This window comes from Ranitomeya variabilis, chromosome 4, assembly GCF_051348905.1.
Source record: "Ranitomeya variabilis isolate aRanVar5 chromosome 4, aRanVar5.hap1, whole genome shotgun sequence".
In the NCBI taxonomy this organism is placed as follows: Eukaryota; Metazoa; Chordata; class Amphibia; order Anura; family Dendrobatidae; genus Ranitomeya; species Ranitomeya variabilis.
The window spans coordinates 715,314,187-715,448,060 of NC_135235.1; the positions used below are offsets into that span (position 1 = coordinate 715,314,187).

A 133,874-nucleotide genomic window follows, 5' to 3' on the forward strand; every position below is an offset into this window, starting at 1 on the left:
TCCTGGAGCCTTTGGAATTTCCTATTCCTCTTAGAGGAATTGATGCTACGCCATTGGCAGAGAATAAACCTCAGTATTGGACGCAGGTGACCATGTGCAAGACTCCTGTACATCAGGAGGTGATTCGCTTCCTTGTTCTGCATAATTTGCATGATGTTGTCGTTTTGGGTCTGCCATGGCTACAGACCCATAATCCAGTTTTGGATTGGAAAGCTATGACTGTGTCAAGTTGGGGTTGTCGGGGGTTCATGGCGATACTCTGTTGGTGTCTATTGCTTCTTCTACTCCTTCTGAGACCCCTGAGTTTTTGTCTTATTACCAGGATGTATTTAGTGAGCCCAGGTCCAGTGCCCTTCCTCCTCATAGGGACTGTGATTGTGCTATAAATTTGATTCCTGGTAGTAAATTTCCTAAGGGTCGACTCTTTAATTTATCTGTACCAGAGCATGCCGCGATGCGGAGTTATATAAAGGAGTCTTTGGAGAAGGGACATACTCGCCCATCCTCTTCCCCTCTTGGTGCAGGATTCTTTTTTGTGGCCAAGAAAGATGGGTCTTTGAGACCTTGTATAGATTATCGTCTTCTGAATAAGATCACGGTCAAATTTCAGTATCCTTTGCCATTGTTGTCTGATTTGTGTGCTCGGATTAAGGGTGCCAGTTGGTTCAACAAGATAGATCTTCGTGGTGCGTATAACCTTGTGTGCATTAAGCAGGGAGATGAATGGAAAACAGCATTTAATACGCCCGAGGGTCATTTTGAGTACTTGGTGATGCCTTTTGGACTCTCTAATGCTCCTTCTGTGTTTCAGTCCTTCATGCATGACATCTTCCGGAAATATCTGGATAAATTTATGATTGTTTATCTGGATGATATTTTGGTTTTTTCTGATGATTGGGAGTCCCATGTGAACCAGGTCAGGATGGTGTTTCAGGTTCTGCGTGATAATGCTTTATTTGTGAAGGGCTCAAAATGTCTCTTTGGAGTACAGAAGGTTTCTTTTTTGGGTTTTATTTTTTCCCCTTCTACTGTGGAGATGGACCCAGTCAAGGTCCGTGCCATTCATGACTGGACTCAGCCCACGTCTGTTAAGAGCCTTCAGAAGTTCTTGGGCTTTGCTAATTTTTACCGTTGTTTTATCGCTAATTTTTCTAGCGTAGTTAAACCTTTGACGGATATGACCAAGAAAGGTTCTGATGTTGCTAATTGGTCTCCTGCGGCCGTGGAGGCCTTTCGGGAGCTGAAGCGCCGGTTTACTTCAGCGCCAGTCTTGTGCCAGCCGGATGTCTCTCTTCCCTTCCAGGTTGAAGTTGATGCTTCTGAGATTGGTGCGGGGGCCGTTTTGTCGCAGAGAAGCTCTGATGGCTCTGTGATGAAGCCATGTGCTTTCTTTTCAAGAAAATTTTCGCCAGCTGAACGGAACTATGATGTTGGTAATCGGGAGTTGTTGGCTATGAAGTGGGCATTTGAGGAGTGGCGACATTGGCTCGAGGCAGCTAAGCATCGTGTGGTGGTCTTGACTGATCATAAAAATCTGATTTATCTCGAGTCTGCCAGGCGCCTGAGTCCTAGACAGGCTCGTTGGTCGTTGTTTTTCTCCCGTTTTGACTTTGTGGTCTCATACCTGCCTGGTTCGAAGAACGTGAAGGCTGATGCGCTTTCTAGGAGTTTTGTGCCTGACTCTCCGGGAGTCTCAGAACCGGCTGGTATTCTCAGAGAGGGAGTGATTTTGTCTGCCATTTCCCCAGATTTGCGACGAGTGCTGCAGAAATTTCAGGCTGATAGACCTGATCGTTGCCCACCAGAGAGATTGTTTGTCCCTGATAGATGGACCAGCAGAGTTATTTCCGAGGTTCATTCTTCGGTGTTGGCAGGGCATCCTGGGATTTTTGGTACCAGAGATTTGGTGGCTAGGTCCTTTTGGTGGCCTTCCTTGTCGCGGGATGTGCGTTCCTTTGTGCAGTCCTGTGGGATTTGTGCTCGGGCTAAGCCTTGCTGTTCTCGTGCCAGCGGGTTGCTTTTGCCCTTGCCTATCCCGAAGAGGCCTTGGACGCACATTTCCATGGATTTCATTTTGGATCTTCCAGTATCTCAGAAGATGTCTGTCATCTGGGTGGTGTGTGATCGTTTTTCTAAAATGGTCCATTTGGTGCCCTTACCTAAGTTGCCTTCCTCCTCCGATTTGGTTCCTTTGTTCTTTCAGAATGTGGTTCGTTTGCACGGCATCTCTGAGAATATTGTGTCTGACAGAGGATCCCAGTTTGTGTCCAGATTCTGGCGATCCTTTTGTGCTAAGATGGGTATTGATTTGTCTTTCTCGTCTGCTTTTCATCCTCAGATTAATGGCCAAACCGAGCGAACTAATCGGACGTTGGAAACTTATTTAAGATGTTTTGTTTCTGCTGATCAGGATGATTGGGTGACCTTTTTGCCACTGGCCGTGTTTGCCCTTAATAATAGGGCTAGTTCTGCCACTTTGGTTTCGCCCTTTTTCTGCAATTCTGGTTTTCATCCTCGTTTTTCCTCGGGCCAGGTTGAACCTTCTGACTGTCCTGGGGTTGATTCTGTGGTGGATAGGTTGCAGCGGATTTGGAACCATGTGGTGGACAATTTGAAATTGTCACAGGAGAAGGCTCAGCGTTTTGCCAACCGCCGCCACGGTGTGGGTCCCCGACTTCGTGTTGGGGATTTGGCTTGGTTGTCTTCTCGGCATGTTCCTTTGAAGGTCTCCTCTCCTAAGTTCAAGCCTCGCTTTATCGGTCCTTATAAGATTTTGGAAATCCTTAACCCGGTGTCTTTTCGTTTGGACCTTCCAGCGTCATTTGCTATTCATAATGTGTTCCATAGGTCCTTGTTGCGGCGGTACGTGGTGCCTGTGGTTCCTACTGTTGAGCCTCCTGCCCCGGTTTTGGTTGAGGGCGAGTTGGAGTACGTAGTGGAGAAGATCTTGGATTCTTGTATCTCTAGACGAAGACTTCAGTATTTGGTTAAGTGGAAGGGCTATGGTCAGGAGGATAATTCCTGGGTTGTCGCCTCTGATGTTCATGCTGCTGATTTTGTTCATGCCTTTCACGCTGCTCATCCTGATTGCCCTGGGGGTCTTGGTGAGGGTTCGGTGACCCCTCCTCAGGGGGGGGTACTGTTGTGAACTGTGTTTCTGGGCTCCCTCTTGTGGTCACGAACGGTATTGTATGAGTCATGTCTTTCTGCAGGCCTGGGCTTCAGCTGTTTCATTAAGCTGTGGGTGTTCCCTATTTAGTTCTCCTTAGGACTCAGTCTCTTGCCTGGTATCGATGTATTCAGTCCAAATTGGTCTCCTCCTGATTCCTTGCCATCTGTCTCATGCAAGAAAAGCTAAGTTCTGTTTGCATACTTTGGATCATTTGCATTATCAGTGTTTTTTGTCCAGCTTGCTTCAAATGTGATTTTCTAGCTCGCTGGAAGCTCTAGGGCGCTGATATTCTCCCCTCACACCGTTAGTCGGTGCGGGGGTTCTTGAATATTCAGCGTGGATGTTTTTGCAGGGTTTTCTGCTGACCGCATAGTTCACTTTCTATTTTCTGCTTATTTATATTAGTGGGCCTCACTTTGCTGAATCTAGTTCATCTCTACGTTTGTTTTCCTCTTACCTCACAGTTATTATTTGTTGGGGGCTTTCTATATCTTTGGGGTTAATTTCCCTGGAGGCAAGTGAGGTCTTATTTTCCCTTTAGAGGTAGTCAGTAGTGTTGAGCATTCCGATACCGCAAGTACCGGGTATCGGAATTCCGATACCGAGATCCGATACTTTTGTGGTATCGGGTATCGGTATCGAAACAACATTAATGTATAAAAGAAAGAATTAAAATAAAAAATATTGCTATACTCACCTCTCCGACGCAGCCTGGACCTCACCGAGGGAAGCGGGAGCGTTCTTTGCTTAAAATTTGCGCGTTTACTTCCTTCCGTGACGTCACGGCTTGTGATTGGTCGCGTGCCACCCATGTGGCCGCGACGCGACCAATCACAGCAAGCCGTGACGTAATTTTCAGGTCCTTCAGGATTTTAAAATTACGTTCCAGCTTCTGATTGGTCGCGTCGCGGTCACATGGGCGACGCGACCAATCACAAGCCGTGACGTCACGGGAGGCAGGAAACGCGCGCATTTTAAAATTACGTCCCGGCTTGTGATTGGTTGCGTCGCGGCCCATGTAACCGCGACGCGACCAATCACAGCAAGCCGTGACGTAATTTCAGGTCCTTCAGGATTTTAAAATTACGTTCCGGCTTGTGATTGGTCGCGTCGCGGTCACATGGGCGACGCGACCAATCACAAGCCGTGACGTCACGGGAGGCAGGAAACGTGCGCATTTTAAAATTACGTCCCGGCTTGTGATTGGTTGCGTCGCGGCCCATGTGACCGCGACGCAACCAATCACAAGCCGGGACGTAATTTTAAAATGCGCGCATTTCCTGCCTCCCGTGACATCACGGCTTGTGATTGATCTCGTCGCCCATGGGACCGCGACGCGACCAATCACAAGCCAGAACGTAATTTTAAAATCCTGAAGGACCTGAAAATTACGTCACGGCTTGCTGTGATTGGTCGCGTCGCGGCCACATGGGCGGCACGTGACCAATCACAAGCCGTGACGTCACGGAAGGAAGTAAACGCGCGAATTTTAAGCAAAGAACGATGCCGGTTCCCTCGGTGAGGTCCAGGCTGCGTCGGAGAGGTGAGTATAGCAATATTTTTTATTTTAATTCTCTCTTTTACACATTAATATGGATCCCAGGGCCTGAAGGAGAGTTTCCTCTCCTTCAGACCCTGGGAACCATCAGGGATACCGTCCGATACTTGAGTCCCATTGACTTGTATTGGTATCGGGTATCGGTATCGGATTGGATCCGATACTTTGCCGGTATCGGCTGATACTTTCCGATACCGATACTTTCAAGTATCGGACGGTATCGCTCAACACTAGTAGTCAGTTCTCCGGCTGGCTCGAGACGTCTGTTATGATCCTAATGGCAGAGGATCTCAGGAGTACAAGCTAAGTCTGCAAACCAAAAACCTGCTCATAGGGAAGTGGTAACTTGACTGACCGTATACCTGATCCTAACACAAACAACTAGCAGCAGCCGGGGAACGTACCTACGTTGGTTCTAGACGTCTCGCGCCAGCCGGAGAACTAACTAACCCTTTCAGAGAAAATAAGACCTCTCTTGCCTCAAGAGAAAGGGACCCCAAAGTAATAATACAAGCCCCCAACAAATAATAACGGTGAGGTAAGAAGAAATGACAAACGTAAGAATGAACTAGATTTAGCAAAGAGAGGCCCACTGACTAATAGCAGAAAATAGAAAGATGACTTATACGGTCAGCAAAAACCCTACAAAAAATTCCACACTGAGTATCCAAGAACCCCCACACCGACTAACGGTGTGGGGGGAGGATAACAGCCTCCCTTGAGCTTCCAGCAAAAACAGGAATCACATTTTAAACAAAGCTGGAACAAAATAAGGGAAATTCAAATGCACAAAAATAAGAAAGCAGGACTTAGCTTATCTTGCAAAATCAGGAGACCAGGAGGCAGGAGGAAACAGACAGGGTCTGATAACAACGAATCCAGGCACAATACAGAGTATCCAGGAAGTTTATATAGGCACACCCAGGCCAAACAAAGCAGGTGAGTGCCAACCTGGGGAAAGACACTCCAAGTGCCATACCGCTAATGACCACAAGAGGGAGCCAAGAACTATAGTTCACAACAGACGTCTAGAAACAACGTAAGCACGTGCACGGCTACTTTTAGTTGTGTGTTAGGATCAGGTATGCGGTTAGCCCAGTTTCCACCTCCCTAGAGCTGTTCTATGTTTTTGCAGACTTAGCCGGAATACCAGAGATCCTCTCCCACTAGGATCATAACAGTTCTCCCCTTCGAGCTCCTGTACGGCAGGCGAGTCCGGGGACCTCTTGGGTTGGTAAGAGAATCCTGGGAAGAGGAGCCGAACCCATCTGAAGTGTCCCTAGTGGAGGATGTCATACACTTCCATGACAAGATGCAGACCTTGACGCAGTTGGTGCATGATAACATGACGCAGGCTCAGGCTGATCAGAAGCACTGGTACGACCAGAACGCCCGGGAGCGGACCTACCACGTGGGTCAAAAGGTGTGGGTGCTGGTTCCCGTACCAATGGATAAGCTTCAGGCAGCCTGGGAGGGCCCGTACGTCGTCCAACAACAGCTCAACCCGGTAACCTACGTGGTCTGTTGTGAATTCTGCTCTTGGGCTCCCTCCGGTGGTTGTTAATGGTAGTGCAGTTGTCTTGGGGTTGTAATCCAGAGCAGGTGTTTCTGCTGATTGCAGCTCTACTTGGTATTTAGGTTTGCAGGATCCATTACTCCTGGCCAGTTGTCCATTGTTCTTGGAAGGATTGCATCTCTCTCTGGTTCCTCATGCTCTGCTGCCAATTCAGCTAAGATAAGTGTTTGGTTTTTTTTTGTCTCTGTGCACACATGCAGTGTACTTTGCAATTCAGTGCTATTCATTGTGTTTTTGTCCAGCTTAGACTTTGTTTGGATTTTTCAGTAATGCTGGATTCTCAGGAGTTGCAGATATACTTGCTATGTCTTTAGTTAGATGTAGAATATTTGTATTTTCTGCTGTGGATATTTTTAGAATTTTAATACTGACCGCTTAGAATTCTGTCCTATCCTTTCTATTTAGCTAGAAGTGCCTCTTTTGCTAAATTCTGTTTTTCTGCCTGCGTGTGTCTTTCCTCTTATACTCTCAGTCAATATTTGTGGGGGGCTGCCTATCCTTTGGGGTTTCTGCTCTGAGGCAAGATAGTACTCCCATTTCCACCTATAGGGGTATTTAGTCCTCCGGCTGTGTCGAGGTGTCTAGGATGGGTTAGGCACACCCCACGGCTACTTCTAGTTGCGGTGTCAGCTTAGGGTTTGCGGTCAGTACAGATACCACTTACTCCTGAGAAAGTCTCTCATGCGGCTCCACGGTCACCGGATCATAACAGTACAACTGGCCATCAATGAGTTAAATGCATCTCAGAAGAAGGGAAGAAAGGTGTTGAGCCATTTTTTTTCTGTAGCCTGTTTTTCCTTTCCTTCCCTCTTTTCCTCTGGGTGACTGAGGAGATTTGTGCTAGCATGGATGTTCAGGGATTAGTTTCTCGTGTAGACCAGCTTGCTGCTAGGGTACAGGGTATTTCTGATTATATTGTTCAGACTCCGCTTTTAGAGCCTAGAATTCCAACTCCTGATTTGTTTTTTGGGGACAGGTCCAAATTTTTGAGTTTTAAAAACAACTGTAAACTGTTTTTTGCTCTGAAACCTCGTTCCTCTGGTGATCCCATTCAGCAGGTTAAAATTGTCATCTCCCTGTTGCGTCGTGACCCTCAGGATTGGGCATTTTCACTGGAATCAGGGAATCCGGCCTTGCTTAATGTAGACGTCTTTTTTCAGGCTCTAGGATTATTATATGATGATGAACCAAATTCTGTGGATCAAGCGGAGAAGACCTTGTTGGCCCTGTCTCAGGGTCAAGAAGCGGCAGAGTTGTATTGTCAGAAATTTAGAAAATGGTCTGTGCTGACTAAATGGAATGAAGATGCTTTGGCTGCAATTTTCAGAAAGGGTCTTTCTGAATCTGTTAAAGATGTTATGGTGGGGTTTCCCATGCCTGTTGGTCTGAGTGATTCTATGTCCCTGGCCATTCAGATTGATCGGCGCTTGCGGGAGCGCAGAACTGTGCGCGCTGTAGCGTTGTCCTCAGAGCAGATGCCTGAGCCTATGCAGTGTGATGGGATTCTGTCTAGAACGGAACAACAAGGATTCAGATGTCAGAATAGGTTGAGTTTTTATTGTGGCGATGCTTCTCATGTCATTTCAGTCTGCCCTAAGCGTACAAAGAGAATCGCTAGTTCAGTTACCATCAGTACTGTACAACCTAAATTTCTGTTATCTGTGACCTTGATCTGCTCATTGTCGTCATTTTCTGTCATGGCGTTTGTGGATTCAGGCGCCGCTTTGAACTTAATGGACTTTGAATTTGCCAGGCGTTGTGGTTTCCCCTTGCAGTCTTTGCAGAACCCTATTCCTTTAAGGGGCATTGATGCTACACCTTTGGCTAAAAATAAACCCCAGTTTTGGACACAGGTGACCATGTGTATGGCGCCAGCCCATCAGGAAGATTGTCGTTTTCTGGTGTTGCATAATTTGCATGATGCTATTGTGCTGGGTTTTCCATGGTTGCAGATACATAATCCTGTGTTGGATTGGAAGTCTATGTCTGTGACTAGTTGGGGTTGTCAGGGGGTTCATAATGACGTTCCTTTGATGTCAATCTCCTCTTCCATCTCTTCTGAGGTTCCAGAGTTTTTGTCTGATTTTCAGGATGTATTCGATGAGCCCAAGTCCAGTTCCCTTCCACCGCATAGGGACTGTGATTGTGCTATTGACTTGATTCCAGGCTGTAAGTTTCCCAAGGGCTGACTTTTCAACCTGTCTGTGCCTGAACACACAGCCATGCGGAGCTATGTTAAGAAGTCTTTGGAGAAGGGGCATACTCGGCCATCTTCTTCACCGTTGGAAGCGGGATTTTTTTTGTTGCTAAGAAGGATGGCTCCTTGAGACCCTGTATTGATTATCGCCTCTTGAATAAGATCACGGTCAGATTTCAATACCCTTTACCTTTGCTTTCTGATTTGTTTGCCAGGATTAAGGGGGCTAGTTGGTTTACTAAGATTGACCTTCGGGGAGCATATAATCTTGTTCGTATTAAGCAGGGTGATGAATGGAAAACTGCGTTTAATACGCCGAAGGCCATTTTGAATACCTTGTGATGCCATTCGGACTCTCTAATGCTCCATCTGTTTTTCAGTCCTTCATGCATTATATCTTCTGGAATTATCTTGATAAATTCATGATTGTATATTTGGAAGATATCTTGATTTTTTCTGATGATTGGGAGTCTCATGTGAAACAGGTCAGAATGGTGTTTCAGATCCTTCGTGATAATGCTTTGTTTGTGAAGGGGTCTAAGTGTCTCTTTGGAGTGCAGAAGGTTTCTTTTTTGGGCTTCATTTTTTCTCCCTCATCTATAGAGATGGATCCGGTTAAGGTTCAGGCCATTCATGATTGGATTCAGCCCACATCTGTGAAGAGCCTTCAGAAATTTTTGGGCTTTGCTAATTTTTATCGCCGTTTCATTGCTAACTTCTCCAGTGTGGTTAAACCTCTGACCGATTTGACGAAGAAAGGCACTGATGTAACAAATTGGTTCTCTGTGGCTGTCTCTGCCTTTCAGGAGCTTAAACGCCGATTCACTTCTGCCCCGGTGTTGCATCAGCCGGATGTTTGTCTTCCGTTTCAGGTTGAGGTTGACGCTTCTGAGATTGGGGTAGGGGCCGTTTTGTCTCAGAGGAATTCTGTTGGTTCCTTGATGAAACCGTGTGCCTTCTTTTCCCGTAAGTTTTTGCCTGCTGAACGACATTATGATGTCGGCAATCGGGAGTTGTTGGCTATGAAATGGGCGTTTGAGGAGTGGCGACATTGGCTTGAGAGAGCCAAGCACCGTATTGTGGTCTTGACCAATCATAAAAATCTGATCTACCTCGAGTCTGCCAAACGGCTGAATCCTAGACAGGCCCGATGGTCCTTGTTTTTCTCCCGTTTTGATTTCGTGGTCTCGTATCTTCCGGGTTCTAAGAATATTAAGGCTGATGCCCTCTCTAGGAGTTTTTTGCCTGATTCTCCTGAGGTACTGGAACCGGTCGGCATTCTGAAGGAAGGGGTGGTCCTTTCGGCCATTTCCCCTGATTTGCGACGGGTTCTGCAGGAATTTCAGGCTGTCAAACCTGACCGCTGTCCTGTGGGCAAACTGTTTGTTCCTGACAGATGGACTAGTAGAGTGATTTCTGAGGTTCACTGTTCTGTGTTGGCAGGCCATCCTGGTATTTTTGGTACCAGTGATTTGGTTGGTAGGTCCTTTTGGTGGCCTTCTTTGTCGCGTGATGTACGTTCTTTTGTGCAGTCCTGTGGGACTTGTGCGCGGGCCAAGCCTTGTTGTTCCTGTGCTAGCGGGTTGCTTTTGCCTTTGCCGGTCCCTGAGATGCCCTGGACGCATATTTCTATGGATTTTATTTCAGATCTTCCGGTTTCCAGGAGGATGTCTGTTATCTGGGTGGTTTGTGACCGGTTCTCTAAGATGGTTCATTTGGTGCCTTTGCCTAAATTGCCTTCCTCTTCTGATTTGGTTCCGTTGTTTTTTCAGCATGTGGTTCGTTTGCATGGTATTCCGGAGAATATTGTGTCCGACAGAGGTTCCCAGTTTGTTTCTAGGTTTTGGCGGGCCTTTTGTGCTAGGCTGGGCATTGATTTGTCTTTTTCTTCCGCATTTCATCCGCAGACAAATGAACAGACCGAGCGAACTAATCAGACTTTGGAGACTTATTTAAGATGCTTTGTGTCTGCTGATCAGGATGATTGGGTGGCTTTCTTGCCATTGGCCGAGTTTGCCCTTAATAATCGGGCTAGTTCGGCTACTTTGGTTTCGCCCTTCTTTTGTAATTTTGGTTTTCATCCTCGTTTTTCTTCAGGGCAGGTGGAGCCTTCTGACTGTCCCGGTGTGGATTCTGTGGTTGACAGGTTGCAGCAGATTTGGGCTCATGTGGTGGACAATTTGGTGTTGTCTCAGGAGGAGGCTCAGCGTTTTGCTAACCGTCGTCGGTGTGTTGGTTCCCGGCTTCTGGTTGGGGATTTGGTCTGGTTGTCTTCCCGTCATGTTCCTATGAAGGTTTCTTCCCCTAAGTTTAAGCCTCCGTTTATTGGTCCTTATAGGATTTCTGAGATTATCAATCCGGTGTCTTTTTGTTTGGCCCTTCCGGCCTCTTTTGCCATCCATAATGTTTTCCATAGATCTTTATTGCGGAAATATGTGGTGCCCGTTGTTCCCTCTGTTGATCCTCCGGCTACTGTGTTGGTTGATGGGGAGTTGGAGTATGTGGTTGAGAAGATTTTGGATTCTCGCCTTTTGAGGCGGAGGCTTCAGTACCTTGTCAAATGGAAGGGTTATGGCCAGGAGGATAATTCTTGGGTTTTTGCCTCTGATGTCCATGCTGCCGATTTGGTCCGTGCCTTTCATCTGGCTCGTCCTGATCGGCCTGGGGGCTCTGGTGAGGGTTCGGTGACCCCCTTTCAAGGGGGGGTACTGTTGTGAATTCTGCTCTTGGGCTCCCTCCGGTGGTTGTTAATGGTAGTGCAGTTGTCTTGGGGTTGTAATCCAGAGCAGGTGTTTCTGCTGATTGCAGCTCTACTAGGTATTTAGGTTTGCAGGATCCATTACTCCTGGCCAGTTGTCCATTGTTCTTGGAGGGATTGCATCTCTCTCTGGTTCCTCATGCTCTGCTGCCAATTCAGCTAAGATAAGTGTTTGGGGTTTTTTTTGTCTCTGTGCACACATGCAGTGTGCTTTGCAATTCAGTGCTATTCATTGTGTTTTTGTCCAGCTTAGACTTTGTTTGGGTTTTTCAGTCATGCTGGATTCTCAGGGGTTGCAGATATACTTGCTATGTCTTTAGTTAGATGTAGAATATTTGTATTTTCTGCTGTGGATATTTTTAGAATTTTAATACTGACCGCTTAGAATTCTGTCCTATCCTTTCTATTTAGCTAGAAGTGCCTCTTTTGCTAAATTCTGTTTTTCTGCCTGCGTGTGTCTTTCCTCTTATACTCACAGTCAATATTTGTGGGGGGCTGCCTATCCTTTGGGGTTTCTGCTCTGAGGCAAGATAGTACTCCCATTTCCACCTATAGGGGTATTAAGTCCTCCGGCTGTGTCGAGGTGTCTAGGACGGGTTAGGCACACCCCACGGCTACTTCTAGTTGCGGTGTCAGCTTAGGGTTTGCGGTCAGCACAGATACCACTTACTCCTGAGAAAGTCTCTCATGCGGCCCCACGGTCACCGGATCATAACAGTGGTCACGCTTGACCACGCTCGGGTAGGCAAAAGGCCTTTCACGTCAACATGATGAAGGCTCATCACGAACGTGAACCTTTCGTCCTACCGGTCTGCAGCGCACCCGAAGACGGGGAGGAAGACTGTTGTCAACTCAGTTTCCGGGCTCCCTCCTGTGGTCATGAGTGGTACTGTGTGAGTTCTGTTCTTGGGCTCCCTCTGGTGGCCTTTAGCGATCGGCTGGTCTGTATCTGGGTTCCAGCTGCCGGGTTTTCTGCCACTCTGGCTTCTATTTAACTCCACCTGGACCTTTACTTTTTGCCAGCTGTCGTTGTACTCAGTCCTGGTTTGATCTCTCTTGGACTTCCATTGTGACCTGTCTCCTCCTGGAGAGGCTAAGTCTTGCTTGTTCATGTTTGCTCATTGTTTCCTTGAACATGTTTCTCACTATATGATGAGTTCAGTCCAGCTTGCTTATATGTGATTTTCTTGCTTGCTGGAAGCTCTGGGGTGCAGAGTGCGCCCCTCACATCGTGAGTTGGTGTGGGGGTTCTTGTATTCTCTGCGTGGATATTTTTGATAGCTTTTGTACTGACCGCACAGATCCCTTGCTATCTTCTGACTATTTAGTATTAGCATGCCTCATTTGATAAAACCTGTTTCATTTCTGCGTTTGTGTTTTCCCCTTCACTCACCGTTATTTGTGGGGGGCTGTCTAAACTTTGGGGTTTTCTCTGAGGCAAGTGAGGCTTGCTTTCTCTCTAGGGGTAGCTAGTTTCTCAGGCTGTGAAGAGGCGTCTAGGTTTTTAGGAAACGCTCCACGGCTGCCTTTAGTGTGTGTGGATAGGATCAGGGTTGCGGTCAGTATAGTTCCCACATCCCCAGAGCTAGTCCGATATTTTGGTTACTTATCAGGTCAGATCGGTTATCTTTACCACCAGGATCATAACAGAAGACACCCTCCTGGATATGCTGGCCCAAGCCAAGGCCGGTGGGTCCATTGAGAATGTGTAGGTAAGCGCCTCGCTAGATGAACCACAGCGGTTGCAGTTGCAAACCACACTGGAACCCTTCTGGGTCGTGTTCTCGAACCGGCCTTGAAGGACTGAGTTAGCAGTCCATGAGGTGGACACCGGAAATCACGCCCCACTACGACGAACACCCTATCGAATCTCTGACCAGGTGCAGCAGATTATGCACCAGGAGATCGATGAGATGTTACAGCTGGGGGTGATTCGACGGTCAAAGAGCGCGTGGGCCTCCCCTGTAGTTCTCATGCCAAAGAAGGACCGGACCGCCCGGTTCTGCGTGGACTACAGGGGGCTCAACGCCATTACAGCCGCTGACGCGCACCCAATGACGCGCACCCAATGCCGCGAATTGAGGAGCTGCTTGAGAAGTTAGCTGGCGCAAAATACCCTGCCACTTTCCAGCGTATGGTCAACCTCCTGCTTCAGGGACTGGAGAAGTACGCCATGGCGTACTTGGATGATATTGCCATCTTTAGTCCCTCCTGGAGGAACACCTGCAGCATCTTGAGGAGGTGCTCAGGTGTATTCACCGAGCAGGACTGACTATCAAGCCGGGAAAGAGCCAGATGGGCATGAGGGAGGTCCACTACCTGGGGCACTGGGTAGGCGGAGGCACCCTAAAGCCAGAGCCTGAGAAAGTGGGCGCGATCGTGAACTGGCCCACTCCTGGGACCAAGAAACAGGTGATGTCCTTCCTGGGCACTGCAGGGTAATATAGGCGCTTTGTACAGCACTATAGTAGCCTGGCAAAACCTTTGACGGATCTCACCAGGAAGAAGCTACCCCACATCGTCAACTGGACAGATGGCTGTGAGGGGGCCTTCAAGGCGTTGAAAACTGCACTGTTCAACGCCCCTGTGTTGAAAGCAGTCGACAGCAGTCGACCGTTCTTGGTACAGACTGATGCCAGCGAGTTTGGCCTCGGTGCTGTGCTCAGCCAGATTGACTCGGAGGACCAAGAGCACCCCGTGTTGTACCTGAGCCGGAAACTTTTGCCGAGGGAATTGGCCTACTCCACCATCGAGAAGGAGTGCCTGGCCATAGTCTGGGCCCTGCAATGCTTGCAGCCCTACTTGTACGGTCGTACCTTCACTGTGGTGACCGACCACGACCCTCTGCGCTGGCTAAGCACCATGTGTGGAACCAACGGCAGGTTGCTACGCTGGAGCCTTGCCCTTCAGCAATTTGACTTCACCATTGAACACAAAGCGGGCAGGGAGCATGGGAATGCAGATGGACTGTCCCGCCAGGGTGAACCTACTGAGGTGCGCATGGAGGCATGCCGTGGGGTTCTACCTCCCTAGCGCACGCCAAAAGGGGGAGGTGTCACGATATGGTATGAAATATCATATAAGTTTAGTTCTCTTGCTAGCATGCTGTGGGCTAAGCCCCCCTCCTTGGAGTGATTCAGCAACAGCTCGTAGCTGCAAATTCCTGACTTTCAGCTCACAAGCCCTCATCCCCCTCGCCAAGGTATTTATGACCGGCATTTCCTGTAGTGGAAAGTGACCAGCTTTAACTGGATTAGAAACTTCCAGAATCATGAAAGTCCTTTGTTCTGGTTTTGTAAGATATTAGGCCAACCATTTAAGATAGGACCACGAAAATATATATTTTTAATCTCCATCGGAGCATCTATCCAGCACTCTAAATATGAGCTTCTAACTCCATCAGGTAAAGAAGTAGGGATTTCTCTGTAAATATACATCCCAAATAGGACACATTTGATCTCACTAGAATGCCAGCGATAATACGAGATGAATGCTGGGTGTGGTATGATTATTACATGTTCTGTAGCGAAGTTACGGGCATCAGATATATTTAATGCACAGTTAGTAAAACTGAAGAGGTAGGAGAGTTTAAAAAAGCCAGCCCTTTCTGTTATGTCACAGGCTGTAGGTTTTAAGTTGCAACGAGGCTTCCAGGAGTCAGTTTTTCCAGTTTTTACCTGAGCTGTCTGGCTGCGGTCTATCCAGACCTACTGATGCATTTTGACAGATGGAAACTCCACTAGCCTGGTTGCCTGCAATGCTTTGAACACATGTAAGTGTTATTCTCATGTAATCCTTGTTTTCTTTTATATAATTACCTTGTACATATTTGCAATTGTCTCATTTGTAACATCTTTGTAAAATATTTTGATATAAACACTGCATAAACTTTATGAGTATAATATTTCATACTAGTTCGTTCTTCCTGTTCTAAAACGTACCCTAAGTCTCCTGAAGGGAATTTACGCTACTGTTTTGGGTTAGCTTCGGACCCGTTTAATCGAAGCTGGTGGCAGCTTACTGTGTGCACTGTGCCTGTTGGAGGCGTTGTAGCGACGGCGACATTGATAATTATTGTTCCTGCCTGAGCGGGAGTAGTTAAATCGCCTCGCTGTAGCGTGCCCAATAGCCAGTACATAGCAGGCAGCCTTTCTGGCGACTAATTACCCTAGGTGCAGTACCTAATCTGACCTGAGAGTAAGGGGGCACCAGAGAGCTGCAATGTTATGACCCCAATGGCGAGGGTCTCAGAGGAACGTGGAAGTCTGCAGAATACAAAAATCCAGCTCATAGGGCAGTGGTAACTGGGTTGACCATATATCTACTCCTAACGCCAACACTAGAAGTAGCCGGGGATCATTCCTACGTTGATTCTAGATGACACGCGCCAGCCGGAGAATCTAGCTACCCCTAGTAGAGGAAAACAAAGACCTTTCTTGCCTCCAGAGAAGGGGACCCCAAAGCTGGATAGAAGCCCCCCACAAATAATGACGGTGAGGTAAGAGGAAATGACAAACACAGAAATGAACCAGGTTTAGCACAGAGAGGCCTGCTTACTGATAGCAGAATAAAGAAAGGTAACTTATATGGTCAACAAAAACCCTATCAAAATCCACACTGGAAATTCAAGAACCCCCGAACCGTCTAACGGTCCGGGGGGAGAACACCAGCCCCCTAGAGCTTCCAGCAAAGGTCAGGATATAGATTAGGAACAAGCTGGACAAAAATACAAAACCAAAACAAATAGCAAAAAGCAAAAGGCAGACTTAGCTGATATAACTGGAACCAGGATCAGTAGACAAGAGCACAGCAGACTAGCTCTGATAACTACGTTGCCAGGCATTGAACTGAAGGTCCAGGGAGCTTATATAGCAACACCCCTAACTAACGACCCAGGTGCGGATAAAAGGAAAGACAGAAAAACCAGAGTCAAAAAACTAGTAACCACTAGAGAGAGCAAAAAGCAAATTCACAACAGTACCCCCCCCTTAGTGAGGGGTCACCGAACCCTCACCACGACCACCAGGGCTATCAGGATGAGCGGCATGAAAGGCACGAACTAAATCGGCCGCATGAACATCAGAGGCGACCACCCAGGAATTATCCTCCTGACCATAGCCCTTCCACTTGACCAGGTACTGAAGCCTCCGCCTGGAGAGGCGAGAATCCAAGATCTTCTCCACCACGTACTCCAACTCGCCCTCAACCAACACCGGAGCAGGAGGCTCAGCAGAAGGAACTACAGGCACAATGTATTTCATAGGTCCTTGTTGCGGCGGTACATACTGTTATGACCCCAATGGCGAGGGTCTCAGAGGAACGTGGAAGTCTGCAGAATACAAAAATCCAGCTCATAGGGCAGTGGTAACTGGGTTGACCATATATCTACTCCTAACGCCAACACTAGAAGTAGCCGGGGATCATTCCTACGTTGATTCTAGATGACACGCGCCAGCCGGAGAATCTAGCTACCCCTAGTAGAGGAAAACAAAGACCTTTCTTGCCTCCAGAGAAGGGGACCCCAAAGCTGGATAGAAGCCCCCCACAAATAATGACGGTGAGGTAAGAGGAAATGACAAACACAGAAATGAACCAGGTTTAGCACAGAGAGGCCCGCTTACTGATAGCAGAATAAAGAAAGGTAACTTATATGGTCAACAAAAACCCTATCAAAATCCACACTGGAAATTCAAGAACCCCCGAACCGTCTAACGGTCCGGGGGGAGAACACCAGCCCCCTAGAGCTTCCAGCAAAGGTCAGGATATAGATTAGGAACAAGCTGGACAAAAATACAAAACCAAAACAAATAGCAAAAAGCAAAAGGCAGACTTAGCTGATATAACTGGAACCAGGATCAGTAGACAAGAGCACAGCAGACTAGCTCTGATAACTACGTTGCCAGGCATTGAACTGAAGGTCCAGGGAGCTTATATAGCAACACCCCTAACTAACGACCCAGGTGCGGATAAAAGGAAAGACAGAAAAACCAGAGTCAAAAAACTAGTAACCACTAGAGGGAGCAAAAAGCAAATTCACAACAGTAACCCCAAAGCTGGATAGAAGCCCCCCACAAATAATGACGGTGAGGTAAGAGGAAATGACAAACACAGAAATGAACCAGGTTTAGCACAGAGAGGCCCGCTTACTGATAGCAGAATAAAGAAAGGTAACTTATATGGTCAACAAAAACCCTATCAAAATCCACACTGGAAATTCAAGAACCCCCGAACCGTCTAACGGTCCGGGGGGAGAACACCAGCCCCCTAGAGCTTCCAGCAAAGGTCAGGATATAGATTAGGAACAAGCTGGACAAAAATACAAAACCAAAACAAATAGCAAAAAGCAAAAGGCAGACTTAGCTGATATAACTGGAACCAGGATCAGTAGACAAGAGCACAGCAGACTAGCTCTGATAACTACGTTGCCAGGCATTGAACTGAAGGTCCAGGGAGCTTATATAGCAACACCCCTAACTAACGACCCAGGTGCGGATAAAAGGAAAGACAGAAAAACCAGAGTCAAAAAACTAGTAACCACTAGAGGGAGCAAAAAGTAAATTCACAACACTGCAAGTGTTAAGTGGAACTGTAAGCGGGATACATAAGTCCCTGCAGTTCGTGGTATATTGAAGAGCAGTGGGATACCTAAAATAAGCCCCGGCTGTAAACTAAGAGGTCAATAGCCTTATGTGTGTCTTTTTATCACATTGTGGAGTGGAGGGATAACTAAGTTAAGCCCCCTGCACATGTGATAGCCGTCTGTTGGCCTAAAGTCACCCTGATCCGTGACGTAGGGGTGACGGTCACGGTGTGGATCCCTGACATATTGGTGGCAGAGGTCAGGGGTTCGTGACAAAAAACAAAAAAAGTGCTTTAGTAAGTCAGTAAAAAGTAGGTAGGAGTATTTAAAACAAGAAAATGATAAGGGTGCCCATACTTATGCACCTGTCCAATTTTGTTTGAATGCAGATTACACATTTTCTGTTAGTACAATAAACCTCATTTCAATGCAGAAACATTACTGTGTCCAACAGTTATTAGATATATGAAACTGAAATAGCTGTTGTAAAAAAAACAATTTTTATAAAACATTAAGCTTAAGACTAATAGGGGTGCCCAAACTTTTTCATATAACTGTAATACTGTCCTATAGTTCTCACATACCATCATATAGATCGCAAATAACGACACCAAAGTGTTCTCACATAATACCGACATATAGAGCACACATAATACCGCCATATACTTCACACATAATACCGCCATATACTTCTCACATAATACCGCCATATACTTCTGATTTAGAAGGGTTAATAGTTTGCCTTTAAGTGCCTTTTGCCTTTAATTGCTAGAATTACTAGAATCTGTTGTTACAGTAGTCTGCTAGTATCCTCTTCAAGGAGAGTATACTTCTTATCATGTATGTTCTCAATAGTCAGCCACAACATGCTCTCAGTTATGTGAGGAATAAAGGTCAGTATGACCCTGGGTGATGGAGGGGGCTACATGAATTACATTGAGAAGTTACATTTGTTGTAAATGGTATAAAATATTGCCTCTTGCTGCATTACATCAGATAAAAGTGACTTGTTCACAGAACATGTGTGAGGTGTCCTTTGTCTCCAAGCGCGCTTGTAAAATGATGGGCGTAACCTCCTGATTTGGCCTCACTGGTGATCTGGCATATCTGACATTGGGTCAGAACGAAAACAGCTACAGCAGTTTTGGCGCCCGAACGGGGGCCGTGGTAACCAGCCTATTCGGAATCCGTATGTGGGAGCTTCCTGGGAGATTGGACATGCAAAACACCAGCTGCAGCAATGTGAGAAATTTTTATTCTTACACTCTGTTTTGCACTTGCAATCACTTTTGGATCTCTCCATACCTCTGGGTAAAAGGCGGCGAACACGGTTTAAAAGAATCCACATCACCAGTGAGTTTTGTGTTTTGTCTGTTTATGTCCGTATGAGAGTTGAATAATAGAGTAGTAAGATAATAATTGTCATCTGTAATATTTGTCAATATACTAATTGGTTGTGTACGGTATTTGTGTAAATGTGAAGTACAGAGCTGGGACAGACTCTGTGCAGTGTTGTTATTTTGGTCATTTTGGATTAGCAGTAATTATATGAAGCTGTATTTGGTCTAGGGCCGTGGTTTTTGTTGTTTGGCCTTAAAGTGCTTTCAGAGTGTCAGTGGACACTGCTGCAGTTTTTTTTATATAGAGTTGTGTTAATTCCAAAATAGGCAGGCTGTGTGAACTTTTGTGAATTCTGCTCTTGGGCTCCCTCCGGTGGTTATAAGTGGTAGCGCTGCTGTCTTTGGAGGGCAGCATTCTTCAGGTGTGCTCATTTAGTGCAATTTGGTCTGGGCTATTTAGTCTTGCTTTATCCTTTAGTCAGTGCCAGTTGTTCATTGTTTCTGGAGGATTCAAATCCCTTCCTGGTCTCTCCTGCTTGCTGTTCATTTCAACAAAGATAAGTTCTGCTTGTTTTTGCAGCCCACATGTTGTGGGCCTTATTGTTCAGTGCATTTCATGTTTTTTCTTGTCCAGCTTAATCTGTGTAAGGATTTATGCAGCCAAGCTGGAATCTCTGGAGAGGCAGATATACACTCCATATCTTTAGTTAGATGTGGAGTTTTTGTATTTTCTGTGGTGGATATTTTCCAGTGTTTTAATACTGACCGCATAGTTCTCCGTCCTATCCTTCCTATTTAGCTAAATTGGCCTCCTTTGCTAAATCCTGTTTTCAGTCTGTGTATGTTTTTTCCTCTCCTCTCACAGTCAATATTTGTGGGGGGGCTGTGTTATGATCTGGTGGCCTAAGAGCAGCATGGACGAGCTCTGGAGTAGGTGGCCTCTATACTGACAGCAGACCCTGAACTTAACAACGCAACTAGTAGCCGTGGGATGTTCCTGTCACTCCCTAGACACCTCGTCACAGCCGGAGGACTAATTACCCCTAAAGAAAGAAACAGGAAAACTATCTTGCCTCAGAGAAAAATGCCCAAAGGAAAGACAGCCCCCCACAAATATTGACTGTGAAAGGAGAGGGAAATTACAAACGCAGACTGAAAACAGAATTTAGCAAAGGAGGCCACGCTACCTAGAGAGAAAAGACAGGACAGAGTACTATGCGGTCAGTATTAAATACTACAAAAATCCACCACAGAGAATACAAAAATCTCCACACCTAACTAAAGGCATGGAGGGTAACTGCAACTCCAGAGCTTCCAGCTTGGCTGAATAAATCCTTACACAGACAAAGCTGGACAAGAAAAAACATAGCAATTCACTGAACTATAAAGTCCACCGCATGTGGACTGCAAAAACAAAGCCAGGACTTATCTTTGATGATTTGGAAAATCCAGCAGGAGAAACCAAGCAGAGATGGGAATTCCCCAGAATACAATGGACAACTGGCACTCACCAAAGGGTGAGGCCAGACTAAATAGCCCCGTCCAAAGTGGTTGCACCTGATGACTGCTGTGAAGGACAAACAGCAGCACTACCACTTATAACCACAGGAGGGAGCCCAAGAGCAGAACCCACAACAGAATTCACAACAGGGCTGTCTATCCTTTGGGGATTTTCTCTGAGGCAAGATAGTTTTCCCTTTTCTATCTATAGGGTTAATTAGTCCTCCGGCTGTGTCGAGGTGACTAGGATTGGTAGGTTCATCCCACGGCTACTTCTAGTTGCGGTGTTAAGTTCAGGGACTGCGGTCAGTACAGATACCACCTTCTCCAGAGTACGTCTCATGCTGCTCCTAGGCCACCAGATCATAACAGTGAACCTTGTATGTATGTCTATGAGAACCTCTGAATGAGATGAGAGGTGAGTAAATGAGTATAAGGGATAAATAAATAAATCTCTACCTGATTGATGGGGGGTTCCGTTAGGTGTTGTCCTCTGTATGTGACAGAAGACATTATTCAACTCAATTTGAGCTGAATTAGGTGGAGTGATTGAGATAAGTGATTTTCTTCTTGTAAAAATCAACTGGAAAGTGAAAGGAAAAGAAAAAAAAACAATCCCTGAATGAGCACGTATGAATAAATGATCACATAAGTATCATTACTTAGCTAACTGTTGTTGAGGGTCCAGGATGAATGAGTTGTGGATATTTTTATTGTACATTTAATTTATATCTGAGATTCAGTGAAACCCGTGTTATATATGGTTTGACATTGGATAGGTTTCTATATGTGTTTTGGCCGGACGCGGTCAGAATCAGCTTATTCAAGTTATGCAGTGATCTGCATGTATAGAGAAACTGTTTCTTCTGAGAGGATGAATGTTTTGTAGAGATTGTCTGAAAACTGCTGCATTTTGTTTCTGTGTGAAAAACACAAAGCTCTTATCTGTGCTGATTACCTGATGGGAGGAGGGAAGCAAACCGCTGCGCGACTTGCTTGTGACTTCTCCTCTCTGTCCTTATCTGTGCTGAGTGCCAGAGGAAGGGGGGCATGGAGCTGCGCTTAAATATTCTGTCCTTGGTGTAGTACGCGCTGGGAGATTTGTGTTTAAAGCAATAGTACTGTATGTATTGAAGTAGAAAGAAATATTCTAAGTTGAAGTTGGATGTTGAAAGTAAAAGAACTGTGCCTATTTTAGAGGAAATTTGTGTGATTGAAAGATTGGTAAAAGATTCACCTGCTTCAAGTTGAATGATTGATATAGCAAATTGAGGATCAACAGAGGAGGTAGCCAACTGCACTGCTGATGTAGTAGGTGAGAGGCCTAAAACATCTGGGCCTTCTTGCTACAGTCAGCTTGTTTTTGTTATGGCTCAGAGGTGGTTTAAGCTTGCCGTTCCATGGAGCTGAGCTAGCCAGCTGATCTACCGGGTGGTAGGTGGTGTAACCTGCCCACTAAATCCTTTAGGTTTACCGGGTGGTAGGTCATGTAACCTGCCCACTAAACCTTGACACTCACTCTGACTTGTCACGTGTGGCCACCGGTAGATGGTAAGGCACACTAAAAAAGGCATTTGCAGAATAAAGGTGGGTTGTCTGAGAGAATGAGTTGAAGCCATGGGCAACTTGTTCTGTGTGCAGTCAGTGCCCCAATGGGATCCAGAACCGCTATACAGATTGAAAAAGGAAGCAGTGAAAGATGTGGGACCAATATTGAAAAAGGCAAAAATGCCAGTGTGTGGATGTTTGGATATACAAAAAGGCACAGACAAGGGAGGAAAATAGCAAGTGAATAAATGGCGTCTGAGAGAGTGCAGCCGGATGGAAGTAAGGTGTATTATGAATGTTTTGATGCTCAAAAATCCGAATATGACCGACACATTACTGCTATGGTCATACCTTTGTGTAACCAGAGACCCAGACAAGACAGATGGACTTGTTAGCACTGTGGTCAGACAAACCCAGACTGGAGAAATACTTGTATGATCCATGCTGCAACCCGACCTAAGTGAATTGCACTGAATCCTGTCCAGACAAGATCACATGTAGTGACATAAGAAGCTGACACAGGAGAGTGGCTAGTGGGTAGTGGGGAAATTGACTTTTTTGAAGTAAGCTGACAGTAATCCTTTTGGGAAGGAGCTGTAGACCAGCATGTCATATCACCCCCAACCGGTCACCTAGTCACCTCCACCGCCAGAGAACCAACTACATCAGGTAGGGTAAGACAGATACAGGAGTATTATCCCTGGAGGCCCTCTGACTAGCTAGCTACGCTAAAACAATTGGCTGACCCTGAGAACCAACCTTTCCCATTTTACAGACAAATAAAGACAATATGATGGATGTATAAGTGCACCTGGGCAGACCTAGAGAGTTGTGAGCACAAAAGCAGGTGACGTACTAGGACGCAAATTAAGACTTTTACAGATGTGACAAAAGGAGAGAGTGTAGAGATGTACTTTAGACGATTACAGCTGAAATGGGCAGACATGGGGTACAGTCCAGTAACTCGATGTTAAAATATTGGTAAATGCATTCATTGACGGTATGATCAAAGGCTTACGAGATGCAGTACAGACAGCCAGACCTGAATGGAGAAATGTAGATCCAAAGACCTCCTGAAGGGTGCTAAAGGAGTTGAACAAGCTAGGACAATAAGACGACGTGTCATGTATGCTGGAGCACAAGGAAAAAAAGTAGAAACGTAGTAAGGGACCTAAGGACTTAGAATCAGTGAAGTGTTGGAACTGTGGAGAAAATGGACACTAAGCCAACCACTGCAAAAACCCTACATAGTAGACTAAGCAGACCAATCTCCACCTCCCTCACCTTCAGACTAGGAAACTGACAACCCAGTGACAAATGTGTGCCCTGTTCTTGTCCCCTCCGGACCTGGTCCTGCCTTGATGACCACCATACCAATGCCGGGAGGGAAAGAGACAGAATTCTTGATTGACACTGGGGCAGCCGGGACTGTGGTAGACAAAGTCTTGATAATGCTAGACATGATTACTGACGAGACTGTGGAATGCATGAGGGTAAAGGGACAAGCGACTGAAGCCCCTATGACTAAACAAATAAGACTAGAATCACGAGACAGCCAAGAGGTGCTTACAAACTTATTGTTAGTGACAATATCCCTATGATTTTGCTGGGAGCAGAGTTGAGTGCTGGCTAGGCCACTATACAGTACTCTCCTGAGGGTATTACAGTCACAAGTCCCCTTTTATATAAACACTTGGGGCAGAGGGAAGCCAGGGTCTCCCACGTGCACATTATACCACAGGTAAATCATGCCCTATTATAGTTACACTTAATTCCATTCATTTGCCAGTTTAGCAGTTTCCTTACACAAGATGGTATAGTTACCGTGTATTTCTAGGTTGTCTTCATATGATATATAGTTTTTTAGCCATTCATTATATTGGCTCAAACCATAGTCACTGTTCATTTGTCTTTTCCACTTCTTATACCTTATCGCAAGCAACTGGCATTGATATTTGGTATTTTTCAAATACCTTCTTTTTGTATTTGAAACTGTTAGTTATGGATTTATATATGGCTGCTAATTTCTTAGAATAAGCTTGTACTTTGCTGTGGCCTATGGCATTGTGCTCCCCCATTTTATGACTCAGCACCTTTCGTAATTATATATATATTTTAATATATATAATTTTCTTTTGGTAACATATTTTGTGAATCAAATTTAGTTCTTAAGGGGTATTCTACCCAATCAAATACGGGTATAAATAATATTTGGACATTAATGTGTGACTTATATAAACACTTGTGTAATATTGCAGAAATCGTGTATATGGCAAGAGTAGTGAAAGTAACACCTGACACCAGAATGTCTGAGAACAGGGAAAAAAGTCAGGTACCAGACACCGTTTGGGCAAGGGGAAAATCTGATGTGGGTCGGCTGCCCATTCCCCCTGTCATGATTAAATTAAAAGAAGGAACCACTCCTTTTTGGTTAAAGCAATACCCCTTAAGTCTAGTCAAATCAATGGCCCTGAGCAGGGATATTAAAGAGTATGTTAAGGCAGGGGTTCTAGTGTAGAGATCTTCCCCCTGCAACACCCCTTTGTATCCCATTAAGAAGAAAAAGGACCCAAGGGTTCCCCTGACACTTACAGAATAGTTCATGACTTACGGGCTATTAATGATGTTACAGTGAGTGTGACGTCAACTGTCCCTAATACACACACCGTACTGTCACAGATCCCAGCCACGTCAAAATGTTTCACAATCACTGGTTTGGCAAATGCATTCTTCACCTCATCTGCAGATTGTACTATTACAGTACGTGGATGACCTCCTGCTCTGCTGCCCGGACCAGATGTCCTTGCTGTTGCCTTTTAGCAGAAAAGGGTTGCAAAGTCTCACGTGACAAACTACAGTATTGCAAACAAAAGGTCACATTTTTAGGCCACAATATTGCTAAAGGTACAAGACGCCTGATTAAAGAAGAAAACAGGCAGTGCTGACACACACAGCATGGAGGAAAACAGGGACTGATAGCTTACTACTCAGCACAATTAGACCCAGTGATTAGATTGTCTCCTACGTGTGTCCGTGCTGTAAGAGCTGCTGTATTACTTATAGGCATGTGAGCTCACACTGACTTTTTCTTTTGACAATTTGTTCCCCACATGACATTAATGCCATACTCGTACAAGTTCAACCAAAACACCTGTCTATGGAAAGACAGATCAGACTTGAATGTGCTCTAATACTAATTCCTGAATACGTCACCCTCAAACAATATAATGTTCTGAATCCAGCCGCTCATCTGCCTGTGGATTCAGAAAAGGGGGAATTGGTGACAGCGTCAGCAGGAGAAAAAAAAAAGTGGTCTGGTACGTTGACATGACGCACGTACATGACTGCTTAGGAACTGATGAGTCAGGAGACAGTGGGTTTTACATATGTTCATGGAAAAAAAACAAAAACCTGTTCCTAATGCATATTCTGAGGTTTTTATTTTTGTAGATGGCTCCAGATACCACCACGATGGGTGATTCTACACTGGATATGCAGTAGTATCCTCACATGAGGTAATCAGAGCTGAACCACTCCCTCCTCACATGTCGGTGCAGGAGGCAGAGTTGAAGGCACTCACCGAGGCGTGTAGAGCTGCTGTAGGTAAAGTCGCTAATATTTACACAGATTCAAATTATGCGTGGGGAATATCCCATGATTATTGCCTTATCTGGAGAAGCAGAATGTTTCTTACATCAGCTGGTAAGCCCATTAAAAATGTGGAGCTGGTGAAACAATTAGTGGAGGCATTGAGGTTACCAGTCCAGGTTGGCATCATCAAAGTAAAAGCACACACGAACGGTGACTCTGTGGAGGTAGAAGGCAACAGAAGGGCAGACGAGACTGCTAATGTAGCAGCAGGGCAGCCTAGGGAGCAGTGGACGGTGGCAGGGAGTCAGCGTATTCCAGTCACACTGAGTCTAGATGTCCTGAAATCCCTCCAGCTGCCCAAACAGAGAAGGAACACTGGGGGAGAATGGGAGCTGAGCTGAACTCAGAAGGAGTATGGGATAATAAGGATAAATTGTATATACCAAGGTCCCTGTTCCTAATAATGGTGCAAGCAACACATGGCCCCACTCACACCTCAAAATGTCACATGTGTCCATGGTAGATGCCTTCTAGATCGTTCCTGGTTTCAGTTACGCAGCCGCAAAGCCCGTACAGTCATGCCTCATCTGTGCACAGCACAACCCAGGTAAAACAGTAATAAATAAATAAATCCCTAAGAAAGCGACACTCAGGCCTCTCTACCCATTTCAGAGACTGCAGGCTGACTACATACAGCTACCCAAGGTAGGAGTGTGTGAAAAATGTCCTAGTATGTGTAGATCTCTTCTCTGGTTGGCTGGAAGCCTATCCGGTAAAATGTGCAAATGCTAAAGCGACAGCAGACAAACTGATGAAAGAACTGATCTGCAGGTATGGTGTCCCAGAAACCATAGAAAGCGATAAGGGTACACACTTCACGGGAGAAATAATGAGGGAAGTCATGCAGGCCCTGGGAGTACAGCAAGCATTTCATACACCATATAGACCATAAAGTAGTGGGAAAGTGGAGAGACTAAATGGGACACTTAAACTGAAAATTCAAAGGCCATGGCACACACAGGAAAGAGCGGGGTAGAGTGCCTGCCTCTTGCACTCTTTTCAGTCAGACACACTGCAAATAGAAAGACAGGCTTATCTCCTTTTGAAGTCCTGTTTAGTAGTTTGCCAGAGACTGGTCTTTACTTCCCACAGGTGCTACAAATGCAACACGGTGCTATGACAGCCCATGTCCAGGCCCTGCAGAAAAGACTTAATGTGGTGCATAAACATGTGTTTTCATCCATTCCAGATCTTAATGCCAGTGCAGACGTACATCAGCTGAATCCAGGTGATTGGGTGGTCATACATAGACACGTGAGAAGGAGCCTAGAACCACGGTTTGACGGCCCATTTTAAAGTCCAGCTGACCACATTCACCTCAGGGAAACTTGAGGGAAAGCCCACCTGGATCCATGGCAGTCACTGCAAATAGATCTTTTCACCAGCAGAATGACTGTTCTAATCAACTTGCTGGCAGTGGTAGGATTTCTGCACCCTACAGAGACACTGGATAAACTTTTAAATGTTGACAGGGACAACAAACGTATTCAACATCATGCTTTTCTTATAAAAGACGCAGAAGGACAAAAACTGCTGGACTGTTGGATCTGTATACACAGCCAAGTATCTGCAAGGACTGTGCTGTACTTAGCCTTACCCCAGGAGCCAAGGAAGGTATTAACACCACACAGCATACCCGATGAGACTTGGACTCAGATTTTCTAGGTTCCTTAAGGCAGGGGCGGACACAGACTGCAGAGGGCCCCTGTGCAAGAAATTTTCCTGGGCCCCCCCCCCATACTGCAACAAAGTTATGTAAACATAGATGCTCCATATAACGCTGTGCCTGTGCCACCACATATAATGCTCCATACAATTCATTATGGCCCCATAGATGCTCCATATAACGCTGTGCCTGTGCCGCCACATATAATGCTCCATACAATTCATTATGGCCCCATAGATGCTCCATATAACGCTGTGCCTGTGCCGCCACATATAATGCTCCATACAATTCATTATGGCCCCATAGATGCTCCATATAACGCTGTGCCTGTGCCGCCACATATAATGCTCCATACAATTCATTATGGCCCCATAGATGCTCCATATAACGCTGTGCCTGTGCCGCCACATATAATGCTCCATAGTCCATACAATTCATTATGGCCCAGCCCAGATGCTCCATATAACGCTGTGCCTGTGCCGCCACATATAATGCTCCATAGTCCATACAATTCATTATGGCCCAGCCCAGATGCTCCATATAATGCTGTGCCGCCACATATAATGCTCCATACAATTCATTATTACCCCATAGATGCTCCATCCATAATATGGATGGAGCATCTATGGGGCCATAATGAGTAATGGAGCATTATATGTGGCGGCACAGCTTTATATGGACTCCCTCCCTATAAAGCTGTGCCGCCAGATATAATGCTCCAATTCATTATGGCCCCCATAGATAGATGCTGAGTGTCTGATGCTCCATATATAATAACGCCTGTGCCGCTCAATTCATTATGGCCCCGGGCCCGGCCCCCAGGGCCCCATAGATAGATGCTGAGTGAGTGATGCTGCTCCGTCCATATATAACGCCTGTGCCGCCGGCGCCACATATAAATGCTGCAATAAAAAAAAGACATACTCACTCAGTCACCTCGGCTCGACTCTCGTCTCTGCCCGCCCGCTGGTCCTCACCGTCCCGTCTCTCCGCACTGACTGATCAGGCAGAGGGCGGCGCGCACACTATACGTCATCCGCGTGCCCTCTGACCTGAACAGTCAGAGCGCAGAGACGGGACGGGATTGGAAGATGGAGCGGCGCGTGGATCCTGGACAGGTAAATATACTCACCTCCTGCTCCTGGCTCCTCCCAGACCCGGACTGTGGACAGATCATGGTCTCCGCAGACTCCGGGCAGTGGCGGGCGCCGGGCACGGCAGCTTCTGAGGCTGCTCCAGCGGTCATGTCACTCGCTGGGTACCGCGGCGCCGGCCCGGCGCTCATTACAGCAGGCTGAGCAGGAAATTCAGGAATGATGATCCACGCGTCGCAGCGGCAGGCAGGCTGCAGTGCAGCAGCACACTGAGTCACGACTCACGAGGAGTCACAACAATTGTCGATTGCCGACGTGCCGTGCATGTCCGTCGGGTCGGGCCCCCTCCCCGCTCTGGGCCCCGGTGCGGCTGCACCGGTTGAACCGGCGGTATGTCCGCCCCTGCCTTAAGGTTCTTAATGAGGCTGATACAATATATAGACTCCTTTTTAAATCCAGCCAATTGGCTTAGCTGCCTAGCGGGATGGATTATTTTTGGTATTTTACAGACTTGCATGCAAGGATTCGATTTTTTTTTTCAAACTAATTCAACCCCCCTCCCCGATAACACCCAAGATAAATCTGTATTCATACTATTATTTTTTTATGATGTGTATACATTAGAATATCTGCCATTCAGTTATCATAATTAGTTTGCATGTGTACTCACCCTACTTATATCATTTAACCTGGATTGATGATACTACAAGTGTTCATGAAGCCAGAAATTGCCATATGTTCTCTCAGGAGTACTCCATATTGTAGACCTGGAGCATTCAGCCAGGGTCCCCAGATGTTGTCAAATTTCCAACCAAATAATATTGTTTTGCTTATTTATTAACTCATTAACTGTCAGTGGTTGAGTATCTGGCCAATGTTGTGTAACAAGTTTGCGAGCTTGATACAATGTTCGCTAAAGATCCACAGCCATTGGGGATTCAAAACTTCCATAATAAACCTCACATCTGCTTCCTATTTTAATGTAGCTGTCAGGGGATGGTCTCTCATGCGAGACTGAGAGTTTCTGATAGATGTTTGAAATTAAGCCGGTCATGTATTTTGCTGTTGCTATTGAGTCTAGTAAATATTTTTTCAGTATATCCTGTGCCACAGCGCTAAACTGAGTTAGATATGCATGCCTATGTTGTAGGTATCGAAAGAAGAGGCCATGGGCAATCCAAACTCTTTTTGTAGTTTGTTAAAGCTTTTAAGTGTTCCATTTCCTACTAACTGATCTAAAGTCTGAATTCCCCTTGATTCCCAACCTCTGAAACCAGTAAATTTGTCAAAGTCCACCAGTTGATGATTTTGCCATAATGGGTAATATTAGAGTATTCCCTTATCTCCAACAGTCTCTCCTCTGTCCCACACGTTGTACATCATTGCTATGGTCAGACTCAACAATCTGGCTTCAACTTTCTCTGAGGCCAGTCTCACACGTCCAGATAACTCCGGTACCGGAGAAAACGGTACCGGAGTTATCCATGTCCGTGTGTTCGTGTGCTCACATAGGCCATCCTTGTGATGGCCGTGCGTACGTTTTTAGGGTCCGTGTGCTGTCAGTGTGCTGTCCGTGTTCAATTTTAACCCTATGACAGGAAAAACGCACACGGACCCATTGACTTTAATGGGTCCGTGTGACCCGTGCGCTCCCACGGACACTGACATGTCTCCGTGTTTTGCACACGGACACACGGTCTGCGAAAAATCACTGACATCTGCAGAGACACATTGATTTTAATGTGTCTACGTGTGTCAGTGTCTCCGGTACGTGAGGAAATTGACACCACACGTACCGGAGCCACTGACGTGTGAAACAGGCCTGATTGCTGTTGCCAGATCAGCTTTGCAGGTTGGAGCCTTGTCATGGACCATTTTCTTCAATTTCCACCAAATATTTTCAATTGGATTGAGATCCGGACTATTTGCAGGCCATGATATTGACCTTATGTGTCTTATTTTCAAGGAATGTTTTCACAGTTTTTGCTCTATGGCAGGATGCATTATCATCTTGAAAAATTATTTCATCATCCCCAAACATCCTTTCAATTGATGGGATGAGAAAAGTGTCCAAAATATCAACGTAAACTTGTGCATTTATTGAAGATGTAATGACAGCCATCTCCCCAGTGCCTTTACCTGACATGCAGTCCATATCATCAATGACTGGAAATTTGCATGTTCTCTTCAGTCAGTCATCTTTATAAATCTCATTGGAACGGCACCAAACAAAAGTTCCAGCATCATCACCTTGCCCAATGCAGATTCGCGATTCATCACTGAATATGACTTTCATCCAGTCACCCACAGTCCACGATTGCTTTTCCTTAGCCCATTGTAACCTTGTTTTTTTCTGTTTAGGTGTTAATGATGGCTTTCGTTTAGCTTTTCTGTATGTAAATCCCATTTCCTTTAGGCAATTTCTTACAGTTTGGTCACAGACGTTGACTCCAGTTTCCACCCATTCGTTTCTCATTTGTTTTGTTGTGCATTTCCTGTTTTGGAGATATATTGCTTTAAGTTTCTGGTCTTGACACTTTGATGAATTCCTTAGTCTACCAGTATGTTTGCCTTTAACAACCTTCCCATGTTGTTTGTATTTGGTCCAGATTTTAGACACAGCTGACTGTGAAGAATCTACATCTTTTGCAACATTGCGTGATGATTTACCCTCTTAAAGGGAATCTGTCACCCCCAAAATCGAGGGTGAGGTAAGCCCACCGGCATCAGGGGCTTATCTACAGCATTCTGTAATGCTGTAGATAAGCCCCCGATGTATCCTAAAAGATGATAAAAAGAGGTTATATTATACTCACCCAGGGGCATTCCCGCTGCTGGTCCAGTACGGCGCCTCCTATCTTCATCAGATGACGTCCTCTTGTCTTCAGGCTCCCGCGCAGGCGTACGTTGTCTGCCCTGTTGAAGGCAGAGCAAAGTACTGCAGGGCGCAGGCGCCGGGCCTCTCTGACCTTTCCCGGCGCCTGCACACTGCAGTACTTTGCTCTGCCCTCAACAGGGCAGACAAAGTACGCCGGAGCTGCAGCCTGAAGACAAAAAGAGGACGCCATCTGATGAAAATAGGAGGCACCGGACCGGACCAGCAGTGGGAACGCCCCTGAGTGAGTATAATATAACCTCTTTTTCTCATCTTTTAGGATACATCGGGTGCTTATCTACAGCATTACAGAATGCTGTAGATAAGCCCCTGATGTCGGTGGGCTTACCTCACCCTCGATTTTGGGGGTGACAGATTCCCATTAAGAGTATGATAATCATCTTCTTTGTTTCAATTGACATATCTCATGTTGGAGCCATGATTCATGTCAGTCCACCTGGTGCAGATAAGTGGAAAATTTAACCGTGAGCACTACTAGAGAAGGGGTGCTAAGGACAGGTTCCCAAACCATATAGATTAATAGTAAGAGACCTAGCACTCAACTTTAGGTAAGATGCAGGAAAGATTTATTGTAGTAAATACAGGAAAATGTTTTGTCAATTGTGACCTTCATCAGTTACTACAAGAAGCACAGACATCTGTGTCGTTATAAGGAAAAAATGACAAACAAAATAATAACAATAACAAAAGTATATACAAAAGACATAGCAAACCATATAAGGTCATAATATCACATAACAATATACTGGCAGAGCTAGGAGTCAAGCACAATACCAATTCCAATCTCTATTGTTGGATCTATAATCAAGAGAAGGTGTAGAGGTGCCTGAATAGGTCAAAAAGGGACATACCAGAAAGTTGTTAAATAGAAGCCGGTGACGGGAAATATAATCGCTGTACGATCCTGCATACAGATAAGGGTCAAGTGAGTGGACAACATGTATAGGGGCCAAGTAGTATAGGAAAGTCTAGTCCATCTACATATATCAAGATTAGTTCAGCGTGGTTGTTGTAGACAAGCCTGCTGTGAGCAAATAGGAAGATTCCTAAGGAGGCAATAGGAAGTGGCAGCTTATAATAATAGAAAGGCCGGAGTATTGAGAGGAGAGATAAATCCGTTACCTGGAGCTGCAGTGCTCCCCGACGCGGTATCCACCGCTTGTCTGACCATGTAGTGTCAGCGTGCCCATATAAGAAGGGAAGGGGCGGGACTATAGAGTGATGCGGCCAATAAGACAGCTAAGCTGCTGGCCGGAAGTGAAGAGGCTGTGCGTACAATGCCGTACTTGCGGTAGTGATACAGCTGAAAAAATCACTAAACTGTGGAGGTGCAGCGGGTATATGTGCGATATGATATTTCTGTACAACCGGGCAGCACGGTGGTGCAGTGGTTAGCACAGCAGCCTTGCAGCACTGGAGTCCTGGGTTCAAACCCCACCAAGGACAACATCTGCAAAGAGTTTGTATGTTCTCTCCGTGTTTGTGTGGGTTTCCTCTGGTTTCCTCCCACATTCCAAAGACATATCCTGATAGGGAATGTAGATTGTGAGCCCCAACGGGGACAGTGATGATAATGTGTGCAAACTGTAAAGCGCTGCGGAATATGTTAGCGCTATATAAAAATAAAGATTATTATCGTGTTCCTAACCCGGGTGGAAGTGGAAATCCAGAGTGATGGTGTAAGAAGCAGGCTGTGGGTGTGTCCATGGAGTCATATGACGATTGTGGGCGGGGCCAAGAAACGGGATCCTGAGACTGAATGGGATTATAACGAAGTGGTATACGAGTGATACATCCAGGTTAGAGCTGTGTAGTGGTGGTCCTATGGACGCTGAAGTGTGGATAGGGATATAACGCAGGGATCATGGTGTCACTAGAGAAGAATGGTGGTAGTATTTGCAACAGATATCCAGATCCACAGACATTAGTATAAACGTCTCTATAATAGAAAAACATATATTAGTATATACCATATATTTAGGGCAATCGTCATAATATAATGTATGTGGGAACGTCACATATAAGATGTCATAAACCACAACAATATACCCACACCGTAAGGTCTTTACCTATGGAAAAGGAAAGTTATACATACAGTAACATGGTGGCCTTGTGTGGGCACAAAACATAATGTTAATAAAAAATCCCATATGACAGTTCCCTATATGAAGAACCCTACTGTCTGTGTGTTACAAGAATGACGTCAATTCATATTCCCTATTCAGACCCTTGGGGCTCATCGTGTCTAGGGTATGGATCCAGTAGGCCTCACTTTTTTTAGGCCCCCTCGCCGTGGGGGTGGGACATGCTCTATGACCTGGAATCTTAGTTGAGCTATATTGTCGCCCGCCGAAATGAAATGGTGGGGGATGGGAAGGAGAAGATTTTTCCACCTTAATAGTGGATTTATGCTTAGAAATCCTGTCACGAATAGGTTGGGATGTTTCGCCTATATAGAGAAGTCCGCAAGGGCATTTGATTAGGTACACTACGTATGATGATTCGCAGGTAAAATACTCACGAAAATTTAATAGCTTCCCAGAAAAGGGGTGTGTAAACGTATCACCTTTAAGCACATTGTTGCACTGTATACAATGCAAACATGGAAAGGTGCCTTTCCTTGGGTTCTGTAGGAACCATTGTTTCGGTATACTGGATTTCGTGCCCATATCTGCTTTCACTAAAGAGTCCTTTAGGTTAGGTGCCTTTTTGAAACATGGAAGGAACGGATTTTGAAATTCCTGGACATCTGGGTAGGCACTTGATAACAAGTGCCAATTCTTCCGAATGGACTTATGTCAAATATAGGCAAAAGGGTGAAAGCTGTGCACAAAGGGAATCCGATTCAAGGATTGTTTGACTGACCATGTAGGGGCATTATACTGTAAGATTCGGTTAGCACCTGTGAGGGGTAACCTTTTCTTTAAATTTCATAGTCATCTCATTAGGCCTGGGATGTTGTGTATCTGTATCTGAGACAATACGTCTTACTCTCTGGTACTGAGATTTCGGTATTGCCCGTTTGTATTAGGGGGGGACTATGGAAATGCAGTATACTGTTCCGATCTGTCTCCTTAACGTATAGATCGGTGGAGAGGATTCCTCTAGGATCTTTGATCACCATTGTTATGCTGTAAGAATCAGGCTGCACTCAGATGTCATCCGAGTGCAGTCCAATTGTGAGTGTGACGATTCAAAGAGGGAAAATGGAAAGTGGACCCTCTAGACTGCAACGACGAACCCCTCACGGACGAGCTGACCAGATAGACCGCCCCCTATACAGGGAGAGTTAGGGGCAGGCCCGTGAGGGACTATCACCACAGAAGCTGGAGGACCAGGATGGGAGAAGACCAAGAAGAGGCGGAGATAGTAGGACCACAGGATAGGTGAGTACTGCAGAGACACAGGACTGATGGGTAAACTGCAGCAGTGCAATGACTGGCGGAGGAACTGAGGCAATGCAGAGGCTAGCAAGATGCAGGAAAGACAGGATAAATCCAAAGTCAGAGGGAAAACGAACTTCTCAGAGACTAAAGGTACCGTCACATTAAGCGACGCTGCAGCGATATCGACAACGATGCCGATCGCTGCAGCGTCGCTGTGTGGTCGCTGGAGAGCTGTCACATAGACAGCTCTCCAGCGACCAACGATGCCGAAGTCCCCTGGTAACCAGGGTAAACATCGGGTTACTAAGCGCAGGGCCGCGCTTAGTAACCCGATGTTTACCCTGGTTACCAGTGTAAATGTAAAAAAAACAAACACTACATACTTACATTCCGGTGCCTGTCACGTCCGCTTCCCTGCACTGTATGAGCGCCGGCCCTAAAGCACAGCGGTGACGTCACCGCTGTGCTTTGCCTTATGGCCGGCACTGACACATTCAGTGCAGGAAGCTCTGAGCAGCAGCGCTGACGCCGGGGGACGTGACAGACATCAGAAGGTGAGTATATACTGTTTTTTTTTTTACTTTTACAATGGTAACCAGGGTAAATATCGGGTTACTAAGCGTGGCCCTGCGCTTAGTAACCCGATATTTACCCTGGTTACCATTGTAAAACATTGCTGGCATTGTTGCTTTTGCTGTCAAACACAACGATACACGCCGATCTGACGACCAAATAAAGTTCTGGACTTTCAGCAACGACCAGCGATATCACAGCAGGATCCAGATCGCTGCTGCGTGTCAAACACAATGATATCGCTATCCAGGACGCTGCAACATCACGGATCATTGTCGTTCTCGTTGTAAAGTCGCTCAGTGTGACGGTACCTTAAGAGCGTCCAGGAACACCTGAAGGAACAAATGATAACCAGGCACAGAGGGACGGCAGGAAGCAGTTTAAATGCCTAAAGGCAGGGTAGCACTTCCAGGTAACAGACCTCCAGAACCATAGAGAGGACAATAAGGAAGACCGACTTCCGGGTACTAGTCCTCCAGAACCATAGAGGAGATGAAGAGGAGCGCCGACAGAAGATCAAAAGTGCACACGCGCAGCGTGCGCGGAGCGAGAGACGTTGCAGAAGGAGAGGCGCGCCGGGACCCCAAAGACAGGTAAGAATGACAGGACTGGGAAGGCGGCAGCAGCGGTATGATAGTACCCCCGTCTTTACATCCCTCCTTCCTCTTTAGGCCAGAAAGAAACTTAGCTAAAATCAGAGGAGCCTGAATATTCTCCCGAGGCTCCCAGGATCTCTCCTCAGGACCGAAACCCTTCCAGTCGACCTAAAACAAAGTTCTACCTCTAATTTTTTTCATGGCCAAAATGTCCTTAACCTCAAAAACATTGTCTGCGGAAACAGGCGAAAGTGAAGAAAGAGTCGAGGTATGAAACCGATTAAAAACTACAGGCTTAAGGAGAGATACATGAAAGGAATTAGGGATACGAAGAGAGGCAGGTAACTTAAGTTTGTAAGAAACGTTGTTAATACGTGCCAAAACCTCGAAAGGACCAATATAACGGGGACGCAGTTTATGTGAAGGGATTTTAAGGCGAATAAATCTAGAAGAAAGCCAGACCTTATCCCCAGGATGGAACACAGGAGAATCGAGACGCCTTTTATCTGCATGCCTCTTCATCCTATGCTGAGCTAGTTCGAGAGCAGACTTGGTCTCCTGCCAAACCCTGGAGAATTCTCTAGACAGAAGATCTGCCGCCGGCACAGTAGAGACTGGAGGAACTGGTAGAGGAAGACCAGGGCGTTGTCCGTAGACAAAAAATGGAGATTTGGTAGAAGCTTCGCAGGTGTGGTTATTATAAGAAAACTCGGCCCATGGTAGTAAGTCAGACCAATCATTTTGATGAGTGTTGGAGAAATGCCGGAGATAAGTAACCAGGATCTGATTGGTACGCTCCACTTGGCCGTTGGACTGTGGATGATAGGCCGAAGAAAAATCAAGCGAAATGTTCAATGACTTACAGAGAGATCTCCAGAAACGAGCGGTGAACTGAACTCCCCGGTCAGAAACAATGTGCTGTGGAAGACCATGAATGCGAAAAATATGTTGAACAAAAATCTTCGCCAGTTCAGGAGCCGAAGGCAGACCAGGAAGAGTGTTATGGACCTGGTGGTTAGGAGCACCCGGAAAGACCTGATGGTTAAAACAAAAACCTGAGACAAGCTCTGAGGAGGTGGTAACTCTACTGACCGCAATCCCTAATCCTATCACACACATTAGAAATAGCCGTGGAGCGTTCCTAACTCTCCCTAGACGCCTCTTCACAGCCTAAGAGCTAACTACCCCTAAAGGTAGAAACAGAAGCCTACCTTGCCTCAGAGAAATTCCCCAAAGGAAAGGTAGCCCCCCACAAATATTGACTGTGAGTTAGAGGGAAGTGACAAACACAGGAATGAAAACAGATTTTATCAAAGGAGGCCGAATCTTCTCTAAATAGACAGAAGATAGGAAAGGGAACTGTGCGGTCAGTATTAAAAACTACAAAAACCACGCAGAGTGTGCAAAAAGATCTCCACACCGACTCACGGTGTGGAGGTGCAACTCTGCACCCCCAGAGCTTCCAGCTAGCAAGGAAATATCATAATAGCAAGCTGGACTAGAAACATAGCATATACTGAGAAATATACTCAAAAACAAATGGACAACAAATGAACTAGCAGGGACTTAGCTTCTGCTGGAGTAGACAGGTTATCTGAGAAATCCAAGAGAGATCTGAACCAGTACTGAGACATTGACAGCTGGCATGAACTAACAACCTGAGCAGAGTTAAATAGGAAAGCCAGCAGAAACAATAGGTGAGGGCAGCTGAGAAAGCCAACCTCAAAGATCAGCAGATCCACTCAAAGCCACCAGAGGGTGTCCAAGGACAGAACTCACTAAAGTACCATTCACGACCACAGGAGGGAGCCCGAGAACGGAATTCACAACAGAAACGGAATTCACAACAGAAGAGCAATGAAATGTGCCATTTTAGAAAAACGGGCCACAACCATGAGGATGACGGTACAACCACAGGAACGAGGCAGATCAGTTAAGAAATCCATTGCAATATGTTATCACGGAGCAGTAGGCACTGGAAGAGGAAGAAGAAGTCCGGAAGGAAGCCGCCTGGGTATTTGTTCTTGGCACAGGAAGGACAAGAGACCACAAAAGCTTGGACATCCTTCAAAAGAGTGGGCCACCAGTAGTAACGAGATATTAGATCAAGAGTTTTCTTAAAACCGACATGTCCTGCTAGCTTGGAAGCATGTCCCCAGAGTAACACAAGTCTCCTGTTCCTCTCAGAAATGAAAGTCTTACCCGGAGGTAAAGAGGTCATAGATACTGGAGCAAGTGTGATGATTCTAGCGGGGTCAATGATGTGCGAGGATTCCTCCTCAGTGTCCACCGACAAGAAGGACCTGGATAGAGCGTCAGCTTTGAAGTACTTTTCTCCAGGCAGGAAGCGAAGTTCAAAGTCAAACCGGGCAAAGAACAAGGCCCACCTGGCCTGTCGTGGATTCAGTCGGTGCGCTGAACGAATGTATGCCAAATTCTTATGATCCGTAAAGATGACAAAGGGATGTAAGGCTCCTTCCAACTGATATCTCCACTCCTCTAAGGCCAATGTAATGGCCAAAAGTTCTCTGTCGCCAATGGAATAATTTCTTTCAGAGGAAGAAAAACTCTTGGAGAAGAAACCACAGGGCACAAGACGACCAGTAGAAGACTTCTGATAAAGCACAGCTCCGGCACTGACAGCAGAGGGGTCAACCTCTAGGAAAAAGGGTTTATTAGCGTCAGGGCGATGGAGTAAAGGAGCGGAGGCGAATGCTTCTTTGAGAGAGTGGAAAGCCTTTTCAGCCTCAGCTGGCCAAAGACGAGGATTGGCACCCTTCTTTATCAAAGAGGAGATGGAAGCCGACAAGGAGGAGAAATGGGGAATAAATTGCCGATAGTAATTCGCGAATCCTAGAAAACGCTGAATCGCCTTAACCCCAAGCGGACGTGGCCAGTTGAGTACGGCAGAAACTTTAGCCGGATCCATACACAGACCAGAATCAGAGATGATGAAGACCAGGAACGGCAGGGACGACTGTTCGAAGGCACACTTCTCAAGTTTAGCATACAGACGATTCTCCTTCAGACGGAGAAAAACTTGCCGCACATGTCTCCTATGAGAAAGCAGATCCGGTGAAGGTGAAAACACAAGGATGTCGTTTAAGTACACCACTACACAGGTGTAAAGTAGGTCCTGAAAAACATCATTCACCAACTCTTGAAAAACTGCAGGAGCATTACATAAGCATCACCAAATACTCAGAATGACTGTCTCTGGTGTTAAACGCAGTCTTCCATTCATCTCCCGAATGAATTCAGATCAAGTTGTAATCTCCTCTGAGATCCAGTTTAGTGCAGATTCGTGCTCCACGCAGACGATCAAAAAGTTCTGGGATGAGAGGAAATGGATACTTGTTTTTAATGGTGATGTTATTGAGGCCACGGTAATCAATGCAGGGACGAAGGGAACCGTCCTTCTTCTTGACGAAGAAAAAAACAGCGCCTGCAGGTGAGGAGGACTTCCATATAAAGCCTCTGGCCAGATTCTCTTGGACATATTCAGACATGGCTAGAGTCTCGGAGGGTGACAGAGGATAAATACAACCTCTAGGAGGAGTAGAGCCGGATACAAGATCTATCGGACAGTCGTATGGGCGATGCGGAGGTAAGACCTCTGCTTCCTTTTTGTTGAAAACGTCCGAAAAAGAGTGATAAGCTGCGGGTAGATTCGCTAGTTCCGGAGACGAGGGAGAGAGACTAGCAGGCTTGACGGGAAGCAGGCATCTGTTTTGACAAAACTGTCCCCAGGTTAGGACGTCCCCAGTACGCCAATTCAGAGAAGGTTCATGGGTTCTTAGCCAGGGGAGTCCTAAAAGAAATGCATGGGATAAAGACGGTAAAACATAAAATGCTAACTTTTCTCGATGTAAAGCTCCAATTTGAATCTCAATCTCCTCTGTGACAGAAGAAACGACCTCCCGCAAAGGCTGACCGTCGACAGAAGCTATTTGCCTAGGAACCTCCAAGGATCTGACAGGAATCCCAAGCCTCTCAACCAGCTCAACAAAATTCCCAGCCACACCAGAATCTACATAAGCCTCAAGAGAGAAGCGACTGTAACCCATGTGTAAAATGACAGGTAAAATCAAAGGTGGAGAGGAATCATGGCTACCTAGGGAGGCCTCTCTTACCTGACCTAGGCGGAGGTGTTTCCCCGCTTCTGGGGACAAGAACGCAGAAGATGAGAAGCGCTGCCACAATAAAAGCATAAGCCCTGTGCGAGTCTCTCCTTTCGGCATTTTTCGGCAGGCTGGAGGCGATCAACCTGCATAGGCTCAGGGGAAGAAGAGGAAGAAGCTGCAGTGGTTTGGGAAAGAAAAGTACCATGTGTAATGGAGGATAAACGAGGAGGTCTCCTCTCTCTGACAACCTCACGAGAACGCTCCTGGAACCGAAAATCAATGCGAGTCGCCAAAGAGATAAGGTCATCTAAAGCAGAAGGAGTATCACGCCCTGCCAGCTCATCCTTAATACGAGAAGACAAACCTCACCAAAATGCTCTCACCAAAGCCTCATTATTCCAACCTAACTCAGAGGACAGCGTCCGGAAATGGATGGCATATTGAGCTACAGAAAGGATCCCCTGACTAAGGTTGAAAAGGGACTCAGTAGTCGATACCAGACGACCAGGTTCATCAAACACCTTGCGGAAGGTGTCTAAAAAGAGAGCACGTTGAGAAACCACTGGATCATCTCGCTCCCAAAGAGGGTTCACCCAAGCCAAAGCCTCGCCCTCCAAATGGGACACCACAAAAGCCACCTTAGCTCGGTCAGTTGGGTACAGTAGTGGAGATAATTCAAAGTGTAGTTGACACTGGTTGAGAAACCCGCGTCATAATTTAGGATCCCCACCATACCGAGGTGGCCTGGCAAGACGGGGCGAGGGCTGTGAAGCGGACGCCTGTACAGGAGCAGAAGCGGCTATCTGAAGAGAAAGAAGTCGATTATCGACAGCGGCCATAAAATTCAAAATATGGGACTGAGTGTCCCGTTGTTGACTTAACTCTTGCTGAAGAGCCGCCAACTGAGTAGCGTTACCAGGGTCGGTAGACTGTAACGTCGCGAGACGAGACTCCATGTTCTTGAGAAAGGACATGATTCTAGTCTGGTTCTCCCGCAAAAAAAGTAACTCCTTTTGAGTGGCAGAGACACCAGCGGGGTCCATGGCTTGGTTATATGATTGTGTGTGACGATTCAAAGAGGGAAAACGGAAAGTGGACCCTCTAGACCGCAACGACGAACCCCTCACGGATGAGCTGACCAGATAGACCGCCCCCTATACAGGGAGAGTTAGGGGCAGGCCCGTGAGGGACTATCACCACAGAAGCTGGAGGACCAGGACGGGAGAAGACCAAGAAGAGGCGGAGATAGTAGGACCACAGGATAGGTGAGTACTGCAGAGATACAGGACTGATGGGTAAACTACAGCAGTGCAGGGACTGGCGGAGGAACTGAGGGAACGCAGAGGCTAGCAGGATACAGGAAAGACAGGATAAACCCAAAGTCAGAGGGAAAACGAACTTCTCAGAGACTAAGAGTGGCCAGGAACACCTGAAGGAACAAATGATAACCAGGCATAGAGGGACGGCAGGAAGCAGTTTAAATACCTAAAGGTAGGGTAGAACTTCTAGGTAACAGACCTCCAGAACCATAGAGAGGACAATAAGGAGGACCGACTTCCGGGTACTAGTCCTCCAGAACCATAGAGGAGATGAAGAGGAGCCCCAACAGAGGATCAGAAGTGCACACGCGCAGCACTGAACCTGGTATGCACGCGCGCACGAGAAGCAGAGGCTGGGAGCGAGCGCGGAGAGAGAAACGCCGCAGAAGGAGAGGCGCGCCGGGATGCCGAAGACAGGTAAGAATGACAGGACTGGGAAGGCGGCAGCAGCGGTATGATAACCATTGTGTCCAAATAGTTGATACGATAGGGATCATGGCTCATTGCGAATTGTATCCCAGGCCAAGAGGTATTCAGGAGATTAAAGAACATTGGGAGTGTCTCTGAAGAGCCCCCCCCATATACAAAAGGCATCATCAATGTAGCGTTTCCATACAATTACATTCTCTCAAAAGAGTGCTTGTTTGTAAATGATATTTTCCTCAAAATCCACCATGTAGGCATTTGCGTACGGGGGCGCTACGTTGGATCCCATTGCAGTTACTGTATGTATAACTTTCCTTTCCATTCAGTCTCAGGATCCCGTTTCTTGGCCCCGCCCACAATCGTCATGTGATTCTATGGACACGCCCACAGTCGGCTTCTTACACCATCGCTCTGGGTTTCCACTTCCACCCGGGTTAGGAACGCGATATCATATCACACATATACCCACTGCACCTCCACAGTTTAGTGATTTTTTCAGCTGTATCACTACCGCAAGTACGGCATTGTGCGCACAGCCTCTTCACTTCCGTCCAGCAGCTTAGCTGTCTTATTGGCCGCATCACTCTATAGTCCCGCCCCTTCCCTTCTTATATGGGCACGCTGACACTACATGGTCAGAAGCGGTGGATACCACGTCGGGGAGCACTGCAGCTCCAGGTAACGGATTTATCTCTCCTCTCAATACTCCGGCCTTTCTATTATTATAAGCTGCCACTTCCTATTGCCTCCTAGGAATCTTCCTATTTGCTCACAGCAGGCTTGTCTACAACAACCACGCTGAACTAATCTTGATATATGTAGGTGGACTAGACTTTCCTATACTACTTGGCACCTATACATGTAGTCCACTCACTTGACCCTTATCTGTATGCAGGATCGTACAGCGATTACATTTCCCGTCACCGGCTTCTATTTAACAACTTTCTGGTATGTCCCTTTTTGACCTATTCAGGCACCTCTACACCTTCTCTTGATTATAGATCCAACAATAGAGATTGGAATTGGTATTGTGCTTGACTCCTAGCTTTGCCGGTATATTGTTATGTGATATTATGACCTTATATGGTTTGCTATGTCTTTTGTATATACTTTTGTTATTGTTATTATTTTGTTTGTCACTTTTTCCTTATACCGACACAGATGTCTGTGTTTCTTGTAGTAACTGATGAAGGTCACAATTGACAGAAACGTTTTCCTGTATTTACTACAATAAATCTTTCCTGCTGCATCTTAGCTAAAGTTGAGTGCTAGGTCTCTTACTATTAGTCCACTTGGTGCAACAGCTCTCCAAGGTGTGATCACTCCTTTTTAGATGCAGACTAACGAGCAGCTCTAATTTGATGCAGGTGTTAGGTTTTGGGAATGAAAATTTACAGGGTGATTCCAGAATTTTTTCCCTCAGAATTGAGTGACTCCAAAATTTTTCCCCTATGCTTGGTTGAAAAAAGTAACCATTACTGACTACCACATTTTTTGTTCTTGATTTCTTTTAGTGCTTCTTAAAGCCAGAAAGTTGCCATTTGAAATTACTTTTGTTTTGTGCCATGTCTCTGATCTGCTTTTTTTATACAAAATTAAACAACTGAATGAACATCCTCCAAGGCTGGTGATTATGTAATTTTTGCCAGGGGTTGTAGTATTTGTTTGCTCTGCCCCTTTAAGAATGGGGGGGTGCGCACGTGCATATTAGGTGTGCCGCTGGGTGCTGCAGCGCTCACACAACCAGGAAGCAGGAGAATGCAGATGATTGCGCCAAGGATCCATGGCAGTGAGTAAGCCGGCGTCCCTGCATGGAGGGGGAAGGGGACACCATGCAGGGATGCCAGTGGTAGTACTACAAACACAATATGCCGTCATGGATTAAAATCTTTCAGGGCACGCAAGATCTTGCTGCTCATGCCAGCACATGTCAAGGCCCGTTAGAAGTTCACCAATGGCCATCTGGATGATCCAGAGGAGGCAATGGAGAAGGTCATGTGGTCAGATGAGACAAAAATAGAACTTTTTGCTATCAACTCCTTTCACCATATTTGGAGGAAGAAGAAGAATGAGTGCAACTCCAAGAACACTGTTCCAACCATGAAGCATGGTGGGGAAGCATCATACTTTGGGGATGCTTTTCTGCAAAGCAGACAGGACAACTTCACTATATTGAAGGGAGGATGGATGGGTCGTGGATCGCAAGATTTTGGCCAACAACCTCCTTCTTTCAGTAGGAGCATTGAAGATGGGTCGTGGCTGGGTCTTCAAGCATGGCAATGACCCGAAACACACAGCAAGAGCAACTAAGGAGTGGCTCAGTAAGAAGCATTTCAAGGTCCTGGAGTGGCCTAGCCAGTCTCCATATCTGAAACCAATAGAAAATCAATTTTACACAGCGACAGCCCCGAAACCTGAAAGATTTGGAGCAGATCTGTATGGAGGAATGGGTCAAAATCCCTGCTGCAGTGTGTGCAAACTTGGTCAAGAAATACAGGAAATGTCTGACCTCTGTAATGCAGGACAATGCCAGACCTCATGTGGCTGGAGTGTCAGCAGTTCCTGCAAGATGAAGGCATTTGAAGCTATGGACTGGCTCGCCGATTCTCCAGACCTGAATCCGATTGAGCACATGTGGGACATCAAGTCTCACACCATCCACCAACGTCATGTTGCACCACAGACTGTCCAAGAGTTGACGGAAGCTTTAGTCCAGGTCTGGTTGGAGATCCCTCAAGAGACCATCCGCCGCCTCATCAGGAGCATGCCCAGGCATTGCAGGGAGGTCATACAGGCACGTGGAGGCCACACACTACTAAGCATCATTTCCTTGTCTTGAGGCATTTCCAGTGATGTTGGATCAGCCTGTAAGTTCATTTTCCACTTTGATTTTGAGCATCATTCCAACTTCAGATCTCCGTAGGATATTAGTTGTGATTTACGTTGATCATTTTTAGGTTTTATTGTTCTCAATACATTCCATTATATAATGAATACAAATTTACAACTGAAATATTTCATTCAGTGATATCTAGGATGTGAGATTTTAATGTTCCCTTTATTTTTTTTGAGCAGTGTATGTTCCAGGCTCTGACTACAGGCAGATTATACTGATAGAACTACACTGCTGTGTACAATGGATGTTTCTGTATTCTAGAGGAGAATAAGATTTTTTCATCCTATAAAATTACTAAAAAATAATAATAAAAAACACTTGATAATGAAAAATAATGTAAATTTTAATGCGTTTTTTAACCCCTTTCTGCCAGCTGACGGGATAGTCCGTCAGCTGGCAGACTCCCCCCTCTTTGAGGTGGGCTCACCGCCGGAGCTTTCAACAGCAGACATGTGTCTGCAATTGACGTGAACGGAATCGCAATCCGCCCGCACCCATTAACTAGTTAAATGCCACTGTCAAACTTTGACAGCGGCATTTAATAAGCGCCACCGGCCGCGCGGCCGGAAGCGTTCGCACCGCTGACCCCCGTCACATGATCCCGGGTCTTCGGTGCATTGCCATAACATCCTGAGGTCTCCCTGAGAACGTTATGGTTGTTGATGGCAGATTGCTGTGAGCGCCACCCTGTGGTCAGTGCTCGTAGCAATGCTGCATTTCTGCTACATACTGTAGAGGTGATCTGTGCTTCACCTCTATGTAGCAGAGGCGATCATGTAGTGCATGCCTCTAGTCTCCTATGGAGGCTATTGAAGCATGCCAAAACAAAAAATGTGTTTAAAAATATAAAAAAAATATAAAAGTTCAAATCACCCCCCTTTCGCCCCAATCAAAATAAACCAATAAAAAAAAAAAAATGAAACCTACACATGTTTGGTATGGCCACGTTCAGAATCACCCGATCTATCAATAAATAAAAAGGATTAACCTGATCGCTAAACGGCGTAATGAAAAAAAATCAAAAAGCCAAAATTACATTTTTCTGGTCGCCGCAACATTGCATTAAAATGTAATAACGGGCGATCAAAATAACATATCTGCACAAAAGTGGTATCATTAAAAACGCCAGCTTGGCACGCAAAAACTGAGCCCTCACCCAACCCCAGATCACGAAAATTGGAGACGCTACAGGTATCGGAAAATTGCGCAATTTTTTTTTTTATTTTTTTTTTAGCAAATTTGGGAATTTTTTTTCACCACTTAGATAAAAAAAACCTAGACATGTTTGGTGTCTATGAACTCGTAATGTCCTGGAGAATCATAATATCAGGTCAGTTTTAGCATTTAGTGAACCTAGCAAAAAAGCCAAACAAAAAACAAGTGTGGTACTGCACTTTTTTTGCAATTTCATCGCACTTGTTACACCTCATGGCAAAACCAATGGTATCGTTCAAAAGTAGATCTCATCCCACAAACAAATAAGCCCTCACGTGGCCATATTGACGGAAAAATAAAAAAGTTATGGCTCTGGAAAAAGGGGAGCGAAAAACGAAAAAAGCTCCGGGGGTTAAGTGGTTAAATAATAAGCATCACAAATCAGTAAATAACACGGACATGTTTGTGTCAATATAATCGTAACGACCCGCACAACGCAGCGATCAGATTATTTACAGGAATCTGTAAATTATGGGGAAAACTGGCGTACTTGATATTTTTCTCTATTAGGGTATGTTTCCACGTTCAGTTTTGCTTCAGGCTTTGGTCAGGATTTTATGCAGGTAAAATCCTGACCAAAACTGCACCTGAGGTCACTGGCAGGTCACCTGCGGTGTTCCTGCGTGTTTTGCTCATAGTAGCAACATGCTGCGTTTAGAACAAACGCACCACGCATGCGTTTTCGCGGCAAAAACGCATGCGTTTTTTAACGCATAGTGGAGTCTGGATTTCATGAAATCCCCTCCACTATGCTGTAACATCTGGACGCTGCATTTTTGACGCTGCGGAAAAACGCAGCGTCAAAAACGCAGCGTTTCCTGAACGTGGAAACATACCCTTATACCTATAAAATAATGTAATAAACTAATGCTGAGGCCGTGTTCACATGTTCTTTGTTCTGCAGGAGTCCGCACCAGGTGACGCAGTGACAATCTTCTCTGATTATTGTGTATTTGCTGCGTATCTTTTATGCGTTTTCCCCCATATTTGATGCGTGTTTGGGCAGATATGAAGCCGCGTTTAACACTTTATTAATAGTACAGAAAAGCTTTGATTCTGCGCTTATAAATGTAACGGCGTTTTTTTCTCTTCATACATTTTGTTTCTTCTTACGTTTTTGTCAGAAGAAGCTTATAGAGAAAAAATGCATCAAACCCCAGAGTTCAGGAAGCTTTTTTAAGAACTGCGCCGCTATTAGGGTATGTGCACATGTCAGGATTTCTTGCAGAAAATTCCTGCAGAAAACCGGACATTTTCTGCAAGAAATCCACATGCATTTTTTTCGCGTTTTTCTCGCGTTTTTGTGCGTTTTTTCCCCAATGCATTAAATAGCGGGAAAAACGTGAAAAATCCGCAAAATTAATGAACATGCTGCGTTTTTTTACCGTGAAGTGTTTTTTTGCGGAAAAAAAACGCATCATGTGCACCAAAATTGCGGAATGCATTCTAATTGATGAGATGCATATGTATGCGTTTTTTATGTGTTTTTATAGCGAAAAAAAGGGAAAAAAATGCAAAGATTGCACACAGCCTTAGGATCCAGCACTCAGTATCTCACATTATGTAACAGTCAGTATTTCTCTATATGTCGTCCCTCCGCCTGTTACCGCTGTTCTTCCTTCCCCTTTTCTTTCCTTGCCTTTCCCATTCCTTTTCTTCCCCTCCGGCCTCTTGAATGTTTTACATATAAGGTCTTATATATGTACCTTAACCTCTTCCCCTCACATATCTTGTACAGACCAATATTTTTCATTGTCCTACTCTTTCATTTTTCCCTTTTCCCCATTTCCTTAATAAAGCATATTTCCCTCCCCCTTCTCATCCTTAACCCTTTCCCCCCTGTATTTTGCCTCTATCTTTCATCCCTTTATATTTCCCCTTTTTGCTGTTATTTGGTTCCTGTTGGTGTCGATATTACTGGGTATTTATAATCCGTCTCCTCCTTTTTCTTTACCCAATTTATGTAAAAAATCCTTAATAAAAACTCCTTTCACAAAGAAGGCGCCTGCTGTTCCCCAAGGACGCGGCTGATCTGTGCGGTTTTGGGGCTTTTTTTTCTCGTCTTCTATGTGGAGCCTAATAAAAACGCAGGTAAAAAACTGCAGAAACTTTATTAATTGTAGAATCAAAGCTTTTCTGTACTATAAAAAGCATTAAAACCGCGGCTTCACATCTGCACCAAAAACGCATCAAATGTTAGGAGTTTGGTGCGAATCCTGCAGAAAACAAAAAACACAGTATTTCTGCACCGTGTGAACACGGCCGTACAGACACAACAAAGCCGGATGCCGTATAGTGACGCTACATAAAGATGAGAAAGTTCTGGAGGCTCCGACTGTGAATGAAGGAACAAACAATAATCCCCAGGTCCCACGTGCTGGACCAGAAACCCCTGAATCCACCTCCTGCTCCCCTCTAGTCCCAACTATCCCGGATACAGCGGACTGTCTGGAATTTGGGTCTACGCCCTGCAGTCTCAGTCGTCTGCTGAATTTCCCTCAGTACCAGCGCCCCTCTGACAACTCCTCCTGTCAGGGCAGAAAGAAATGGTAAATGTGCGTGGATTGGAGTGTGGCCAAAATTTGCTATGTGCGCCGCATGCTCTGTGCTTCAAAATTTGGGACACGTGCACAATTACTTGGTGTAACACTGGTGGATGTGGACCCCCTGCACTACGGGCCGGACTTACCCTGGAGGGGTGTAACTAGATGTCCACCAGGTCTTCACTACAGCTACTGGTGGGGAGGACAGGATGGACAGCAGGTAGACACCAGGTACTACTCCAGGGTAGTCCCCAGGACTGGAGCAGCTGATCAGGGGTCAGAGACACAAGTGTGAGGAACAACAGGAACCCCCAACTGGACACAAGCAGAATGAACTGCCTAGGAACTAACAGTCAGCAGAGCGGTGGGTGGAGCTGCCTAATATAGGACCTGCCGGCAGGGGATAGGCTGGGGAACCTAATCTCTGAAGGACACAGCAGGGTTATATTCCTGTAGAGACCGGCCAATCCCCCCTAATGCAACATGCTGAGAAGCCGTGCGGTGACCATAGTGAGTAGGGAGGCGCTGAGAGGGCAGGTGAGGTACCACCGTGACACCTGGGTAGGAGCCCACTCAGATGTTTCCCCCTGAGCTGCGCCTCAGAACAAATGTAATATTATCTTCACAGCCAAGTGATAAATCAGTGACACCGGTGGGATAAAAATGCCCATTACCCCCTGAGATGACTTCCCTGGAGGGTACAGTGTCCAAAATGGGGTCACTTTAGGGGGTTGTATGTCTTCACACACCTCGGGGGCTTTGTAATTGGCCCCCACAAGCGAGGACTGCCAAATTACTGCTCCAAAAGCAAAACAGTGACTCTCCCCATTGGAGCCCGGCCGTGTGCAGTCATTTCTGGCCTCATGTTTGGGAGAAATTTCCGTATAAATTGTGGCTCCATTTTACTTTGCGAAATTGAAAAATTTAGATCTAAAACATTTTAGTGGAAAAAAATAATTTTTCCATGACCCAGAAATATAAAGATCTATGATGTAATGGTGGGAAGAAAATGCCCCCCACACCCAGATGGATTCCCTGAGGACAGTGGATCTGTAATGGGGTCACTTTGGGGGAGGAGGGGGGGGTCGCTGTTCTGGCCGCTGCACATTATTCCAGGCAAATGTAAAATCCAGAAACCAAACAGTGATTCTTCCCTCCGGAGCCGCGAGATCTCCTGCCACATTCTGGGGGTCGCCTCATTCTCCAGAAATTACCTTATAAATTGTGCAGCGCCTTATAAGATATTCCTGCCCACAGCGCCCCCATCCAGCGAGTGTCTGAGAAAGGTCATTACACCGAAACATCACCATGTTCACGTGTTATATACTGCCCTCTCCTTACACCTCGTACACACACGGCTCTGCTCCGTACACCTTACACACACGGCTCTGCTCCGTACACCTCACACACACGGCTCTGCTCCGTACACCTCACACACACGGCTCTGCTCCGTACACCTCACACACACGGCTCTGCTCCGTACACCTCACACACACGGCTCTGCTCCGTACACCTCACACACACGGCTCTGCTCCGTACACCTCACACACACGGCTCTGCTCCGTACACCTCACACACACGGCTCTGCTCCGTACACCTCACACACACGGCTCTGCTCCGTACACCTCACACACACGGCTCTGCTCCGTACACCTCACACACACGGCTCCGCTCCGTACACCTCACACACACGGCTCCGCTCCGTACACCTCACACACACGGCTCCGCTCCGTACACCTCACACACACGGCTCCGCTCCGTACACCTCACACACACGGCTCCGCTCCGTACACCTCGTACACACACGGCTCCGCTCCGTACACCTCGTACACACACGGCTCCGCTCCGTACACCTCGTACACACACGGCTCCGCTCCGTACACCTCACACACACGGCTCCGCTCCGTACACCTCGTACACACACGGCTCCGCTCCGTACACCTCGTACACACACGGCTCCGCTCCGTACACCTCGTACACACACGGCTCCGCTCCGTACACCTCGTACACACACGGCTCCGCTCCGTACACCTTGTACACACTTGGCTCCGCTCCGTACACCTCGTACACACACGGCTCTGCTACATCCACACTGTAAACCCCTCCTGACCTCACACATAAACTTCCCCTCATCCAGCACCATGACAACCAGCACAGCAGAGTCCTGCATACACTGAGGCCCCTGATCATGTGACCCTGACTCCTCCCCTCCTGTGACCTCATCACAGGTCCTGTGCGCACAGTGCAGCCATTCAGCTCCTCTGCTGGAGTTGCCCTTTAAGATCAGGTAACGTTTGGCAGAAGTCTCCTGCAGTAAGTGATTGGATCCTGCAGATCTCTGGAGGTGCGGATCTCGGGCCTCGGTCACTTTCTTGTGCCCCACGGTACATTAACCCCAATTACCTTCCAAGTCTGTGATACTTTCTCTCCCCTGAGCCCTCAGTGATATTACAGACGGGAGTTTCCAGAGCGCTGGATTCCGGGCAGTCCTAGTGCTGACTGAGCCGTGCGCCTCCATCTATAGTTCTGGTGTTAGGTGGTGGAGCCGCTCTTTCCTCTGCATTGGACGCGGAGATGACTTCTAGTCGGTTGTGTGGCGCAGGTCTCCTGGCAGTGTGCTCCGGGCGCGCTCCGGCCTATCACAGGGGCAGCACCTGCACTTCTGCAAACATCCCCAGCCAATAGCCGGATGTGTCAGAGGCTGCAGACCGTTACACTGCATCCACTGCAGAAGATCTCAGTAGTTTGCTTAGCAGACGAGTGGCCACCTCCCTGCTGCTAGTGGCCACACCTGGACCTGAGTGTGATATACTTGCTGCTTCCAAGTGCGGGTGATATTTTCTATTTGCACGTTCCTGTTGAGGCCTGGAGCTGCAGCAGTCACCTAGCGTCCTCTGTGGAGTTTGAAGGACGACGATGTTTCTCTCTGCGTCTACTCAAACTATGTTTCCCCTTGTTTTGTGTATCCTAGCTGTCTTTAGCTGTAGTGGGGAGTGACTAGCGCTATCCTGTCCTTCCCGTTGCAGGACTTATCGCCAGGATCAGGCAACGATTATGTATCCTGCTCGGCGATAATTGCGGACCCTATGTAGAGACAATAGGGCAGACAGGGTGACGATAGATCTGTCTAGGGGTCTTCATTTCCCCCTTCCCTAGCGTTTGGTTCCCTTTCCCTTATCCCTTCATGTTGCTCATAGCCTTTCCTTCACGTTGCATGACGGAGATGTTTGATATTTAAGGCTCCCTCCATTATTGGGAGGTACCTTAGCACCTTTAGTAATCAGTGTGTTTTCTGCTACTTAGTTGTAAGGTCCCTGTACCTGATCCCTGATCCCTCACTGACCTGCCCCCTATTTTACACACTGAATGTAATATGTTTTGAAGAAAAATAATTTCACATTCAGCAGGTAGGTGCCAGTGGCAACTGCTGTGCCATAGCACGATCACATCTACAATACTCATTTAAATTTTTTTATTTGGTGATATAAACTTATTAACCCCTCTGTGACCTTTGACGTACTATCCCGTCGAGGTGACCTGGGCCTATCTGACCCTTGACGGGATAGTACGTCATAGCCGATCGGCCGCGCTCACGGGGGGAGCGCGGCCGATCGCGGCCGGGTGTCAGCTGCATATCGCAGCTGACATCCGGCACTATGTGCCAGGAGCGGTCACGGACCGCCCCCGGCACATTAACCCCCGGCACACCGCGATCAAACATGATCGCGATGTGCCGGCGATGCAGGGAAGCATCGCGCAGGGAGAGGGCTCCCTGCGGGCTTCCCTGAGCCCCCCGCAGCAACGCGATGTGATCGCGTTGCTGCGAGGGTCTTACCTCCCTCCCTGCCTGCTCCAGACCCGGATCCAAGATGGCCGCGGATCCGGGTCCTGCAGGGAGGGAGGTGGCTTCACAGAAGCCTGCTCAGAGCAGGCACTGTGAAGCAGCCTGCACTTCAATCAGATCGGTGAGCTGTCAGAGTGCTATGCAAACTGGCAGATCACCGATCTGTATTGTCCCCCCCTGGGGCAAAGTAAAAAAGTAAAAAAAAAAATTTCCAAATGTGTAAAAAAAAATAAAAAAAAATATTCCAAAATAATGAAAAAAAAAAAAAATATATTATTCCCATAAATACATTTCTTTACCTAAATATAAAAAAAACAAAACAATAAAAGTACACATATATAGTATCGCCGCGTCTGTAACGACCCGACCTATAAAACTGGCCCACTCGTTAACCCCTTCAGTAAACACCGTAAGAAAAAAAAAAAAAAAACGAGGCAAAAAACAACGCTTTATTATCATACCGCCGAACAAAAAGTGGAATAACACGCGATCAAAAAGACAGATATAAATAACCATGGTACCGCTGAAAGCGTCATCTTGTCCCGCAAATAACGAGCCACCATACAGCATCATCAGCAGAAAAATAAAAAAGTTATAGTCCTGAGAATAAAGCGATGCAAAAATAATTATTTTTTCCATAAAATAGTTTTTATCGTATAAAAGCGCCAAAACATAAAAAAAATAATATAAATGAGATATCGCTGTAATCGTACTGACCCGAAGAATAAAACTGCTTTATCAATTTTACCAAACGCGGAACGGTATAAACGCCTCCCCCAAAAGAAATTCATGAATAGCTGGTTTTTGGTCATTCTGCCTCACAAAAATCGGAATAAAAAGCGATCAAAAAATGTGACGTGCCCAAAAATGTTACCAATAAAAACGTCAACTCGTCCCGCAAAAAACAAGACCTCACATGACTCTGTGGACCAAAATATGGAACATTTATAGCTCTCAAAATGTGGTAACGCAAAAAATATTTTTTGCAATAAAAAGCGTCTTTCAGTGTGTGACGGCTGCCAATCATAAAAATCCGCTAAAAAACCCGCTATAAAAGTAAATCAAACCCCCCTTCATCACCCCCTTAGTTAGGGAAAAATAAAAAAAAAGTATTTATTTCCATTTTCCCATTAGGGTTAGGGCTAGGGTTGGGGCTAGGGTTAAGGCTACAGTTAGGGTTGGGGCTAAAGTTAGGGTTAGGGTTGGGGCTAAAGTTACGGTTAGGGTTTAGATTACATTTACGGTTGGGAATAGGGTTGGGATTAGGGTTAGGGGTGTGTCAGGGTTAGAGGTGTGGTTAGGGTTACTGTTGGGATTAGGGTTAGGGGTGTGTTTGGATTAGGGTTTCAGTTATAATTGGGGGGTTTCCACTGTTTCGGCACATCAGGGGCTCTCCAAACGCGACATGGCGTCCGATCTCAATTCCAGCCAATTCTGCGTTGAAAAAGTAAAACAGTGCTCCTTCCCTTCCGAGCTCTCCCGTGTGCCCAAACAGGGGTTTACCCCAACATATGGGGTATCAGCGTACTCAGGACAAATAGAACAACAACCTTTGGGGTCCAATTTCTCCTGTTACCCCTAGGAAAATACAAAACTGGGGGCTAAAAAATAATTTTTGTGGGAAAAAAAAGGATTTTTTATTTTCACGGCTCTGCGTTATAAACTGTAGTGAAACACTTGGGGGTTCAAAGTTCTTACAACACATCTAGATAAGTTCCTTGGGGGGTCTAGTTTCCAAAATGGGGTCACTTGTGCGGGGCTTCTACTGTTTAGGTACATTAGGGGCTCTGCAAACGCAATGTGACGCCTGCAGACCATTCCATCTAAGTCTGCATTCCAAATGGCGCTCCTTCCCTTCCGAGCCCTCCCATGCATCCAAACGGTGGTTCCCCCCACATATGGGGTATCAGCGCACTCAGGACAAATTGGACAACAACTTTTAGGGTCCAATTTCTCCTGTTACCCTCGTGAAAATACAAAACTGGGGGCTGAAAAATAATTTTTGTGGGAAAAAATTTTTGTTTTATTTTTACGGCTCTGCATTATAAACTTCTGTGAAGCCCTTGGTGGGTCAAAGCGCTCACCACACATCTAGATAAGTTCCTTAGGGGGTCTACTTTCCAACATGGTGTCACTTGTGGGGGATTTCTACTGTTTAAGTACATTAGGGGCTCTGCAAACGCAATGTGACGCCTGCAGACCATTCCATCTAAGTCTGCATTCCAAATGGCGCTCCTTCACTTCCGAGCTCTTCCATGCGTCCAAACGGTGGTTTCCCCCCACATATTGGGTATCAGCACACTCAGGACAAATTGGACAACAACTTTTAGGGTCCAATTTCTCCTGTTACCCTCGGGAAAATACAAAACTGGGGGCTGAAAAATAATTTTTGTGGGAAAAAATTTTTGTTTTATTTTTACGGCTCTGCATTATAAACTTCTGTGAAGCCCTTGGTGGGTCAAAGCGCTCACCACACATCTAGATAAGTTCCTTAGGGGGTCTACTTTCCAACATGGTGTCACTTGTGGGGGATTTCTACTGTTTAAGTACATTAGGGGCTCTGCAAACGCAATGTGACGCCTGCAGACCATTCCATCTAAGTCTGCATTCCAAATGGCGCTCCTTCACTTCCGAGCCCTTCCATGCGTCCAAACGGTGGTTTCCCCCCACATATTGGGTATCAGCGCACTCAGGACAAATTGGACAACAACTTTTAGGGTCCAATTTCTCCTGTTACCCTCGGGAAAATACAAAACTGGGGGCTGAAAAATAATTTTTGTGGGAAAAAATTTTTGTTTTATTTTTACGGCTCTGCATTATAAACTTCTGTGAAGCCCTTGGTGGGTCAAAGCGCTCACCACACATCTAGATAAGTTCCTTAGGGGGTCTACTTTCCAACATGGTGTCACTTGTGGGGGATTTCTACTGTTTAAGTACATTAGGGGCTCTGCAAACGCAATGTGACGCCTGCAGACCATTCCATCTAAGTCTGCATTCCAAATGGCGCTCCTTCACTTCCGAGCCCTCCCATGCGCCCAAACAGTGGTTCTCCCCACATATGGTATATCATCGCATTCAGGACAACTTGGACAACAGATTTTGGGGTCCAATTTCTCCTGCTACCCTCGGGAAAATACAAAACTGGGGGCTAAAAAAATAATTTTTGTGGGAAAAAATTTTTGTTTTATTTTTACGGCTCTGCATTATTAACTTCTGTGAAGCCCTTGGTGGGTCAAAGCGCTCAAAACACATCTAGATAAGTTCCTTAGGGGGTCTACTTTCCAAAATGGTGTCACTTGTGGGGGGTTTCAATGTTTAGGCACATCAGTGGCTCTCCAAATGCAACATGGCGTCCCATCTCAATTCCTGTCAATTTTGCATTGAAAAGTCAAACGGTGCTACTTCCCTTCCGAGCTCTCCCATGCGCCCAAACAGTGGTTTATCGCCACATATGGGGTATCAGCGTACTCAGGACAAATTGTGCAACAACTGTTGGGGTCCAATTTCTTCTCTTACCCTTGGGAAAATAAAAAATTGGGGGCGAAAAATAATTTTTGTGAAAAAATATGATTTTTTATTTTTACGGTTCTGCATTATAAACTTCTGTGAAGTACTTGGTGGGTCAAAGTGCTCACCACACCTCTAGAGAAGTTCCTTAGGGGGTCTACTTTCCAAAATGGTGTCACTTGTGGGGGGTTTCAATGTTTAGGCACATCAGGGGCTCCCCAAACGCAACATGGCGTCCCATCTCAATTCCAGTCAATTTTGCATTGAAAAGTCAAATGGCGCTCCTTCGCTTCCGAGCTCTGTCATGCGCCCAAACAGTGGTTTACCCCCACATATGGGGTATCGGCGTACTCAGGACAAATTGTACAACAAATTTTGGGGTCCATTTTCTCCTGTTACCCTTGGTAAAATAAAACAAATTGGAGCTGAAGTAAATTTTTTGTGAAAAAAAGTTAAATGTTCATTTTTATTTAAACATTCCAAAAATTCCTGTGAAGCACCAGAAGGGTTAATAAACTTCTTGAATATGGTTTTGAGCACCTTGAGGGGTGCAGTTTTTAGAATGGTGTCACACATGGGTATTTTCTATCATATAGACCCCTCAAAATGACTTCAAATGAGATGTGGTCCCTAAAAAAAAATGGTGTTGTAAAAATGAGAAATTGCTGGTCAACTTTTAACCCTTATAACTCCCTAACAAAAAAAAATTTTGTTCCAAAATTGTGCTGATGTAAAGTAGGCATGTGGGAAATGTTACTTATTAAGTATTTTGCATGACATATCTCTGTGATTTAAGGGCATAAAAATTCAAAGTTGGAAAATTGCAAAATTTTAAAATTTTCGCCAAATTTCCATTTTTTCTGCAAATAAACGCAGGTAATATCAAAGAAATTTTACCACTATCATGAAGTACAATATGTTACGAGAAAACAATGTCAGAATCGCCAAGATCCGTTGAAGCGTTCCAGAGTTATAACCTCATAAAGGGACAGTGGTCAGAATTGTAAAAATTGGCCCGGTCCATAACGTGCAAACCACCCTTGGGGGTGAAGGGGTTAAAAAAAAATAAAAATCTCTCTCAAAATGGCCCCAGCCGCGCCTGTGCAGTGGCATCTATTTGCGATCTTATAGATGTTACTGCACAGGCACCGCCGGTGCCATCTTGGAGGAGTAATTTTTTTCCCTCTAACAAAATGGCACGGTCAGCACCTGAGTGGTAACATCCATCAGATCACCATAGATGCTGCTGCACAGGTGCGGCCGGCGCAATTTTGAGATTTTTTTTTCTGAATAAGTTTATATCGTCAAATATAATAATTAAAAGGACATTATAGATGTGAACATGCTATGGCGCAGGCACCGTCGCCCCCACTGGAACCTGCCTGCTGAATATGAGTTTATTTTTTTTAAAACATATGATATTCAGTATGTAAAATAGGGGGCAGGTCAGCGAGGGATCAGTGACCTGTCAGAAGCCATCAGTATGAATATGTAAGCAGAGCACCACGTAGAGCCCCGCTCTCAGGCCGCCCCGAACCACGAGAATCTCATTAACTGAAAATTGCAAATAAAGATTAAACAACAACCACAAGATGGATTTCATCAACCAAGGTATCAAAGTATTAGTATAATGTCGCCTGTGTGTAGGTTACTATGCACAATCCAGCTGACAGGGTCCCTTTAAATCCTGTTGATCAGAGGGGCACTGGCCATTCAGAAGCTCTTCCCTTATCTCTGGCCAAGTTGGATTACACGTAACTGTAATAAGCAAATCTGGAAGGCTGTATATCCGAACATGTGTCATGGCCTCCTGAGCGTACTCGTGCTTATGTCTGGGACTTCCTGTAAAAGTAGCCAGTAAAATAACCATTCACCCAATGTCCACCACGTTGCCATAATTGGCAATAGCATTTCTTAAATTACTGTATTCATCCACTCTGAATATTTCTTGCTTCAGTCATATGTACAGAAGACGCTCGCTCTCCACCTTGGCATACAGATCTACTATACATTGATGAGAAAGTTGCCTCCATTGTTGTCTGATCATTATTTCGTAGGCGTAGAAGTCCATAGCCGATATTTGTTATTGGTTGGTTTATAGGTCGGCCTCGCAGTGTTGGGATCAGTCTGCGTTAGATTATAGTGATCGCCATCTTGGCCATTCCACAATATTATCGGATATTACAGAGCATTATATGATCTATGTGATTCTGTAATATGCTGAATATTTTCACTTCGTCGCTGAATAATTATATCTCGGCTTAGAAAGTCCCGTCCAACCATTACAATAGCTGCTTCATTAACACCGGGAGAAGTAAATCTCCTTTTGTGTCTTGTCTGCTCTTATTACACCCTGATATTCCGCACTTGGCATTCTTTCTAAGGCTGTTTTATAAAGGTTTACTAACTGATTGTGTTGATGGAAAACTCTTTGCAAATTCAAAACAATGTCTTTTTGTCTCAGGTATAACTTCACAAGGTCGATCAGCTTGTATCTGTTCATCTGCCAAACAGCAAATTTGTAAAAATGTTGGGTCTTGATTTTCTACAGGAAGCATCAGACCTATTTTGTGATATATTTGTCCCTGGACTTTAAAAGTAAACATAAATCCTGCTTCAAGTCCAGCTGTCGTACCAAAGGATGTCATCTGGAAATCTGAATTGTCTCCTAATAACTTGTAGTAAATGCTTAGACTCCTGAGTTGTTACCGACATGTATGAAAAAAGTTCGGGAGGTAGAGTTAAAGGGAACCTGCCACCCCGTTTTTTCGGTATGAGCTAAAAATACTGTTAAATAGGGCCTGAGCTGAGCATTACAATAGTGTAGTTTGTGGACCCCGATTCCCCACCTATGCTGCCGAAATACGTTACCAAAGTAGTCGTTTTCGCCTGTCAATCAGGCTGGTCTGGTCAAAAGGGCGTGGTGTCTTCCCCCAGATTTTGCGTAGTTTTCCGTTGGTGGCGTAGTGGTGTGCGCATGTCCAAGGTCCAGAATCCTCTGCCAGGGGATTGAAAAGAGCGCGCTGTTCGTTATTTAATTGGTGATCGGTGGGCGCGGCCATCTTCCTTTGGCCGCGCGTGCGCAGAAGCGGCGCTCTGCTGGCCGCGGCGCTCTGCTGGCCGCGGCTTCAGGAAAATGGCCGCGGGATGCCGCGCGTGCGCAGATGGATATCGCGGCGGCCATTTTCCTGAAGCCGCGGCCAGCAGAGCGCCGCGGCCAGCAGAGCGCCGCTTCTGCGCACGCGCGGCCAAAGGAAGATGGCCGCGCCCACCGATCACCAATGAAATAACGAACAGCGCGCTCTTTTCAATCCCCTGGCAGAGGATTCTGGACCTTGGACATGCGCACACCACTACGCCACCAACGGAAAACTACGCAAAATCTGGGGGAAGACACCACGCCCTTTTGACCAGACCAGCCTGATTGACAGGCGAAAACGACTACTTTGGTAACGTATTTCGGCAGCATAGGTGGGGAATCGGGGTCCACAAAATACACTATTGTAATGCTCAGCTCAGGCCCTATTTAACAGTATTTTTAGCTCATACCGAAAAAACGGGGTGACAGGTTCCCTTTAAAGGTGACAAACTGACTTCATCATTGACCACCACATGCCAGGCGATTTAAAGTTAAACTTCTTTGCTCGACAATGTTCTCATATTACGTCCATTTTGCCTATTATGATTTTCAGATGTGACCTATAGTCCTTAATTGAGTCGTAGTGAAACGCTTCCAAACTCAAGTCAGTCTTCCTACATCATTTTTATGACGGTCATCCTTTTGTTCAGACGTTTCCGCATTCTTTGATTCAGCCTGGCTTTATTTTACACTAAATATTGTAAAATAATAAATCTCCTCATATGTTTCCCTTATTATCTCCAGTAATTGTATTATTACACAGGATTTTTATTATGTTACATTTGCTTATCTTTTCATTCAGGTTTCTACAATATCAGATCCTCTCAGTGAAGATCCTTCATATAAAATCATTTTTCAGAATTACCCATCAAAGATGGATATGGACAGAGACAAGATGGTGGAGAGGATAATACACCTCACCCTAACATAGTAACATAGTTATTAAGATTGAAGGAAGACTTTAAGTCCATCTAGTTCAACCCATAGCCTAACCTAACATGCCCTAACATGTTGATCCAGAGGAAGGCAAAAAAAATAACCCATGTGGCAAAGAGTAAGCTCCACCTTGGGGAAAAAAATTCCTTCCCGACTCCACATACGGCAATCAGACTAGTTCCCTGGATCAACGCCCTATCAAGGAATCCAGTGTATATAACCTGTAACATTAGACTTTTCAAGAAAGGTATCCAGTCCCCTCTTAAATTTAAGTAATGAATCACTCATTACAACATCATACGGCAGAGAGTTCCATAGTCTCACTGCTCTTACAGGAAAGAATCCGCGTCTGTTATTATGCTTAAACCTTCTTTCCTCCAGACGTAGAGGATGCCCCTTTGTCCCTGTATCTGGTCTACGAGTAAAAAAATCATTAGAAAGGTCTCTGTACTGTCCCTGTTGTGAATTCCGTTCTCGGGCTCCCTCCTGTGGTCGTGAATGGTACTTTAGTGAGTTCTGTCCTTGGACACCCTCTGGTGGCTTTGAGTGGAACTGCTGATCTTTGAGGTTGGCTTTCTCAGCTGCCCTCACTTATTGTTTCTGCTGGCTTTCCTATTTAACTCTGCTCAGGTCGTTAGTTCATGCCAGCTGTCAATGTCTCAGTACTGGTTCAGATCTCTCTTGGATTTCTCAGATGACTTGTCTACTCCAGCAGAAGCAAAGTCCCTGCTAGTTCATTTGTTGTCCATTTGTTTTTGAGTATATTCTCAGTACATGCTATGTTTCTAGTCCAGCTTGCTATTATGATATTTTCTTGCTAGCTGGAAGCTCTGGGGTGCAGAGTTGCACCTCCACACCGTGAGTCGGTGTGGAGGTCTTTTTGCACACTCTGCGTGGTTTTTGTAGTTTTTAATACTGACCGCACAGTTCCCTTTCCTATCTTCTGTCTATCTAGAGAAGATTCGGCCTCCTTTGCTAAAATCTGTTTTCATTCCTGTGTTTGTCACTTCCCTCTTAACTCACAGTCAATATTTGTGGGGGGCTACCTTTCCTTTGGGGAATTTCTCTGAGGCAAGGTAGGCTTCTTTTTCTATCTTTAGGGGTAGTTAGCTCTTAGGCTGTGAAGAGGCATCTAGGGAGAGTTAGGAACACTCCACAGCTATTTCTAGTGTGTGTGATAGGATTAGGGATTGCGGTCAGTAGTTACCACCTCCTCAGAGCTTGACTCAGGTTTTCGTTTTAACCATCAGGTCATTCTGGGTGCTCCTAACCACCAGGTCCATAACATGTCCCCTCATATATTTATACATTGTAATAAGATCACCCCTTAGTCTTCGTTTTTCCAAACTAAACAGCTCCAAGTGTAATAACCAGTCTTGGTATTGCAGACCCCCCCAGTCCTCTAATAACCTTGGTCACTATTCTCTGCACCCGCTCTAGTTCAGCTATGTCTTTCTTATACACCGGAGACCAGCACTATACACAGTATTCTAAGTGTGGTCGCACTAGTGACTTTTATAGATGTAAAATTATGTTCTCCTCATGAGCATCTATGCCTCTTTTAATGCATCCCATTATTTTATTTGCCTTTGTAGCAGCAGCCTGACACTGGCCACTAAATGTGAGTTTGTCATCCACCCATGCTCCCAGGTCTTTTTCAGTGACAGTTTTGCGCAGTGTTTTACACATAATTATACATGTTATTTCTTCTGCCCAAGTGCATAACCTTACATTTATCCCCATTAAACCTCATTTACCATATATCAGCCCAAGCTTCTAGTTTACATAAATGCTCCTGTAATATAAAATTGTCCTCCTCTGTATTGATTACCCTGCAGAGTTTAGTGTCATCTGCAAATATTGAAATTCTACTCTGTAAGCCCCCTACAAGGTCATTAATAAATATGTTAGAAAGAAGAGGGCCCAATACTGACCCCTGTGGTACCCCACTGCTAACCGTGACCCAGTCCGAGTGTGCTCCATTAATAACCACTAGTGTTGAGCGATACCATCCGATACTTGAAAGTATCAGTATCGGATAGTATCGGCCGATACCCGAAAAGTATCGGATCTCGCCGATACCGATACCCGATACCAATACAAGTCAATGGGACTCAAGTATCGGAAGGTATCCCTTATGGTTCCCAGGGTCTGAAGGAGAGGAAACTCTCCTTCAGGCCCTGGGATCCATATGAATGTGTAAAATAAAGAATTAAAATAAAAAAATATTGATATACTCACCTGTCCGGAGGCCCCTGCACCTTACCGCTGTTAACCGGCAGCTTCCGTTGCTTAAAATGAGCGCGTTTAGGGCCTTCCATGACGTCACGGCTTCTGATTGGTTGCGTGCCGCTCATGTGACCGCCACGCGACCAATCACAAGCCGTGACGTCATTCTCAGGTCCTAAATTCTGAATTCTAGGAATTTAGGACCTGAGAATGACGTCACGGCTTGTGATTGGTCGCGTGGCGGTCACATGAGCAGCACGCGACCAATCAGAAGCCGTGACGTCATGGAAGGTGCTGAACGCGCTCATTTTAAGCAAAGCAGGCTGCCGGTTACTACCAGGGCGCGTCAGAGGGTGAGTATATCCCTATTTTCTATTTTAATTCTTTATTTTTTACATGGATATGGATCCCAGGGCCTGAAGGAGAGTTTCCTCTCCTTCAGACCCTGGGAACCATACACTGGGAACTTCCGATTCCGATTCCCGATACCACAAAAGTATCGGATCTCGGTATCGGAATTCCGATACCGCAAGTATCGGCCGATACCCGATACTTGCGGTATCGGAATGCTCAACACTGATAACCACCCTTTGTTTCCTATTCCTGAGCCTGCTCTTAACCCACTTACACATATTTTCCCCTATCCCCATTATTCTCATGTTACGTATCAACCTTTTGTGTGGCACCGTGTTGGGTTGGTCTGCAAGTCAGACCCTCAGGGATTTTGGATGGCTGCCAAATGTGTGGGTTCTCCGGAGAAATGATGGACAGAGACAGAGGTGATCTGTTTCCAATGCCATGACGTTTACTGGTTACATGCAGTTATATACACTTTTGAGTAGGCGTATACATTATGTTTGAGCGCGAATCAACTGTTTATTACATATGAAATCATTCTTAATTCATCAGGTGATCCTTACATAAGAGGTAACTTGGGGTTAGACACGTACAGGGGTAAGGTTCTATCTGATTAGGCCTAACTTTGTCAGCAATTCTAATTGATAATCACTTGTCAGCAGAATGACTTAGCAGAGCTTGGACATGTTCAGACATATTCTGAATGTGTGTGTATGAATTATAAGAATATATCAAGGTGGTCCCTGATTTCCCCATCAGTCCCCCCTTTTGAGATTAGATATGACTCTACCTCTAACCTACAGGTGCTGTCACGGGCCTAATGCCAGTGTCGGACTTTCTTGTCAATTCTTCGGCCGAATCCCCCATAGGATGGGGAGATCATATCTTATTCTCAATCATAGCATTTCATATATTCATTATTGTGAGTGTTACATTTTATGTGTGTGATTTGACTGATGGCATCTTTATTTGTCTGTGGAGTGACCTACCAGGTTTGTCAGTGCATCTCTAGTATACGTAATAAATCTTTGTTGATTATATTAAATATAGTGTATCCAGTCCACATTTTTCACAACATCAAGTCTAAGCGGGGCTACTTTATTATAAGTGGCACGCTGGCTTGTCTGAGCAGTCTGTCTTCTCTGGGGAAGGGTCATCCGCATCATCAGGAGCAGGACGATTGCTCTTCTGTTCCAGGATCTTGCAGTGGCTTGCATGGATCCAGGTGGGCTTTCCCTCAAGCTTTACTGATGTGGCTGTGGTGAGGAGGACTTGGAAGTGTCCGTCAAATCTCGGCTCCAGAGGCTTCTGCGTATGTCTCTTGACCACCACCCAATCTCCGGGCTGGAGAGAATGGGTTCCCTCTCAGCTCTCTGGGTCTGGAATAGAATCAAACACTTGTTTATGCACGAATGAGAGCCTCTTTTGAAGGCCCTGGACATAGCTGGTGAGGCTGTCACACTGAAGCTGCAGTGTCTGTGGGAAGTACAGGCCTAGTCTTGGTGCTGACCCAAACAAAACCTCAAAGGGGGACACCTTTGTCTTTCTGTTAGGCGTGTACCTGATGGAGAACAGAGCTAAAGGCAAACACTCTGTCCATGGTTTCCCCAATTCCTCACTCGCTTTCTGGATCTTTAGCTTAAGTGTACCATTTAGCCGTTCTACCTTGCCGCTAGCTTGTGGTCTGTAGGGGGTGTGAAATGCCTGTGTGACCCCTAACATTTGCATGACATTTTGCATTACCTCTCCAGTGAAGTGGGTACCTCTGTCAGATTCTATGGTTTCAGGCAGTCCGAATCTACAGAAGACTTCTGACATCAATTTCTTTGCAGTGGCTCGTGCAGTAGCTTTTGGCATCGGGAAAGCTTCCGGCCACCCTGAGAAGAGGTCAACACACACTAGACAATATTCATACGTTCCTACCTTGGGAAGCTGTATGAAGTCAATCTGCGGTCGTTGAAACGGGTAGAGGGGCTTAGGTGTGTGTTTTTGTGGTACTTTGACTACACTGCCTGGATTGTGTTGTGCACATGTGAGACATGCCTGTGTAAATCTAGTAGCAACCATTGTGAAGCCAGGTGCGACCCATTGCTTCTCCACCAGAGCACACATGGCATTTTTAGACATGTGCGTTGGACCGTGGGCCGCTTGAGCCATTGCAGGATACAGAGATCTTGGCAGACACACCCGCTGTCCCACCTTCCACAAACCTCTGTGCTCCCGAGCTCCAGCTTTCGACCAGACCTTTTTCTCTTCCCCGGTGGCTTACCGAGTCAGAGCCTGTAAGATACTCAAGTCCAACTGGTTACACTCAGTGCTTACCATAATCAGTGGAGTGGCCGCAGGGGTCTCGTGGCTTCCTTGCAGCTTCCTTGACTGCTCGGTCCGCTTTGTCATTGTCTCGTGCTTCGTTGGTCGCAAGCCTGGTGTGTGCCTTTACCTTAACTATGGCAACCTCCTTTGGAAGTAGTAGTGCGTCCATTAGCTGCTTGATGAGGTGCCCATGCTTAATAGGAGTACCTGTTGATGTAAGAAAGTCTCTTGCCCTCCATATGGGGCCGTAGTCATGTGCGACTCCAAAACTGTATCTCGAGTCTGTGTAAATGGTGTACCGTTTACCTTCAGCCCCTTTAAGCGCTTCAATGAGTGCCATCAGCTCCGCCTCCTGTGCAGACATATGAGGAGGGAGTGGTTCTGCTTTTACTACCTCATGCTGAGTGACCACTGCATACGCAGTGTAGAACCAGCCATCCTCCCCGATGCTCCTTGAACCATCTACAAAAAGCTCAACATCTGGGTTAGTGAGAGGTACATCAGAAACATGTGAGAACCCTGCAGTTTCTTGAGCCATAAAGGCTATACAGTCATGTTCATAGTATGCATCAAATAGCTCTTCTGTCAAATTTTGCAAAAACAGTGGTTTTCCTTGTCAGTCAGGTGCCGGTATACCCCCCTGACGCGCGTTTCGCGTAGGCTTTATCCAAGGAGAGGATAGCCTGTAAGGAAAAGAACTTGATTAGGGGCACTCATTTCTCACCATCAAATGGAACAATGAGATTTCAGATTCGGCACCATATTAGCTGCACTAGCACATATGTTGTTTATCTGGCCACATGTCCTTGCTCCAAGAGGTACGTGGGACTTACGTCCATGTAAGGGAGCATGTAAGGGATATTTCCAATGCGAAGGAGGTAGAGGACATTGGCACCCTAAATACGCTCCCAAAACATTTCCGCCTGGTGCATGCGTGTGATCCTAGGGGTCTACGGATCCTGGGGATCGACCAAGTGCATTGTGGTAGTAGAGGAGGGAATATAAAAGACTATTAGCACAAACAGTGTGTCGCTGGATTGTGACTTTGAATTCTATGGCCCCTTTGGGGCTCAATGAAAAATTGAGCTTTGCTTCATATTTATGATCGTCCTTATCCACACATGTCCCAACCTGTGCAGTTGTGAATAACCCTGGTGGATATATCCTTATATTTTATTTCTTATTTTTTTTTATCTCTTTATTTTTCTGGTTTCTCTTTACTCATTTTGCATTTGTACCCGTAGGTTGTGCTTTCCAATCTCTGGCTCTCTCTTTTTTTGGTGGCATTATATTGATACGGAGAAGAAATTCTATTTAAAATCTGGAGATGATGAGTCTTATCTAAGAAGAATGCGCGTTTATGTTTCTTCATATGTTGGTGGGGCGGGGGTTATTACTGTGCACTATGGCACTTTATTATTGATATTAATTAATATCTCATTTTGATGTATTTCATGTGTGCATCTTTTTTACTTTAACGCATGGTTTCTCTATGTGATCATGCATCACTTGTGTATATGTATGCACTATATGTATTGCATGCATTTTTTATTTTATTTTTTTTTTTTTTGTGGTAGCTTTTTATTCTTACTTATTTTTACCTAGGCACTTTGCACTATTGTCACTTTATAATTGTTATTAGGTGCAGCTTGTATCTGATTTATATATATAAGTAATCGTTTTTTGTTTTTTTGGGGCTGCCCCTTATTTTGGCACTGCCCATCAATATATTTTTGTTTATTATATTTTCATTTTTCTTCAAAGTCACCACACTTATCATACTCACATATGAGTGGACTTCATGCGCGCATTCCCTCTCCGTTGTCAGCATTTAGTATGGCAGCTTATGTCTAGCGCGTGCGCCCTGCATCCACTGGAGGAGTCCTGGTTCTCCGGCTTCATTTACTCAAGTGCGCATGTCTGTCTGACGTCACATGGGGTTTTCACCTTGACGTGCGCTCTTGATGAATGCCGGTGAGCAGGGACACTGTTTCCTGTGGCGGCGGCGTGCACGCGCACAACAGACGGGCTGCATAATGAATGCCCCTATAAAGACGCCAACATGTGGTTAGCTCAACACATTCCCTCTCCTTGGATAAAGCCTACGCGAAACGCGCGTCAGGGGGGTATACCGGCACCTGACTGTTTTCCATCATGGGTAAGAAACGTTACTGCTAACATTGTCACTATTTACCGCTCTCCCCCATATGAGCTTTTTTGTCACTGACACTCTTTGGGGTGTGCACTGCCTTACAGGCATCTGATGCTCTGACTTCTATTGATAACAGGTCAATTGAGCGCTATATAATTAGCATTACTGATGGTGTGGTGTATTAGTACCATGATTTAGGCACACTCAAATACACTTATTGTGCCGGGGTCTTAATTGCTTCTAGACTAGGGTTTTTTTTCATCTTTTTTTGGATTTTCTTGTTATTCTAATGTATCGAATAGTATCTTTAATAAATTTATACAAGTTTTAAAATTCTATGTATGGAACTCCATTTTTTCTATGTTTAAATGGGCATTGGGAGTATACATTTACTATCCAGCTACCGTATATACTCGAGTATAAGCCGACCCGAGTATAAGCCGACCCCCCTAATTTTGCCACAAAAAACTGGGAAAACTTATTGACTCGAGTATAAGCCTAGGGTGGAAAATGCAGCAGCTACCGGTGAATTTCAAAAATAAAAATAGATGCTCCATACCGTTCATTATGGCCCCATAGCTGTGCCATATAGTGCTCTACACCGTTCATTATTGCCCCATAGCTGTGCCATATAGTGCTCTGCACCATTATTGCCCCATAGCTGTGCCATATAGTGCTCTGCACCGTTCATAATTGCCCCATAGCTGTGCCATATAGTGCTCTGCACCATTATTGCCCCATAGCTGTGCCATATAGTGCTCTGCACCATTATTGCCCCATAGCTGTGCCATATAGTGCTCTGCACCATTATTGCCCCATAGCTGTGCCATATAGTGCTCTGTACCATTATTGCCCCATAGCTGTGCCATATAGTGCTCTGCACCATTATTGTCCCATAGCTGTGCCATATAGTGCTCTGCACCATTATTGTCCCATAGCTGTGCCATACAGTGCTCTGCACCATTATTGCCCCATAGCTGTGCCATATAGTGCTCTGCACCATTCATTATTGCCCCATAGCTGTGCCATACAGTGCTCTGCACCATTCATTATTGCCCCATAGCTGTGCCATATAGTGCTCTGCACCATTATTGCCCCATAGCTGTGCCATATAGTGCTCTGCACCATTATTGCCCCATAGCTGTGCCATATAGTACTCTGCACCATTATTGCCCCATAGCTGTGCCATATAGTGCTCTGCACCATTATTGCCCCATAGCTGTGCCATACAGTGCTCTGCACCATTATTGCCCCATAGCTGTGCCATACAGTGCTCTGCACCGTCCATTATTGCCCCATAGCTGTGCCATACAGTGCTCTGCACCGTCCATTATTGCCCCATAGCTGTGCTGCTGCTGCTGCAATAAAAATAATAAAACACATACTCACCTGTCTTGCTTGCAGCTCCTCGGCGCCATCTTCCCGGCGTCTCTCCGCACTGACTGATCAGGCAGAGGGCGCCGCGCACACTATATGCGTCATCGCGCCCTCTGACCTGCACAGTCAGAGCGGAGAGAGAGACGCCGGGAAGATGGAGACAGCGCCCGGCGTGTGGAACGAGGGAAGGTAAATATGTAATACTTACCTGCTCCCGGCGTCCCGCTCCTTCCCCCTGCCTGTCTTCGGTGCCGCAGCTCTTCCTCTGTCAGCGGTCACCGGCACCGCTTCATTAGAGAAATGAATAGGCGGCTCCACCCCTATGGGAGGTGGAGCAGCCTATTCATTTCTCTAATGAGCGGTCCCACGTGACCGCTCAGGGGGAGAGGCTGCGGCACCCGGAGACCGTGGGACGTGTAGGGGGGGCGACAGGAGCCCCGGAAGCAGGTGAGTATATGACGGTGCTCACCCGCCGACCCAACCACCGATCATGACTCGAGTATAAGCCGAGGGGGCACTTTCAGCCCAAAAATTTGGGCTGAAAATCTCGGCTTATACTCGAGTATATACGGTACTTTATGGGCATAAATATTAAGCCAATTAGGCATTACTCTCTACTATACGGGACCCATTTTTTTCTTGTGAGTTTGAGTTCATTACTCATAGAGTGGCTGCATGAGAATGGATGCAGAGCGAATCCGAGGCCTACAATATGATGCAAACCCCAAGAAAGTGCGTAGAGGTTGGAAACCTGTGGGAGGCGTTAGCAGTTGGATTGCCTTTTTCCTGTCCTCAGTCAGGTGGCGTGCTCCCTGTGATATGCAATGTCCCAGAAACACAACCTTTATTTGACAAAACTGTAACTTTTCTCTCAAAGCTTTACACCCTTTGGAAGCAAGATGCAGGAGCAGTGAGATTGTAGCTTCACAGCATACATCTGTTTGGGGCACAAAGGAGCAGGTCATCCACATACTGGAGTAGGACTACCTCAGCATGTGGAATGATCCAAGCCTGCAAAACAAGTTGCAACGCAGCCGTATACAAGGTTGGAGAGTTGTGAGCCCCCTGCGGTAGCACCATCCACGTATACTGCTGGCCCCTGAAAGTGAAAGCAAAAAGATATTAACAGTCCTGATGTAAATACACAGAGAAGTAAGCATTTGCAAGGTCAATGCAGGTGAAACAAGCTGCAGTTATCGGGATTTGTGACATGATGGTATGTGGGTTTGGTACCACTGGAGTGAGTAACTCAGTGACTGCATTTATAGCCCTACCCTAAGGTCATGGACCATTCTGTAGGTGACCGGCTCCCCTTTCCTACCCTTCTTCTTTACTGGAAATAAGGGAGTGTTTGCTACAGACTTTGTAGGTTTTATGGCCCCAGAAGCAATTAGATCTGTGATATTCTTTCCTATTGCTTCTTCCTGAGCAGCACTTAAAGGGTACTGTCTAACTTGAGGTAGCTTTGCTCCTGGCTTCAATTTAATCATTACAGGAGGAACTGGCATTTGTCCGATATCAGTCTTGGACTTTGCCCATAGCACCTCTGGGACCTGTGCTAGTGACTCATGTTCTACAGGTGGGAAGAGGGAGTCTGAGATGTGCAGGCACACCAGCACTTTGCACAGTGCGGATTCCGGAATTCCAGCTGTCAGCTTAACAGTACCGTCAGGTTTGTACATGACATGTGCTTGTATTGCCTATAAGAAGTCAGAACCTAGCAAATTAACAGGTGACTTGTCACTGATCAGTAGCCGTGCAAGGCAGGTGTGGTCAACTAAACTGAGGGGCAGTGGTTTAGTCAGTTTGCATTCTTGGATCAATCCCTCAAAGCCTTGAGTGTAGAGGGTATCGTCTGATATGTCTGATGATTTGACATGTTCCTGGCGGATTACTGTTTTGGCTGCCCCCGTATCCACCAGGAATGGGATTTTTCTACCATCTGGGAGATGTACTGGGACTACCCCTTGTGGGCTTGTGTGTGTGCGTGCCCTAAGGGGGTAGATGGCTACGGGGTTGCCTGTTTCCTATTGTGGGTTTTGGGTTGAGGCATCCGTCTTGGGCTGAGTCTCTTTTCTGGGTGCCCTGCACTGACGGCTGATGTGCCCCCTTTTCCCACAGTTATAGCACTCCATCTGCCGCCGGTCCCTTCTGGTAGAAGTTGTCCTGTGCCCCTTAACGTCATTGGAAGCATAATGTATCTGTACTGGCTTTGTCTTTTGATCTAATTCCACCCCTTTTGCCTCCCGTACCAATTCTTCTATCTGGCATATTCTCCAGTCGGGCTTAGCTGCCTGGACCTTCTGCCTGAGCTGTTGTTTAAGCCCTGCTATGAATGCCCCATGGAAAAGCTTCCTACCTGCTTCTCCCATGTTTTCATAACCCAAATCTGCGTGTCTCAGTTTCATATTTCCCCAGAACTGTTCTACGGTGTCATTAGGACCTTGTACTATGTCCAGTAGGGAGATTGTGGATTCTCCCACCTTTTTCTAGCACCATGCATGTAGACCTTGTAGGAAGTGTAACCCTGACTCTACAGTTCTGACATACTGTGCGCCCAACTCCCGTTCTAAACTATATGATCTCCCTGCCCTTTTTATTGCCTCCAGAACTGACTCCATTTGTGTGTCCCCATTTTTCCCTCTTAGGACGGACTCTAAGTCTGCTCATGTATATGTGTAGGTATTATTCAGTCCTACCATCCATCTGTAGAAGGCCATGGGTAAGTCATATGGGTCAGGGGCTTTCATTGACCAGTGTCATGTGATCTTTTGGGCTCCATGGTTTGTAGTGGGAGACAGTTGTTGTAGTCATGGGTGCAGTCGAGCGTCTGGGGGTAAATGTTGATGTTGCCACTGCAGCGCCGATTGCGTCCATAGTGTGGAGATTTGGTTGATAGTCTCCGTCATCTAGTGTGTTGGGTGCGCCTAGACTGTCTTCTGATTTTGTCACATTGTGCCCATTGTCTTGTGTCGTAGTGTGAGTGTGGATGACAGGATAAAGTCCTGTTGCCCCGTAGGGTCTCCCGCAGGCAGAACATTGTTCACGCCAGTCGGGGTTTTGCTGTCCACACACACACACCCATCCATCCGGACTTGGTGGAGCAGGAGCCGTGAGATGGGGTTGATATGGCGGAGGCATTTTTGTTTTCTGTCTGAATCTAATCCCTTGCGGTGTTTCTACCTTAACCCAACCTCCTTCTCTCTTTAACTCCTTTGCTACATCTGCCCAAGCCCTTGCCTGTATTAACAACTTATTATCTGTGATCCATCCCATACTCCCTGTTAGAGCTGAGTTCCAAAGGAAAGGATCTAGCTGGTCATTTTTCATCCCCAAACTTTTCAACAACTTTCTAGAGTCCTTCACAGCAACTTTACCTTTCCTTTTCTTTACTATCTCATGGGCGCTGCACCCCTCCCTGTGCTCTTTGCAATCTATGTTCCCCATTGCTGCCTGCTCTCTTTCTTCTTCTGTGTGTTCTCTGGTTTTCCTGACTGACACTGATATTTCAGTGTTCTCTTAACGTGTAGCCTCTATTGTGCCCACTTCTCACTGCCTCTAACTCGTAGCAACTTGCTAACCTACACTTACTTCACAGTGCTGGCGTGCTAACTTCTAAGTCCCCTTTCCGCTTGCTTTCGTAACCTATGCTAAATACTCAGCCAATAGGTGTGCCGACTATGGGGATAATGATTAGTGATTTGGCCCCTTGTGACCGCCGCAGCGTCACTCACTAATCCCACTCAGGCCTCCTGGTATAATCAAGGGCACCTCCTTCAGACTTAATATGGCATACACAGAAACCCTATATATTAACCAGAGAACAAAACTAGCTAACAGCAGGCAGATTAATGTGATCAAAATTATCTCCCGATCTACTAGCACCATCTGGAGAGGGGCAGCTTGTGTGTACAAGGACAGATAGACACAGACGGACTTGACCTCTGACCCAGGATGCCCTGAAGGGTCAACGGAGGGAACTGCAGAGGCCCTATCCCGATTCAACCTGCTTTTTACACCGTATCTCTATCACTCCCCAAGAGGACGTCTCCTCAAGGGTGAATCACACACTCACTCACTCTTCAGTCATATGCTAGACATATAACAGGACATATAACAAGGATAGCAGCACATAAAATTGACCAATCAAATTTGCCTTTCGAGTATCACTTAGGATATTCTATGGTTCTTTGCCAAACAATATGGGCTGGCCTTTATAGAAAGACCTGACTATAACATACCTAGAGCTCGGCTGCAGATTAAGAGACAGGTGGAGACACAGAGAGAGTTTGTAAGAAACTAATGGTTCTAACCTTCCCGGGATTGTCTGTGTGGCCTTGCTCTCAGGTCTGCGGCTTGCCGGGCTTCAGATATTGGCGGTCTTCCGTCTTGGCCAGCCCACCCAAAGGGACGCCAAAATGTTAGGTTGGTCTGCAAGTCAGACCCTCAGGGATATTGGATGGCTGCCAAATGTGAGGATGCTTAAGCATTGATGGACAGAGACAGTCGTAATCTGTTCAGATGCCAAAAATTTAATACTTCTGGACATTCAGTTATATACACTTTTGAGTAGGCGTATACATTATGTTCGTGCGCAAATCAGCTGTTTATTACATATGAGATCATTCTTAATTCATCAGTTTATTCCTTATAAGGAGAGAACTGTGGACAGATATGTGGTGAGAGAGGTCCTAAGTCTCATCTGATTAACCTCACCTTCGTCAGCAATTCTAATTGGTAATCAATAGTCAGCAGAATAACTTAGCAAAGCTTGGACATGTTCAGACATATTCTGTTAGAGAAATATATGAATATGTGTATGAATTATACGAATGTATTAAGATGATCCCTGATTTCCCCATCAACCCCCATAGGCAGACCCTGTAGTATAAGGCAGCACCCCATAGGCAGACCCTGTACTATAAGGCAGCACCCCATAGGCAGACCCTGTAGTATAAGGCAGCATCCCATAGGCAGACCCTGTAGTATAAGGCAGCACCCCATAGGCAGACCCTGTTGTATAAAGCAGCACCTACATAGGCAGACCCTGTAGTATAAAGCAGCACCCCATAGGCAGACCCTGTAGTATAAGGCAGACTCCCATAGGCAGACCCTGTAGTATAAGGCAGCACCCCCATGGGCAGACCCAGTAGCATAAAGATCACCCCCATAGGCAGACCCTGTAAAATAAGGCAGCCCCAATAAAAAAAACTGTAAATACTAACCTCTTCCTCCTTGTTCCTGCGGTGCTCCGAGCTCCCGCTCATCTGACAGTGGGCGCCGGGTAGTGACGTCATCGCGCCCGCTGTCAAGGTTGGCAATGTCAGATGCTGACAGGGAGATGATGGCAGAAGGAGCGTAGCGCTCCTTCCCTCATCAATGCGGTCAACTGTATTGGCTAAATGCCAAAACAGCTGACCTAGCGGTGATGGGTGGGAGGCCCACTGCTGGCAACGGGCCCCTCACTGCCTGCTCAGGGGCCCCATAGTGGCAGAGCAGGGAGAAAGATTCTGCCTGCTCTGCCGCAGAATGTAATTGTATTGGCGCATGCAGTTACAGTAGCGTAGCTCCAGGTGGGCCCCCTCTGAGCACCGAGCCCGGGGCGATGGTCCCCTCTGCCCCCCTGGTAGCTACGCTACTGAGCCCATCCCTAGCATAGAACCTGTAGCTAACTAAGAAGTTGGCCCAGTTCTCCAGGAACCCAAACCCCTCCTTCCTACACTAATTCCTGAGTCACTTATTTATCTCCTTAATTTCCCTTTGCCTCTGGCGTGGCACGTGGTACAGTCAGTATTTCTGAGAATACCACCTTGGAGGTCCTTGCTTTAAGGACCTTCCACCTACCTCTAACTTTGTCATTTGTGCCAATGTGCACCATGACCACTGGGTCCTCACCAGCCCATCCCAGTAATCGGTCCACCCGATTAGCGATGTGTTAAGACTCGAGCGCCAGGTAGGCAGTACACCGTTCGACGATTCCTGTCTTTGTGACAGATTGCCCTATCTGCTCCTCTAATAATTGAGTCCCCCACTACCAGCACCTGTCTGGCCTGCCCTGCTCTCCTATTTCCCTCCATACTGGAGCAGACACTCCTCCGGCTTTCAGAGGACATGCCTGGCTGCAGTAGTGCTACCCCTGTAGGGGGACCCCCCTCATCTGCCAACTTAGCAAACGTATTGGGGTGTACAGATCAGGACTAGCCTCCCTGGCACTCTTTCCTCTACCCGGCCTTCTGTCACCCAGCTTGCCGCTCCACTGTCCTGCAGCTCCATCCTACCATCCCCCCTCATCTGTCCCATTGAACTCAGTGAGCAGCAGACTCCTCTCCATAATGTCTATGGATCTCAGTGTTGCCAGCTGCACATTTAGATTCAGAATCCGGGCTTCCAAATGCTCAACGTGCTCACATCTCGCACAGCAGTATGCACCCTCGCCCGGCTGATCAAGGACTGCTTACATGTGGCCAGATGTGCACTGGATGGCATTAACAATAGTGGAGCACATTTCCTAATGGGGATTCCACCAGACAGAAACGTTAAAAAGAAATTTAGAATATTAATAAAATGCAAAAAGCAATTCAGTAATTCCTCCCTTGTAAACTCCCTGAATCCAAAGTCACTAAATCACAAGACACACACTTACTTCAGTTCGCACTTACACTCCGGTCACACTCAGCTCGTTCACACTCGCTAACAAAGAAGAATTAAAGAGATTTTTTTTCCCCTTTAGCAGCAATCCAACCTACAGCTCAATGACTTCTGTACACCTCGTACATCCGTACACACACGGCTCCACTCCGTACACACACGGCTCCGCTCCGTACACCTTGTACAGACACGGCTCTGCTACATCCACACTGTAAACCCCTCCTGACCCAAACACAAACTTCCCCTCATCCAGCACAGCAGAGTCCTACATACACTGAGGCCCCTGATCATGTGACCCCTGACTCCTCCCCTCCTGTGACCTCATCACAGGTCCTGTGTGCACAGAGCAGCCATATAGGTGGAGTGCGGCTCTGCGGGTGGAGGTAGGTGCTGCAGGCTCCATTATTCTCTATGTGGAGTGCGGCTCTGCGGGTGGAGGTCGGTGCTGCAGGCTCCATTATTCTCTATGTGGAGTGCGGCTCTGCGGGTGGAGGTCGGTGCTGGAGGCTCCATTATTCTCTATGTGGAGTGCGGCTCTGCGGGTGGAGGTCGGTGCTGGAGGCTCCATTATTCTCTATGTGGAGTGCGGCTCTGCGGGTGGAGGTCGGGGGTGGAGGTCGGTGCTGGAGGCTCCATTATTCTCTATGTGGAGTGCGGTGCTGGAGGCTCCATTAATCTCTATGTGGAGTGCGGCTCTGCGGGTGGAGGTCGGTGCTGGAGGCTTCATTATTCTCTATGTGGAGTGCGGTGCTGGAGGCTCCATTAATCTCTATGTGGAGTGTGGGTGGAGGTCGGTGCTGGAGGCTCCATTATTCTCTATGTGGAGTGCGGCTCTGCGGGTGGAGGTCGGTGCTGGAGGCTCCATTATTCTCTATGTGGAGTGCGGCTCTGCGGCTGGAGGTCGGTGCTGGAGGCTCCATTATTCTCTATGTGGAGTGCGGCTCTGCGGGTGGAGGTCGGTGCTGGAGGCTCCATTATTCTCTATGTGGAGTGCGGCTCTGCGGGTGGAGGTCGGGGGTGGAGGTCGGTGCTGGAGGCTCCATTATTCTCTATGTGGAGTGCGGCTCTGCGGGTGGAGGTCGGTGCTGGGGGCTCCATTATTCTCTATGTGGAGTGTGGCTCTGCAGGTGGAGGTCGGTGCTGGGGGCTCCATTATTCTCTATGTGGAGTGTGGCTCTGCAGGTGGAGGTCGGTGCTGGGGGCTCCATTATTCTCTATGTGGAGTGCGGCTCTGTGGGTTGAGGTAGGTGCTGTCAGGGAGAGGCTAGGTGAGTGAGAGCTAATAACCCGGGCTCCTGCAATTTCCCTAAAACTAGGGAAATCCTGACTGACCCTCTACCTGAAGTTTACACTGATGGTGTGCATGTTCAGGCCTCGAACCTCACCCTAACTCCTGAGCTCAGCCCTAGGCTGAAACCTCCACCCACCACCCAGTGAAGAGGTAATACTTAAATACCCACAGTTAGCACAGACAAGGATAAAGGAAAATATACACCACGCCGCAGACACTCAGGATTACACTATAAATGTGCAGGGCAAAATAAACACAAATATAGGAAGGAGTAAATAAGACAAAGGAAAATACACCACCAGCAACGAATCTCCAACCACCAGCTCTCCACTCCAGACCGAGATAACAACGCAAGACAGAAGCTATAATCGGCGACGCCCAATGATCAGGAGAACTATTTAAAGGCCATGGAAATGGCCCAACTTCCAATCCGAGGATCAGGTAAATTAACCCCGGAACAGCTAGAGAAAATCTAGCAGACGCCAATGAGTAAGTAGTGGTCATAAGTGGAATTACCGCTGTCTGTCGGACGACCTGGTCTGAACAGCGTCCGACATGACAGTACCCCGCCTTCTACGAGGGACCCCAGGGCCCTCACGGCTTATAGGACCCGGCTTGTCCGAATGACGGCGGTGAAACACCCTGACCAGCCGGTCAGCATGAACGTCCGAGGCTGGTACCCAGGACCTCTCCTCAGGCCCATAACCACGCCAGTGTACCAAGTACTGTAAAGTGTGACGCACTACACGAGAGTCAACCACCTTGGAGACTTCAAACTCCAAATTACCATCCACCAAGACTGGAGGTGGCATAGGCGCCACGTCCACAGAACCCACCACCTTCTTTAGAAGAGACCTGTGGAACACGTTGTGTATCTTATACACCGTAGGGAGCTCCAATCGGTACGCAACTGGGTTAATGACGGCGGTGACCCTAAATGGACCAATAAACCGTGGACCCAATTTAAGGGATGGTATTTTGAGTCTTATGTTTTTTTGTGGATAACCACACCCAGTCATCCACACTCAGGTCCGGACCTGGCACACGCCTACTGTCAGCCACACGTTTGTACCTAGCACCCACACTCAACAGGCGCTGTTTAACTCTCCTCCAGACTGATGACAATTGTGTTCCTAACTGGTCCTCCTCCGGAACGCCGGAAGAGCCCCTCTGACTCAAGGTACAAAATTGAGGATGTAGCCCGTACACACACAAAAACGGAGACTCCCCAGACGACTCCTGGCGGTGATTATTGATGGCAAACTCAGCCAAAGGAAGAAAGGTAGACCACTCCTCCTGGTTATCAGAGACAAAGCAGCGTAAGTACTGTTCCAAATTTTGGTTCATACGCTCAGTCTGACCATTTGACTGAGGATGAAACGCCGAAGAATGAGACAACTTGATCCCCAGCCGTGAGCAAAATGCTCTCCAAAATTTTGCCACAAACTGAGACCCCCTATCAGACACTATGTCAGATGGAACCCCATGAAGTCTGACCACCTCCTGCACAAATACCTGAGCCAGAGTCTTAGCGTTAGGCAACGCAGGCACAGACACAAAGTGCGACATTTTAGAAAAACGATCAACAATCACCAAGATGACCGTGTTTCCAACTGATGAGGGCAAATCAGTGATGAAATCCATGGAGATTTCCGTCCATGGCTTACTAGGTACCTCAAGAGGAAGTAGTATGCCAACAGGACGGGAGCGGGGCGTCTTAGCCCTAGCGCAAGTGGTACAAGCTGACACGTATGAGACCACGTCCTGTCGGATCTTGGGCCACGAAAACCGACGTGACACCAACTCCAAGGTACCTCTAACCCCTGGGTGACCAGCCAGGACGGCATCATGATGCTCCGCCAAAACCTTTAGGCAGAGATGAAGCGGAACAAAAGATTTGTTGACGGGAAGCTCAGATGGTACCTCCTCCTGAGCCTCGGCAATCTCAGCCTCAACCTCGGTAGTGAGAGCCGAAACCACAACACCCTTTTGGAGGATGGGTACTGGATCCTCCCGAGGTTCTCCCCCTGGAAAACACCTGGACAGAGCATCTGCCTTAGTGTTTTTAGACCCCGGTCTGTAAGTGACCACAAAATTGAACCGCGTGAAAAACAATGCCCAGCGAGCCTGTCTGGGGGACAAACGCTTGGCTGACTCCAAATACAGCAGATTCTTATGATCGGTAATAAGTTACCTGATGGACCGACCCCTCCAAGAAGTGTCGCCATTCCTCAAAGGCCAACTTAATTGCCAACAACTCCCTGTTGCCGATATCGTAGTTGCGTTCGGCGGATGACAGTTTCTTGGAGAAATAGGCGCACGGACGTAAACCACTCAAAGATGAGCCTTGAGATAGTACCGCCCCCACACCAACCTCAGACGCATCGACTTCCACAACAAATGGTTTAGATACGTCTGGCTGCACAAGAATGGGGGCTGAAACAAAACTGTTCTTAAGAAATTCAAATGCGCGCACAGCAGCCTCAGGCCAAACAGAGAAATTGGTACCCTTTTTAGTCATGTCAGTTAGCGGTTTAGCATTTATGGAAAAATCCTTGATAGATTTCCTATAGTAGTTAGAAAACCCAAGGAACCGCTGAAGTGCTTTCAGGTTATCAGGACGTTCCCAATGCAGCACCGCCTGTACCTTAGCGGCGTCCATTTTAAAACCAGAAGCAGACACAATATAACCTAAGAAAGGCAACTCTTGAACAGAAAATACACATTTCTCAAGTTTAGCATACAGCTTATTCTCTCTGAGAAGCTGTAAAACCTGCCTGACATGATCTAAATGAGCCTCACGGTCGCAAGAATATATGAGAATGTCATCTAGGTACACGATAACGAATTTCCCCAAAACATGCGAGAACACATCATTGATGAAATGTACATTTAAAATTTACAGGTACATTTAAATAATGCAAACGGTTCCAGCACGGGAGTTGAGTATAGGGTTTATTATTATAATCGGGGCCAAACATATTAATCAAGAAGGGGTTGTCCTATTGGACGCTGCCTCTGGCCCGGCCTAATAGACCGTCATACATTTCAGGCCCAGACACCATTATTAGGCATGTAAGTATCGTAGTAACTAGGCCGCCCCATACTATCGAGTACTTTGGGTCAGAGGGCATTCAGCCAAACTCCGTCACATCTTAGATGCCATGTTTGATTTTGGCAGCAGCAAGTGGTTAAACTACCAGGGCTTCGTTGTAGCCGCCCCTGTGCAATCCCTGCAGTGTAAATCTATGTTCTGGGGCCCAAAAGAGTAAAACAAATGTTTAGCGTGTCAAAAAAAATAATTTTTAGTATCTGGGTTTTTTTTCCCCTGTAATATAGGAAAGCCTAAGGCCAGAAATAAATCCCATAAAACACTGTACATGGAGACTTTGGGATCAGATAATTTCTGTCCGCTGTGTTTGTGCAAACAAAAAAGCTTTTTGTCATGATCCGTGCCAGGGTTTAATCCTGTCTGCCCTTTTTCTGGGGGGATCATGTCAAGTTAACTTTGCTCTGCCTCATTCTGGGTTCAGGTTTGCTATTTAGCTCCCATGCATCCTGCTGGCGGTGTCAGCTATAGTTCTGCCTTCGGCGTGTGAACCTGACTCTGGTAGCTCTTGGTTTGTCCTGCTGTGATCCCTGACTTGCCCCGTGTCTGTTGACTCCCTCTGTCTGCCCTTTTTCCAGCGTTTCGGTTTTGATACTCTGGTTTCTGACTTAGCTTGTATTCAGACTCTCTTCTGCCTCCTGTCTTATCCGCTTCTGACCGTTGCTGAAACTCCTGGCTTGTTCCTGACCACGTGTATTGCTGATCTCTTTAGTACTTCTGCCTATTGTTGTTTTTTGACTCGGCTTGTTGGACCACTCTCTCGGCACTTGGTGGTGCCTATGCTGCTGCTCTGCAGTGCTTCTCTGTGTACGCAGTCTCACTTCCCTCTCAAGCTCCCTCTGGTGGAGGTTGCGTTATACTGCACTGCAGCAGCATGACACTTTTTATAAAAGCCTCAAACTTCTGTGTGTGACTCAGACATGAGATCTAATGTGCTAGAAGATTACAGTGCGGGGAATCGGGAATCATTCATATAGACGGCCGGTGGTGATGGGGTCAGTGACGGACTCTGGACAAATATATTTCTAGAGCCGTAGTAGAAGATGATGTCATTCTCATCAAGAAGTAGTTATTTCTCCTGTCACGTAATGAATATCTCCTGCAGTATTGCTAATGCCGATTCCAGTTTTGGTAAATGAGACGAGAATTAGCGTTATGGAAGAGGAGTCTATAAGCAACGTATTCAGCTACCGACTCCGAGGAAGAAACTGCTTGTTGTCTGCGGCCTAAAATACACTGCTCAAAAAAATAAAGGGAACACTTAAACAACAGACTATAACTACAAGTAAATCAAACTTCTGTGAAATCAAACTGTCCACTTGGGAAGCAACACTGTTTGACAACCAATTTCACATGCTGTTGTGCAAATAGAATAGACAACAGCTGGACATTATTTGCAATTATCAAGACACAATAAAGGAGTGGTTCTGCAGGTGGGGACCACAGACCACATCTCTGTACCAATGCTATCTGGCTGATGTTTTGGTCACTTTTGAATGTTGGTTGTGCTTACACACTCATGGTAGCAAGAGACGAACTCTACAACCCACATAAGTGGCTCAGGTAGTGCAGCTCATCCAGGATTGCACATCAATGTGAGCTGTGGCAAGAAGTTTTGCTGTGTCTCAGCGTAGTGTCCAGAGGCTGGAGGCGCTAGCAGGAGACAGGCCAGTACACCAGGAGATGTGGAAGGGGCTCAGCCTTTGTGCAAGGAGGAACAGGAGGAGCCCTGCAAAATGACCTCCAGCAGGCCACAAATGTGCATGTGTCTGCACAAACGGCTATAAACCGACTCCATGAAGATGATCTGAGTGACCAATGTCCAAAGATGGGGGTTGTGCTCACAGAAAAAAATTCACTGTGTAAAAACTGTAGTTAAAAAAAAATTACGGTACCATTTAATTACGTCTTAACGCAGTAAGGTGATATTAAGGACTACTACCACCATTTAAAAGATAACAGGAGGCGCCTGTGCCCACTAAACTGAACTGTTCCTACCTACCAGCGGAGGTTGGCATCCTACAGTTGCACAATGGCACCCCCGCTCCCCATCGACTGTCCCTCCTACCCCTATCCAGCCCTGTGGGATGGGGAAAGAAATAGGAGAGATAATGAAATGAGTTTGTTTGGACAGTATACCACAATTATAGTGGGGGGGATTGATCTTACTTTTTTATTATTACTGCCCAAATTTGAATGTGGGGTAGTAAACCACGTGAGTGAAAATATATTTAGATTTTCACGTACCCAAGATAAAGGGAGTTGTAAAAGATAATATAGACTTGGTGAGGGGCAAAAATGAATTGAAGGGGCCTTACCCTTATCTATCTCCTGCCTATCAGCGGAGGTTGGCACCCTATATGATATTTACGATTTTGTTGGTGCCACCGCTCCAGACGGCTGTCCCTCCTAACCCTAAGACCATAAGATCATTTCCATATGAGGGGCAGTGAAGGGGTGAAGTCTAACAATGATGGCAATGATATGTTAGACTCAACAGTTTACTATCCAAAATTAACATACAAGTGAGCTCTAACTAATAAATGATCAATATAGTTCCGCTTCCTCATATAGGGCAAATAGTTATACTGTCTGAGTAGGAACTAAACAGTTGGCCAATGTCATATATAAATATCATAGCCTGCATAAATATTGCACGATCCCAGGGCATTCACCCCTTAACCCCAAGGGTGGTTTGCATGTTAATGACCGGGCCAATTTTTACAATTCTGACCACTGTTCATTTATGAGGTTATTACTCTGGAACGCTTCAATTATCTGTGGAAATTTTTTTTCCAACTTTGAATTTTCATGCCCTTAAATCACAGAGATATGTCACACACAAAATAAGTAACATTTCCCACATGTCTACTTTACATCAGCACAATTTTGGAACCAAAATTTTTTTTTGTTTTGTTAGGGAGTTATAAGGGTTGACCAGCAATTTCTCATTTTTACAACACCATTTTTTTTTTTTTAGGGACCATATTACATTTGAAGTCACTTTGAGGGATCGATATAATAGAAAATACCCAAGTGTGACATGCAGCGCCCCAGAGTCCTGGTCGTTGCAGTAATGTCGCTCTTCCATCAGGGGGAGTGATATTACGTCTGATGGTACTAAAGGAGTTCACCTGACCAGGTATCACAGTCACACACTACACTTCACACTCCAACAATCAGGGGGAGTAAAGGGTTCTATCTATTAGGCCACTCCTTACACTCGGGTAAAACTGGGGGTTGGATAGGAAGTTAGAGAGAAGCTGCCTGGGTGAGACCCAGAGAAGACCTGTCAGGCAGACAGGGAGAGAAGGAGGAACATCTGAGCTGCAGACAGAGGTCCCTGTCAGGTGGGATCCTGACAGAGACATAGCAAGAGATAGAACATTACGGAGCTGCGCCTGCACCTCATTGCGGCAGCATCCTAACAAAGGACAAGAAGCGAAGTATATTGTGGAGAAGTGAGAAACGAGATCACAGCACAAGGAGTTAATACCAGGAGGAGTCCTGCCTTAAGATCGGCAACATCCTTCTGAGGCGCGTAGCCGGTGGCCGGAACACCGAGGGAGTAATTGGCTCTACGCATTACTTCAAACAATGGCAGGACAGTTAACTCCAAGTTGGCTGCCCAACCTTTAACCTAATGAAGACAACGGAGGCAAATTGTGGGAGAGGGGTGTCACTAGGGTCCCTATAAAATAGCTCCAGGCCTACCCCATCATACGGGTCGTCCTATCCATACCATCTGGGTGACGGGGAGAGAGAGAAACAGAAATATACACGACAGTTGTGAGGACTATCCCGTGGTGCTCAGCAGGGAGGTACTACAACACACAGGCGCTAGTATGAAGGCTACTGATTTCCACCTGCAAAGGGAACTCTGGATGTGCCTTCGGACCGGCCAGACTCAGCCAGCCCTGTGAACGGTACTCTGGACTGTGGACGCTGAAGTCTTCAGTAAAAGGTAAAGAGACTGCAACCTTTGTGTCCTCGTCGTGCCTTACAACACCCACCATTACCACCTTACTCATCAAGGGAAGCCCTGGGGACATACTTCACCTGTGGGAAGGTATAACATCTAGCTGCCATTCCATCACCCCAGCGGACCCCTAGCAGCATCGGTCACCCTGACCGAATACCACAGGTGGCGTCACAAACACTTGACAAACTATACCTTTAATTGGGCGCTCCTTAGCAGGGCCACGGACCGGGTCGGGCCACTGTGACATCCCCAGAACCGAGACAGAGGGACCCGGTACCGAGTACCCCACTGCCCTACACCTGGGGGCGATCCATGACACCATTCTAAAAAACTGCACTCCTCAAGATGCTCAAAACCACATTCAAGAAGTTTATTAACCCTTCAGGTGTTTCACAGGAATATTTGGAATGTTTAAAAAAAAAATAAAAAATGAACATTTCACTTTTTCACACAAAATTTACTTCAGATCCAATTTGTTTTATTTTACCAAGGGTAACAGCAGAAATTGGACCCCAAAAGTTGTACAATTTGTCCTGAGTATGCTGATACCCCATGTGTGGGGGTAAACTACTGTTGGGCTCATGGCAGAGCTCGGAAGGGAAGGAGTGCCATTTGGAATGCAGACTTTGATGGCATGGTCTGCAGGTGTCACGTTGCGTTTGCAGAGCCCCTCATGTACCTAAACAGTAGAAACCCCCCACAAGTGACCCCATATTGGAAACTAGACCCCCAAAGGAACTTATCTAGATGTGTTGTGAGAACTTTGAACCCCCAAGTTTTTCACTACAGTTTATAATGCAGAGCCATGAAAATAAAAAATCTTTTCCCACAAAAATGAATTTTAGCCCCCAAATTTTTATTTTCCTAAGGGTAACTAGAGAAATTGGACCCCAATAGTTGTTGTCCAAGTTGTCCTGAATATGCTGCTACCCCATATATTGGGATAAACCCCTGTTTGGGCCTACAAGTGAGCTTGGAAGGGAAGGAGCATTGTTTTACTTTTTCAACGCAGAATTGGCTGGAATTGAGATCGGATGCCATGTTGCTTTTGGAGAGCCCCTGATGTGTCTAAACAGAGGAAACCTCCCAATTGTAACTCTAACCCTAACCCGAACACACCCCTAACCCTAATCCCAACCCTAACCACACCCCTAACCTCAATACACCCTTAACCCCAACACACCCCTAACCCTAATCTCAACCATAATCCTAAGCACACCTAACCCCGACACACCCCTAACCCTAATCCCAACCGTAAATGTAATCCCAACCCTAACTTTAGCCCCAACCCTTACTTTAGCCCTAACCCTAATGGGAAAATTAATACGGTACATTTTTTTTATTTTATTATTTTTCCCTAACTAAGGTGATGATAAAGGGGGGTTTGATTTACTATTTATAGCGGGTTTTTATATTTGGCAGCTGTCACACACTAAAAGACGCTTTTTATTGCAAAAAATAGTTTTTGCGTCACCACATTTTGGAAGCTATAATTTTTCCATATTTTGGTCAACAGAGTCACGTGAGGTCTTGTTTTTTTCTGAACAAGTTGATGTTTTTATTGGTACCAATTTTCGGGCACGTGACTTTTTTGATCGCTTTTTATTCTGATTTTTGTGAGGCAGCATGAACAAAAACCAGCAATTCATGAATTTCTTTTTTGGAGGTGTGCCTACCGTTCTGCGTTTGGTAAAATTGATAAAGCAGTTTTATTCTTCGGGTCAGTACGATTACAGCGATATCTCATTTATATCTTTTTTTTTTATGTTTTGGCGCTTTTATACAATAAAAACAATTTTATATATAAAATAATTTTTGCATCACTTTATTCTGAGGGCTATAGCTTTTTATTTGTTTCGCTAATGACGCTGTATGGTGGCTCGATTTTTGGCAGGACAAGATGACGTTTTCAGCAGTACTATGTTTATTTATATCTGTCTTTTTAACCGCGTGTTTTTCCACTTTGTTAGGCGGTTTTTTTTTTAAACTTTTTTTACTTTGCCCCACGGGGGGACATCACTATATATTATCAGATCGCTGATCTGACACTTTGCTCACAAGCCAACCTCCCTGCAGGACCCGGAAGGACCCCCTCGGCCATCTTGGATCCGCAGTGAGGATTACGAAGGAGACCCTTGGAACAGCGCGATCACATCGCATTGTTCCGAGGGTCTCAGGGAAGCACGCAGGGAGCCCCATCCCTGCGCGATGCTTCCCTATGCCACCGGAACGCTGTGATCATGTTTGATCGCAGTGTTTCGGGGGTTAAAGTGCCAGGAGCGGTCACAGTGCCGGATGTCAGCTGTGATAATCGGCTGACACTCGGCTGTGATTAACCGTGCTCCCCCTGTGAGTGCGGCTGATCGGGTATGACATACTATCCCGTCCATGGGAATTAAAGGGACTCTGTCACCTGAATTTGGAGGGAACAATCTTCAGCCATAGGGGTGGGGTTTTCGGGTGTTTGATTCACCCTTTCCTTACCCGCTGGCTGCATGCTGGCTGCAATATTGGATTGAAGTTCATTCTCTGTCCTCTGTAGTACATGACCAAAACCACAACAATAAGCAGCATGGCAAAAAATAAGGTTGTTCAAAATCCAAACTATCTATGCCACAAATGACCACATAGAGGGACTAGTCGCTAACTAATATAACACAGAGAGATTATGGATCTCAAGGACCCCAAAAAAACGACCATATGCCCAAACAAAGATGTATAAAGGGTTTAAATTTTATTATTTGTAAATATACATCACATTAATACGACACAGGTGACGTTAGGTGCTGCAAGATGTGCATGAACACCACAAGGAGCATACCAAGGGCGCACGGAGCCAGGAAACACAAACCCATCCATATAGAAATAATCAGCAGGGGGTAAAAAGTGCCTCAAATTATAATACATACAAACACCCTGCTGAAACTAAGGTAGTTTCATCTTGCCTATATAAACAGCAACCCAAAGGTCCGGGTATTGGAAAAAGCAGTCAACAAATGCCCATTACCTTTCTAGTAGCAAGAGTGGGTGAGACTCAGAGGAAGGTGAACTACCGAAACGTGCGTCGGGGAGGGCGCACGGACCCCGGACACATCTCACCCACTCTTGCTACTAGAAAGGTAATGGGCATTTGTTGACTGCTTTTTCCAATACCCGGACCTTTGGGTTGCTGTTTATATAGGCAAGATGAAACTACCTTAGTTTCAGCAGGGTGTTTGTATGTATTATAATTTGAGGCACTTTTTACCCCCTGCTGATTATTTCTATATGGATGGGTTTGTGTTTCCTGGCTCCGTGCGCCCTTGGTATGCTCCTTGTGGTGTTCATGCACATCTTGCAGCACCTAACGTCACCTGTGTCGTATTAATGTGATGTATATTTACAAATAATAAAATTTAAACCCTTTATACATCTTTGTTTGGGCATATGGTCGTTTTTTTTGGGTCCTTGAGATCCATAATCTCCCTCTGTAGTACATGCCTGCACAAGGCAATCTTGCCTTACGCAGGCGTGTACTATGGAGGACAGTCCCTTTAAGTCCCAGGTCACATGGACGGGACAGTACGTCCGATGGCAGAAAGGGGTTAAGCAATAAGCCCAAAAATATTCAAAACCAGATAAGGCTCAGCTGCATGTTAAAGAACAGTGAAATTCAGGAGAAGAAAAGAGTAACCCGGTTTTTTTTTAAAAGTATATAAAGAGTTTTTATTTAATAAGTATATGACACCATAACACACAATATACAATAGATAGCAGGAGAAGACCCCAGGAGAGGGAACACAGGACTCCCAAACAGACGTGCCCGGCTACCAGGTGCTAAGCACATTGTGGTTTCAAAACATGGCATAAAGTGCACAGTGCAAGACCAAAGCCGCATCCAGGCAGCATTGAATATGTAGCCGCATGCGTCGCTGCGCAAAACTATGGCGGTAACTATCCCCTCAGGGTATAATGCTTACCGGGCAGTCGGCGTGGGGAAGTCCTGGGTCGGGTGTGCGGATCCCGACGCGCGTTTCGCGGGTGACAAGCCCCGCTTTCTCAAGGGAATAACATGTTAAAGAACAGGTACATGTCATCAAATCAAGAAGTTATGGGAAAAAAAAACCAAACCTCAGAGCTCTGAAACACACAAACTACTTAGCTGCTGAAGAAATTGCTATGACCGGCACAATAGCAGGGTTTGGAGTTCAGATACATAAGGAAACGATACCCCTTCATAGTGTGCTGCATGATACGGTGCATGTTCATCCATGTTGCTATTGTGCCGGTCTTAGCAATCTCTTCAATCACTATAATTGTGGTATACTGTCCAAACAAACGCTCATTTCAATATTTCTACTCCTATTCCTTTCCCCATCCCACAGGGCTGGATAGGGGTAGGAGGGACAGTCGCAAGTGATCGGGGGTGCCATTGCACAGGTGTAGGGTGCCAACCTCCGCTGGTAGGTAGGAACAGTTCAGTTTAGTGATGGGTACAGGCACCTCCTGGTATCTTTAAAATGGTGGTAGTGGTTCTTGTTATCACCTTACTGCGTTAAGACGTAATTAAAGGTAATTTTTTAAGTACAGTTTTTACACGGTGAATTTCTTTGTTCAATTTTTCTGTACTGGAACAATCTTATTCTAGCTGTGATTTCCTCATGGGTTGTGCTCACAGCCCAACACAGTGCAGGAAGATTGGCGTTTGCCACAGAAGACCAGGATTGGCAAATTCGCCACTGGTGCCCTGTGCTCTTCACAGATGAAAGCAGGTTCACACTGAGCACATGTGACAGACGTGACGGAGTGTAGAGCCGCCGTGGAGAGCGATCTGCTGCCTGCAACATCCTTCAGCATGACCGGTTTGGCAGTGGGTCAGTAATGGTGTGGGGTGGCATTCCTTTGGAGGGCCACATAGCCCTCTATGTGCTCGCCAGAGGTAGCCTGACTGTCATTAGGTACCGAGATGAGATCCTCAGACCCCTTGTGAGACCATATGCTGATACAGTTGTCCCTGGGTTCCTCCTAATGCAGGACAATGTCAGACCTCATGTGTTTGGAGTGTGTCAGCAGTTCCTGCAAGATGAAGGCATTGAAGCTACGGACTGGCCTGCCCGTTCCCCAGACCTGAATCCGATTGAACACATCTGGGACATCATGTCTTGCACGATCCATCAACGTCACGTTGCACAACAGACTGTTCAGGAGTTGGCGGATGCTTTAGTCCAGGTCTGGGAGGAGATCCCTCAGGAGACCATCCGCCGCCTCATCAGGAGTATGCCCAGGCTTGTAGGGAGGTCATACAGGCACAAGGAGGCAACACACTCACACACAACTGAACATCATTTCCTTGTCTTGAGGCATTTCCACTGAAGTTGGATCAGCCTGTAATTTGACTTTCCACTTTGATTTTGAGTATCATTCCAAATCCAGGCCTCCATGGGATTCATTTTGATTTACATTGATCATTTTTATGTTTTATTGTTCTCAACACATTCCACTATGTAACGCATACAAATTTGCAACTTAAATATTTCATTCAGTGATATCTAGGATGTGGTGTTCCCTTTATTTTTTTGAGCCGTGTATATAGGTTTTATTAGTAGATGTAAAGAAGAAAACTAAATACTGTAAAATAATCACTCATGTGTTTCCCTTATTATCTCCAGTAATTGTATTATTACACAGGATTCTTATGATGTTACATCAGCTCATCTTCTCAATCAGGTCTCTACAATATCGGATCCTCTCAGTGAAGATCTTCTATATAAGAGAATTTTCCTGATTTACCCATTAAGGATGGATATGGAAAGAGACAAGATGGCGGAGAGGATACTACACCTCACCCTAGAGATCCTCCTCCGGCTTACTGGAGAGGTGAGAGACTCTGATGACATCACATTACATCATTCTTATCTATGGGAATAACAGATGGGCAGAACTGGAGAGGTGAGGACTCTGGAAATGTCTGTAGTGAGATTTATTAATTTGTCTCTCCATAACCAGGATTACACAGTAGTGAAGAAGACCTCTAGTGAACGCTGTCAGGACCCTGTGTCTGAGGGATTGGGAAGACCCCTGAGCCCAATCACTGGACCTCCACCTCACCCCCTGATACATGAGGACATCAATGACCAGAAGATCCTAGAACTCACCTACAAGATGATTGAACTGCTGACTGGACAGGTGACACTGCTGGGAATGCTGGGACATTATACAGTAACACTGTGAAGGTTTCTGGGGATAACGGTATCATTGTGTGTGTCAGGTTCCTATAAGGTGTCAGGATGTCGCCGTCTATTTCTCCATGGAGGAGTGGGAGTATTTAGCAGGACACAAAGATGTATACAAGGACATCATAATGGAGGTTCCCCAGCCCCTCACATCACCAGGTAATAGACAGGACTAAATACATACGGCCTATAATTATCTGTAGGTAAAGAATGAATTCAGTCCCTGTATGTGCTTCCTCCAGTTCTATCCAGTAGGAGGACAACACCAGAGAGATGTCCCAATCCTCTTCTTCCACAGGACTATAAACAAGAAGATCCCAATGTTCCTCAGGATCATCAGGTAGATGGAGAGAAAGTGTCTTGAGATCTTCCCTCTGATGTGTAGACGGCTGTGAAGGTCTTGTGCTCGGTCTTGTTTTATTCACCAGTATTATATGTTTTATACTTGTGTAATGAGAACGGTGCAGATGGCAGGCAGGGCTGCCACCAGGAATTTCGGTGTCCCATACTGGCAAAACTTTGGGGCCCACTTGGGACTCTGCCCAGGCTACACCCCCCCCAGCTCCGTCTCCAACTCTCGAACCTTCCACAGTGCCACTGCCCACTCATAGAAAAACTCTGCATCTGTATAATGCATCCCATAGTCATATATAGTTGAATAATGCATCCCCTTAGGAATATAATGCACCTCTATAGTACTATAATGCACCCCCATAATAGTATAATGCACCCCCATAATAGTATAATGCATCCCCATAGTAGTATAATGCACCTCCATAGTAGTATAATGCATCTCATAGTATAATGCCCTCCCATAGTGGTATAATGCACTTCATAGTATAATGCACCTCATAGTATAATGCCCTCCCATAGTGATATGATGCACTTCATAGTATAATGCACCCCCATAGTAGGATAATGCACCCCCATAGTAGTATAATGCAGCGTCATACTGCAGCTTTACAAAAAAAAAGTTTATCCTGACCTGGCTGAGGTCCAGCGGTGTCCTCCACCTGATACATCTGAGGTGTGTACCATCATATGTGAGTGTCCTTATACGCTGGCAACGTGCCCTCTGACATCAGCTGCCAGCTTATGATCTCCCGCAAGGCAACAGATTTTAACTTGCCGTGCGTCTGACGATGCATGACGTGTGGGGTACACTTGACTCACAAGCGCCTGTGATGACTATACCCTATTTCCCACAACTTTTATCTATTCCACCCCCCCAACCTATAATAACATTAAATAAAATACCCAAAAATGACATAACACCAAATCTTGGATTAAATGGCCACAGCAGCCTTTTTTATTAACATACAATTACAAAAATAAAACAACAACCCAAACTCGGAAGGGATGGTCCTCGAAGCGCCAAATTAAGGATTTCCAAAGTTCACCTTTAATATTCCTTTTGGCCTCCAGGCTTAGTCTTACCCCCAGCCGCAAAGCACCAGCTCGGACGCAGCTAATGACCAGCCCGGCTAAAACCAATACCAAGTCCCATAATTATCTGTTCCACCGACTGATCGGCCACATCCACTCATAATCCACTCCGGGGGAGTCCAGGACCAATATAGATCCACCCCCCCCCCCCCCCCCCGCAAATCCTCCAACACCCTTTCCACCAACTCCGAGGACCTCCCTCCCCCGCCACCAACATAAATGTTCTGACACCTCAAACATTTATGTCCCTCCAAACTTTCAGTCCGGTTTCAATGCCCTCTTGAATGGCCAAGCACCACATGTCCGTCCCCACCGCATTCAAGTGAACCCCATCCGACCTCCAATATTCCCCTTTTCCGGATTCCAAATTAACGTGCCGAACAACCACTGCTCTGTTTCGTGACCTGAAACGTGAAATTGCCCTATTCACTTTGATCCTTGCCTTGTTTATTCCTTCAACCGACCTAGCCCCACGCCACACCTTCCGAGGGACAATGTCAGACCACACAACAATCAACCTTGGGAACGACGCCCACAACCGCAACATGTCAAATTTTATGTCTTTTATCAGTTCCCGGCAAGGTTTTTTCCCAAAATCATTTCCACCCAAATGCACCACCACCAAATCCGGGGCCCGGTCTAAACGTACAAATCGGTGAAATTCCGGCAAGAACTGACTCCAGACCATCCCGCGCTTCCCGATCCAACGCAACGTCGCGGAATCTCTCTGGAACCCCAGCTGCCGCCCGTCGGGCCGAACCTCTGCCCTCAATGCCGCCCAGAACACGAAAGAATGTCCTAAAATCCAGACCAAACGGGATGTATTGCCTAAAACAAACAACAAAAAACGTAATTAAGAAAAATTCCTTCACAACGCATATAAATCCTAATCCACTAAATCCGGGCGGACGTAAGATCTGAATCTGATTGATTCCCACCGACCAATTCTCTTGACCACTTCTTCACCTAGACCTATTCTGGCCGCCTCAGTCGCCGCCCCAATCCTAAACGAGTGTCCACTGTAATTTGTGGACGAAATACCCCCAGCTGCCAAACACCGTTTAAACACTGCGATAAACTGGAATCGCGACAAAAAGGACCCATCTTCGTGTATCAGAAAGGGGTTGGATAAAACGCCCTCGCGTTTAATGAAATTTTACTCGGACTCCCATGACAGCACGACGAGAGAGGGGATCCGCCCATTAGGAACAGGAAACCTACAGATACAAAAGGGCGGCACCTCTCCCCTGCATCAGTTGGTTTCCTGTTCCTAAAGGGACGGGTGCCTACAGATTAACTAAAGGAGCCCAGGCCGGCCGGACCGAATCTGGTAGCGGGGGGGTCTCCTACCTCGGCCGGTGCGGAGAACCCTGGAGACGCCACGGTGGTCCTGGCTGGACTGCACGCGGTGGCGTTCGCAGCAGGGAGCGGAGTCCGGAGGATTTCCTGCCTCCATCAGCGTCGGCGCCGGTAAGTATACCCATTGGTGGTGCAGCGGTGCGGCGAATGTGGGGTGCCGGCGTCGGGGCTGTCTGGGTGAACTCCCGGAGCGCTGCGGTCCGTTCCCGGCGTCCTGCACCGCTCTCAGCGTGTGCTGGAGCGTTTCCGGGTGCAGTGACGTGAGGGGGCGGAGTTAGCAGCCGCTTCCGGGTCGCCGGGTGTCTGCGCATGCGCAGTCGATCCAAGATGGCGGCGCCCATAGCATCCTGATGCCGGTTTTCTCCCACATGGTTTCCTGCCTCCCTGCGCTATCCTGAGCCAATGGGGCAGCGTCCGACCTATCTGCTGACCGGATCCAAGGGGGATTTAAGCAGGTGACAACTACAGAGCCCTGCTTTTGGTCGCAAATCATCATGGAGAGTGGTGGTGAGCAGCAGCAGCAGCTGGATGAGGTGCGTCAGAAGCCCAAGGACAGAAGCGACCAGTCCAGTCGAAGAAGCTCGTCCGCAAAAGGATCCAGAGCTTCGGCTAGGAAAGAACCCCCTCGTATTCCGGTATTCACTTTGGCGCACGGGTAAGTGATCTACGTGAAAGTTCACTCTGTTACGCAGGCCCCCTATACTTTATCATTCTAGGGGAAGAAAAGCACGGACAAGTCAAGGCATAAGGAATGTGCCCTCTGTGGGGTCCCCTTACCTGATTCTTGCCCAAAAAAAAATTATGTGCCCCCTGTATACAACAGACGGTGAGGTCTACAGGAGTGGTTGGGTGGAAGTGACATTAGGTCAGATAGTAGTTATCACCTATATTGTCCTCCCCTAGGTAGCGGAAGAATCTGTGAGTGCGGCTAACATCAAAGAAATGATCCGTTTGGAAGTAAGGGAATCCCTACGGTCCCTGTCCCAAGCGGGAGGTTCAAAACGTAGGACCCCCCTGGACTCTAATTCTTCGGAGGAAGAAAGAGAAGAGGGTGCCTATCACTCAAGTCCTTCCTCCTCTTCATCAGATGAGGAGTCTGGACGATTCTGTCTACCCCTGGATAGAATTGACAAAGTCGTCAAGTCTGTTAGAGGCACTATGGGGATAGAAGAGCCCAAACCGCAGCCCTCAAAGCAGGATATGATGTTCAGCGGATTGGATCGTAAGAAACATAGATCTTTCCCGGTGAACGAAAAAATCCAAGACCTGATTCTCCGAGAATGGAAGAAACCCGAGAAAAAGGGTTCCTTACCACCAGCGTTGAAACGCAGGTACCCTTTCGACGATCCGGTTGTGGAAACATGGGATAAAGCCCCTAAGCTGGATGCGGCGGTGGCAAAAGCGTCGAAGAAGGCCTCATTGCCATTTGAGGATATGGGGACCCTCAAGGACCCCCTTGACAGAAAGGCAGATGCTTTTCTTAAAGGAACCTGGGAGACGGCGGCAGGATCTCTAAGACCAGCAGTTGCCGCGACTTGTACAGCCAGGTCTTTAATGGTCTGGCTGGATCAGTTAGAGTCCCAGCTCAAGGACGGCGCTTCCAGAGATTCCATTCTGAAGGCTTTACCAACAATGCAGAATGCTGCGGCCTTTCTGTCAGACGCATCTGTGGACTCAGTCAGGATGGCGGCTAGAGCGGCAGGACTCTCCAACGCGGCTCGTAGAGCTTTATGGTTGAAGTGCTGGTCTGGCGACATTCAATCCAGAACTAAACTCTGCGCCATTCCGTGTAAAGGAGAATATCTCTTTGGACCAACTCTGGATGAGTTGCTGGAGAAAGCGGGGGATGATAAGAAGAAATTTCCCAATCCATCTTCAGCATCCTACCGCAGACCCTTCATTAAAAGGAGATTTGGTCGCGGGAAAAAACGCGGATCCTCACCCTCTAGAGAGAGTTTTAGATGGGAGGACAGACGCGGAAGAGGTACGGGCTATATGTTTCGCCGTTCCTCGAAAGAACAGAAAAAACCGGACCAATGACTAGCGGTCCCCGTGGGGGGTAGACTGTCAGCATTCTCATCAGCTTGGTTTGACATTACAAACAGTAAATGGGTCCGAGGCATCATAGCGAAAGGTCTAAGACTTGACTTTGATCACTGGCCTCGGGATAAATTTAATTTAACCCCTTTACGTTCCTCCCCCCTTGAGCAAGCAGCCTTGGAAGCAGAGGTCACAAACTTATGCTTCAAGAATGTTTTGGTTGAAATTCCAGTATCAGAAAGAGGGAGAGGATTTTACTCTCCTCTCTTTCTGATCAAGAAGCCAGACGGATCATTTAGAACGATCATAAATCTTAAAGGCCTTAATAATTTTCTGACCAATGAATCGTTCAAAATGGAAACAATCAGCTCAGCAATAAAAATGTTGTTTAAACACTGCTTCATGGTAGTTGTAGATCTAAAGGACGCGTACTATCATGTCCCAATACATGAAGACTTCCAGAGGTTCCTGAGGGTAGCTGTCAATGGGGGGACAAATTCGTCATTTCCAGTTTAGAGCTCTTCCCTTTGGCTTATCAGCGGCTCCTAGGGTGTTTACCAAGATAGTGGCCGAAGTCATGGCGCACTTACGAGAGTCTGACATCTTAATTGTTCCCTATTTGGATGATTTCCTTATAGTTGGGAATTCAGCAGACCATTGCCTCTCTCAGCTACAGACAACCACAACCAAACTTGAGCATCTGGGGTGGATTGTGAATTATGAAAAATCCCGATTACAGCCCCAGAAAATACAGAGATTCTTAGGACTGTTGTTAAACTCAGAGACCCAACAGTGTTGTCTTCCGCCCGACAAGTTATTACACATCCAACAACAGGTGTCTAGAGCAACTGATAATCCATCCATGACACTTAGACAGGCTATGTCACTGTTAGGATCTCTAACCTCGTGCATTCCTGCTGTCCGGTGGGCCCAATTTCACACCAGACCCTTACAATCCGAGGTACTGGTTAATGACAGAATCTTGCAAGGCTCCTTGCAAAGTCAGATTACTTTGGGTCCAGAAGCACTGACATCTCTTAGATGGTGGCTAGTCACTGACAATTTATCGGCAGGAGTTCCCTGGGTGACACAGGCGACACGTATTGTAACGACAGACGCTAGCCCTTCAGGTTGGGGTGCACATATGGACGACATGATAGTTCAGGGTCTATGGGACCCCTTAACATCAGCCTCCTCCAACCAAAAAGAATTAATGGCGGTTGAACTGTCGGTTAAAAAATTACTCTCATATCTGCAGGGTCACCACGTCAAGATCCTCTCGGACAACCAGGTGGCGGTCGCGTACATAAATCACCAGGGTGGAACTCATTCCGAATCACTGATGAGGGTGACAGATCGTCTATTCCAGACTGCGGAAGACCATTTTCTATCTTTAACCGCACTGCACATAAGAGGAAAAGAAAATGTAAAAGCGGACTTTCTAAGCCGCAACACTCTGAGACAAGGGGAGTGGTCTCTAAACAGTCTTGTGTTCGACCAGATTGTCCACAAATGGGGACATCCAGAGGTGGATTTATTTGCCACCAGGGACAATCGAAAGACAGTAAAATTCTGTTCCCTAAATCCCAGGGAGAATCCTCTAGCGGTAGACGCCTTTCTGATCAGTTGGAACTTTCGGCTGGCTTATGCGTTCCCCCCGCTGGCCTTGATACCTCTGGTAATCAGGAAGATAAGAGAGGATCGGGCAAGAGTTATTTTGATTGCCCCATTTTGGCCCAGAAGGGCCTGGTTCACCTGGCTCAGGATCATGTCAGTGGAGGACCCCTGGGTGCTTCCGGACATCCCAGATTTGCTCCACCAGGGTCCGATCAGCCATCCTCAAGTAAAGAATCTCCATTTAACGGCATGGAGTTTGAGAGGGCGTTACTGAGGGACAAAGGGTTCTCCCCAAATTTGATTGAAACCCTTATGAAAAGTAGAAAGCAGATTACAACAACAATCTATGCTAGAACCTGGCGGAAATTCCTAGCCTCTTCTGACTTTAATTTAGAAGAGGGAATTCCTATAAAACAGATCTTAGAATTCCTGCAAAGGGGCTTAGAGCTAGATCTATCCACTAGTACCCTAAAGGTACAAGTCTCGGCCCTAGGGGCCTTGTTTTCCTGTAACATCGCCAATAATTATTGGATCTCAAGGTTCATTAAAGCTTCTAGCAGGGCTAGACCCATACATAAGGATAGATCTATGCCGTGGGATCTTAATCTAGTCCTGTCAGCATTGACTAGAGAGCCGTTTGAACCATTACAATCAGCTTCAATCAGGGCCCTATCCCTTAAAACAGCATTTCTGGTAGCGATAACATCTGCCCGTAGGGTAGGGGACATACAAGCTCTCTCCAGAATTTCCCCTTACACAGAGTTTCTGCCAGATAGGGTAGTCCTCAGACCGGACCCAGCCTATTTACCAAAAGTGTCATCACGGTTTCACAGGTCACAGGAGATAGTTTTACCATCCTTTCTTCCCAATCCCTCCAACCCTAAAGAAGAGCTACTCCATACACTAGACGTTAGGAGATGCCTGTTAGAGTACATCTCTGTTACCGATACATGGAAGAAAGATAATGCGTTGTTTCTATCTTTCCAAAACCCTAGAAAGGGACTCAGAGTATCAAAGTACACACTAGCAAAGTGGATTAGGGAGGCTATCTCTTTGGCTTATACTGCAGGTGGGGGTCCGACTCCGCAGAATCTGAGGGCGCATTCCACCAGAGCCATGGCTACATCCTGGGCGGAAAGATCTGGAGTATCAATCGACCAGATATGTAAGGCGGCCACATGGTCATCCCCGTCCACCTTCTTTAAACACTATAGGTTGGATTTAGGGGCCTCCTCTGATCTCACCTTCGGGTTAAGGGTGCTGCAAGCTATAGTCCCTCCCTAAGGTAGTGTTACATCTCTGTAATTCTCTCGTCGTGCTGTCATGGGAGTCCGAGTAAAGCATTAAGCTACTTACGGTAGCGGCATTTCTCGGAGGCCCATGACAGCACCCTTAGTTCCCTCCCTATTCACGTGGGGGTTGCACCTCCTATAATGTATATATCTCACGTATGATACCCAGTTCCAATATATGGGTTATAATATTGTATATAAACTGTATATAATGTATATTTTTGTATGCCACTAACCGCGGTAGTCCTCTCAAGGCTCTGAAATACAACTGATGCAGGGGAGAGGTGCCGCCCTTTTGTATCTGTAGGTTTCCTGTTCCTAATGGGCGGATCCCCTCTCTCGTCGTGCTGTCATGGGCCTCCGAGAAATGCCGCTACCGTAAGTAGCTTAATGCTATTTGCGCACAATACTGGATACATAATGGAACCTGGAACCGCAAACAAAGACACTTTGCACCCTCTACCCCAAACATCAGTCTTAGAAGACCGCAGTAAAATCTCTACCCTGTCACCAAACACATTAACATCTTCCCTCCGTACACCCCCTTTCATTAATTTGGAGGGGCTGACCAACTCCCCGAGGCGAAATGCACCGAAAAAGGCTAATGCAAAAGCTACTCTGAAAAGGTCAATTTCCCATTGCGATAAGCATACCGTCGGCAACTGTGCGCCTAAAACCAAAAGCACCTCATACGAAACCGGACGTCTCGAGTCCTCGACTTTCCAACCCTTTTTCCACCCTTTTAACGCCTGACACACCAAAAACGATTTTGTCACATCCTTGACCCCCCTTGCCTTAAAACCAAAAGCTAGCCCTGCTAGCATCTTATTCAATTTAGAAACGGACCAACCCTTTTCTTTTAGGTGTCCAATCAACAAAAGCAATCTGGGTTCATCCTGTAAACACTCCCCTATACAACCGTTCCAATCTTCCCAGACCTTCCATGCATGATCATATTGCTTCCAGGTCCTGACAGATAGAGAGTTCACCAATAAACCATCTAAAGCCCGCCAGGCAGATTCCACAACTCTACCGGACACTCCATGCCCGCTGCTTTTGCTTGAGGCACCAGCTCTCGAAGACGTTCCTCCTGGAGATGAGAAAGAGCGACAACAACTGGGTTACTCTCCAATGACCTGACTTCGGCTACGATCCACAAGTTATACGATAAACCCAAAAAGACCATATGTTGCAAAATTTTACCACTAATGGGGAATCCGCTGACAATGAATTTATCACCCTCGCCTCGCTTTCTGACCTACATGGGAAACGTATCTTTTTGTTCATGATAACCTTGCCCCATAACGACAAGGCCACCAAAATGGGAAACAAGTGCTGACCACCCGTGTTGCTTCCAAAAAACAGGCCATTCGGCCAACAACCAAGAACCCTGAAAAAACAATCCGAAACCGCATCCGTCGACCACTGCGACAAACAGATCCAAAGCGTCTGCATCTATTACCGGCTCAATCCAAATGGACTTACCATTGTAATCCTCCAAAAATCTCGCCCAAACTGCCAGATCATCTCGTAACTCTTTTCTCAATCTAATAAAATGAACGGGAGATTTTACACCTGTTGTTGACAATGATAGCCTCCTGCAAAATGCTCAGCCCATCATCATGATCCGACAAGCGAAGTTTAACTTGCCTAACAACGACTGTACCTCACGTAATCTCAATTTCTTCGCCTTGTGCTCCCTCAACACTTCTTCACGCAACTCGCCAATTTTTTCCGCTGGTAATCTACAAACCATTTCCAACGAATCAATTTCGATACCTAAGAAACTCAAAACAGTAACTGGGCCCACTGTCTTATCTGCAGCTAATGGGACCCCAAAACTCTTAGCAACCTTTTCCATTGAATGCAATAGTATTGAACAGTCAGCAGTCTGAGCCTCCCCTATGAACAAAAAATCATCCAGGTAATGTATACATGCATTTAAACCTGACACGTCTTTTACCACCCATTCCAAAAAGGTGCTGAAGGTTTCAAAATACGCGCAAGATAGGGAACACCCCATGGGAAGACAACGGTCAACAAAATAACCTCCATTCCAATAGCACCCTAACAAATGCATACTATCAGGATGGACAGGTAGAAGCCTGAACGCCACTTCAATATCTGTCTTCGCTAACTTGGCTCCCTGACCGCACATCTGAACCCAATGCATAGCTGCATCAAAAGAAGTGTAAACCACCGAGCACAATTCCGGATCAATGCCGTCATTCACGGACAATCCCCTAGGAAAGGACAAATGATGTATCATCCTAAATTTATTGGGTTCTTTCTTTGGAACTATACCTAGTGGCGATACCTTCAAATTCTGTAGGGGAGGACAATCAAACGTACCTGCCATCCTGCCCAGACTGACTTCTTTTTCTAACTTCTCCGTCACAACCTTAGGAAACTGTTTAGCCGATTTTAAATTCTTTTTAGAAAAATTTGCTGCCGCATTAACAGATGGGATTCGAAAACCGTCCCTGAAACCGTCTTCCAACAACCTCGCCGCCATCCTATCTGGGTATCTATTTAGATAATGCACCACCTCTCCCAGCCGAATTGGCGTCACCCCTTTTTTCAACTCCCTCCGCTCCTCTGTCTGCCTCCCCTGAAACATTTCGATGATCCGTGTGTGCCACCGCAGATTGTGCACTCGTGTTTAAACTTGCACTTTGCGCCAAATCTACAAGACCCCTCGTTGAATGCGAAGCACAAACCCTTCTGCATGGCCGTTGGATGTCCTCACTGGCTATAGCCCCCCGCGCTCCCGGGAAAGGGCTGAGTGCTATTCCCTGTTCTGGATGGTACCATCACCCGCATCCAAAGTGCTATATCCTTATGGTCCCACCGAATGCTAGGCCTGACTGCCTTCCTCTGACGAAACTGTTCGTCATATCTCAACCACCCTAAACCACCATACACTCCGGTAAGCCTCACCTATAGCATCCATATAGCAAAATAATCCTGAACAATTTTCGGGAGCCTTTTCACCTATTACACTGGCTAAAATGGCAAATGCCTGAAGCCAATTTGTAAAAGTTCTCGGAATCAATCTGTACCTCCTCTTTTCTTTATCCTCTTTCTTTGACTCATCTCTTCTCGGCCTGTCTAAGTTAAACCGTTCCAGGGGCAACAAAGAAAAAATTTCCACGTACTCCCCTTTCCATATTTTTTCCCTAATCTCGCTTTTAAGATGAGTGCCTAAAGGGCCTTCGAAACAAACGTAGACCTCACCGAGTGCTGTATCATCTAACCTCACTGTATCATCTTTTTCCGTGTCACCTGCATGGCTAGGCGCCGATACCGTAGCTGAGGAAATGGCCGTATCGGCCCCCCCACCCTCGTTCCTTAAACTTCCCGCCGATACATCCCTAGCCGGCACATTAGAGACCTCCCCAAACGTGCCCCCTTGCCCAGAGATCCTACCCGTACCACCCAACCAAGCAGTAGATGGGGAGGCAACAACCTGACCACCCCCAGAACCCCACAGGAAAGCTAACTCTCTCAGCCCGTGGAAAAGCATATTTAACCCCCCGCTGACCCCCCCCAGGAACCCCATCCTGACTACCACTCCCAGGCAAAGTCAACAAAAGGGGATAATATAAAGTAGTGTCCTCACCAAGCTGCCCGAGCGCTGTGGACCCGGCAGCCGACGATCCAGTAGCCTGATGTAATCTCCCGTCCTCCGTCATCCTTTCGTGGTCTGATGTTCCATGATCCATGTGAAAGCTGTTGATAGACGCTCTCCTTGACGCTCCCAGAGGACCTGCGACAGTCTGTGCCAGGGAGTAGGAGCCTGCATTATCCGGGGACTGCCGCCGCTGATGGTCACTGCTTGTGGAAGGGGGGGGGGGTTGATGTCTGCGCAGCACAGACCGGCGGCCCCGGGACACGCGCTACACTCGTCCCTCACTGCAGCCGGAACCATGGCGCTGCTAGAGCCGGCTGACAGCCGCCCGCGATGCACCCCCCGCTGAGGCGCCTGTGGAGCAGGCCCCCGTATCGGTCATCTCCTGTCTGCCACTCGCCGAGCCGGCTCACCTGACACAGAGGCTCCGGCCGTTCCTGGTCCCGACACCCTGCGCGTTCCTGATGTTGAGGAGGAGGCCGACGCCTCCCCCTGTTGCGGACCCCGCTGGGTGCCAGGATTCCTCCCAGCTCGCCCTCGGGACCCTGTGATCCCGCGGCGCGCGCCACTAGCTGGAGGGTCCCCGGAGGGGCTCCTAATTCGGCGTCGGGCCCGAGGGGGGACGTCAGGGCTTAGGCGTGCTGGCGGCCGGGACCGCCGCAGCCGGCGCCCTCCGGTGGGGACCTGAGGAGATCCAGCTGCCACCCCCTGGAGAAGGCTGCTCACGTTTTGCTGCAGCCACGCAGTACCCTGCGTGCTGGCCGCGTCTCGGGGGCTCTGCAGGAGTGCGTCCACCTCCATGTCGGCAGACCGAAGCTTCGTTCTCTCACAAACAGGCAGGTGAGTGAACGCTCCGGTGAAGTGACCGAGGTGTAATAGGCGGTTATCTCTTTATCCGCCCGACAAGGTCACCGCCCCCACAGCTCCTCCTATTCTCCCGTTTGATCCCTCCCCTTCCCAAATTCAAAAAAAACTCACCACGCAGCCCGTGTTAACCCCATAATGCTTATTAACCCCCCTGTGGCGCTGGCTGTTCCCATGTGACCCCGTCATGGCGGCCTCTCTTGATGGCCCAGGGGCCCATATGGCCTTTCTTGATCAGTTGAGCCTCTGGGGCCCAAAGAGAAGAGGCGACCTGCTGCGGGTCCCCTCTGCTCGCCAGGCCCTATTCGCCAGTAAGGGCTGTAATGCTCTGATGGTGGAACTAATGGCAGGATCGAGCTGATCATAGATGTGACTATCTTTTCTTTTCATCTGTCTGTGACTTTTACAATATTTGTTTCAGGGTGAAGATCTGACCTATATTAATACTACAGAGACATATATGAGGGGTGATGAGCGGTGTAAAGAGGAGATTCCTACATATGACTACCCAGGTAAGTAGTATCCACTAAATGCAGAGAAGTCACAGATTCTTCTTAGTCACCGGCTATGGCTGCTTTATCGGTTGTATAGCCCGGTTGTATCACAATCGTGTGATCACCATTTTGCCTCTAGACCTCAACATTCTCCTCCATCCAAACTTTGACACATCAGCTCTAAACTGTTATAAAAAAAGTATTTGAATGTCTAATATTTCTTCTTGAAACTGATGTGACATCTATCATTGGTCCTTATAATAGTTTAGCTTGAAAGAGCCCCATACTCTAATTACCCCAGAGGTTTCACCACTAGTTACTCATTTATTACTGATGAAGACTGTTGAGTTTGATTATTTCAGTAAATGTGTTATTGTCTTTAGTCACAGTTTTTGACTACAGTAGTTACTGCTCAAATCCTTTGACTTAACCACTTCCTGCAGTCCTTTTTTGTTCCTAATCAGGACCCAATTTTTCGAACCTGATGTGTGTCACTTTGTAGTGATAACTTTGGAATTCTTCACAAAGGATAATAGGAAACAAATGGACCTTACAGATTATTTTCCAATTTCTCTTGAATGTGACAGTACCCTATATACAATTGTACACTACTGTCTGGGCACATGGCAGGGTTAAGAAGCTATTTAGCTATTTGACTGCAGATCTTGCAGAAATAGTTTGTGGATACGATGCATTGGGGGCACTGTTCGTGGTCACCTGGCAGCTCAAAAGATGTCCACCATGAAAGGACTTGGCGCTATCTACTCCATTTTACAGATCCCAGGGATTGCCTTGTTCATCATACTTTAACCCTTCTACTTGGGTCTGATCTTAGCCAGACAGAGACCCCTAGGCTTTGACCATGGTGTTACCTTATGTTATGTGATGTGAGATGTAGCAAGAATAGTCAGGTAACCGGGTCAGTACCACGAGAGCAGAGAAAATACAAAATCAGAAGACACAAGAGTAGTCAGTAAGCGAGCCGAGGTCACAACAGGAAACAAATAAACAAGCCTGGAGAGGAGCACAGAGGAATTAACCAGAGGAGAAGGCTGTATCTGACAGCGTCCAGCAATATGCTTCGAGCTTTAGGAGGGTTTGGTGCTTTCCAACTGGCTGGAGCAGGGAGCTGGACAACACACATCCATACTGCCAGATTGGATGGCACTACAAATCCCAGGTACCCTAATCTTAGTGGCAGGGCAGAGCCTGCGTCGCCCAGAGTTCCTGGTTTCGATGTCTCCTCCATTACCAGTGCCTCCTGTAGAATGAATAAGGTCATGCCTGGTAACAGAACCAGACATCACAGCAGCAGATCCCAGAGGAGATAGGACATACCATATGCAGAAGCCCTAATATGAGAAAATGGCAGAAAACCAGAGCAGTAGAAATCCCCATAAATTGACTTCATTTTGGAAATTATAACCCTCAGGGGATTAATGTATTGTAGTAGTGACTATGTTGACCCCAGAGCCACTTTCCAGAAATTAGCACGCAGTGGATGTTGGAGAGTGAAAATTGCAAATATGCCATTTTATTACCCCACACACAGTGCCCAGATTGTGCTCCAGGAGACACACACATTGTAAATTAAGTGGGTTCTTATCACTATAGCAATTTATTATTTATTATCATTATTAATTTTTATAGCGCCATTTATTCCATGGCGCTTTACACGTGCTTTATACATGGATGCTAAATGTGGTTTGGGCACACTGCAAGGCTCAGAACCGAGGGGAAAATTTGACTTTGGGAGAGCGGATATTGCTGGATTGGTGTATTGAAGCCATGGTGCTTTTCAAGAGCCTTTGAGCCACTTGTAATGTAGAAACCTGTTTTTGACAGATGATGGACCTGAGTATGGAATTGTTTTTTTGGGAGATGAGTAGAAGGTTTATTGGTGTAATTTTCCTCAACATAACATTGTTTGGTGACTTTTTACTCTATATTTCGGAGGCAGAATGGACAAACAGTTGAACACCACGCTCTACTGGTTCATCCTATGAGGTTTTCTATTAGACTGTGAGCTGTCATTGTCTTAGTGAATAATTACGTATTCAACATAACTTGTCATGTTGTGGATAGTTTACGTACAAATGTTAAAATATGTAAAATTCAAGGATTTTTTTATGAAAACTAATTGGTTTTATTTTTAACAGATGACTGCACCAGGCAATCAGAGGGGCAGCTGACATCTTCAGTTTTTAAATCAGATAATCTTGAGATCCCACAGGATACAATTGAAGTGAATGCCATTACTCCAGATATACCATCATCCCTTCACAGCAAAGATCTGTCGTCTGATCTTTTGAAACAGGTCCTGTCTTCTGATTCATTACCGACTACTAAGGAAAATCAAAGTCACAAAATAAGCATTAAAAAACAAATTGGTCCTGCAGTAAAGAAACCATTTTCACTTTTAGAATATGGAAATCATTTTCCCCTCCAAGAATCTTTTCTTAAGCATCAAAAAATTCACACAGCAGAGAATAGATTTTCTTGTTCCAAGTGTGGGAGATGTTTTAACCAGAAGTGGAATCTTGTTATACACCAAATAACTCACACAGGGGAGAAGCCTTTTTCATGTTCAGAATGTGGGAAATGTTTTCAACAGAAATCAGCTTTGGTTACGCACCAAAGAACTCACATAGGGGAGAAGCCTTTTTCATGTTCAGAATGTGGGAAATGTTTTCAACAGAAATCAGCTTTGGTTACGCACCAAAGAACTCACACAGGGGAGAAGCCTTTTTCATGTTCAGAATGTGGGAAATGTTTTAATCGGAAAGTGTATCTTGATAGCCACCAGAGATTACACACAGGAGAGAAGCCTTTTTCCCGTTCAGAATGTGGGAAATGTTTTAACCACAAATCAGATTTGGTTAAGCACCAGAGAACTCACACAGGTGAGAAGCCTTTTTCATGTTCAGAATGTGGGAAATGTTTTAAAGAGATCTGCTTTGGGGCGATCCATGACACCATTCTAAACAACTGCACTCCTCAAGATGCTCAAAACCACATTCAAGTAGTTTATTAACCCTTCAGGTGTTTCACAGGAATATTTGGAATGTTTAAAAAAAAAAAAAATGAACATTTCACTTTTTCACACAAAATTTACTTCAGATACAAATTGTTTTATGTTACCAAGGGTAACAGCAGAAATTGGACCCCAAAAGTTGTACAATTTGTCCTGAGTACGCTGATACCCCATGTGTGGGGGTAAACTACTGTTGGGCGCATGGCAGAGCTCGGAAGGGAAGGAGCGCCGTTTGGAATGCATACTTTGATGGCATGGTCTGCAGGCGTCACGTTGCGTTTGCAGAGCCCCTCATGAACCTAAACAGTAGAAACCCCCCACAAGTGACCCCATATTGGAAACTAGACCCCCAAAGGAACTTATCTAGATGTGTTGTGAGAACTTCAAACCCCCAAGTTTTTCACTACAGTTTATAATGCAGAGCCATGAAAATAAAAAATCTTTTTTCCCACAAAAATGAATTTTAGCCCCCAAATTTTTATTTTCCTAAGGGTAACTAGAGAAATTGGACCCCAATAGTTGTTGTCCAAGTTCTCCTGAATATGCTGCTACCCCATATATTGGGATAAACCCCTGTTTGGGCCTACAAGAGAGCTCGGAAGGGAAGGAGCATTGTTTTACTTTTTCAACGCAGAATTGGCTGGAATTGAGATCGGATGCCATGTTGCTTTTGCAGAGCCCCTGATGTGTCTAAACAGAGGAAACCTCCCAATTGTAACTCCAACCCTAACCCGAACACACCCCTAACCCTAATCCCAACCCTAACCACACCCCTAACCCCAATACACCCTTAACCCCAACACACTCCTAACCACACCCCTAACTCCCAACACACCCCTAACCCTAATCTCAACCATAATCCTAAGCACACCTAACCCTGACACACCCCTAACCCTAATCCCAACCGTAAATGTAATCCCAACCCTAACTTTAGCCCCAACCCTTACTTTAGCCCTAACCCTAATGGAAAAATTAATACATTTTTTTTATTTTATTATTTTTCCCTAACTAAGGTGATGATAAAGGGGGGTTTGATTTACTATTTATAGCGGGTTTTTATATTTGGCAGCTGTCACACACTAAAAGACGCTTTTTATTGCAAAAAATAGTTTTTGCGTCACCACATTTTGGAAGCTATAATTTTTCCATATTTTGGTCAACAGTCACGTGAGGTCTTGTTTTTTGCTGAACAAGTTGATGTTTTTATTGGTACCAATTTTCGGGCACGTGACTTTTTTGATCGCTTTTTATTCCGATTTTTGTGAGGCAGCATGAACAAAAACCAGCAATTCATGAATTTCTTTTTTGGAGGGGTGCCTACCGTTCTGCGTTTGGTAAAATTGATAAAGCAGTTTTATTCTTCGGGTCAGTACGATTACAGCGATATCTCATTTATATCTTTTTTTTATGTTTTGGCGCTTTTATACAATAAAAACAATTTTATATAAAAAATAATTTTTGCATCACTTTATTCTGAGGGCTATAACTTTTTATTTGTTTCGCTAATGACGCTGTATGGCGGCTCGATTTTTGGCAGGACAAGATGACGTTTTCAGCAGTACTATGTTTATTTATATCTGTCTTTTTGACCGCGTGTTTTTCCACTTTTTGTTCGGCGGTATGATAAAACATCGTGTTTTGCCACGTGTGGTTTTTTTTTTTTTTTACGGTGTTCACTGAAGGGGTTAACTAGTGGGACAGTTTTATAGGTCGGGTCGTTACAGAAGTGGCGATACTGGTGTACTTTTATTTATTTTTTATTTACATAAAGAAATGTATTTATTGGAACAATATTTTTTTTTCTTTATTTAGGATTTTTAACCCCTTAAGCCCGTATGACGTACTATCCCGTCGAGGTGGGGTGGGCCTTAATTCCCGGTGACGGGATAGTACGTCATACGCGATCGGCCGCGCTCACGGGGGGAGCGCGGCCGATCGCGGCCGGGTGTCGGCTGCATATCGCAGCTGACATCCGGCACTATGTGCCAGGAGCGGTCACGGACCGCCCCCGGCACATTACCCCCCGGCACACCGCGATCAAACATGATCGCGGTGTACCGGCGGTACAGGGAAGCATCGCGCAGGGAGGGGGCTCCCTGCGTGCTTCCCTGAGACGATCGGTACAAGGTGATGTACTCACCTCGTACCGAACGTCTTCTCCCTGCAGGCCCCGGATCCAAAATGGCCGAGGGGCTGTATCCGGGTCCTGCAGGGAGCACTTCCGGGTCGGAGCAGGCTGCAGATGAAAGCTGCAGCCTGCTCCGATGAAAGTATGATCGCCGATCTGATAGAGTGCTGTGCACACTATCAGATCTGCGATCTGTGATGTCCCCCCCTGGGACAAAGTAAAAAAGTAAAAAAAAAAATTTCCACATGTGTAAAAAAAAAAAAAAAAAAAATTCCTAAATAAATAATAATAAAAAAAAAATATTATTCCCATAAATACATTTCTTTATCTAAAAAAAACAAACAAAAACAATAAAAGTACACATATTTAGTATCGCCGCGTCCGTAACGACCCAACCTATAAAACTGGCCCACTAGTTAACCCCTTCAGTAAACACCGTAAGAAAAAAAAAAAAAAAAACGAGGCAAAAACCAACGCTTTATTACCATACCGCCGAACAAAAAGTGGAATAACACGCGATCAAAAAGACGGATATAAATAACCATGGTACCGCTGAAAACGTCATCTTGTCCCGCAAAAAACGAGCCGCCATACAGCATCATGAGCAAAAAAATAAAAAAGTTATAGTCCTCAGAATAAAGCGATGCCAAAATAATTATTTTTTCTATAAAATAGTTTTTATCGTATAAAAGCGTCAAAACATAAAAAAATGATATAAATGAGGTATCGCTGTAATCGTACTGACCCGACGAATAAAACTGCTTTATCAATTTTACCAAGCGCAGAACGGTATAAACGCCTCTCCCAAAAGAAATTCATGAATAGCTGATTTTTGGTTATTCTGCCTCACAAAAATCGGAATAAAAAGTGATAAAAAATGGTCACGTGTCCGAAAATGTTACCAATAAAAACGTCAACTCGTCCCGCAAAAAACAAGACCTCACATGACTCTGTGGACCAAAATGTGGGAAAATTATAGGTCTCAAAATGTGGAGACGCAAAAACTTTTTTGCCATAAAAAGCGTCTTTTAGTCTGGTTTCACACTTGCGTTTTTATCTGCATGCGTTTTTTAAAAAACCCGCATGTGTGAAAAAATGCATGTAAACGCGGTAAAACGCATGCGTTTTTATAGAAAAACACAAGAAAACAAGAAAAAAACAAAAAACCCTAACCCTACCCCTAACCCTACCCCTAACCTGAAATACGTGGCACTGAAATACGTGGCACTGAAATATACGTTTATATACGTATATACGTATATAAGTGCCACGATATTTCAGTGGCCACGTATTTAAGTGCCACGTATTTAAGTGCCACGTATTTAAGTGCCACGTATTTAAGTGCCACGTATTTAAGTGCCACGTATTTAAGTGCCACGTATTTAAGTGCCACGTATTTAAGTGCCACGTATTTAAGTGCCACGTATTTAAGTGCCACGTATTTAAGTGCCACGTATTTAAGTGCCACGTATTTAAGTGCCACGTATTTAAGTGCCACGTATTTAAGTGCCACGTATTTAAGTGCCACGTATTTAAGTGCCACGTATTTAAGTGCCACGTATTTACGTGCCACGTATTTACGTGCTACGTATTTTTCAGTGCCTGAAATACGTGGCACTGAAATACGTGGCACTGAAATGCGTGGCACTGAAATTACGTGGCACTTAAATACGTGGCACTTAAATACGTGGCACTTAAATACGTGGCTCTTAAATATGTGGCACTTATATACGTGGCACTTATATACGTGGCACTTATATACGTGGCACTTATATACGTGGCACTTATATACGTGGCACTTATATACGTGGCACTTATATACGTGGCACTTATATACGTGGCACTTATATACGTGGCACTTATATACGTGGCACTTATATACGTGGCACTTATATACGTGGCACTTATATACGTGGCACTTATATACGTGGCACTTATGACTGTCAGAAAATGTTCAGTAAACGGTTAGGGGTGAGGTTAGGGGTAGGGTTTCAGGTAGAATTGGGGAGTTTCCACTGTTCAGGCACATCAGGGGCTCTCCAAACGCGACATGGCGTCCAATCTCAATTCCAGCCAATTCTGCGTTGAAAAAGTAAAACAGTGCTCCTTCCCTTCCGAGCTCTTCCGTGCGTCCAAAAAGGGGTTTACCCCAACATATGGGGTATCAGCGTACTAGGGACAAATTGAACAACAACTTCTGGGGTCCAAGTTCTCTTGTTATCCTTGGGAAAATAAAAATTTGGGGGGCTAAAAATCATTTTTGTGGGAAAAAAAATATGTTTTATTTTCACGGCTCTGCGTTGTAAACTGTAGTGAAACACTTGGGGGTTCAAAGTTCTCACAACACATCTAGATAAGTTCCTTGGGAGGTCTAGTTTCCAATATGGGGTCACTTGTGGGGGGTTTGTACTATTTGGGTACATCAGGGGCTCTGCAAATGCAACGTGACGCCTGCAGACCAATCCATTTAAGTCTGCATTCCAAATGGCGCTCCTTCCCTTCCGAGCTCTGTCATGCGCCGAAACAGTGGTTCCCCCCCACATAGGGGGTATCATCGTACTCAGGACAAATTGGATAACAACTTTTAGGGTCCAATTTATCCTGATACCCTTGTGAAAATACAAAACTGGGGGCTAAAAAATCATTTTTGTGAAAAAAATAATAATTTTTATTTTCACGGCTCTGCGTTATAAACTGTAGTGAAACACTTGGGGGTTCAAAGTTCTCACAACACATCTAGATAAGTTCCTTGGGGGGTCTAGTTTCCAATATGGGGTCACTTGTGGGGGGTTTGTACTGTTTGGGTACATCAGGGGCTCTGCAAATGCAACGTGACGCCTGCAGACCAATCCATTTAAGTCTGCATTCCAAATGGCGCTCCTTCCCTTCCGAGCTCTGTCATGCGCCCAAACAGTGGTTCCCCCCCACATAGGGGGTATCAGCGTACTCAGGACAAATTGGACAACAACTTTTAGGGTCCAATTTATCCTGATACCCTTGTGAAAATACAAAACTGGGGGCTAAAAAATCATTTTTGTGAAAAAAAAAAATAATTTTTATTTTCACGGCTCTGCGTTATAAACTGTAGTGAAACACTTGGGGGTTCAAAGTTCTCACAACACATCTAGATAAGTTCCTTAGGGGGTCTACTTTCCAAAATGGTGTCACTTGTGGGGGGGTTTAATGTTTAGGCACATCAGGGGCTCTCCAAACGCAACATGGCATCCCATCTTAATTCCAGTCAATTTTGCATTGAAAAGTAAAATAGCGCTTCTTCCCTTCCGAGCTCTGCTATGCGCCCAAACAATGGTTTACACCCACATATGGGGTATCGTCGTACTCAGGACAAATTGCACAACAACTTTTGTGGTCTAATTTCTTCTCTTACCCTTGGGGAAATAAAAAAATGGGGGTGAAAAGATCATTTTTGTGAAAAAATATGATTTTTTATTTTTACAGCTCTGCATTATAAACTTCTGTGAAGCACTTGTTGGGTCAAAGTGCTCAACACACATCTAGATAAGTTCCTTAAGGGGTCTACTTTCCAAAATGGTGTCACCTGTTAGGGGTTTCAATGTTTAGGCACATTAGGGGCTCTCCAAACGCAACATGGCGTCCCATCTCAATTCCAGTCAATTTTGCATTGAAAAGTCAAATGGCGCTCCTTCCCTTCTGAGCTCTGCCCTGCGCCCAAACAATGGTTTACACCCACATATGGGGTATCAGCGTACTCAGGACAAATTGCACAACAATTTTTGGGGTCCAATTTCTTCTCTTACCCTTAGGAAAATAAAAAAAATTGGGGGTGAAAAGATCATTTTTGTGAAAAAATATGATTTTTTATTTTTACGGCTCTGCATTATAAACTTCTGTAAAGCACTTGTTGGGTCAAAGTGCTTGAAAAGTCAAATGGCGCTCCTTTGCTTCCAAGCTCTGCCATGCGCCCAAACTGTGGTTTACCCCCACATATGGGGTATCAGCGTACTCAGGACAAATTGTACAACATCTTTTGGGGTCTATTTTCTCCTGTTACCCTTGGTAAAATAAAACAAATTGGAGCTGAAATAAATTTTGTGTGAAAAAAAGTTAAATGTTCATTTTTATTTAAACATTCCAAAAATTCCTGTGAAACACCTGAAGGGTTAATAAACTTCTTGAAAGTGGTTTTGAGTACCTTGAGGGGTGCAGTTTTTAGAATGGTGTCACACTTGGGTATTTTCTATCATATAGACCCGTCAAAATGACTTCAAATGAGATGTGGTCCCTAAAAAAAAAATGGTGTTGTAAAAATGAGAAATTGCTGGTCAACTTTTAACCCTTATAACTCCGTCACAAAAAAAAATTTTGGTTCCAAAATTGTGCTGATGTAAAGTAGACATGTGGGAAATGTTATTTATTAAGTATTTTGTGTGACATATGTCTGTGATTTAAGGGCATAAAAATTCAAAGTTGGAAAATTGCGAAATTTTCAAAATTTTCGCCAAATATTCGTTTTTTTCACAAATAAACGCAAGTTATATCGAAGAAATTTTACCACTATCATGAAGTACAATATGTCACGAGAAAACAGTGTCAGAATCGCGAAGATCCGTTGAAGCGTTCCAGAGTTATAACCTCATAAAGGGACAGTGGTCAGAATTGTAAAAATTGGCCCGGTCATTAACGTGCAAACCACCCTCGGGGCTTAAGGGGTTAAAAAAAATATTTCTACAGTGTAATTTTTTTTTTTTAAACTTTTTTTTACTTTGCCCCACGGGGGGACATCACTATATATTATCAGATCGCTGATCTGACACTTTGCTCACAAGCCAACCTCCCTGCAGGACCCGGAAGGACCCCCTCGGCCATCTTGGATCCGGGGTCTGCAGTGAGGATTACGAAGGAGACCCTTGGAACAGCGCGATCACATCGCATTGTTCCGAGGGTCTCAGGGAAGAACGCAGGGAGCCCCATCCCTGCGTGATGCTTCCCTATGCCACCGGAACGCTGTGATCATGTTTGATCGCAGTGTTTCGGGGGTTAAAGTGCCAGGAGCGGTCACAGTGCCGGATGTCAGCTGTGATAATCGGCTGACACTCGGCTGTGATTAACCGTGCTCCCCCTGTGAGCGCGGCTGGTCGGGTATGACATACTATCCCGTCCATGGGAATTAAAGGGACTCTGTCACCTGAATTTGGAGGGAACAATCTTCAGCCATAGGGGCGGGGTTTTTGGGTGTTTGATTCACCCTTTCCTTACCCGCTGGCTGCATGCTGGCTGCAATATTGGATTGAAGTTCATTCTCTGTCCTCTGTAGTACATGCCTGCACAAGGCAATCTTGCCTTACGCAGGCGTGTACTATGGAGGACAGTCCCTTTAAGTCCCAGGTCACATGGACGGGACAGTACGTCCGATGGCAGAAAGGGGTTAAGCAATAAGCCCAAAAATATTCAAAACCAGATAAGGCTCAGCTGCATGTTAAAGAACAGGTACATGTCATCAAATCAAGAAGTTATGAAAAAAAAACAAACCTCAGAGCTCTGAAACACTCAAACTACTTAGCTGCTGTAGAAATTGCTATGACCGGCACAATAGCAGGGTTTGGAGTTCAGATACATAAGGAAACGATACCTCTTCATAGTGTGCTGCATGATACGGTGCATGTTGATCCATGTTGCTATTGTGCCGGTCTTAGCAATCTCTTCAATCACTATAATTGTGGTATACTGTCCAAACAAACGCTCATTTCAATATCTCTACTCCTATTCCTTTCCCCATCCCACAGGGCTGGATAGGGGTAGGAGGGACAGTCGCCAGTGATCGGGGGTGCCATTGCACAGGTGTAGGGTGCCAACCTCCGCTGGTAGGTAGGAACAGTTCAGTTTAGTGATGGGTACAGGCACCTCCTGGTATCTTTAAATTGGTGGTAGTGGTTCTTGTTATCACCTTACTGCGTTAAGACGTAATTAAAGGTAATTTTTTAAGTACAGTTTTTACACAGTGAATTTCTTTGTTCAATTTTTCTGTACAGGAACAATCTTATTCTAGCTGTGATTTCCTCATGGGTTGTGCTCACAGCCCAACACAGTGCAGGAAGATTGGCGTTTGCCACAGAAGACCAGGATTGGCAAATTCGCCACTGGTGCCCTGTGCTCTTCACAGATGAAAGCAGGTTCACACTGAGCACATGTGACAGATGTGAAGGAGTGTAGAGCCGCCGTGGAGAGCTATCTGCTGCCTGCAATATCCTTCAGCATGACCGGTTTGGCAGTGGGTCAGTAATGGTGTGGGGTGGCATTCCTTTGGAGGGCCACATAGCCCTCCATGTGCTTGCCAGAGGTAGCCTGACTGTCATTAGGTACCGAGATGAGATCCTCAGACCCCTTGTGAGACCATATGCTGGTGCAGTTGGGCCTGGGTTCGTCCTAATGCAGGACATTGCCAAACCTCATGTGGCTGGAGTGTGTCAGCAGTTCCTGCAAGATGAAGGCATTGAAGCTACGAACTGGCCTGCCCGTTCCCCAGACCTGAATCCGATTGAACACATCTGGGACATCATGTCTTGCACGATCCATCAACGTCACGTTGCACAACAGACTGTTCAGGAGTTGGCGGATGCTTTAGTCCAGGTCTGGGAGGAGATCCCTCAGGAGACCATTCGCCGCCTCATCAGAAGTATGCCCAGGCTTGTAGGGAGGTCATACAGGCACATAGAGGCAACACACACACAACTGAACATCATTTCCTTGTCTCGAGGCATTTCCACTGAAGTTGGATCAGCCTGTAATTTGACTTTCCACTTTGATTTTGAGTATCATTCCAAATCCAGACCTCCATGGGATATTCATTTTGATTTACATTGATCATTTTTATGTTTTATTGTTCTCAACACATTCCACTATGTAACGCATAAAAATTTGCAACTGAAATATTTCATTCAGTGATATCTAGGATGTGGTATTTTAGTGTTCCCTTTATTTTTTTGAGCCGTGTATATAGGTTTTATTAGTAGATGTAAAGAAGAAAACTAAATACTGTAAAATAATCACTCATGTGTTTCCCTTATTATCTCCAGTAATTGTATTATTACACAGGATTCTTATGATGTTACATCGGCTTATCTTCTGAATCAGGTCTCTACAATATCGGATCCTCTCAGCGAAGATCTTCTATATAAGAGAATTTTCCTGATTTACCCATTAAGGATGGATATGGACAGATACAAGATGGTGGAGAGAATATTACACCTCACCCTAGAGATCCTCTTCCGGCTTACTGGAGAGGTGAGAGACTCTGACACCACATTACATCATTCTTATCTATGGGAATAACAGATGGGCAGAACTGGAGAGGTGAGGACTCTGGAAATGTCTGTAGTGAGATTTATGAATTTGTCTCTCCATAACCAGGATTACACAGTAGTGAAGAAGACCTCTAGTGAGCGCTGTCAGGACCCTGTGTCTGAGGGATTGGGAAGACCCCTAAGCCCAGTCACGGGGACTCCACCTCACCTGATACATGAGGACATCAATGACCAGAAGATCCTAGAACTCGCCTACAAGATGATTGAGCTGCTGACTGGACAGGTGACACTGCTGGGACATTATACAGTAACACTGTGAAGGTTTCTGGGGATAACGGTATCATTGTGTGTGTCAGGTTCCTATAAGGTGTCAGGATGTCGCCGTCTATTTCTCCATGGAGGAGTGGGAGTATTTAGCAGGACACAAAGATGTATACAAGGACATCATAATGGAGGTTCCCCAGCCCCTCACATCACCAGGTAATAGACAGGACTAAATACATACGGCCTATAATTATCTGTAGGTAAAGAATGAATTCAGTCCCTGTATGTGCTTCCTCCAGTTCTATCCAGTAGGAGGACAACACAAGAGAGATGTCCCAATCCTCTTCTTCCACAGGACTATAAACAAGAAGATCCCAATGTTCCTCAGGATCATCAGGTAGATGGAGAGAAGGTGTCATGAGATCTCCCCTCTGATGTGTAGACGGCTGTGAAGGTCTTGTGCTCGGTCTTGTTTTATTCACCAATATTATATATTTTATACTTGTGTAATGAGAACGGTGCAGATGGCAGGCAGGGCTGCCACCAGGAATTTCGGTGTCCCATACTGGCAAAACTTTCGGGCCCACTTGGGACTCTGCCCAGGCTACACCACCCCACCCCCCCCCAGCTCCGTCTCCAACTTTCGAACCTTCCACAGTACCACTGCCCACTCATAGAAAAACTCTGCATCTGTATAATGCATCCCATAGTTATATATAGTTGAATAATGCATCCCCTTAGGAATATAATGCACCTCTATAGTACTATAATGCACCCCCATAATAGTATAATGCACCTCCATAGTAGTATAATGCATCTCATAGTATAATTCCCTCCCATAGTGGTATAATGCACTTCATAGTATAATGCACCTCATAGTATAATGCACCCCCATAGTGGTATGATGCACTTCATAGTATAATGCACCCCCATAGTAGTATAATGCACCTCCATAGTAGTATAATGCATTTCATAGTATAATGCCCTCCCATAGTGGTATAATGCACTTCATAGTATAATGCACCTCATACTATAATGCCCTCCCATAGTGGTATGATGCACTTCATAGTATAATGCACCCCCATAGTAGTATAATGCACCCCCATAGTAGTATAATGCAGCGTCATACTGCAGCTTTACAAAAAAAAAAGTTTATCCTGACCTGGCTGAGGTCCAGCGGTGTCCTCCACCTGATACATCTGAGGTGTGTACCATCATATGTGAGTGTCATTATACGTCGGCAACGTGCCCTCTGACATCAGCTGCCAGCTTATGATCTCCCGCAAAGCAACAGATTTTAACTTGCCGTGCGTCTGACGATGCATGATCAGTTGAGCCTCTGGGGCCCAAAGAGAAGAGGTGACTTGCTGCGGGTCCCCTCTGCTCACCAGGCCCTATTCGCCAGTAAGGGCTGTAATGCTCTGATGGCGGAACTAATGGCAGGATTAGAGCTGATCATAGATGTGACTATCTTTTCTTTTCATCTGTCTGTGACTTTTACAATATTTGTTTCAGGGTGAAGATCTGACCTATATTAATACTACAGAGACATATATGAGGGGTGATGAGTGGTGTAAAGAGGAGATTCCTACATATGACTACCCAGGTAAGTAGTATCCACTAAATGCAGAGAAGTCACAGATTCTTCTTAGTCACCGGCTATGGCTGCTTTATCGGTTGTATAGCCTGGTTGTATCACAATCGTGTGATCACCATTTTGCCTCTAGACCTCAACATTCTCCTCCATCCAAACTTTGACACATCAGCTCTAAACTGTTATAAAAAAAAGTATTTGAATGTCTAATATTTCTTCTTGAAACTGATGTGACATCTACCATTGGTCCTTATAATAGTTTAGCTTGAAAGAGCCCCATGCTCTAATTACCCCAGAGGTTTCACCACTAGTTACTCATTTATTACTGATGAAGACTGTTGAGTTTGATTATTTCAGTAAATGTGTTATTGTCTTTAGTCACAGTTTTTGACTACAGTAGTTACTGCTCAAATCCTCTGACTTAACCACTTCCTGCAGTCCTTTTTTGTTCCTAATCAGGACCCAATTTTTCGAACCTGATGTGTCACTTTGTAGTGATAACTTTGGAATTCTTCACAAAGGATAATAGGAAACAAATGGACCTTACAAATTATTTTCCAATTTCTCTTGAATGTGACAGTACCCTATATACAATTGTACACTACTATCTGGGCACATAGCAGGGTTAAGAAGCTATTTAGCTATTTGACTGCAGATCTTGTAGAAATAGTTTGCGGATACGATGCATTGGGGGCACTGTTCGTGGTCACCTGGCAGCTCAAAAGATGTCCACCATGAAAGGACTTGGCGCTATCTACTCCATTTTACAGATCCCAGGGATTGCCTTGTTCATCATACTTTAACCCTTCTACTTGGGTCTGATCTTAGCCAGACAGAGACCCCTAGGCTTTGGCCATGATGTTACCTTATGTTGTGTGATGTGAGATGTAGCAAGAATAGTCAGGTAACCGGGTCAGTACCAGGAGAGCAGAGAAAATACAAAATCAGAAGACACAAGAGTAGTCAGTAAGCGAGCCGAGGTCACAACAGGAAACAAATAAACAAGCCTGGAGAGGAGCACAGAGGAATTAACCAGAGGAGAAGGCTGTATCTGACAGCTTCCAGCAATATGCTTTGAGCTTTAGGAGGGTGTGGTGCTTTCCAACTGGCTGGAGCAGGGAGCTGGACAACACACATCCATACTGCCAGATTGGATGGCACTACAAATCCCAGGTACCCTGATCTTGGTGGCAGGGCAGAGCCTGCGTCGCCCAGAGCTTCTGGTTTTGATGTCTCCTCTTTTTACCAGTGCCTCCTGTAGAATGAATAAGGTCATGCCTGGTAACAGAACCAGACATCACAGCAGCAGATCCCAGAGGAGATAGGACATACCATATGCAGAAGCCCTAATATGAGAAAATGGCAGAAAACCAGAGCAGTAGAAATCCCCATAAATTGACTTCATTTTGGAAATTATAACCCTCAGGGGATTAATGTATTGTAGTAGTGACTATGTTGACCCCAGAGCCACTTTCCAGAAATTAGCACGCAGTGGATGTTGGAGATTGAAAATTGCAAATATGCCATTTTATTACCCCACACACAGTGCCCAGATTGTGCTCCAGGAGACACACACATTGTAAATTAAGTGGATTCTTATCATTATAGCAATTTATTATCATTATTAATTTTTATAGTGCCATTTATTCCATGGCGCTTTACACGTGCTTTATACATGGATGCTAAATATGGTTTGGGCACACTGCAAGGCTCAGAAGCGAGGGGAAAATTTGACTTTGGGAGAGCGGATATTGCTGGATTGGTGTATTGAAGCCATGGTGCTTTTCAAGAGCCTTTGAGCCACTTGTAATGTAGAAACCTGTTTTTCACTGACAGATGATGGACCTGAGTATGGAATTGTTTTTTTGGGAGATGAGTAGAAGGTTTATTGGTGTAATTTTCCTCAACATAACATTGTTTGGTGACTTTTTACTCTATATTTCGGAGGCAGAATGGACAATCAGTTGAACACAACGCTCTACTGGTTCATCCTATGAGGTTTTCTATTAGACTGTGAGCTGTCATTGTCTTAGTGAATAATTACGTATTCAACATAACTTGTCATGTTGTGGATAGTTTACGTACAAATGTTAAAATATGTAAAATTCAAGGATTTTTTTAATGAAAACTAATTGGTTTTATTTTTAACAGATGACTGCACCAGGCAATCAGAGGGGCAGCTGACATCTTCAGTTTTTAAATCAGATAATCTTGAGATCCCACAGGATACAATTGAAGTGAATGCCATTACTCCAGATATACCATCATCCCTTCACAGCAAAGATCTGTCGTCTGATCTTTTGAAACAGGTCCTGTCTTCTGATTCATTACCGACTACTAAGGAAAATCAAAGTCACAAAATAAGCATTAAAAAACAAATTGGTCCTGAAGTAAAGAAACCATTTTCACTTTTAGAATATGGAAATCATTTTCCCCTCCAAGAATCTTTTCTTAAGCATCAAAAAATTCACACAGCAGAGAATAGATTTTCTTGTTCCAAGTGTGGGAGATGTTTTAACCAGAAGTGGAATCTTGTTATACACCAAAGAACTCACACAGGGGAGAAGCCTTTTTCATGTTTAGAATGTGGGAAATGTTTTAATTGGAAAGTGCATCTTGATAGCCACCAGAGATTACACACAGGAGAGAATCCTTTTTCCTGTTCAGTATGTGGGAAATGTTTTAACCACAAATCAAATTTGGTTACGCACCAGAGAACTCACACGGGTGAGAAGCCTTTTTCCTGTTCAGAGTGTGGGAAATGTTTTAACCACAAATCAGATTTGGTTAAGCACCAGAGAACTCACACAGGTGAGAAGCCTTTTTCATGTTCAGAATGTGGGAAATGTTTTAACCACAAATCAGATTTGGTTAAGCACCAAATAACTCACACAGGGGAGAAGCCTTTTTCATGTTCAGAATGTGGGAAGTGTTTTAATCGGAAAGTGAATCTTGATAGCCACCAGAGATTACACACAGGAGTGAAGCCTTTTTCCTGTTCAGAATGTGGGAAATGTTTTCAACAGAAATCAGCTTTGGTTACACACCAGAGAACTCACACAGGTGAGAAGCCTTTTTCCTGTTCAGAATGTGGGAAATGTTTTCAACAGAAATCAGCTTTGGTTACACACCAGAGAACTCACACAGGTGAGAAGCCTTTTTCCTGTTCAGAATGTGGGAAATGTTTTAATCGGAAAGTGAATCTTGATAGCCACCAGAGATTACACACAGGAGAGAAGCCTTTTTCCTGTTCAGAATGTGGGAAATGTTTTCAACAGAAATCCGCTTTGGTTACACACCAGAGAACTCACACAGGTGAGAAGCCTTTTTCCTGTTCAGAATGTGGGAAATGTTTTCAACAGAAAGTGAATCTTGATAGCCACCAGAGATTACACACAGGAGAGAAGCCTTTTTCCTGTTCAGAGTGTGGGAAATGTTTTAACCACAAATCAGATTTGGTTAAGCACCAGAGAACTCACACAGGTGAGAAGCCTTTTTCATGTTCAGAATGTGGGAAATGTTTTAACCACAAATCATCTTTGGTTGCACACAAGAAAACCCACACAGGAGTGAAGCCTTTTTCCTGTTCAGAATGTGGGAAATGTTTTCAACAGAAATCCGCTTTGGTTAAGCACCACAGAACTCACACAGGTGAGAAGCCTTTTTCATGTTCAGAATGTGGGAAATGTTTTAAAGAGAAATCTGCTTTGGTTTCGCACCAGAGAACTCACACAGGAGTGAAGCCTTTTTCCTGTTTAGAATGTGGGAAATGTTTTAACTACAAATCAGATTTGGTTACGCACCAGAGAACTCACTCAGGAGTGAAGCCTTTTTCCTGTTTAGAATGTGGGAAATGTTTTAAACACAAATCAGATTTGGTTAAGCACCACAGAACTCACACAGGTGAGAAGCCTTTTTCATGTTCAGAATGTGGGAAATGTTTTAATCAGAAATCATCTTTGGTTGCACACAAGAAAACCCACACAGGAGAGAAGCCTTTTTCCTGTTCAGAATGTGGGAAATGTTTTAAGCACAAATCAAATTTGGTTACGCACCAGAGAACTCACTCAGGAGTGAAGCCTTTTTCCTGTTTAGAATGTGGGAAATGTTTTAAACACAAATCAGATTTGGTTAAGCACCAGAGAACTCACACAGGTGAGAAGCCTTTTTCATGTTCAGAATGTGGGAAATGTTTTAATCGGAAATTGAATCTTGATAGCCACCAGAGATTACACACAGGAGTGAAGCCTTTTTCCTGTTCAGAATGTGGGAAATGTTTTCAACAGAAATCAGCTTTGGTTAAGCACCACAGAACTCACACAGGTGAGAAGCCTTTTTCCTGTTTAGAATGTGGGAAATGTTTTAAACACAAATCAAATTTGGTTAAGCACCAAAGAATTCACACAGGGGAGAAGCCTTTTTCCTGTTCCTAATGTGGGAAATGTTTTACATTGAATTCATCTCTTTAAGCCCTTCATGACCTTGGGATTTTCCGGTTTTCCGTGTTTGTTTTTCGCTCCCCTCCTTCCCAGAGCTATAACTTTTTTATTTTTCCGTCAATATGGCCATGTCAGGGCTTATTTTTTGCGAAACAAGTTGTACTTTTGAACAACATCATTGGTTTTAGCATGTCGTGTACTAGAAAACGGGAAAAAAATTCCAAGTGCGGTGAAATTGTAAAAAAAGTGCAGTCCCACACTTTTTTTTGTTTGGCTTTTTTGCTATGTTCACTAAATGCTAAAACTGACCTGCCATTATGATTCTCCAGGTCATTACGAGTTCATAGACACCTAACATGACTAGGTTATTTTTTATCTATGTGGTGAAAAAAAATTCCAAACTTTGCTAGAAAAAAGAAAAAAATTGGCCATTTTCCGATACCTGTAACGTCTCCACTGTTCATGATCTGGGGTCGGGTGAGGGCTAATGTTTTGTGTGCCGAGCTGGCGTTTTTAATGATACCATTTCGGTGCAGATACGTTCTTTTGATCGCCCGTTATTGCATTTTAATGCAATGTCGCGGCAACCAAAAAACTGTAATTCTGGCGTTTTCGAATTTTTTTCTCGCTACCCTGTTTAGCGATCAGCGTAATGCTTTTTTGTGTTGATAGATCGGGCGATTCTGAACGTGGCGATGCCAAATATGTGTAGGTTTGATTAATTTTTTATTGATTTATTTGAATGGGGCGAAAGGGAGGTGATTTAAACTTTTTTATTTATTTTTTTTACTTTTTTTTTTTTTTTTTCTTTACTTTTGCCATGCTTCAATAGCCTCCATAGGAGGCTAGAAGCTGGCACCTCGCGATCGTCTCTGCTACATAGCAGTGATCATCAGATCGCTGCTATGCAGCAGAAATGCAGGTGTGCTATGACACAGCTACCGGTGATCAGTAACTATAGAGGTCTCAAGGACCTCTATGGTTACTATTCAGAAGCATCGCTGACCCCCGATCATGTGACGGGGGTCAGCGATGCGCTCATTTCCGGCCGGAAGCGCCGGTTAAATGCCGCTGTCTGCGTTTGACAGTGGCATTTAACTAGTTAATAGCGGCGGGTGAATTGCGATTTCACCCTCCGCTATTGCGGGCACATGTCAGCTGTTCAAAACAGCTGACATGTCCCGGCTTTGATGCGGGCTCACCGCTGGAGCCCTGCATCAAAGCTCGGTATCTGACCTCAGACGTACTGTCCCGTCCGAGGTCAGAAAGAGGTTAATAAACATCAGAGAAGTTGCACAGGGGAGAAGCCTTTTTCATGTTCAGAATGTTGGAAATATTTAACCAAAAATTGTAACTTCTTAAACAGTTGTCTTACTACTAGGACAACACCTTGTCATTCCTTATGTTTGGCCTCGTTTAAAACAAAAATACTCATACACAGCTCCTTTGACAGCTCCAATTCTGCGGTGTCAGGATTCATGTGAGGTTGTTAGGCTAGGTTCACATTGCATTAGTGCAGTCTTTTCAGCGCATACGCTAACGGACTGCGCTAACGCAAGTGCTGACTTTGGCACAGCGCTAGCGCAGATGGAGCATATGCTAGCTCCATCTGCGCTAGCAGTGACGGACCCGTAAACGCTGCAGCCCGCGTCTCGGGTCCGTCACTCAATGACGGCACATCGCTAGCGCACGCCCATTGTGGACGTGCGCTAGCGATGCATCTACCCATAGGAAGTAATGGCGGCGTTAACAGACTACGTTACACCGCGTTATGCCACGGTGTACTGTAGTCCGTTTAACGGATCACACTAACGCAGTGTGAACATAGCCTTACAGTACACAAGCCCTGCGCCCAATCGGTGCCATCTTCACTGTCCCCGCCTTCGGAAGTATTGAACATAAACAGGAAACCAGAGCTGCGACTGCTCTCTACTTCCTCCTTTTGTTTGATTTGAAGTTGGGGACAGTGACATCAGCGCTGATTGGCCGCAGGGCTCACATGACCTGACAAACTCACATGAGCTTCATGAATGCAAGTGCTGACACTGCTGGAGCTGCATCGGCATGGAAGGTTTGAATAATTATTTTTATTTTAACAGGATCAAACATAAGGCTTGAGAAGTGATTGTCCAAGTAGAGAACAACCCTTTTAAACAAAAAAGTCCCACACAGCGAGAAGTCAGTATCATACCTAGAGTGTAAAGAATGAATTACTTGAAAATTGTATTTTCTTGACTGTCAAAAATAGCTCTGACATGGAGAAAATATATACAATGGGGAAAATAACTATTGGATAATATACAGATTTTTGCAAGTTTTTCCAGCTACAAGGAATGAAGTCTGTAATTTTTTTATTTTGTAGGTACACTTCAACTGTAAGAGACAGAATCTAAAAATAAAAGCCAGGAAATAACATTGTATGATTTTTGCATAATTAACCCCTTCCTGACCTGACGCCACGTAGGCGTCATGAAAGTCAGTGCCAATCCGACCTGTGATGCCTATGTGGCGTAATGGAGGGATCGCGTCCCTGCAAATCGGGTGAAAGGGTTAACTCCAATTTCACCCGATCTGCAGGGACAGGGGGGTGGTACTTCAAAATCTAACACAAATTCGCAACGTGGCCACATAGCCTTAGGGTTGGAATTAGTTAGGGTTGGAATTAGTTAGGGTTGGAATTAGGGCTAGGGTTGGAAATAGGGTTAAGATAAGGCTTGTAGTTAGGGTGATGGTTAGGCTTAGGGGTGTGTTGGGGTTAGGGTTGCGGTTAGGGTTGGGATTAGGGTTAGGGGTGTGTTGGGGTTAGGGTTGTGATTAGGGTTATGGCTAGAGTTGGGATTAGGGTTAGGGGTGTGTTGGAGTTAGAATTGAGGGGTTTCCACTGTTTAGGCACATCAGGGGTCTCCAAACGCAACATGGCGCCACCATTGATTCCAGCCAATCTTGCGTTCAAAAAGTCAAATGGTACTTCCTCCCTTCCGAGCCCCGACGTGTGCCCAAACAGTGGTTTACCCCCACATATGGGGTATCAGCGTACTCAAGACAAACTGGGCAACAAATATTGGGGTCCAATTTCTGCTGTTACCCTTGTGAAAATAAAAAATTGCTTGCTAAAACATAATTTTTAGGAAAGAAAAATGATTTTTTATTTTCACAGCTCTGCATTGTAAACTTCTGTGAAGCACTTGGGGGTTCAAAGTGCTCACCACATACCTAGATAAGTTCCTTGGGGATCTAGTTTCCAAAATGGGGTCACTTGTGGGGGGGTTTCTACTGTTTAGGCACATCAAGGGCTCTTCAAACGCAACTTGACGCCCGCAGACCATTCCATCAAAGTCTGCATTTCAAAACGTCACTACTTCCCTTCCGAGCCCCGACGTGTGCCCAAACAGTGGTTTACCCCCACATATCGGGTACCATCATACTCAAAACAAACTGGGCAACAACTATTGTGGTCCAATTTCTCCTGCTAATCTTGTGAAAATAAAAAATTGCAAGCTAAAAATTTTTGAGGAAAGAAAAATGATTTTTTATTTTCACGGCTCTGCGTTATAAACTTCTGTGAAGCACTTGGGGGTTTAAAGTGGTCACCGCACTTCTAGATTAGTTCCATGGGAGGTTTAGTTTCCAAAATGGGGTCACCTGTGGGGGAGCTCCAATGTTTAGGCACACAGGGGCTCTCGAAACGCGACATGGTGTTCGCTAACGATTGGAGCTAATTTTTCATTGAAAAAGTCAAATGGTGCTCCTTCCCTTCCAAGTCCTACTGTGTGCCCAAACAGTGGTTTGTGACCACATATGAGGTATCGGTGTACTCAGGACAAATTGTACAATAACGTTTGGAGTCCAGTTTCTCTTTTTACCCTTGGGAAAATAAAAAAATTGTTGCTAAAATATTATTTTTGTGACTAAAAAGTTAAATGTTCATTTTTTCCTTCCATGTTGCTTCTGCTGCTGTGAAGCACCTGAACTGTCAATAAACTTCTTGAATGTGGTTTTGAGCACCTTGAGTGGTGCAGTTTTTAGAATGGTGTCACTTTTGGGTATTTTCAGCCATATAGACCTCTCAAACTGACTTCAAATGTGAGGAGGTCCCTAAAAAAATGGTTTTGTAAATTTCGTTGTACAAATGAGAAATCGCTGGTCAAATTTTAACCCTTATAATTTCCTAGCAAAAAACAATTTTGTTTCCAAAATTGTGCTGATGTAAAGTAGACATGTGAGTAATGTTGTTTATTGACTATTTTGTGTCACATAACTCTCATTTAACAGAATAAAAATTCAAAATTTGAAAATTGTGAAATTTTCAAAATTTTAGCCAAATTTCCATTTTTTTCACAAACGCAAAAATTATCAACCTAAATTTACCACTAACATGAAGCCCAATATGTCATGAAAAAAAAATCTCAGAACCGCTAGGATCCGTTGAAGCGTTCCTGAGTTATTACCTCATAAAGGGACACTGGTCAGAATTGCAAAAAACTGCCTGGTCATTAAGGTCAAAATAGGCTGGGTCATGAAGGGGTTAAATTGCATTTTATTGCAATAAATACCGTATTTTTCGGACTATAAGACGCACCGGACCATAAGACTCACCTAGGTTTTAAAGGAGGAAATTAGGGAAATAAAAACTGAAGCAAAAAATGTGGTAAATTTTGTGCTTAATATCTCCTATCCTGGTATATGGTCCCCTCATCCACATCCTGATATACATTGTCACGATAATCTGAATATGCCATGTTTGAGTCTGCCTAGCTTTACAAGACACACGCTGCGGGTTATGCTGACCCCCCTCTCTTTTCTCTGCTGGTTGCCTGTGTGTGTGAAGAATTTTTATTGCCCCCGGCAAATAGCAGTTTCTGCGAAGGCTGCTCACTCCTCCCTCCTCCCATCTAGTACTAGTTGGAACTGGTGTAAGACATGAGTTTCTTTGTTCTATTAAAGTTACATATCGCGGCACTGATTTGGGCTGGAACTATACAAATTACATAGGTCTACCGATGGACATCCGGACTATCGGCCACTTAAAGCGCAAGCAGCTAGGCGCAATGAGTGCAAAGTGTGGATTTCTCCTTAAGCAGTTCATGTAATGGCTCCTTATTTACACTTAACAGAACGCCCCTGAAGTGGGAAACATCATGAGCATCGTGTCATACTTATGTGAGGTTCACACAGCAAATTATGTATAAAAAATAGTTTTCATATTGTAAGAAAAGGGGAGGTTTCAGCCCCTAAGTATGTCACCACAGGGGGGAGTGCCTGGGCTTTAGGCAGGGAATATCTGTGTAAAGCAGGATTCTGGCAGTGTCTTTTGCTGGGGATTCAGCTACAACAGGCTGTGCAATCTGACGTGAGAATAAGTGGGGAAGGTCCCCTCCCCCTGCCAGTATATGGCATACCATTGAATGATATAAAAGAATTGTATGTCAATTTTCACTGTTAATCACTTTTTATTTGTAATTGTGATATACACATGATTCGTCTTCTTTATAATATCTTTTTAATATTTTTGTAAATACTGCCTATCTTTTATGGAGTAAAATATATAATTTTACTAGCTTGTCTCTTCATGCTCTATACGACTGTGTGTCCTCTGAGGTGAATAACGCTACTGATTTAGGTTGGCTCCAGACCCGTTAACCTTTGGTGAAAATCGGAGCTAGTTGCAGCGACCTAGTTCTGTGCAATTGGGCGTCTTTGCAGTGACCAGCGGCATTGATAATTATTGTTCCAGCCTGAGTGGGAGTAGTTATATCGTCCTCGCTGCAGTGTGCCCAATAGCCAGTACATAGCAGGCAGCCTTTCTGGCGACTAATTACCCTGGGTGCAGTACCTGATCTGACCTGAAGATAAAGGGGGCGCCCGAGAGCTGCAAGTTCCAAACCGGAACTGGGAAGTGGGATGTAGCTAAATCCCCTTCGGAAGGAACCAGGGGAAATCAAACAACCCCCTTGTTATCAAGGTATCCGGGATGCCTGACATATTGTTGGGATCCGTGACATATTGTTGGCAGCACGGTGGGAACCGTGACACACATGGTCCCCTCATCCCTACTCTGGTATGCATGGCCCTCTCGTCCCTATCTTGGTATGCATGGATCTCTCATCCCTATCCTGGCAGGAATGATCATCCTCATTTCTATCCTGGTATGCAGGGCCCCAATCTCATCCTAGTATGCATGGCCTAATCCCTATCCTGGTATTCAGGGTTCTATCTTGTCCTAGTATTCATGGCCCCAATTCCTATCCTGTTATGCAGAGCCCCCATCTCATCCTATTATGTGTGGCCCCACCCCTATTCTGGTATGCAGGTCCCCCATCTCATCCTAGTATGCATGTCCCCAACCTTATTCTGGTATGCATGGTCCCAGTCTATCCTTAATGCAGCAGCCAGGGTTGTCCATCTAGCTAATCGGTATTCAGGCGTGTCCGCTCCGCCAGTCATTACACTGGCTGCCCATACATTATAGAATCCAACTCAAAGTACTTGTTCTGACCCACAAAAGCTCTACACAGTGCAGCACCCCCTTACATCTCCTCCCTCATTTTGGTCTATCGGCCTAACCGACCACTGAGCTCTGCAAACGACTTTCGACTAACCTCTGCACTGATCCGTACCTCCCATTCCTGCGCTAATCCTCTGGAATGCTAGATATTAGGACCTTCTGCAATTTGCATAGTTTTAGGTGCTCCCTCAAAACACATTTGTTCAGAGCGGCCTATCACGTTCACTAATCAGTCATTTTATGTGTGTGTGTGGGTAGCCCATTCACTACTTCCATCTATCCCCCACCCCCTGAAGATGTTTGGACCATCCTTGTAAATACATCATTGTAAGTACACACCTGTACTTTGTATCTCCCCCACCTCATTGTAGATTGTAAGCTCTCATGAGTAGGGTCGTCTTATTTTGCTTTAATTATTGTATTGTTAACATTGTTACTTATGACTGTTGTGTTTGAAACTGTTAAACTGTAAAGCGTTGCGGAATATGTTGAAGCTATATAAATAAATATTATTATTATTATGATTGGCCCCACCCCCATCCTGGTATGAATGGCCCCATCATAAAACATAAAAAAATAAATAATTTCACTTACATTCCCTGTGCCCCCTCGCCGCATCTTGTTCCGGTGCCAGCAGCTGCTTTATGCTTGTAAGCAGCGCATGTCAGGGAGCTCATAAGCAGAGCACAGCTGCCAGAATACTCACTGCTTTGCACGCCGAGACTGTGTGCGCAGAGAGCAGTGAGTATTTATTGCTCTTCAGTAGTGCAGTGTCAGCCAGAGCCTTCCTGCTTAAGATAAATGAATATTCACTTCTCTGGGCGTGGAGAGAGGTGAGTATACATTTCTCTTAAGTAGTGGCACACGTGGCTGCCCGGCAGCAGCTGGAAGCCGGCGGCTGACACTGTGAACGCTACTGAAGACCAATGAATACTCACTTCCCACCACACACATAGTCCCGGTGTGCAGAGCAATGAGTATTACGGCAACTGCCCTTTAGCTTGCAAGCTGCGCTGCTTACAAGCATAAAGCACCTGCTGGCATCGGAACAAAATGCTTTCAGGGAGTGCCGGGAATGTAAGTGTAATGATTTGGGGTTTTTTTATGTTTTCTGATGGGACCATGCATACCAGGACCAGGCTGGGGGGCCAATCATACCAGAATAAGGATGGGGCCTTGCATACTAGGACAAGATGGGGGTGGGGGCCATGCTTACCAAGACCGGGGTTGGGGGCCAATCATACCAAGATACTATTAAAGAGTAAATATTCATTGCCCTCCACATCCATGGGCGTGGAATGCAGTGAATATTCATTTCTCTTTAGCAGTGCGCACAGGAGTTAGCCACAGCAGCCGGCTCCAGCCTCCTGTGACCCGCTGCTCCCCTGATGCCACTCACCCACCTCCCCAACACAATCTGAGCCGGTACATCCAGACTATAATACGCACTCCCCATTTTCCTCCACGTTTTTGGAGGAAAAAGTGCATCTTATAGTCTGAAAAATACGGTATTTGATCACTTACCAACCAGCAAGAATTCTCTCTCACAGACCTGTTAGTTTTTCATTAAGAAGCTCTCCTACTCCTCACTCATTACCTGTATTAATTGCACCTGTTTGAAATCATTACCTGTATAGAAGACCCTTGTCCCCACACTCAATCACACTCCAAGCTCTCCACCAAGGCCAAGAACAAAAAACTGTCTAAGGACACCAGGGAAAAAATTGTAGACCTGCACAAGACTGGGATGGGCTCCAGGGTAGACCTGCACAAGACTTGCATGGGACGATAGGCAAGCTGCTTGGTGAGAAGGCAACAACCCTTGGTGCAATTATTAGAAAATAGAAGAAACACAAGATCACTGTCAATCTTCCTCTATTTGGGGCTCCGTGCAAGATCTCATCTCAAAGGGTAAGTATGATTCTAAGAAAAGTCAGGAATTAGCCCAGAACTAAATAGCAGGACCTGATCAAAGACCTAAAAAGAGCTGGGACTACAGTCTCAAACTTACTGTCAGTAACATACTATGCTGTCATAGATTAAAATCCTGCAGGGCATGCAAGTTCCCCCTGCTCACTCCGGCACAAGTCCAGGCCCGTTGGAAACCTGTCAGTGACCATGTGGATGATCCACAGGAAGCATGGGAGAAGGTCATGTGGTCAGATGAGAACAAAATATAACTTTGTGGTATAACTTCCACTCCATGTTTTGAGTGAGAAGAATGAGTACATGCCAACCATGAAGCATGATATGGGAAACCTCATGGTGCTTTTCTGCAAAAGAAATCCGATGACTGCACCATATTGAAGGGAGGATGAATGGGGTCATGTATCATAAGATTGTGGCGAACAACCTCTTTTCCTCAGTAAAAGCATTGAAGGTGGGTCATGGCTGGGTCTTCCAGCATGACACTGAACCCAAACACACAGCCGTGGCACCTAAAAGTGGCTTTGTAAGAAGCATTTCAAAGTCCTGGAGTGGCCTAGCCAGTCTCCAGAAAAACTTGCCTTGCGCAGGTGTGTACTACGGAGGACACAGCATGAACTTCAACCCAATATTGCGGCCAGCATGCAGCCAGGGGGTAAGGAAAGGGTGAAACAAAAACCCGAAAACCCCGCCCATATGACCACAACCTGTCCTGCCAAATTCAGGTGACAGGTTCCCTTCAATGTTGCCCTGTGACAGCCCTGAAACTTGAACTAACTGGAGATCTGTATGGAGGAGTGGGCCAAAATCCCTGCTGCAGTGTGTGTATACTTGATCAATAACTATGGGAAACGTCTGACCTCTGTAATTGCAAACAAAGGTTTCTGTACTAAATATTAAGTTCTGTTTGACATGAAATATACTATTGACATGAAATCCTCACCAGAATGTCACACACAAAAAAATCTCATGATGGGTAAAACCAGTGAGCTGTCTCAAGACCTTTGCAACCTTATTCTTGCAAAATATACTCATGGGATTGGTTACAGAAACATTTCTAAACTACTGAAGGTTCTAGTGAGTACTGTTGTGGCAGTAGTCTGGTAATTGAAAGAACATTATTTACCATAAATCGGCCATGACCAGGTTTTAGACAACATTTTTTCCAAGAGCCAAGGATTACCTGAGGAGAGCTACAGACAGACCTGGAATGAGCAGCTACAATTGTTATAAAGAAAACTGTAAGGCATGCACTCAACCTCCATGGTCTGTATGCAGGCTCACCACTCAAGGTTCCATTGCTGAACAAAAAGCAATTTTTTTTTTACAAAATTGCTTTTTATTGATTTTTAACATCTATAATGAAATAATAAAATTATATACACTTAGTTTACAAACTCTCAGATTTAGTTTCCTTTCTTCCATTTTCAAAATGGAAGGATCCCAAACGGAGTAATTGAAAAATAAAATAAGCAAACATATAATTCCCTAACTTCCTCCCGCCACCCAGACAGGCAGGCTATACTATTTATATTTCCAGTGTTCACTTCTATCCTATCATTCTCTTGACCACAGTAACCCCTCGGATGTTGCACTTCCTTATTTAATCTCTATACAATGTTCTGTTAGCCGGTATCTCTCCCCCCTTTTCCCTCCACATTTGGATCAATTATATTTAAGTTCCCCAATGTTCCACAAAAGTCTTAAAGTAAATACGAACTTGTCTGGTCAATGGGCCTCATGATTTTATGAAGTTCCTCCTTTTTATAATAACTGAGTACAAAGTCTTTTCACTTTATCATAAGCAATTTTCCATATCTCTCCTTATCACGGGCTGCTTTCATCCTTTCCAGATGGAATATCGCCGTCACTTCGCCGATTGTCTCTCTCCAATTTGGAATAGATTCAGAAAACTAATATTGTAAGAAGCATCTTTTGGCAATTAAACAGATTGTATGGAATATTGGGGGTTAGTTTTTCCTTCTCCAGTAATGGAAAAGAAATGGTAACAGACATAGAAGAACACTCGTATTTTCCAATATACGCTTTGTCTTTCCAGAATTCTTGTACTTAAGGGCAACTCCACAATCCATGTAGTATGTCGGAATCTTTAAGTTTGCATTTTGGACAATGTAACACCTTCACAAGACACATGCCCACATCAAATTCATTACATATAATAGAAAATACTATATTGTATTGTGGGCCAAATAATAGGATGTTGTGGGGTAATCGCAACTTTATGATACAAAAAACCACAGCAAACACGCGATCAATAACACACCCAAGAGAATTTGTTATATTAATAAATATAAAAAGACTTTACTTAGAAAATTGTCAGGATAGGAGACATAGGGGAAGCAAGGCTCATACCGTTTCACACATGTTTGGAAACGCAAGGGTGCACGCCATGAAAATGGCATTGAATATGCAGAGGAATACAAAGTAATTCATGCTCGAAGTATATGCAGACAATATGATCCTCTACGCTGACGTCACAGGCAACTATACTAACATTTCCTGAATAGTTGTAAAACATATAATATACAATTTACCTGGACCACGCAGGAATCAATCCCACCACAGCGTGCACCCGCCCCGACGCGCGTTTCGGCGTGATGGCCTTTTTCAAGGGGTAATGTGATAGGGGAACGGGGTAAGTATAAAAAGAGACCAACCACCAATAATAAGTTACCATGTGGTCACATGATCATTCTGCACCAATCATGATAGATCAACAAATCACGCCTATGTTTGCTGCCCGCGTACGTAATATATAGATCATGTGATGTATCTACATCACATCCTAGCGACACGCCGTCTGCTTAATGTGACGCGTGCGTAGCTACGGTGGCCTAAGACACAAGTCGGCGCCGGCGTCACGCGCACTGCGTGAGAACACCATGGCAACTGAGATGCCGGAAGCCGACAAGCGTACAGGGGCCTGTAGCACGCATGCGTACAAGCTAGATGCAGTGCCGCAATGTGGAGAAAGGATAATATGGCAGCTGCGCGGCGATCATAAATCAGATGAAAAAAGCAAATCTGGTAAGTATATGCAGCAATACAAGGCAATAAAAAGAATACAAATATCATCATGGTGATCATAAGAAATGGCACAAAACAATTTAGTCAATATAGTATAAGCTGAACTACAGGGGTGGGACATACAGTATAAGCATTCGAAACAATTGATATGCATAATAGAACATCAATGATAAGAAATTACCAACGGACACTGACAAGAAAAAGAAAACATCATAATAAGAAATATAATATAACATATTTAATACTAAAATAAGTCCATATGAAATAGTAATAGGCTATATTATTCCCAACAGGTGAATATATGATGATTCATCAGCATCCGATTTCTTGTAGTCTTAAAATGCCAGATGGAAGAGAAAAATTCATATGTCCAGAATTCCCATCATCCAGGAAAACTACCAGTGGAAAAACAACAAAAGGTGGTGGGTACTGGGTAAGAAGAATAAAATAATATTAAAACCATAGAAAGTGACAAACATGTGTAAATGAATAATCATTGAGAAACGAGAAAGACCAGTTCCACTACAAGAATGGAACAAAACTGATTGTTTCGTTTAGCCCTTTTGGATAGACGGTGTCCAATGCCCAGATCCATCTTGTCTCACAGCATGATAATTTTTGTTTCAGGCCACCCCCCCGAATATTCGGGGTGATCATATCAATTCCCCTTATCAGCAAAGAGCTGTCACACCCATGGAATTGTTTGAAATGCTGTGGTAATGTCCTAAGCGTGGTTACATCATCATGATCGGCCGCCTCCTGGATCCCCAACACGTGCTCACGAATACGCACCTTCAATTGGCGAGAAGTCATCCCAATGTAGATCAATTTACAAGGACATAAAGCAAAGTAAACTACATATCGGGACGTGCATGTAATATGTTTTCTGATCTCATAAGTTCTCGTCTCTGCTGAATTGAAGAATGTCGTAGTGCTGTGTCGTAGTGGGTGTGTTTTGGATCGCATGTTTGCTGCGGTTTTTTGTATCATAAAGTTGCGATTACCCCACAACATCCTATTAGTTGGCCCACAATACAATATAGTATTTTCTATTATATGTAATGAATTTGATGTGGGCATGTGTCTTGTGAAGGTGTTATGTTGTATTCTTGCTGTGTTTTGCACAGGCTTTTTGTTCTTCTGGGACATGGATTTCCGGGCCAAAGACAAGGCTTGGCTATGCCAAATTAATCAGGTATT

At 45.5% G+C, this 133,874-nt stretch overlaps 1 protein-coding gene across 1 annotated transcript; it reads left to right on the forward strand.

Annotated features, from left to right (window-relative positions):
• Positions 1-46,094: 46,094 nt before the first annotated feature.
• On the forward strand, positions 46,095-121,398 carry LOC143766576 (uncharacterized). The gene is made up of 13 exons (XM_077254351.1): positions 46,095-49,151; positions 89,205-89,354; positions 89,484-89,663; positions 89,746-89,869; positions 89,953-90,050; positions 102,381-102,471; positions 104,613-104,770; positions 114,729-114,878; positions 115,005-115,181; positions 115,255-115,378; positions 115,462-115,559; positions 116,678-116,768; positions 118,908-121,398. The coding sequence occupies exons 1-13, from the start codon at positions 49,098-49,100 to the stop codon at positions 121,187-121,189; spliced, it is 3,777 nt and encodes a 1,258-aa protein (XP_077110466.1). The 5' UTR covers positions 46,095-49,097; the 3' UTR covers positions 121,190-121,398.
• The last annotated feature ends 12,476 nt before the right edge of the window (positions 121,399-133,874 follow it).

What these genes read in the sequence shown, in the direction of transcription:
- LOC143766576 (XM_077254351.1), top strand. Translation starts at nt 49,098, where the DNA reads ATGCTGAGAAGCCGTGCGGTGACCATAGTGAGTAGGGAGGCGCTGAGA. An exon ending in TTGAGCTGCTGACTGGACAG is followed by an intron (nt 115,182 to 115,254) that starts GTGACACTGCTG and finishes TGTGTGTGTCAG; the next exon opens with GTTCCTATAAGGTGTCAGGA. An exon ending in ATGTTCCTCAGGATCATCAG is followed by an intron (nt 115,560 to 116,677) that starts GTAGATGGAGAG and finishes TATTTGTTTCAG; the next exon opens with GGTGAAGATCTGACCTATAT.